Here is a 144,179-nt window from a genome sequence, read left to right as displayed (position 1 = left end):
GTGTAGTGGCGGTCCCTGCTTCATCTCTCTCTCAGCTAAGGGGTCCCTGGCCTGAAATCATTGAAGACCCCTGAACTAGAGTGGAATCATTATTTGTTTCTCCTATAGGTGGAGACATTGGGCTGCTCTTCATGTCCAGGGCAGAGGGTTTTTTAGCTCCAAAGGAGAGAGTGAAGTATACAGTATGTGTGCATGACATCATGACGTGTGCCCATTACATGAGTGTGCTTCAGAAATGAGGAAGTATCTTCCTGCCAGCCCCTGTTATCTTGCGTTTTCCGATCACAGGGTTTTTGATTTCGGAAGGGCTAATGGTTAATGATCAAGTAAAAGAATTGCAAGCAAGCCTAGATATTGCAAGACAAAATGAGCCAGTTCTGTTTTTTGTTTTTTCTTATACCATTTTCTTCGCGGAAAGGCATAATGTCTTTGAATGTAAAAAAAAAAGTATATCTCTCTCTCATTTAGTTGTTTTCATTACCATTTAATTGTTTTCTGTCCTGTTTGATCTATAATTTCATCTGGCATTCAGAGTGTAAATAGTATGGCTGCTGACAGTCATGGCAACCCCAGTAGAAATGACTACAGAAAATATGCAAATAAATACTTTGAGCGGCAGGACAATTTGTAAAGATTTTGTGTAATACATAAAACTCAATTTCACTCTTTAACGCTACATGCAATTCAGTTGGGATGTGTACATTAAATTGTTTATACTCAAACAGGCTATTATTTATCTATTTTAATTTATGGGGTAAATGGTAGCCTATGCAACTTTGGCTTGTGAGGTTACTGTAGCTGTTTGCTGGAATGTGTGACTGGACAAAATAAACGAGTTGCACACTAACTGTTGTCCTGACCTGGCCTCCAGTAATGTCACAACACTATTTCTGTCATTACACACTGGCACAGAGGTTGTTTACATGTGGTCATCATCATTACCTCAGACCTGCAACTTGCAGATCTTTTTACATCCTCAAATTCCCAGGAAGGCCTCACACAAAGCATAGGAGTCTCTCCAGGCTACTTTCATTGCTCTTGACATAAATTGCACATTTGAAAATAATCAATATGCTAGATGCAAGCAATATTGTAGACCAGTGGTTTTCAAACAGTGTTCCTTGAAGGGGTGGTTCCCAGCTAAAAGATGCTGAGATTGGTAATCAAAATGGAGATTTAATTATTGTTACACATTTGCATTACTTAATTTACAAGAAGTCTACACAATTAGAGAATGTAGAAAAAATGTTATTTTGATCAATGTGTGCCTGTCACCTCTCCTATAGCACCAACATCAACACAGCATGGTCACATCCTAACCAAACAACAACATATTATATTCTATATTCTATGTTTTCAGAGTCAGTGTCAGAGAGGCTAAATGTCATCAAATCGTGGTCCGCGGCTCAAATGCCCAATGAATATTAAATGGGAAAAAAACACTGACTAATTGCAGATTTGGACTTTAAACGTAGACCTATAGTTTGTATTATATCAGCCAAACGGACACTCCCTCGCTCCCCCTTCTTTCTTTTGACAAATTGTTCTATACAAACTAATAATAACTGGTCTTGTCGTGGGACTGGCCTGGACTCTCCGTTGATTCCCACGACCCTTTCATGCATGCATGCATGCATTGCAGTGTGTACGCACACACACACACACACGCACGCACGCACGCACGCACGCGCGCGCACACACACACACACACACACACACACACACACACACACACACACACACAACTCAGACGACAGAGGGAGTAGGTTGCAGATCAGATCAGCAGCGTGCTGTTGTAGCCTACACTGGCTGCATGAACCACTGGATGAAGACGTCTGAACATTCTTTCTGAAGCAAGCTGGGGATATGATGGGGAAACTCCTCTGACTTACAAATCTAAATGGGAGACAAGATAGATATTTATAGCCTAGTGTTTTACAGATGATTAGCCCACGGAAATAGTTTTTATTGAATTGATTCTTATTTATTCTATCAATGCCGACGATCTACGACGGATGGACGTGCGAATGAAGGCGTGAGTAGCTTGTTCATCAACTTTATGCTTGTAGGCTACTACTATGCATAGCGCATTTCTGATTAGAATGGATGAACACAAGACGGTAAAGCTGCAGCAGGATGCCTACTACAGTAGTCTACGTGTCAAGATAAGATAATGAAGGTGATGTTCCTCCCAGCGTTGTGGAGGAAAGCGTGATCAAGATGTTGGCTTGTATGGTCACTCAGTTTAGCAACTCAATTGCCTCGTCAAACATACACTTTCATCGAGATAGGCTATAAACTCAAACAGACGTTTGTAAATTAATCACTTAAATCTATTATGCAGAATACAAAAATATTAGAAAAAACAATGTTAACGTTAAAACAACAGAGTAGCCTATGCCCTGTAGCAAAGCCATACAATGCACTCATTAAAATAGGCTTCTATTGTAGTACATAAATTAACTTAAATGTATAGGCTATATATTTTTTAATCCATTAGTACCCAATACATAGTAGGATAGTGTCAGGTAGTTTATTCCACCTTAATAACAAGCCTGATAAGAAAATACTCTTCTCTTCTATCAAGCTCTAATTTTGGCTTTGTCAGGACATAATCTGTGCTGTGCCTGTATTCCTTTTCTCATTGACATAATGTATCTTTCCACAAAGGGTGTCAGTCATAAATAGCTCTTGGTTTCTTTGTAGCCTATTAATCATTCTTTGGGGAATACAATTTTAATTAGCTCGATCTATTTTCATAATTGTAGTCTGATCAGAAGTGGTATGGTCTGTCTGGGCTTACTTCTGTTACTTATTTCTGTTAAATACAACTGATACAAAAACATTATATTTAACCAAAATCCATGGCCACAGTCAGTAGGGAGTTTTGTGAGTGGAGAGACACTTGAATTCCCCTAGAGGGACTGGCTAAAGTAGTTATTTCCTGTTGTGTACAATGCAAAGGAAAATAACTCTTATTAAGCAAATTACAGCTGTCATCCTGCGGGAACCACATTCTTATACTCTGTTGTAACTTCTCGTAAGATGTTTCATGCACTGAAAATAGCAGATCTACAAGCTCACCACGTGCATCGTGCAACGTTGTTGTACACAGGGGTCTTGTGGTGCATGTGATTTTTTTGACATACAAAATGAATAGACAAACAAAAGGGCTAGCCTCTATACACTTGGGAGTCCTTGAAAATAAAATGCTAAAGAACCACTGTCCTAGTGGACTCCTACTGTACCCTGGAGACTGACATTCAGTAATTGGGTCTTATTATCAAAATAAGAACATTATAATGTTGTGTAAAAACGTATAGAACGGACGATGCCAAGTCTTGCCACGGACACATATGTCCGTGTACGGATAAATTGATGACCCCTGGTCGTACAGCAAAGTATCAATCTGGCTTTAACCCTTTCATCTTTTGCTCTCTAATCCCCTCCCCTATCGTTTCCAGTGTGAAGCTGAAGGATGACGGCAGCGGGGTCCAGTGGAGCGGCCAGTCCCGTCTGTAGCCCCGCCCACTCCCACTCATCCCAGTCACAAGCACCGTCGGCCTGTGGCCCTGGGACATGCTGGCGCCACAAGAGGAAGGAGAGGCTCCTCCAGACCAGGCTGCACCTCCGCTCTGCCCCAGGGGTGTGGCTCCTGCTTGGCGTCGGCGTGGTGCTGGTGGGGATGTCCGTGGCGGTGGCCGGCTACGTGATCTCTGCACCGCGTCCCACCGCCACCGGCCGCGGCAGCTCTCACGCCGACCGCATGAAGCTGGCCGGGCCTGTGGTCATGGGCGTCGGCCTGTTCGTCTTCATCTGCGCCGCCACGCTCCTCTACGAGAACCGGGACCGCGAGCTCCTCAGGCTGGTGGCGTCCGACGACCTGGAGGACCTGAAGCCGGAGGAGGACAACGGCTGGATGGAGGATTCTGAAGAACAGCACGGCGGTAGCTGTCGGGAGGAGGCCCGGCGTGAGTCAGTGGATGATATGGAGCAGGGATCCTGCAGCATTTCCTCCTACGCACCACGCTCTCTCTCCAGCCAGAACCTGGTGGTTGGTCCTCCTCTGTCGCCCCGGAATAGACGCAACATCAATAGCAGCTCCCCAGAGGGCCAGCGCGGCCCCTGGGAAACGCCGCCACCACCTGAGAATGGGGAGGCTCAGGGAGGGAGGGAAGGACCGGGGTCAGAGGGGAATGTGGAGGAGGGGAAGGGGGAGGGTGGGTCGACACGACTGACTCGAGTCCTGCACCACCAGGAGCCCACCTCTTGCTATCCCTCCTCCCACTGTCCGTCCCCCTCTCTGTCCTCCTCGCTATGCTCTGACTCCTGCAACTCCAGCGAGATAAATTTCAACATAAGGACAGGCTTGCCTGCCAATGATGGACAATAGCACATCAACCACAGGCCTCTAAATACACACACACATGGAGATACATGGATGCTCAAGATGTTCCTACTATTATTATTATATTGGTGACCTTTCATTAAAACCCCAGCATCCATATTGTGGGGGAAATCCTTAGCCGAAAATAGCAGATCTACAAGCAGAAAAGGCACTAGTAAAGAGCCCAGAGGGACTCTGTCAACCAAGTACAGGGTTTAAGTGGTTAAAACAGGCTGAATGCCTTGTATGCTAAATGCTTCAGAGTGGTGCAGTGGTGAGTGAGTGGTGCTTCCTTTTCGCCCACCCAGGTTTGGTGGAGTTGAAACTATGCTGTTTGATGTCAGCTTGCCAGCTTGTTGTCTTTACTCTCCCCAAATCCCCAAAGAGTCAGAGTTTGACCGTATTTGGTCCTTGAGGAGGATTGCAAAATTTTGGGTTGGTGCCATATTGGGAGATGGACACACACACACACACACACACACACACACACACACACACACACACACACACACACACACACACACACACACACTCACACACACACACACTCACACACACACACACACACACCCATGCATGCACGCGTGTATACTGTACACGCACACGCGCGCACACACACACACACACACACACACACACACACACACACACACACACACACAAGATTTTGTGTCCCAGGGGGTTTCTTTTTGTAGGGAACAGAGCTTGATTAGAGGACAACCCAGATTAAAGTCTCCAGTGAGCGTTTATATAATCTCACATTTATTAATCTGAGAAAATGGCTTTTCTATAAGACGAGCACATAAGGACACAATCCCACTCACGCAGACAACACCCCCCATGCACCATTCAGCAGGAATATCGTTTGGTATTCCGTGCACATGCGAATGCAGACCCAAGCTGTTTTTAATTGTAATTCAACCTTTCTTTCTGTTGAACACAGTGTCAGCCCGCACAGCTTTGTCATTCTCAGGAGTCTGTTTAGGCTAGATGTTGAAAAATTGCAAACTTTGTGGCGTAGAGGAGGCCTGGTATAGACAACAACAAGCACAACGGTGGTTGTTAGGAGTTATTCCTGACACGGCTGAGCGAGCACACACGGTCCTCCGAGTCCTGTTACTGGAGGCTCACTCACCCACTGTTCTGACCTTTCATCTCTTCATCATCTGATTCCTACGCTTTATTCAAATGCGAAACGCTTTCAGAGCAGCTTCATTTTCCATCCTCTCGGGGCTCTTGCTGCAGAGCGCACTAGCTGCACAAAACAACAACAGAAAAGCAACAGGGAATGGTTCACTGGCGATAATGATCCACTTTTTCTCGTTTAGATTCAGGAATATAACGTTTTGAGTAAAAACATAGTTTCCACACAGGCCAGCATGCAGACAAATTAAAGAGAGGTATGGGTTTAGGCAGGGTGGGATTTTTAATTATCCTTGAGCATTCTCCTCCAGCCCGCTAATTACGCCGAGGATCAGACTGAGGGGTTTTTATAGGTATTTTAGAACTGCAGAGCATTTCCTCTGTTCGGGCCCATGCTGGGTTTCTGCCATCCAGATGAGGACTGAGACTGAAGATTGCAACAATCTGCAACAAGCCACAATCACACATATCACTCCGACAGCACTTCTCTCTCAGACACGCAACGAGCACTTTTATACGCAAAGATATGACATCAATGGACTGCTGATATGTCAGTAGTAGGATGAGGGGGAGATCTTTTTTGTGATGATTATTATGCCATTGGAAATCTGCATACAGTTTTCTTTGTTTGGTTGTCAAATTGTAATCCGATGTTAACATCAGATTAAATTCAGATGTGTAAAATGTCCTTGATTCTGACCCTAAACTCTTTGAACCTCTGAGTCTTTATACACACACAAATGCAAGAATTCATGAAGAGTATTTTTGGTCAATACGTTTACTCTAGAAGCATTTTATAGTGGACTAAGTATAATGCAGAATTGTATATCCTCTGTCCCCCTTTGTGAGCGTTGTGAGGCTGTTTAGATTCATATCAATTTGAGTACAGGGAGGGAAATAAGCTGCTTAACTCATTGCTGACTCAGGACACATGTGGTCCAACAGTTCCTCATAAGGAGAGAGGAGCTTGAAAGATATAGAAGTCACTTGTGGTTCAAAAGACACAATTAACTGAGAATCACCCAAGTTGATCCCAGCTGTAATGTTATTTGATCTGTCTATCACAACAGAGTCATCTTGTCAGTCGGTTTGTCTGATGATGCCTCCATGAATATGAAGAAGGTAAATAACAGTAGATGGACAAATGTTTCAACTCTTTCTGAGGATGGCATATAAAGTGTTCTTACCTAGAACACACACCTTAAAAATAAAAAAGGTGAATATACTGAATAAACTTATTAGACCAAAAGTAACAATCTGCTATTGTTGCGTGAGTATTATTGACTCACTGCCTCAGCCTGATGGCCTCAAAAGTCTAGTATCTCCCCTAGACCATGGGGATATATATCCCTTTGGTCTGGTGGTTAAGATGTCCACACGGGAGACCTGGGTACGAATTCCGGGCATTACACAGTAATTAACAATCTCCCATCTTTTTCACAACAGTTGTGATTGGTCTAGATAGAACTAAACTTTTTAATACCGTGATCGGCCTGTGGAGGTACATTTGTCTCAGGATCCACTGAATATTGTGCAGTAATTAAGCACTACATTTTCATTACCATGTCACAAATGTGAGATAATTGTGGCATTTCTATTTGTATATTGTTCATAAGTACAGTATTCCCCTTTAGTCTTAAATCATAGGCCACTAATGATCAAATGAAACACAAGGCGTGAATAATTTTACATTTGCGTAAATAGTGCACAAATGGAGGATCTTTAAAACAAATTAAACATAGCCTGGCATAAAATTGTTTCCCCACCTGGACCTACGGTATATGCTGTGATCCACTCATGGGTCATGACCCACAGTTTGAAAACCACTGGTCTAGAAAATGAATGACTGACTAATCCAATTGTAGTCAGAGACCTAGACCTCCTAAGCCCCTTTCTCTTTCTATGCCTTGCATGTTGCAAGGAGCATTGTTCTGAAATGAACTGCTTCATCTTGTGTCTGTTTGCCATCTTGATGCTCACACCAACTAAAGGTAAGACAATCTGTTCCCTTCAAATTCCATTGGTCAAATCTGTTCATTTGAGCTATAAACCTAACATTTCTGTTTTATGTCTGTATCCCCTATTCTAAAGGCAAATACCTTAATAACTTGCATATTCTATTCTTTAAATGTCAACATTGAGATATAAAAAACGAATACTTCCCTTACAAACACCATTATGCTATAACTTGTTAACTGTATCCGTTGCTTAATACAAAAAAATGATTTACCGGTATATAGACTGAGGGCACGTGATTGGATTTATTAATAATAACTTAAACCACCTGTTGGTGGTCAACATGAACCAGACATTAAACTATAGAGCCTATTCAATGTCATGGTCTATATCTTTGATACTAAAGTTATACCACCTTCTCTCATTCATAAAAGCACAAGAAAGGGTTTGATTTGTCTGGGGTCTAGTTTAGGTTTTGTAGTATGCAGATTACATACATTTAAATGTTTCATGTAATAAAACTTAATACAATTAGAAGAGGTCAGTGACCAACATCAACACACTGCAAAACATTTCCTTATTCCAACATACAGTAGTTGTGCTGTGGCAGTGTAGCCTTACCCCAGTGTCCTACTCTGGTCCTATTACAGTAGTTTACCTGAGCTAGCATCGGCTAACAGGATGAGAGGGGATAAGCACTCTGAGCTTCTCTCAAACTAGTCTCCAGGAACCAGGAAACAAGATTACTTGTTTTTTCCACCGGTGGCCCGGTTCTGTTGTTAAACAGCTAACTGTTTAACAACAGATTACAGAATGTGCTCAGACAGACAGTAAACTCCAAACCTGAATTCTCAAACAATGGGTTTCAAAAGCACAGTTCTACAGACAATTTTGCTCTTGACCACTCATTTCAACATGCCCAAAATATTTCAACAGAACACAATTATACGGTATATTACATTTTAAAATAAAATTGTTGTCATATGCAGTCTAAAATGAGTGCTGTGCAATGCCTTCTAGATGTCTGGAGCACACTGAAATCGGCTTTTCAGACATTTCCATGCATTAATTCTTTTCTCATTTTGCATTTCATTGTGTCCATAGGGAATTAACTGAGACTCCACTTGGCTCTAAGCACTTAAGTGAGTGGCTGGGGACTGGGGTTGATAAATGAGTAACCAAGCTTCCAAGCTATCATTATGTCCCTAGGACAAAGCTTTAAAGATGTGACTGGAATGTTCAACTGTAGCAGATTTTTTCCCCCCTAATAGTTTTCTGTCCAAATATTTGGCCATCATTTTATAACACACTCATCCAAAGCCACAGCTTGTACACAGTTGAATGAATTATAAACACAATACATGTAGTGCTATTCCTCATATGTTTATCTCTATTTTCATCAACATGCCTCCACTTTCTTTTGTCACACTCAAATCACAATAGAGTAAATGGTCATTGTGTTTTCTCTGGGGGTGTCAGGTGAGGAAGAGGAGCGGCTGGAACAGCAAGAACAGCTGGAGAATGAGGAAGAGGCAGCGTTACTAGAGTGTTTCCGCTGTGACCTGGGCTTCTGGGACGCTTGCTATACCACCACCACCAACTGCAGTGCTGGGGAGAAGTGTTACACTGGCCGAGGAAAAGCAGGTGTGTTGTAAACATTTGGCTGTCTGTGCTTTACATTGTTGAGTGCATGTCAAGGCATTTGTATACTTGAGTATGTGTGGTTTTTGTGTCTTGTTTATAAATGTCCCCTCAGTACATTAATTCATGGAATTAATCCCATAGCCTCTTATCACACCATAAAGAGACATTAAATACTGTATACAGGTGTGTATGTGGTAACACTAAAACAGTACTAGAGCAAGGAGGGCTCAACGTGTGCGATGCTGATTAGTATGAATTCATCATGCTAAAGTGTATTATACTTAAGTCTGACTGTCATCATTGCTGTCCAGTGGTGGGAAAAGTACTCACATTGTTTAAGTAAAAGTATCAAAATACTGCAATGTAGAAAATAGCAGATCTACAAGCTTGTAGATCTGCTATTTTCAAATGGCTGATTAAATATAGGTGGATGTTTGTATTTTTGTAGTAATAATCAAAATCTACAAAGTATTTGTGTATACATCTACTTAGTTAGCCTACTTTAACACCAGTGTTGCTGACTGTCTCCTTGTAGCGGAAGGCCTGGATGTCAAGACCCTGGGCTGTGTGAGGGAAGAGGAATGTGGGAATGAGACCACAGTGGAGATCTTCTCCAACACCGTTGTCTTCTACGTCATGACCAAGCACTGCTGTGACACGCCCTTCTGCAACGCAGCACACAGCCCTCACATCAACACACCCCTGTACCTGACTGTAGCCACACTAACAATCTGGCACCTCACTGCAGGGGATTTAATAGGAACATGATAACCAACGATAACCAACGAGATTCTCACTCCTTCTCTTGAGATATAAAAAAGACTCCATTAGCTCCATCAGGAAAACAGTGAAAAACCTTTTGATGGTTGTGTCAAACCAGTGGGATTTCTTCACCAGGACACACAACAGCAGTAGAAAACGGTCGATGTGATGATTGTGTCAAATGTAAATAAACTAGACCAGGTCAACCTGGTTGTGCCAGACCCCGGTTCTGCCAACCCCGGTTCTGCCGACCCCCTGTCTGTCATCATCATTTATGACATCATGCCTTTTGTAGGCATGTCATCATCATGTCATCATCATATATACCCTTTATATAGAAAAGGGACAGACCGACATTTGCTTATGTAGGCCTACCCATTTCATGGGTCTGGCAAAAACAACAACATGTAATTAAATGCTAAGTCTTTCTCCAGGAACACAGGAAGGTAGTACATTTGTGTTTACAGTAATTTATTGAACATTTGTACAAGTGTACAGTATTTTAATGAAAATGAAGAAAATACATAAGCTGGGAAGTTGATTCATGTTTTCTGCAGCAACAAAAGCAATTGGTATTACCACGTACCAGTACCCCAGAATTATTTAATCCAAAAAGACAACAAGTAATTGGATTATTAATGTGGTTATATTAAAGTAAACTGTTTGACAGGGAAACCCCACATCACAAGTAGAACGTAAGAGCAAAATAGAATGGTGAATGTGGTTGGGGACCTAAAACTCCATAGTCAAACCTGTGAGTTGCTCCCAGTATGAAACCAACTGGGAAGCTCTGTCTGTGATAACCAACTTGTACTGAGAGCAAGGGCCAGGACAGTATTACAGTATGTCTCCACCAGAGGGCAGTATCACTTCTTTCATGAAGCGCTGCAGATCAATGTCCTTGTCCTCCAGGTCCATGTGTAGGAACTTATCCACCACGGATGCACACCTGCTGGCACAAGTACATATCATTGTTGTCAGGTGGAAACCTTGTATGAGGTAAAATAGTGAAAATAGCTGATCTACAAGCACACAACGCCTCGCACCGCGAGGCATTGTGTGCTTGTAGATTGGCTACTTTCACTAGTTTTGTGCGATGGTCTTAAGCAGGGTTTTACTTTACGAAAAAACGTACACATTTGAAACTTGGAGATACAAGGTGTCTGCCCGACAGTGATGATATATACATTACACACAACATGGCACTACACAGCCCACGGTCATGCTTTTGTCTTTGTATTGTAATTGCGCGTTGTGGTTTGAGTGGATATAGAAACTCACCGGGTGGCCTGATCGTCCGATTTTCTGTCGACGCGTTTGATGGTCTTCCCTGTTCTGTACAATTCGGATACCTTTGCCAAACACACACCCACACAAACAGTAAGGCCCACTCCGCCTACACATACAGCGTATTCACATATTCATTTTCTTCTGTGTAAGTGTGTTTGTACCTCCACTCCTCTCTGTACCAGGCTGGCTGGCAGGCCCGCCAGTGTAGCGATGTTGGCAGCATAACTGGAGCGGCAAATCCCTTCTTTCAGCTGGTACAGAAACACCAACTCATCATTGTCCACGGCAGTCTCAAGAGTCTAAAACACACACACACACACACACACACACACACACACACACACACACACACACACACACACACACACACACACACACACACACACACACACACACACATACAAATATAGAAAAACGACTTAATTAACATACAAAACAGAAACTTTAAAACAGCATAAAATGGAGAGAACACTAGGAACTGTTTGACTGGTCATTCGGTATCAGCAAATGTCTACTCTACATGACATTGTTTTTGCACCAAGTATAAATGATCCATGTTATGCTCTCCCACAGATGTTTGATGGGTTCAGGTCTGTTCTATGTCACTGTAACTGTCAACATTATACCAATGTGTGTCAGTACCAGTACCTACCAGCAGGGAGAGCTGCTCCGAGGAGGGGAGGAGGCCCATCTGGAGCAGACTGTGGAAGTTGGTGGCCAATAGGACGTGAGGAACTTCCCCGGGAACTCTTTTGAGCCAATGAGAGATCGACGCCGCCAGCAGGGACAGGCCATCCACCTATAGAGCATTAGAATATTAATATAGTTAACTGTGTGACGCAAATAAAGAATAAATAAAGATTTAACCCCATACAGTTTTCTGAAAAAACTATGTTTCTATATCAAAAACAAAAATCAAGGACCCCCAGAATTATGTGTATTTGGCTGCCGATCCCCATCTCAATATATTTTGTTCCAGGCACCCTGACAAAGAAAGATTTGAAAATATATATATTCAAAGATTTGCACAAATTATCATGATTTTTCTAAAATAGCAGATCTACAAGCTCATGGCACGGCACCAAGTGCAGCGCAATGAGCTTGTAGATCTGCTATTTTTGAATAGCTGAAGTATCCGTACTGTATGTGAGGGAACAAAGTGTGCTTACAGTGTTGGTTCCTTTGCCGAACTCATCAATGAGAACCAGTGAATTGCCGCTACTGTTGTTCAGAGCGTGGGCCATCTGGAGAACAGACATATTCAGATTTACCATTTGTTTTTACAGATACTTATGTATATTATGCACATTTATTATGTCTTTCTCTATCTATCTATCTTTCTTTGTGTGTGTGTGTGTGTGTGTGTGTGTGTGTGTGTGTGTGTGTGTGTGTGTGTGTGTGTGTGTGTGTGTGTGTGTGTGTGTGTTTGCGCGTGCGTGCGTGCATGTGAGAGTGTGCAAGACTGTGGGTAGGCGGCACGCTCGCAGTTGCAATGCCTGAACAGGAGGGTAGTGGGAGTGAACCAGGATACAGTAGTGTTGGAATATCAGTAAAATGTACACGTAGGCTCACCCACAAACACACCAGTTAGTGCACTGCATAATGTGTTGTGCGTAGGCGTGCACCAACTAGGTACTGTACCTGGTTGAGGTCTATCATGAAGGTGCTGAGGCCCAGAGACACTGACTCTCTGCTCTGCATGCGCGTGAAGATTCCATCCACCAGACCAATCTCCGCCTCCTTCGCCGGGACGTCTGAGCCAATCAGAGCCATGAACACCACCAGACCCACCTAGCAATAAAGTAAGTCAGTCAGTCAGGGGAGGGGGTTGAAGGAGTTTGACGTTGTGATCGGCTAATGAGATTCAGGCGCTACACTGTTGTTAACTAATCAGTGGTTCCCAAACTTTTCAGAGATTAGACGTTTGCCCGGGGCCCGAACTAGTGAAAACAGCAGGTCTACAAGCTCAAACGGTGTCGCTTTGTGCGTCGTTGTGTGCTTGTAGATCGCCTATTTTAACTATATAGGCTACTTCTTAAACATTACGTTTTCTAATTTATGTCTTACTGAAAAAAAACATTGAATTTGTTTTTAATTCATGAAAGATTTCGCTTCTTTGGGAATGTTTTTTGAAATGTTTTGAAATAATAATAATTAAAAACAAAACGTAGGGGTAAAGGGACCCATAAAGATGTGTCCGCAACCCACAAATGGGTCCCGACCCAGTGTTTGGGAAACAGTGGACTAAAATGGTCAGTGACAGATGTGTATGACTGACTGTCATACCTGTTTAAGGTAGATGCTCTTGCCAGATGAGTTGGGTCCGGTGATGATCTTAAGCCGGCCCTGTGACTCAGAACTCTGGAAGGAGTTGGCCACAAACACAGGCGAGCAAAGCTCGAACAGTGGGTGTCTGCAAGACAGAGGGAATTAAAATCGTATCTGGCTCTCAATTTAATTCCTACAAAGCCTGTGTGTATGTGCACATGTGTCTGTGGATGATTATTGTATGTGTGTACTGTATATCGTCGTTGTCAGGTGGAAACATTGTATGTCCAAAACCTTCCTTTTGTTGTTATTTTTAAAAACGATTTAAACTAGTGAAAATAGTAGATCTACAAGCATTCTACAAGCACAAAACGCCTTGTGTGCTTGTAGAAGATCTGCTATTTTCACTAGTTTTGTGTGACAGTCTTGTATGATGAAGCAGGGCTTTGCTTTACAAAAGAACGTACACATTTGAAACTTGGAGATACGAGGTTTCTCCCCTGACGATATGCATGAGTGGGTACCTGGCCTGTATGAGTGTTATGCGGCTGTGGCTGGCTAACTTGGGGGAGGTGTAACCGTACTCCTGGGAGGCGCTGCTCAAAGCCATCAGGCAGTCCAGCTCAGCACTCAGCTCCAGAACCTATAGAATACACACAGTAGGATATACTGTACAACATACAGATAGTTCAAACTTAACGTGCCATACTTCTGTGTTCACTGACACTTGTGTTGCTGGGGGAACCTGACAGCATTATGCTACGGATACCGTTTAAATCAATGGCATTGAACAAACGTGTCCTATAGACCAATTATTTGTTTACATTAAGACTGAATGCACAGTTGACTGTTTCATGTAATCATTTCCCAACAGATCTCCAGAACTGGTTCTTATCAGTGTGACGTTGTCTGATAAGGGGTCTATATGCCACTGTGGATTGATGACTTCTGTGGATTGATGACTTCCTCTTCCATCTTTGACATGAAAGTTGCTAAACTTGCTATGAATGATGAATTGCATTATCATTAATAGCACTTTTCTATGTACTGAAAGCACTTTAGAATGGTTGATTCAGTCATACATTCTGAGGTGAAACGGCGAACAATCGACGCCAGCATCCTCACTTCCGACATTCAATTCTCACACCAATGGTGGCAAGCTAACACCGACCGACTCATTGGAGGCAAAGTGGGGTTCACTGCCTTGCCTTCGACATGTGGACCGGAGGACACTCCTGGGAATTTCTGTGTCGTCTTCACCTACCTTGTACAGAGCAGAGCTCCTCTCCAGTGTTATGGTTTGAAGCTGTGTCATAACAGCTGTCTCCATGTCTGAGAGGAAGGAAGACAAACTTCAGCAGGAAAGAGAGCTAAGAATCTAACATAGCCAGGTATCTAAATCCCACAGGTATCCAGGTGATAAAAGACAATGCATTTAAGTAAATGTTGGATAAGACAAGGGGAACACAAAAAGCACCTCTGATGTCACAGTGCAGGTCACCCAGCAGATCATCCAGTTCTCTGGTTCTTTGGCTACGGTAGTGCAGACGTTCATCTGACAAAAACTAAAAAAAAGAAAAAAACAGACAAGATTGGAGCAATTTTGTCTGGTGTGTGAGAGGACATGCATGCATGTATTTGGGTGAAAAGTCAATCACATAGAAATTAGGGCATTCACGAATAGTGATTTTTAGTATTCGAATTATTCAATCTCAAAGTATTCGAATAGTCGAATATTCGACAGGACTGGCCAAACTGTCAAATATTAAGTAAGCAAGAGGCGAACATTATAAACGTAATACCTACAATTCCAAGTGCTTGTCAGGGTGGGGGGTCGAATAGTGACTTTGCTATTCGAATATTCGGTGAATGCCCTAATAGAAATACACACCATGAAGTCAAGGCCCGGTATCTCAAAATCCTCTTTGTCCACCATGCTGGGCAGCCGGGGGACAGACAGCAGGAAGCCTATCTGTAGAACAAACGTTGTGCTTGCACTTAATGTTGACGCATGATTTTGCATAATCACTCATCTGCTTCTCTCGTGTGGGTGTGGACACAAGTGTGGGGCATCCTAGAGAAACTATGTTATCTTCACATAACTTTTGGAAATCATGAATCAGTTATTATGTATTGCATAAATCAAATACTGTACAGCAGTGGTTCTCAAACTGTGACCCCAGGGGGGGTCCCCAAATTAATTTGGGGGGTCCCTGGATGATTAACTTACTTTGCAACATTGTTTTCTCACTCAACAGTAAACAAACCAACATAAAGTTTAAGTGAGAGGGTAGCCTATATGTACATTTCTAAAGTGACAATTTAAGTACTTTTTAATGCCTCTAAAATGTTAAACATTGGCCAAATTGTCAAATATTGGAGGCAAACATTTTGAAAATAGCAGATCTACATGCTCACAGCGCCTCGCGGTGCGAGGCGTTGTGAGCATGTAGAACTGCTATTTTCACAATAGAACCGTGTTATGCAAAATGTAATTCCTCAACTCTTAGAGCTCGTCAGGGTGGGGGGGTCCCCAGTTAAATAAAATATGATTATTTTGGGGGTCACAGCCTGAAAAGTTTGAGAACCACTGCTGTACAGTACAGTGTTGTAGGTAGACATGACTGTATCAGACCAGAGGGATGTAGATCGCACAGCAAGACGGGATGCGAGCGTCCAGGTGTTCCAGCTCTCTCATCGCCACATCTGTCAGGAAGTCCGACAACCCCATCATCTTCCTCTTCTCTATGGAGGATGTGCAGAGAAAACCTTTTATTCTATGTCTAACAAGTGTGCTGTCATAAAACAGCATTTTTTAACAGAAAACATGATTAATGTTTGCAGAAAGCTCGGAAATTAAACAGTACACTCACTCTCGTCGATTGCAGGGTCCACGTTTGGTTTAATTGTGAAGCGGTTCTCTGTCGCACTGCCCTCAAAGTCCACCTACACAAAAACACGTTCAAACAAACTGTAGCCTCGGGATCCAGGCTACAAACTGACACTCGAAAAATGCAGGAAAAAAAACGAATGAATTTGAAGATGAGAGAGAATTCAATTTCACAGGAGTGCATGCGTGTAATCAAATCACATACTGTACGTACTGTACAGCGATGGCTCTCAAAGTGGGGTCTGGGACCCCCATGTGTCCTTGAGGGGGTTCTAGGAGGTCCCCAGCTAAATGATAGTTTGGAACCAAATGGACCAAATGGTCTGCGGGCTAATAAGTGTCAATTTGGGGGTCCTTGACATGAAAAGGTTTGAGAACCACTTCTGAACACAGTATATGTGTAGTCATGCCACAACAAAGACAACAGAGATATAGAGGCAGAGAACAACTCACCACCCTGTTGATGACGGAGGTGATGTATTGCAGGTCATCAGAGAACCCCTCACTGATTTCACGGAAGAGCTGGATGGACTGGGGCAAGAGGCGCACCGTGTCTCTGATGCACACCGCACTATACACCGTCTGACACACAAATACTTTGCAATATTATTATATGTCGTTGCGAGGCGTTGTGAGCATGTAGATCTGCTATTTTTCACAATTTCTGCCTCTAATATTTTACAATTTGGCCAATGTTCCATTTGTCATTTTAGAGGTATTAAAAAGTTCTTAAATTGTCACTTTAGAAATGTGCAGATACCCTCTATACACTTAAACTTTATGTTGGTTTGTTTACTGTTGAGTGAGAAATAAATGTTGCACATTAAGTTAATCATCTGGGGACCCCCAAAAATAATTTGGGGACCCCCCTGGGGATCACAACCCACAGGTTGAGAGACACTGAAATAGACGTTACCTTGTAGAGACTCTGCCAGTCGGTGACTTTGGTGTGAGAGAGAGACATCCTGTGCAGCAAGGTCTACCACACAAAGAGTACAGATGTGGAATCACAATACAAACACAAACACAAACACAAACAAGCAGCAGGACACAAACTTTAGGTCAGTGGTTTTCAACCCCTATATTTGGCATTTGAGTCGCGCACCACCATTTGATGAGATGTAGCCTCTCAAGACCCCACATTTTGAATATTTTGTTATCGTTGGATACGATTTTTACACGATTCCATGCTGTATTGATGTGTTAGGAGAGATGACCAGCAAAGGTTGATCAAAATAACAATTCCTCTACATTATCTAATTGTGTAGATTTCTTGTAAATTAAGTAATGCAGATGTTTAACAATAATCAAACTCTTGAGAGCGTAAAAATCAACCAAATTAACCTGTACAGGTCCATCTGGTTTCATTTTAAGCTCTCAAGAGTTACCAACTCTCTTGGTTACCAACTCTCCAGGTGACCACCTGGAATCCCTTCAAGGACCACCGGTGGTCCCCAGACCACTGGTTGAAAACCACTGATTTAGGTGATGCAGAGTACAGAGACGTGCAGGAATCAGAGGTCACGGGGTCAGAGTTTACTGGGATGTTCCTGATGTTGCGTAGTGTGGACTGCAGAGTGCTGAGCGCGTCAGAGTTGTGTGGCGTCGTGAAGAAACGGATCACTTCCTGCCTCCTGTTCAAAACCGCCAGGTCACGTGTCGGCCTCAGGAACCACTGGCTGTGAGAGAAAAGGCCCATCACTCACACTCACAACGGGCCACAAGTGCGTCAGTGTATCATCTGTTTCTAATTTGATAGCCAATAGTGCATTTCATTTACAGTACTTCCAAGTTGTGGTTATTTCTGTGTCTCGGGCAATTCTCACCGTAGCATTCTGGAGCCAAACTTGGACCTGCAGCGGTTTAGTATCCCTGCAATACACAAAATGGTAAATGGTAAATGTATATATTGTTTTTTATCCAAAGCACTCGTAGATAGATTGTGCATTGCATTCACCCAGACACACACACACACACACACACACACACACACACACACACACACACACACACACACACACACACACACACACACACACACAGGAAACCATGCAAGGCACCACACTGCACATGAGCAATTAGGAGTTCAGAGTATTGCTCAAGGACACTTCGACATTCACTCTGGGTAAGCCCGGGATCAAACTGGGAAACTCACGGTTCCCATCCGGCCGCTCTACCGCCGGGCTAGGGAGGACTGAAACACTGATGTCACTTACCAAAGAGACTGAGTCCCTCCTTCTCGCCAGACTGCAGCTTGTACACTGATGGGTGAAGTTCCGCCTTAAAGATCTGCAGTACACTGGAACACATATACAGTAACATGGTGATCTCGATCTCTCCCCTCCTTTCTCTATGTGTGTGTGTGTACAGTATGTGTGTGTGTTGTTGTGTACATAAGTGGTTCTCAAAGTGGATTCCAGGGACTCTCTATGTTCCTTTATGGGGGTCTAAATTGACCCATACAAGTCTGTAACTCTGACAAACTCTGTACAAATGGAACCAAATGGACCCATTGTATACTGTCAAGAGTTAAGAGAGGACCTTGAAATGTAAAAGTTTGAGAACCACTGGTGTACATCTTAGAACACTCTTTTTGATTGATTGATTGATTGATTGATTGATTGATTGATTGGCTGATTGATTGAGTATTTTATTAGACAAAAGTGGAGAACAGAACAAGTATAGTCAATACATTAAAAGAATGTAGTACAGTACAAGTACAGTTAAACACCCTGCCTAAAAGGAGCATCCCAAATAAATCATTTTACGGTCTTTTTTACGTCCTTGGTCCTAGGTCCTTGGTATTCAACTCATGGACTTAACAAATAGCAAAAAAAAAAAACATTCAAATATCATCACAGTTATAAAAATAGTATATGTACATGGTAGGGGAGACAAGGGGGGTGGGGCTCTCACCTGTATGTGTCCCGGTCCACATACACCACATCTTTTCTATGAGGAAGATTGAACACAACACAACATCACCATTTCAGAGAATAAACACAGGTCATAGTACAGGTCTCTCTGGTACTGTTTGCCCGCCGTGAGTTTCTTACAGTGTGAAGGTGTGGACCTGTAAAATAGGAACTCCTACACTGCTGTCCTCCAGCTCCACTCCCACTCTCCTTCTGTCCAGACATTTCAACAGGGCACCCACTGACCGTAACTAACACGCACACGTATACGCACACACAAGCGCACACACACGCACACGCGCGCACACACACACACACACACACACACACACACACACACACACACACACACGCACACGCACACGCACGCACGCACGCACACACACACACACACACACACACACACACACACAGTTGATCAGCTGCAGAAGTGATGTGTGTCGCAAAAGCAAGAAATCCAACCAGTGAGCAGTCACAGAGGTTGGTTGAAATAGCCAGTTAGATGACTTTACCCTTTTACCTTTGAGCGTACAGCTGGTTACCTGCCATAGTGGCTAGCAGTATGAACTAACTTCCCAGCCACTGGCAGTATAACGTGTAATTCCCACCGGGCAAAATAAAGATAATATATAACGTTAATTAACACATCGGGTGCCCGGATGTATGACGTGTGTGTGTTTGCTGGTGCCCATGGCAACGCGTCATTTTACCTACCGGCGAGAGTACTGGCGAGAAAAGTAATCCGAGTAAATGTAATCGGAGTATGTCCTGTTTATTTCGCGAAAATCTTCTCTTTCAGTCAGGACCGTTTTTTATCAATTCTGAGCCACATTGTTTGTGTTACGGCATGTAGAAGAGGCTGCCGTTTTGAGAAAAAAATGAAAAAAGGAAGAGAATCCGGAGAAAACACCACTTTTGTGCAGCCGCTAGACAGGAAGTCAACGCGGCCGACGGCGCGTCCGGGTGACGTAATTGCGCGCTGCATGTTGGGAAATGGAGTTTGTTTCATCACCGCGGTAGCCAAGTGCAGTAGATACAGTACAGTATAGTTTACTGTAAAACGCGTCAAACGCGTCGTTGGGCACTCGTAACGATCAAAGAGATTGACTTGTAGACACCACGTGGGCACCCAATGTGTTAACAACAACTGCCGGCCATGTTGTTCTGCTGCCGACAACAGGACACTAACCATCCACTTCAGTTGAGAACAAGTTTAAAAACGATATTCTTAGGGGCGCCCGCTCACCTAGCGGTCCAGGCGCATACCACATAGGCTCTGATGCCTGACAGCGTGTTGCGGGTTCGAGTCCCGATCCCGACAACCTTTGCTGCCACTCCCCATCTCTCTCCCCATTTCCTGTCGGTCTACTGTCCTATCAATAAAGGCATAAAAGCCCCCCCCCCCCCCCCAAAAAAAAAAGATTTTATCTTTATGTTTTATCTTTATGTTTTATCTTTATATTTATCGTTATCGTGCCCGGTGGGAATGACCCTTTAGGGTTCATTTTATTGTGCTTACCATAAGGGGAGAGTTGAATGAGATGCAGGAGGAAAGGTAGGACAGCTTCTCTCTTTCGGTGATGGAGGGCGGAAGGAAAGGCAGGTGGGCAGACAGTAGCCTCTGCTTACTGACCTCCAGGCCTACACCGTGAGAAACATCATGCGAGGAGATGCAATCAAGCAATTATTTTGTCATGAAAAACTAAAACCAACAGTATGCAGGTTGCATCATTCTTTTTCTTTTACCAAAGTCAACGTATGGATAAGTCACCACCTCTGGTTTGTATTCCGGATTGGCAGCTGTGATAACGAGAGCACAGAGAAAATGGTTGCTTGGATGGAAATCAATTAAGTGACAGAATGGTTACCGTAATATCATGAATGAATAACTTTGAAGTTCATGTGATTTAGACTATAGAAACGTTGTTCACTGTTAATGCTAGTTTGCTAGTTCACACTCTATCAGAGCATCAGAGATATCTGTCAAAAAAATAATGCCAGTATATTTTGTGCATATTTATTGCCCCACCGAGTCTCTGCATGAAGCGAACCATCCTGCGTTCCTGCTTTGCGCTGGTAATGATCACGTTAGGACTAATTTCTTGGAGAACTAAGATGACAGGACGAGGCCATAGAGAAATATGACAGAAGATTAAAAAAAGGTAAACAGTCAATTAAATAGTACATGTTCTGAACATTTAAACTGATCAGTGTCGTTGTAGTACACCTCTAGCCAGCAGTTGGAGCTCATGGTTGTCAGGAGTATCTGCCATGTAATGCAAGGAAGAGTCTCTGCTGTCATAAAAGCACAGGCCCACCTGGTCATGCTGTGCCAGAACACTCAGCAACACCTATGGAGAAGAGACACACACACACCATAAGTTCATGAATGAAATCTAATGATACAATATACCGGTACCATAGAAGTGTTTGTCAACCTTTTTCAAATCAAGGTACATTATTTATTCGACATTTGAGCCAAGGACCACCATTTGATGAGATTAAGCCTCTCAGAACCAAAACGTAGATTATTTTGTTGTACGATTTTGTCCACAATTCCATAATGTATTGTAGAGATACTATAGAGGTAACTAAACAGGCAAACGTTGACCAAAATAACACATTTTCTACATCCTCTAATTGTGTATACTTCTCAATGCAGTAAATTAAGCAATCCAGATGTTTAACAATAATGGGAACGGACCTGGAACCCCCCCAAGGACCACTGGTGGTCCCCGGACCACTGGTTTAAAACCACTGTTGTAGACTGTCAGTTATCCATATAGGCTATATTGCCTATTCATAAACAACAGTCCATATCCACAACTTTCCAACATCCCATTGTGCATTGCGCAGAAGTTGCACAGAGCTTCCGGCGCCGCAGCCGAGTGTGATCTACAAGCTCACAACGGCTGCATCTGCGACACAACGTGAGCTTGTATGTCTGCTGTTAACCGGAAGTGTGGTGCAAAAAATTCTCCAGTAAATTCCCGCGGAAAGAGGTGGATAAACAGAAGATCTACAAGCATGTATATCAGCTGTTTTCAGCAGGGCATCCGACATACAGTACAACGAATATCAGACTGTTTAAGCCCACAGGGGCGGGGGGCTCACTCACATCTGGTGGTGACTCTTCGTCCTCTTCATCTGGTCCGTGCAGGCCGGTAGGTGCGTGCTGGCCGGTAGGTCCGTGCAGGCCGGTAGGTCCGTGCAGGCTGGTAGGTCCGTGCAGGCCGGTGGGGCCAAAGCTGGTCCCTGGTCTCTGATGATTCTGCTCCTGAACATCCATGGTTCCTTGTTCTGCTTCTCTGAATCTGGCTGCAGCTTCCTGGTGAGATGAGAAGATAGCTATAAGAAGCAGTGGTGGGAAAGGTATACTAAAAAGTGCAAAATTATTGGTCAAAATGTACATAAAGTAGCTATAGCTATACCAAAAGTAGAAAGTAGCCTATAGCCTACTCATTAAGAAAAATGTCCCACTTCACAAGTTTTCAAATAGGCCTATAAAATGTCTAAACATGTCTACAAGCTCACAATGCCTATATGGTTGAAGTGGTTAATGTATGTGTTGTAATAATAATCTAAAAAATAACTATAGTGACTGAAGTTGTGAAATAATCCTAATAAAAGTACAATATTTGCCTCCGAAATAGAGGTAAAAGTACTGGAAATTGGAAATACTCCAAAATACCTCAAAACAAGTACAGTAGGCCTGGCCTACTTGGGTAAATGTAGCCTACCTGATAGTGATAGATAGCCTACCTAAACGTTGTGTTTAGAACGCCACCCCTGAAACAAACCTCAGTTCATTAGTTTGCTTCATTATTCCTTCATATAGGCATAGGTCTACTCACTGTAGGCCTACTAATATGTTGTGTGTAGCACAGTAGCAAGCAACTTACCTCGAAGGGTGTTGTTGTAATTATTGTAATTACAGTTCAAATTGTTGTAATATAGGCTAGTCTGTCATATTTCATATAGATAGATAGGTTTATATCAAGCAGCTAACAGCGACCCGCTTCATTCCCGCCGAAAATGTGTTGATGCGCTCGCGCTGTGCAAGGTGGTGTCCCATAGCCTGCACGGACGGTGGCCATAGGCCGGAGGGACTCGCGGTGTGAAAGGCTAATATATTAAATTATGAGTTATGACTGAGAGTGACAGACATTGAGCTGTAAATAAATATATTCACACTATTATAACACTCTGTAGACTAAAAGGTTATGCGTCACATTTCTAATGTGATTTTTTCCCCTCCTACTTTGATGTATTGACTGTATTCCTCATAATTAGGCTAGTTGACACTTTGACAGTCAGTATAGTGGATGGAAGCCTATAAATAAGTAGGCTATTTTGATTTGATTTGATTAAGGATCCCCATTATTAGTATGCATTTAGGTTAAATGAGGAGCCAGCTAGCCTATCTAATATGTGTTCTATAACATTTAAGGCCCAAACAAGTCTGTAATTGCTACAAATTGCTGCAAAACCTGTGATGGCCGGTCATTTCGGGGATGAACAAGATATTGAAGGGTACATTTATGTCTGATAATGATGTGTTTGTTCAGATTAATTCCCATATAGGCTACAACAATGAGGTGCCCAGAAATTCTTTGTGCGCTGCGCACCTGTAGCATAGGCTATATGGTTGATTTGAGGTGCATGCTTTTATTTTAAAAAGAAATGCTTTAATCATTACGTGCTGTTATCACTGTCATGGCGGTGATAAAGAGGAACAAACACAGTCCATCATCGTCGTGATAAAACAGCACACATTGCATGAGTAGCCCAGCTCTTCTGTCCATATAGCGTTAGAAGGAGTTTCTCCTTAAACTCCATCTAAAGCTATGGAGTAATGGACTACAGCTAATTGTAGCCTAGGCTACCGTTGTGATCCCGTCCGTCCGTCCGTCCATGAATTGTTCTATCAAATCCTCCTCATCCTTTCCGCATTGCCTCAGCGCGTTCTGTAATGGATATACACGTAAACAGCGAAACAGACGAAGAGGATCAAACTCGGACTTTTAACAGCTAAGAAAAGAAAAAGAAAATAGAACCAAAAGCGGCTCATTGTTCCGGAGGACGCGAGGAGGATGCTGAAAGCACGTCGACATCGTGCTGCACCTGCACCATGATAGGCAAACAACGCCCCCGCCTGGCAGCCTAACATTACTGCAACGTTGGCATGTGAAACCACAAGGTATTCTCTGCTACTGCCTACTGCATGCCAAAATTGATAAACTTTTAAGCTTATTGATACAGTATAGACTATAGAGTTATGCCACCACCTTAACTTAATGTTGTAAAACTACACTAACATGTTCAGAGAACTAGCCACACTTGTCTAGCCTCCAGTCCCACACTTTTGATCTGAGATATAGCCCACTGATCCTAACACTATAGAGCCAGCACAAAATACAAATTATACACCATAATAATTTAGTTACATTGATTAAATTAAAAAAGTAGGCTATGTAAGAGCATTTTTATATAGACTCCATCAGATTGAACAGAAAGACATTCTTCCTGTTCTCCTTATCAATCTCCAAATCAAGCATTTTATTCATTCTGCAGAGGCACAATATAATTCAAGTCATTACAACATCAGCCAGTAGGCTATACATAAAGGCATATGAGCGTCCAGGTTAAGAGAGGGATCAGCGTCAATATGCTGTCAAAAGTCTTATGAACAAACAATACATACATGTCAGTAAATGAAGTCTTAAATAGTAGATTAAAGTTTGTTTGTTAATATTGGGTTATTGTGGAATGTTCAGAGAGGAATAGATGACACCTGAAAAGACAAAAGAGTGAAAGTCATTAATAATACCAAATATGAAATATTCTAAATAGATATTCTACTGTGCATAAAAAAGATTGTTGCAGTGCTATTACACTGAACTTTAATATGCCATGGATATAGATGGATCAAACCATATTGACTCACATGACTCATCACCGCCTTGTGTTGAGAATAGAAACCCTGTCTGGGGAGCTAAAAACATATAATAAAATACAGTGAGATGGTTTTATGATCGTACAATAAATCTATGTATGTTTTGGAAATTGGAATTAGAAGGCATTTGGGAGCTTGCACTGTTTGCATTGTAAAATCTACAGATCTGCTCTCATTTGTCTCAAAAGTGCTTTCGAGTGTTTTCATATTTACATATCACAATAGGAGCAGGGACGTGCAGAGGCAGGGGCTGACATTTCTAAAAGGGCCTTTTGGTGAAAATATCGAAAATAGCAGACCTCCAAGCTCACAACGCGCCGTGCTGTGACGCCGACGCATTGTGAGCTTGGAGGATGGCTATTTTCAGAGCTTGATACCACACTGAACTAAGCATAATTAAGTTAATACTGGAGATGTGGCGTACGGCATGGATTTCTACACAGAGCGGGCAATTCGTTCAACATAAGATGCTACATTCAAGTTCAGGAGAGTTTGGACAGGGCAATTCTCTTGAATGCTTCCTTCGGGTATGGCATGGAAAGGAAAGGGGGGGAGGGGTGGCATTTACATTTCTTTCATCATAGTAAATGCTGCATGCATGGTCCGGAGAGGGCACTTTTTGATGTCTATGTGTGCACATGCCTGAATAGGAGTAATAATAACACTAGTTTTTCCTATCCTATAGAGTAAAATGACTCACATAGAGAAGAGGAGGGCAGGTTGATGGTTGAATAAACCAGCTCTGTAGCGTCATCTCTTTGAATGCCAGAGCTTCTCAACTGGTGGCTGTTCGCTGGCAGGATTTTGTGTTATAGTAGGAAAGTAATTACAGATAACAAAAAAGTTATTTCTAAATAGCATGAAAGATGTAAACAAAACAATTTGTCATATATTCAGTACTCTATAGCTTACACAATAATAACGTTGAATCATATAACATTATCATAAATAGGAGACTTATTCGACCGGGCTGTTAAATATGAAATATAAAATGTAATGAAAGTAGGCTATACATGGTCATTAAAACATGTATGCACAATTAAGTTAAGTGCAAATTAACAGCCTTCATTTTGGGGCATTTACAACCACACTCAGTGACCATTTGGAGAAGTAAACTATTTCACTTTATCAAATGTCAAATGTATTTATTATGTTCAGTCAAATGTACAGTATGTTCCTCTTTAATCACTTTTTAGCACTTTGTATAACACTAAATGAATATGCCCTTTCTTTGTAAGACAACATAAACATCAACAAACCTGTGTCATGTTCAGTGTTGGACTCAGTTCGCCTTTGACAGCTGAGGAAAGAACATAACTATGAAGTGTTTGAAAAGTGTTTGAAACTGACAACTGACATAATATTCAGAAATCTCACCTGCAATTGGAAGGTTTTAAACCTTTTAGGAGACAAAAAGTAGAGACAATGGTTTTTCAATTAGCATGACATCAGACCATACATTTGTGTCTGATATTGAGATAGATGACAACTTTCCCCTGTTAATTCTCTCCTCCAGTGTTTTTATTGTAGACTTTCTTGTGACTTGTGACCTTTCTGTCACTGACATTCGTCATCTTTAAGTTAACCTTTAGGTTAATACGGTAGTTCCCTGAAAGTTACCCAGTAAAATCCTCAGTTTTAAACAATGAGAATGTATGATTTCATTAACGTCAGTACTCCCATGTTTACATTATCATGCCAAGCAAAACAGTATTTGCAGCCGCCTACGTACCTATTTTTCTCAGGTAGAAAATCGCCAAGCCGAAAAGCAGCAGCAGCATGAGAAAACTCCCACACACAGCGAGGCTTACTCTCAGCGCGCTGCTGCCAGCAGGGAACTGTCTCTCCACACTCCCTCCACACTCCCCAGCTGGTTCTGTGCCCTGCAGGTGTACACGTCGCCCACCAGGTAGGGGACGGAGCTACTCAGCTTATAGGGTCCATGTTGTTTAGGCTGGACATTGTGATGTACTGCAGCTGCCCCCTTGGAAGAAGAGAACCACGTGATGTTTGGTGGAGGATTTCCCTCAGCATAGCACTCAAGGTGGTGCTCTGTGGCACCATCTGGGCCGGGGGTTGTTGTTTCTTTCTGGGAGAGACTCAGGATTTGAACGTTTGCTGAAAAAAAAAAAAAAAAAAAAAACATTATTATCCACTTCTAATATTACAGAATCATCTTTCAACAACATCATTTTTATCTTCCCTTTTATGGCTTAGAATTCAATGAATAATGGTGTGGGGTGGATATTTGTGCACACAGTGACAGGGTAGGTAGCTGGTAGAAATGAATGCCCCAACAATACAAATCTCACCTGTGACATAGATCTGTGTTTTCTTTTGATAACTGTCTCCCCTCTGTTCCAGCTCTACACGGCAGATGTATGTCCCATTGTCCATCAGCTCCAGCTGGTTGATCAGTAAGGGGATCTGTCCTCGTCTGGGGTCTCCGTCCAGTGAATAATGCAGGTCAGTGGTCCCAGACACACAGTCTGTAACTCCTCCCTGCGTGTTGTTTTGCACTTTACATTGAAAGAACGGAATCAGATCGCTGTTTTTGAACCACTTAGCTGTGATCATCCCTGAGTAGCGATCTTGTTTGGGGTGGGCGAAGGAACAGGGCAGGACCGCTTTACTCCCCCTGCTGCCGTGAACCACAGGCGTGACTGCCATGGTCCACTCTGTGGCCTGTGATCCTGAAAGGATAGAGGTAGGATACAGGGGTCATCAATATGTCCGTACACGGGGGCAGTTCTCCATTCCTAAACATGCCATTCATACCCACTGCCATTCCTACGGAGTTAGATTAGCAGGGGATAGGCAAATGGGGAGTTGGGGGTAGCCGGGGGCGATCTACTTAACCTAGGAGGCAAGGATCGAGTCACACGCAGTACATAGAAGGGCTCATTAACTCTATGCATGGGACACTGGAAACCTGTGGATAATGTTCTTATTTTGATCATAAAGCCAGAATTGCAGAACGTCAGGAGTCTCCCAGTACAGGACCCCCATAACTCTGAGTGTATACGAATGGAATCAAATGGGTCCTTAGGGCCCATTTGATTCCATTTGTACACGCTCAGAGTTACAGACCTATAATGGTCCATTTGCACCACCTTCAAGCAACCCTGAAGGTCCTTCAAGTCAACCCACTTTGAGGACCACAGCACTAGTAGTATACATTTAGGGCTAGCTCTGTTTCTGGTAATATTTGTATGTCCATGGCAAAAATATAATTTTGACAGAAATGTCCACCACAAGCCGGCATGGCCATGAACCCTGGTAGGACACCGTCTTCCATATTTTAATCCGTTTTATGACCTTGTCACTTGACAAAAGACCAGATTTTCAAGTACAGTATGTAATTGAAAATGATGTGATTGTTATATATTTTGAGTTATACACAAAAAACACCAGCTTGTATCTGTTTCTGGAAAAATATATATTTGAAGTTAATTATTCTGTGAAAATATTGAAGCAAATTCCATATGCAAAAGTGTTCATTTATCTATTTTTTTAGAACACAATTTGTTTTGTGCTATATTAATCATATGCGAGTTTCACTGTTTTAATTAACATTTTGGAGCTATGTTAGATAAGATATTCATAACAAACCTGGTAAAATATTCCAATAATAATAATAATAATAATTATAAACTTACCTCTAATATTTATAATTGAGATAATAAGAAAATAGGACTTGGTGTGCATTTTCTTCTTCAATTTAACAGCGTATGAGTAGAAACCAAGGGACCAAGGTCTAATTCTGTACCGTGTCCTATAAGAAACGATAAGAAACTGTTGTGTGCTCGGAAACAGTTGTGAAACACATGAAACCACGAAGGTGGCTATTTCAAGTATTTCCTCTTAAAACAAAACAGAAAGGAAGGATATCGGAAATGTAGCAATAATCGTTTGCGGGCGAGTCATTGATCATCCTGATTTGGAATAGACCAATGGTTTATTAGAATGTAAGTCTGAACATTTAGAACTCCAACTAAAAAACAGCACACCTCCATTGTAGGCCATATGGGGCAACCCAATGCGCAGAAGTAACAGAGCTTTTGGAGTTGCACTCTGTAGAGACCCCTCAAATTTGGGGGTTTATTGGATGGTGATCATATGGTGTTTTAGTTTTTCAGTTTTTGTAAAAAATAGGCCAGCCCACTATAGCTTAAGACAATTACAGGCAAACATCATGGAATATCAAAAGCTTGTTTGATGCTCATTTTGACATGTCTCAAAAGATCATTTGTACCCAATTTGGTGAAAACAAATATTTTTTTTCTGCCACAAAGAGAGACATGTGTAGCATTTGTGGCATCCCCTATGGGTCTAAGTCTAAGAGAAATCACTTTTGGCTCAGCATTGTTCAGAGAGGCCCCTCATTATGCATCCCCAAATGGTGATACTGTCAATTTGATGCTTTGTTCATGAATTTTGATGTTCATGACCTCGCATTGGGCGCACCTCACGGGACATCAAGCCGGCTTCTTTCGACACGCCTGGCTTGGTTTCAAGTAATCAGAATCAAAACGTTATCAGGAACACTTTCGTCATACTTTAAAGGAGCTTGATAGGGAACTGACCTTGTTTGTTATTGGTCTTCCGTTTTTAACATTGCACTAAGCCAGGGGTGTCCAAACTCTTTTCAAAGGGGGCCACATTAGAAAATATTAAAACACCCAAGGGCCGACTATCTCCCCAAATAATGTTCTTTCGGTTGGACGGAAGTCACATAAATGTATCGATTTTAAAGGATTTTATTTAACTATCATCATCAATATTCAATATAAATCGTCTTTTGTCAGGTGTCTGCTCTGAACAAAACACTCAGTCTCAAATAACTCAGTCTTACCAAATTACCAAATGTAACCAGACGTGCAAGGTAAAACAATACAATAAAATAGCCTTTCTTCGTCCTCTTCACAATGAGACAACAGGAAACAATCCTGACAAATTATACTCTGGGAAAATATTCTTATTCTACGGTGCTGGTGGGCTGTTTATAATACAATTTAGGAATGAAGCCAAGGGCCACACAAAATGTGTCCTCGGGCCGCATTTGGCCCCCGGGCCGGACTTTGGACACCCCTGCACTAAGCTCTGCCCCTCTGGAGCGTAATGATTATTTTGGTCTGGGTTGTGAAACTCCCTGATGGTCATGACACTGCCCGGGCTGTATGCCTGTGCTCCAGCTCTACAGCCTCCCTTATAGAACTAGGCTGCCTATAGCACTGGTTCCCAAATACGGGGCCGGGACCCATTTGTGGGTTGCAGACCCATTTTCAATCACGACTCGAGTACAAATCTCAATTTCTTTTTCTACACAAAATAAAATATATATTTAAAAAGATGGAAAGTCTTTTGAGATGCCTAATTTCTCTTTTGGGTCACAGGCTAAACGTTTTGGGAACCACTAGCATATACTATAGACATGTTGATTTGTCTGGCCATGAACATACATGCTGGTATTGTGGATCATAATTAACAAATTGGGCCAATTGTTTAGCCAAAGGATCTATAGAGTGATTGAAATGCATATCAATCATTCTTCTCATAATAAATGTAACTCTCATAATTCTGCGGCATGACGGTACAACAGGATGCAATTATGCAACACCCCTACCAAATATGTCATATAGCTACATATAGTGTCGAATACATAACTGGTAATGGTCCTAAAGATATGTCATACAATACCTGCATAATATTAATGTGTTATTGATAAATGTCCTACTGGATACAGTAAATTAATACAAAAGAGAGTAGATTGTTGTTACACTCTTGTTTTTTTTAGATAAATAAATGACAGAAAGACAGCAAGATACACTGCATGTAGTTTAATCTAACACCCACAACAACAATAGTGTAACGTAAAATACCCACAATAATAGTGTCTTTCATTCAGTGTTGGGTAGAAATATAAAATTTTCTTTTTAAGTGACATACGGTATTTGTATGTTCTAAATAGATTGGAAAGAATGAACCATATGACACTGTCTGGGATGATGGTGAGTCACACTAATGACAAACACACACATACACACACACACTCATACATCTAATTTCTTCAACCTTGTTCTGTAAAGGTACCACTCTCACAATGGATGTTCAACTGATCTGCTGCGTTCTGAGCCTGCTATTATCTTCAATAGAAGGTGAGCTTAAGCTGTATTGGCTATATTGTGTCTTTATACACTGACTTTATGGATACGTTTAACATTATACATACAGTTCATAGGGTTATGTCAAATGAATCTCTCGCTCTTGATAAGTGCTGGATGAATAGCTACTGGTTAATAACATGCTCACAACTCTGGTTTTTTGGGGGTCATAACAGTCAAAAGTGCACTTTACATGTATTAGTGATTCTTTGTACTGTTCATTTGATTTGATTTGACATTCAGACCAAAAAGCATGCCAGGCTTAACCATTTTACACCGGTGTGTATACTTATATTGTCGTGCTTAAGTGATTAAACGATAGACACATCCTCTTAAAGGAGTTTTTTTTTGCAAGCTACGGTACAGCTAATGAAGCATTTCAAATGATTACACTTTTAGTTTGAAGGGCCTACTCTATGCATTAACAGGCCTATCATTATCCCAAAGTAATGCTCCATCATTACGGTGTTGCACACCTATTTTCGTCCATGTTAAACCCTAAACCCCTAAACTTCTTTGCCTTTTTTTTTTTTTTTTTTTTACTATTTTTACTATCTTGTAGATCAGCTATTTGAACTATTTAAAAATGTTTTTCAAAATAGTAAAAAAAAAAATCACACCCGTGTGAACTGAGCGGTGGTTTACCCACCAACCCCCCCCCCCCCCTCCCCCCTCCCCCTGTGTGTGTGTGTGTGTGTGTGCGCGTGTGTGTGTGCCTGGCCTGGCCTGGCCTGAGAACAGCGCCCCTCCCTTAACATGTGTGGTCATAAAAGGTACTACACAGGCTTGAGGCTACATACAGACCCACCCACATACATACATACAAACAAACAAACAAACAAACAAACATACATACCTACACACACGGCCACGCTATGGAGACGGTGTGACCACCGCTCAAAAAGGCAAAGAAGTTTAGAGGTTTGGGGTTTAGCATGGACGAAAATAGGGCCCCAGATCTACATCGTCTCCACTCTTCTGGCTATAATAGTTTTACAACAAAGTATAAATCAGGCTTCTTCCACCCCCAGGGCAGGGCCACATTGATGACGGCTGGTCCATGAAGGTGCAGGCTGAGGTGAGCAAGGGTGTCGCACCAAATTCTGGGCCCTGGGTACAAGGATTCACTGTGGGCCCCCCATGAATGGGAATGCATTATTACGCATTATTTTGTGCTTAAACTATTGAAAAATAGCAGATATACAAGCTCACAGCGCGCTGCACAGAGTGCCGCGCTGCGAGCTTGTAGATCTGCTATTTTTGAATATTCTTATTTTGACCCGGTCTTCTAAATCCTTCTAAGGTTTTTTGAAAAACCTATGTTTCTATGTCAGTGGTGCTAGAACTTTTTCATGTGAAGGACGGTCAAGGACCCCCGAAAAGATATGGATTTGGCCACGGACCCCCATCTCAAAATATCTAGTTCCAGGGACCCCCCCCGGAAGCAAAACATGAGTTACAAATGTTTGCCTAAAAAATACACATATTCAATGATTTGCACACATTTTCACAACATTAAAAAAATAGCAGATATACAAGCTCGCAGCGCTGTGAGCTTGTTTATATGCTATTTTTCAATAGCTAAAGTATAAAATATTTAAGGCCCCTCCACCTTGGGCCCTAGTAACTCAGTCCCACTTTCCCCCCCTTGTGACGCCCCTGGAGGTGAGAGCCATCGAGGGCTACCCGGTGGTGCTGCCCTGCTCCTTCAGCCACCCGCAGCACACCCACCACTCCTCGCTGCAGGTGCTCTGGCGTCTGGGCCACGGCCAGGGCTCCACCATCCTCTTCCACTGCACCAGCCACTTGGTGTCTCAGACCTGTGAATCTGGACCCCAGCAGGACCAGCGCTACCGCCTGGAGGGGAACCCGCGTCAGCATGACCTCTCGCTGCGCATCAACAGCGCCTCCCTGCAGGACAGCGGCCGCTACTACTGCCGTGTGGAGGTGCCCGGCTACGACCACGGCTGCTATGAGGATAAGATGGGCACAAGACTCAGAGTGGAGTGTAGAGTTGTTTTTAATATATATATAATTATTTTCAGTCAATAGCTCCTGTTGCCTTTTTAACATCTAATTTCTGCTTTTTTGTTTTATTATGTCAGCACGTATTCTTCTGTTTATGATTCTGCTTCTTCTGATGTACTTGCATTACAAATCCTGTATGAACACTTCTCAACTTTTACCATATCAGTCATTTTTCGTTGCCAATCAAAAAGAAAATCTAATAAGGACATTATGTACTTAAACTAAATCTTTTGGATGGCATAATTGAATATTGTCAAACATGGCCAGTGTGTGTGTGTACTATAGGCACTGGTCTTGCTATTTACTTCATCACTTGGATTTCTTTAAAATTTACATGCAGTGTTTGCATTTTTTCAGCTCCCCCAAAGATCCTTGGCCTGTCAGTAGAGGGCAGTGAGCAGTCAGGCTACAGAGCCCTGTGCCGGGTGGAAGGCTCCCCGCTACCAGATGTCCAGTGGCTCGGTCCGGAGGAGTTGCTGGAGGGACTTGCCATCGTAGCCCCCCTGGGGGCACAGGGGGCTGCTGCGCAGCACCGCACCGTCAGCCAGTTACCAGACGTTGTCCCTGGACAGCAGTACACCTGCAGCGCCTCCAACCCTCTGGGCAAGGAGCAGGCCACCCTGTACGTGCTTCCCCCCACCCCCCTGGAGCTGACCTCCGGGGAGACGTCTGCTCCTCTCCTGTTCCTGATGTCTGTCTCTCTGGGAGCCAAGCTACTGCTTCTGCTGGGCGTGGGGTTGTGGGTGGTGCGAGGGAGATCTCAGCTGGGATTCAAATGTTGGTGGAAATGACGTGGGCTTTACAACTAAACTATTCATCCCTAATGATTTATGTCAAATTGATATCCAAATATGACCTTGTATAAATAAGCCTGCTTTTGAGATTTTGTATTGCAAGAATTTATACCTTGCAGGAAGGATTTTCAGACATGATTAATAAGCAGGGGAATTAAATCTTTGAATTCTATATTACTGGATTTGAGGTACTGACTTGTCGTCAGTGCCACAGTTTCCAAGCTGTACAGCATGCACGTCATACATCTTCCCTCTCACTCTTGGTGGTACGCTTCTGTCAAAAATCACTCTTCACACTTTCCTCCATCCATATACAGTACATTTCACCCTGCATGCACTCTCTTCACCTCTCTTCCACACCCTACATTAATTACTTTGGATAGTTAGACCCCAAACTCCTGCATCGCCACATGCTTATTGAATCCTTGCAATTCCACTGTCCTCTGCTTTGATTCCTTGTCTCTCTATTACAGTATTTGAATATGTGTAGAATACTGAGAATTTATATTTTGATTTACATTTTATGCAAATAGATCCCCGGACACTAGTAGTTTTGGCCATATGCAAATTACAGATGTGCCTCATACAACTCATTTGTTTGTTTGTTTTTATGAAAGGATACTGATTGGCCAAAGTAACATTATCACAAAACACAAGGCTAATGTTTGTTTCAACACTTTATTTAGTTTAAATGAGGATTAAAACAAAACATCAGAAACCCATATGATCAATGAGAGTAAAGATCCATTCAGGTGATAGGCCTACAGTATTATGGTTTACATTACAGGAAGGTGCAAACTTTCTGCTAAATTGTTTTGATTTCTTATATAGAAGTAGTGATTTTGTTTTATTCATGTCATAACTTTTAAACAATTAAATATTGTAAGAGGACAAATAACTTGGAGGGTTTTTCAATTATTAAGATTATGTTCTTCATTATCATGTTAAGTCATGTTACAAATAAAGTTCAAACAGTAATGTAAACATATCATTGATTACTTATATTACTCAAATACGGTAGATTTACAATTTACAATTAGGCATTTCGAATTTAAAGATGAGAGTGAAATGTTAAAGCTGGGAGGAGAATATTAGAAAGTTTAAAACAAAACCTGCATTTCAGAACCAACACCAAGTTTTAGGATATCCTTTCATATAGGGACGGTGATATGAGCAGTAGGTCTTTGTCTACATTGAATTGAGATGTTACCATCGGTAAGCAGAGATATCTGCTCGTCTGGCAACGCAAGACTACTGTAATCATCATCAAGTTAAAGGAAAAAATTCTGGGCTTCTGTAGCAGATAGGATGGGCAGCCTTACAGCAGTCCTCGTCACTCCAGCCAAAGCCCTTGGTGGAATCGAGACTCATAATGGCACATTGGCCATCTTGAGGCGTGCCTGGCTCCCCCTTGGCCCAGCTAGTGCTCCCCACTGTTTCACGATTTACCCAGTACCAATTGCCTGTCAAGGAGCTTCGACGGAGACCGATCCATGCCTCCTTTTGCTCATCTCTCTTGGCCTCCATCAGCTTTGGTCCGATCTGTTGCTGTAGCTCAGAGGTGACGATGCTCATCAGCTCAAGGCCCTTGCGTTTGCAGTATTGGACTGATTCAGGCCAGCCCATTTTCTCAGCTCCGATTTCCAAGGTTTCTTGAGTCACGACACAGCCCCTAAAGTCTGTTCAGGAGTCGAGACAGAAAAACGGAGTTGGGAAAAAAAATGTAACAGGTTATTAACAGCACTACGTTCATTTAACAGTAATTAATAATCTGTCAATTCAAATAACATTTGATCAATTCACTATGATGCTTGAGTATTGGGTAACATTATTATTGTGATTATTAAGATTATGTTTATTAGTATACCTGGATATTTGCTGATGCTAGAGGCTGGATTCCCAAAAGTAAGATTTTTTCTCTTTCCAATAAAATAGACAGCTATTTTAGAGGAAGTGTGCCAGATGACATATTGTTTTTGTGTCGCAGTCAGACCAATCAGTGCCCAGGAGTACTCTGTACTGTCCATCACCTTCCACTCATCATCTGACACATGAAGAGTGCCCAAGCGAACCCCTGCTGTTTGGTCCTTGGGGACGACGAGAAGGGCAAAGTTGTCGAAGTTTTCGACTGTGTGAAGTATAAAGCAAGAGGAAAAGTCTTGTGTGGAGATGAGGCTGAGGAGCATGCCAGGTCGGTAGAAGACAACAGGACTCGTGGTCTGCAGGGACAAGGCTTGAGGACTGTAGGGTTCTGGACCGGGCTTCAGGAGTAGTAATGACCCACTTTCAGCATCTTCTGCCAGCATTGGTGGCACCAAGAACTGTAGATTGTGCCCGGCCCTGGTTGGTGCCAGAGGGGTGGAAAGCATACCACAAGTGCAATTGTCATATATGACGCATGGGTGACTGAACAGGACTGCCACAGGTAGCTTTGCCGACAAGCTCTTCGTGGACTCACTTGCCGCAAACTGAGCCACCTGATGTGGGGAAAGCTGCGTTTTCTGTGTCTCTGCTCCAACCAGAGTGACCGTGTTATCATTGTCACCATTGATGATGATAATTCTGAACGGGCCTCTCTCTGGATCGCTTGTGGTCCAAGAGCCTGGTTGAGAGGCTATTTTAGGAAATGATGGGATGTGGTACTCTGTGCCCAGGTTATCAGTGGGCACAACAAGGGCACTCTGAACACTGCCGTTTTTTTTGCTGACCGCATGGACGACAATTGTTTCAGTGCTCTTAATAACGACTGTACGACTGGTCAATTCCTCCCTAGTGAGCTCCATACTTGCTTTGATTTTCAACTCAGTTGTCTCCCCAGCCTTCAAGACCTTTGTTTGTGTATTTGTATTTGTATTCTCCTTAAGGTTGACATGAGTGTCGTCATACAGAGCCGTGATCATGATCCGGTTAACTGGGTTTGTGGGATGATATCGAGCGATGTTCTCAGGAAAAGCAATGATGAAGTTTTTGCCAGTGGTGTTTAGAGAGGAGGTGGCTGCAGTGGATTCTAGAAGAGAGACAGCAGTAAGACAGTTTCATCTTAACCATCTAACTACAGTATTGTTAACATGTATGATGTATCCCATGTCCTTATCTCATACAGTAGGGACTGTTTGGATGCATTTTAAGAAATGCCAAGCTAATTAACATTTAAAAGCATTTGTCATTAATATCATCATCATAAAAAAGCTTATGCAATAAAGTGAGGTTATATGATAGTGCTGATTCTGAATTAACTTTGGAGGTGACTTACCCTCATTAAGGGCTAATAGGATAAGGAAAAGAACCAGCTCCATTGTTGCAGAGAGGTGCATGGCAGCCAACCTCTTTCACGTTGTTGCCACTGCCAGTACCTAGAATTCGTTTAATGTAAAAGTATGAAATATAATATTTGTTCATCACATTTACAATCACAATTATTAGCAAAAATGTTTTAATTATCTTTGACTCATATAATTAAAAATTGATTTTGCATGGCAATATGAAACAATGGATTATGACTTAGTTTGTGCATAATCATTTTGTTGGGGATGTTTACCAGGACATCAGCTACTGCATCATACGAGGAGTAGCCTTGTTGTATTCTACAGCATTGCCATTTTTTGTGAAGTGAAATTGAAGGAGATAATATATAAAATGTGTAGACTAAACAGCCAGAGTAGTAAAAAAAGAAACAAACAAAAAGCATCAGGACTTCAATTCAGTAAATGAATATTCCAAAAAGCATTTTCACCAAGAAAAGAACGGAAGACGCCTATTGCAACAAACGATTGATCTAAGGAAGGTAAAACGACTTGATATTATTTAAATGATCGACTGTCCACAGTTCTGTTCTAGAATCCATTATATTGAATATGATATTATCAAAACTTCTTATTTTTTGTAAAAGAAAAAAAAGAGCCATCATTGAAATGTTTTAATCTACACTGCTTTATAAATGTGTATGTACATAAACAAAAGAATGTCTCACCTGTCAGCCAGAAAGCTTCAGTACTACCAGCAAATATTGAGCTGGAGCTGCTATTAGACTCTCTTCAAAACAGGTGAACACACATTTGGGAGTCAAATGCTGCACAATTTGGTAGTCAAGAGTTTACCAATTTGCATGCTATGGGCAGGGCGCTGGCAGGAAGAGAAAACGATTGCTTAAAAAGTTTAGCATTTACTGTATCTAAATGCCTAAATTGTGGGTAGGTCTATATGGCTATTCACCCTTTCTCAGTAAGCCATTTATCATTGCTTACAAACATATCCGTGGATGTTAAAGGATTGTTATGCATGGTGGAGACAGTATTTACAATGTTAAAGTACTTGGTCCAGTTATGCAGTTGTGTATAAGTAAGTACTAACTACATTTTGGGGTATTTTTACTTTACTGGAGTAGGCCTAGCCTACTTCCAATTTTCTGTACTTTGACTTCTACTCCATCAGAGGAAAATATTGTAGGCCTACTTTTACTCTACAACAATTATTTGAAAATATTATTTACTGCAGCAGTTTTACAAAACATACATTAACCACTTCAGCCCTAAATACATTTCTGACATTTGAAAATAGCCGATCTACAAGATCATAATGCTTTGTGATTCAAAGCATTGTGAGCTTGTATCTGCAGAGATGGACAGAGTACTCGACCCGGTATTTGAGTAAAGACTGTAAGAGTATAACCTCTTGGTCAAAATACTCTAGCCTACTACGAGTAAAAGTAGCAGTCAAAATGTTACTCAAGTAAGAGTAAAAAAATCACACCCGTGTGAACTGAGCGGTGGTTTACCCACCAACCCCCCCCCCCCCTCCCCCCTTCCCCTCGGGCCGCAAAAGTCTAGAGTTCAGGCCGCTTTTTTTGAAAAAAAAGTTTTTTTTGAAAAAAAAAAAGTTTTGGAAAAAAAAAAAAAGGTTTTGAAAAAAAAAAAGATTTGGAAAAAAAAAGTTTTGAAAAAACTCGGGCGTGCTCCAACAACAGTAATAACTGCGTATTACCTTACTGTACTTTAGTATTACCTTACTGTACTTTACTGTACTGTATACTGTACCTAACTGTACTGTATACTGTACTCTACTGTACCTAACTGTACTGTACTGTACATATTCTGTGCTATATCTATGAATTCTATGTGTTCTAGATCTATGAATTCTGTCACCACCCCCCCCCCCCCCCCCCGCCCCCCCCCCCCCCCAGGCTAGTCTCAACAGCACCCTCTTACCCACCAACCCCCTCCCCCCTTCCCCCCTGTGTGTGTGTGTGTGTGTGTGTGTGTGCGTGTGTGTGTGTGTGTGTGCCTGGCCTGGCCTGGCCTGAAAACAGCGCCCCTCCCTTAACATGTGTGGTCATAAAAGGTACTGTAGGCTACATACAGACCCACCCACATACACGGATACATACACGGATACACGGATACACACACGGCCACTCTATGGAGACGGTGTGACCACCGCTCAAAAATAAATGTAGAGCCTACTTAAGTAAGAGTACATGCTTTTAAAAATACTTACAAGGAAAAGGAAGAGTCTACATTTCTCATTGTTCAATTAGTTTACTATAATTACTGTATGTAATTTCACAATTAATTAGGAACTTGTAACATTGTTACAACGTCGTTGATTTAGTTTTAACGAAAAATTAAGGGCCCCATAGAAATGTGTCTGCGACACACAAATGGGAAACATGCGGCACTCACGCACGCAGGCACGCACGCACGCACTCCGTGCTCTCTATTTCACTCGATCGTGACAGACATTAAGCGCCTTGAAGAAGAGCAGGCTGCATTCTTCTCCAGTCCGTCCCCTTCGCCACTGACAGTCAGACAGTCCATTTGATTTCGTGTCATTGTGTCCAAACCTAGGCTACAGTAGGCTACTCAGGACTTGACAGCACGGCATGGCAACTTTTATTACCGTAAGTAGCCCTTTATTAAGTAGCCTATAGTCCTAGTTTCTTGGCAAGGTTTATCCTTTTTATTTTTATTTTTATTATACAGCTGTCCTTTAGGAAAGCTAAAGAGCCATTCAATTGTTTGATAAATAAGAACTTGGGATATATTTGAATCTCAAAAGCAGAATTAGGCTACTGTCTGCATAGAGTCTTTATTGTTTAAGGCTTTTGTGTAAAATGCAGCTTAAAAACGAATCAATCTCATTAAAATAATTAATGTAATACAGTGCTCATCACTATTACTGAATAGGTCTATTGATGGAATTATAGCCTGTTTGTAGTTCACTGATACTGATTGATACCATACCATACCGGTAGGTCCTCAGTACAGACATTTTGAGCCAACATAAAGAGATATAACCTAATTATTTGGCATCTTTCTTCTACATGCACAGCCTCTATATTTATGATAGGCCATGCACAACACTCCAACAGACAATGGTAAGATATTTCATGTTGTGGTGGTCACTGGTCCACCTATACCACCACCACCACCACAATAGAACAAGAACATGTATACAAAGGAAAAGTCACATGAATTTAAAACAGTGTGAAGATGAATACAAGAGATAACATACAAGCGATACATACAAGAGATACATAGAATACATGGAAATATAGAATAATGCGGCAAACTTCAGCCTGTTGCCTGTTTACAGGCAGGCTAATGAAGAAAGTGGGTCTTTGACAAGTGCATGGGCCCTCTGGGAGCTGTCCTGATATTCTGCTATACTAGCATGACTTGTGTATTATGCCTGGAATTAGAGCAGCTATAAAAACACTGCATGGGCTCTAGGGTTATGTGTTGCATTAAGGCTGTGTATAACATGCCATTTTAACTCTTAACTCATTAAGACTTGAGGTTGACAAATAAATGTCTTCTAAGGTTTTTGAAAAACATATGTTTCTATGATCAGTGGTTCTTTTTCATGTCAAAGGCTGTGAATCCCCATCTCAAAATATGTTGTTCCAGGGACCCCCAGAAGATTTGAGTTACAATAGCTTCAGAAGGAAGTTTGCAGACATCTTCATGATTTTTCAAAAAGAGCAGATCTACAAGCTCATAGCAAGGCACTCAGTGCCACACGAGCTTGCATTATCTGCTATTTTTGAATACCTAAAGTATAAAATAATGGCGGAAGTGGTTAAAATCTAAAGGTGCACATGCAGATGCTTTCCAGGTCTACATTGGCTAATGGTAAATTGTCAGGTTGTTGGACGAAAGTTTATGAATTAATTTGTGAAACCTCATAATCATTTACAACATAATATAATTAATATTTAAAGGGTTGCTACTCAATCACGGCCGAAGATTATGCATATTGGCATGTGTTATAAGTCTGAAAAGTAATGGGTGGTGCACACGTTTGTTGTGATCCCAAAGGTCCCTTTATATTATGATATACTGGAAATGACATATTCCTCTTTGTTTTTTAGCTGGCAACGTGTCATCACTGTAACTTGTCCACCAGACATGGTCTGGTCTACAGAGACTCCCTCTCAGCTCTGTCCAGGAACCTCATGGGTCCTGGTTGCTGTTACAGACCTCCTTCATTGGTCCCACGCCTGCATCTGGTGTCCCATCGGTCTTACATTTACAATAAACATTGTTCCAAATTGCAACGGTAAGGAAAAACCATAAAACAGAAACTTGTTTTGGTTTTAGTGGTGATCATGTCCAGCTTTCCTCAGCTGCCATAAGATAGCCTGGGAATCCAACAAAGGTTTGCCGCTCTGACATCACACTCTGACATCACTGTGATGTCAGGGGAACCACACTAACAGAATCCTATGGAGATCCCTGATGTCATCAATATTAAGCCCATATCTAACAGGACGTTTATATGGGAATGCCCATATATGGAGGCCACATCGGCCACATACCACACTAACAGAATCCAAATATGGCCAAGACAGATGGCCAAGACACCCCGTATCTGTGTGGCTGGTTCTACAGACAGGGATCTCCATATGGGCATAAAAGGGAATGTATGTATGATGTCAGATGTATAGACATCATATGACTTTCACATAACGAATAACTGAGTAAGCATGTTTGGGGTCTCACAGCATATCTCCATATAGGCCTATAGTACATGGTTCTCCATATATGGTTACCAGGGGTCTCCATATGGGTAAATGGTTCAATATACATCACTGGCCAGATGGCCAGGACATGGCGCAACCTTGCTCTTTAGGGCGAGGTCGCTTGTCGCCCCTTAGGTGTCTTACTGGTATGATGAGCATATCAACCTCTTCACATTAGCCTAATGAAAACTAAATGTTGTTACTGCTGTTTCTCCTTTCCTCCTCAGCAATCTCCGAGCACATCCCCCAGAAGCCATTACTTTGGCTCACTCTAAACCAGCCAACGTGAAGAATTTTGTCTTTTCCCAGCTGCGCAAGCTGCTGACACTACGTCACAACAAGAGGTGCAGAGAACAAGGCCTTAACATTCTAGTCTGAACCATAGGTCTGAACTTCTCCATGGCATATAATACCAAAATGTTGATGTTTTGGATTCTGCTAGTGCTACCCAGTAGGCTACTCACCCATAGGAGGTCTCATCCACCAGAGGGCACTGCAGTGCTTCTGTTGGACAAGTTGAGGAGGTTTGTGAGACAACAATGCAATAAGCCTTCAACAGTTTTAACATAGATTGGCATGCCACTCTATGGTGGCAAAAAACAATACATTACTCTCCCAAGTCACTAGGCTGAGCATGTTGAATTTAACACTGGCCTTGTCTGAGGTGTTACTGACAAAAGAGCATTTTATAGGGCTTTGGATAATTTCATTGCTTTCACAGTGGCTATAATTCAAGTAACATTACGCATTGAATCAGACCTGAAGCCTGGGTTTCCGAGGCTAAATCAGACAAACACTAGCGCTGATTAAGCTTAATTTATTTAGTTGTTCATATAAAACTTTTATGTTGTTTTGACATCAGATTATAGCTGAAATGATTTGATTTAGTGATTTATTTGATTGTGTATATAAAATCCTAAGAATAATTTGGCTTGACTCTGAACTGTTGAATGGATACAGATTAACTGTACCAACTAGTTAGTCCCTGTCATTGCTCATGAGCTACTTTGAATATGATTTGACTATTGTGAATGTGATCTAGTATACTGTTAGGGTGTAAAAGGAAATGGCTTTGTACAGTCATGTTTGCAAAAGCCTAATCCATGTAATGCAGAGGAGAAGCAGAATACTTGATTTGTCTCAATATATAAAGTCTGTACAGTGTGTTAAAACAGAATACCTGAAAAGAATATAAAAATATCTGCATTCATTTTATGGTGTTTATTAAGTATTTGTGATAACTGACAATATATTAATAATAATGTAATTGTTTTTATTTTTCTGCTTAAAGTAGGCTTACTAGGGTACTATATGTAACTGTACTGACAATAAAAGCATTAGTCAATATGCTCATCTCTGAGATTTTCAAATGCTTTAAATCCTCGGCAATGCCGAAGCAGAAATAGTACCAAATATCTTTCTACATGGTAAGCAATAGTTAAAGGACAACTTTAGTTTTTTACAACAAGGATTCATATTTTAGATTGTAATTAGAGAAAAGAAAAAATGATTGTTAAAATATTTTCATTTTCTGCTTTCTATCGTTTTAGCCATTTTAGTACTGGTTGGGGGCATACAAATGGCTAAATATGTATTTTTAGACACAATAAACTGACAATTTCTTTGCTACTATTTACACCAACCCCCATAAGTCACATCTGCACATGAAAGATTATGGTGCATCTTGGGAATGGGCTTATTGCGTCTAAACCCACTTGCCACTTGCCACTTGCACGCATGCATGCAAATCAAAATCGTTAAAATCACCAAAATGATAGAAAGAAGTATATGAAAACATTTTAACACTCAGCTTTTCTTTTCTCTAATGACTATCTAAAATATGAACCCTTGTTGTAAAAAACAAAACAAAGTTGTCCTTTAATTCTAGATAGCTTGTTTCTACCTCTCAGGAGGGTGATTAAAAAGCTGACCAGTCTTAGAATGAAGGTTTTCATCTGACTATATATTAATTTTAATCCCAGAAGGGGCCCTTTGATGCTTGCTGAGAGCCTATTTTAAATCCCTTAAAGTTAATAAGACCCACCTGCAAAACTGGACCACTGCTTATGCTCCTTATCTTCTAATGCCATCTAATTATACAGCATAATTTCCAGCAATGTAATCTAAAACAAACAAGAAATGTGTGGACACACACACGCACACGCACACGCACACGCACACACACACACACACACACACACACACACACACACACACACACACACACACACACACACACACACACACATATATACAAAGACAGGATTGGTTCAGTTATAAACTGAAGAATTTTGTGACTACATGAGATTTACACCATTCGAAAGAAGTCTTCTCTTTCATAATATGCCTGATAACATAAAGTAAGGACATGTGTCACTTTTCTAGGGTCATGCAGGATACGGTAATGGAAATCCAAAACAGAATCCTCTGTTGACAAAATGATCCCTTTTAGAAACAGGAAACAGGCTTTTATGAACACCCTGAACAGTTTTTAATTTGCTTGATTCAATATTTAGATATTTGATGTAAATGTTGTAACTTCAAACTTCATTTTAACCATGATAGATTCATTAAAAACACCCATTATTTTTCTGGTGACTCATAATACCCTCCTAATACGTGAGCAGGCCGTGTTTTTTCAATAACTTTTTCATTTATTTTTAATAATTATTTTTTGTATTTAATTCTTTCCGTTTTCCTAAATAATTATTAAAAATAAATGAAAAAAGTTATGGGAAAAACACGGCCTGCTCACATATTAGGAGGGTATTATGAGTCACCAGAAAAATAATGGGTGTTTTTAATGAATCTATCATGGTTAAAATGAAGTTTGAAGTTACAATGGGTGTGTGTATGTGGGGAGAAGCCCATAAACTGTTTCCCTGTTGAAAGTGGAATATCCCTTTAACTCCTCCAAACAAATAAACCTCAAGAACCTTAGGCTACTTGTAAATATTGAAACAAATAACTAGTTGTGATGGATAAGATCTTGTCACATGTTGATTTGTACAAGTCACCAGGCTGCCTAATGAATCTATAGGGACTGAGAATGACAGAGCTTTCTCAGATTCAGGTGAGGTGTTATTTGATTTACTGTGGTCTTTTAAAGAGGCTTATTGGTGATTAGCCAGTTCATATTTGTGTAGTGTTCCCCCTTGCTGGCTTAATCCTGTAGGCAGCTGATGGATTACTTCATCTGTGGGCTGGAGGCTACACTTTTGAGATTTTCAAGTAGGCCCTGATAAAGAAAACGCTTGAGAACCACTTCTCTATTACATATGTGTGCAATGAAAAATAAGAATTGGTGAAGCACTGAAGTATTGCTATGTTTAAATGTATTTACTCACACACAAAAAGAGCTTAAAGGAATAGTTCACCCCCCATTTCTACTATTGATTACTCCCCTCATGGGCATTTGGGTCCCCATCCGGAATCAATGGCGTACATTTATTGTAATCAAATTATTGTCTTAGCTGGAATGCGACAAAAATTATAAATATCAATTCTCCATAATCAATAGGGGGAGAAAAAAAAACATTTGGGGGGTGAACTACTCCTTTATGTTTTAGGTCATTGTTGTAGCTTCATGGAATAAAATGTTTCATGTGGCTGCCTACAGCTTGTGACATAAGAAGGTCTGTTTTACAGTATGTGGTTTAATTACTTCTCCAATCAAATCAAAATTGACAAGTAAGTAGGCTATTAGGCCTAGAGGCCTACTTGCTACAATTCACATGAAGGGTGAACCAGGTGCCATACCACCACCCCATTCATTCATTCATTCATTCATAATGTACAGAGTAAACCCATGGGAAAAAGACCCAGCGACGGACTGAGATGAATGATGAAGGATCAGTGATGCTTTGTTATCACCAGGCTGTGGCCTCGGCGACCACAGCAGGGCCCGCCCCCTTTCACTCCCCTCGACCAACCGTTGGCAACCGTCAAACAAACTGCTTCAATGGAGTCGACACTACAGCTGTCGCTCACACAAAAAAACAGGGCGGGTTCTAATTCGTACTCGTATTTGCCAAGCAGTTGTAAAAACTAGTGGAGGCGGAGGTGGGTGACACGTCAAAGAAGAGGGGGCATTTGCCAGTTTCTTCCAGCTTCTCTAATTCTCCCAGAGGATAGAAACAAAGGGAGAAAGACAGACATAATGGAGGAAGACACCAGCGAGCAGATGCGACCTCTCCTGACAACAGTAGGTTTACTACTTTTTCCTCCAGTTTTACCTGTTAGCTGACGTGCTAGTAGCCTTGCTCATCTATCAACGAATAGGAAGAAAGAAGGGATGAGTAGAGAGTAGATTCATTGGGTTGTTTTCTGTGGACTTGTCTGGACTTCACTTCCTTGGGAGTCCCAGTTGAAATTTAAGTGTTGGTGATGCTATAGTGTATAACTTATTGAGCGGATGGGGACGTTGTAAATGAGAGTAATGTAGCTTTGCCTTTGTTGCCTGGGGACCATGCTTATGCCAGGAAGTGGGTATCGCCGGTTTCTGTGAAAGGGTGATTCATACAGGCAAATGATGTTGGGAGAGAGAGAGAGAGAGAGAGAGAGACAATGAGAGAACATGTGCTCTGAGCCTCTGTCTGACTGACTGGTGCCTGACTAATAGATAATCACACAGAGAAGTATTGTGCTTTAATAGTATTTAGAGTAGACTACAGTTTGTAGATTACACGAGAATCTATCTGCTTGGGGGCATGTTTGTTTATCACTGTCTTTGTTTCTTCCACTATGATGAGATTCTGAGAGCTAACATGGATCTATATAAAGAACAGACTACTTTGCTGTATATAAATGTACACAGCAATTTGTTGTACGTTTTTACATGATCTTTAGAATTGCGTTTTTTGTAAAGTATTGATTTCTTTTTTGGATTTTTTTTTTAGAAAGTGTTTGAAATTCTAATCCCTGAATGCTGCTATTGTAGGCCCTGTCCATTTTCATTGGTCCGGGTTGTGCAGAGAGATGTCACAATAAGTGTGACCATTTACCCATGGTGGTCGGAATGAAATGATAGAGATTGTACAATTATTTTTTAGATTAGCAACATAGATACAACTGTCATAGGCCTACTCATATTACACTGTCTGGCACTCATTCTCTCTCCTGTGTGATACCGGCTCAGGTTGACCGCTGCTTCAAAGGAATGGCCACGAGTTGGTGTTTATCATCTTTCTCTCTGTCTCCTCAGTCAGTCTTGTACATTCACTTGGGCTAATGCTCCTCTACTTTCTGTTATTTTAAAACTGAGGTTTATTCCAAATTGATGCAAATGTAAGGTTAAGTGTTGCATCTTGCATTTGAACATTTGGTATGTCACCCCCCCCCCCCCCTGTCTGAAGATGTGCATGGCACAAGATTCTATCCAGTCTATTCTCTATTAATATCTTTTCTTGGCTAATCTAATCTGTGTCTTCTGCAAACATTTAGTGTGTGGACACGCTTTTTCCTTCTAGTCAGGCCCTCTACCCCATCCATTCTACTGTGTTTATGGTCCGCCTGTATCATTAACAGATGTTGCTGTTATAATGCCAAGCAAACTGGACTGAATTCCTGGATAATGGCGTTGCCAAACTTGCATTGTTCTTAAAGTGGGGAATGACTTTGTCAAAGAATTCATGTTATTCCTGTGGTCTGAGACTGTTCCATGATGAAATGTTTGTGAAGATCAACAACTGTCTCTCAAAGCTTGGGAAATGTATACAAGCCAAGACTCAAACCTACAGTATGTTGTTGTTTATGTAAATTCTGGAGTTGCTCCATAAACGGTTACAAAATCGATTGGAGCCTGTTTTGACTCAAAAATCAAGTGTGCTTGTTGTGCTATGCGCAAGTAAAATGTTATTACTTCTTAATTACATCACAGGTTTGAATCCTTGTTCTCTGGATTTGGATGAAAGTTCTTCTCGACAAAATTGATTGAGTTCTGTCACAGCCCCTGTAGTCTGGTATACAAAGGTAAATGAACTGCTACGACCTGGCTCGTGGGCCAGGTCACACACGTGTACACGCACACGTGCATAAACCAGTGTAGTAGAGAAGTGGTACCCAACTTTTTAGTTCAAGAAAGACCCAAAAGAGAAATTACACATTTGCCCGGGACCCAAACTAGTGAAAATGGCACATCTACAAGCTCACAACAACGCGCCCTTTTCACTACTATTAGGCTTTTTTAACTTTTTACATTTTTTATTCATGAAATACTCTTGAAAATGTTGGAATTGATGGAAAGTTTTTTTGTTTAAACTTTTTAAAATCGTTTGAAATAATAAGTGTAGGAAGCACAAAGGAATAAATTGCATATTTACTTGCGACCCTCAAAAATCGGTCTGCGACCCACAAATGGGTCCTGACCCACTGTTTGAAAACTGTTCTAGAGAGGCCTCCCAATTGACGCTCCCTGACGTCAGCAGAACTACACTTGTGGCCAGATGATCTCTGGTGGAATATAAGGCTCTCTACTACTTTATGCTAGAATGTAAACTGGCTCAGAAAGGTGCTGCCCAAACATTTCACTGCTTTGTTCAACAGTGTGTTCTTTCCACATTTTGCCCTGCTAGTGTGGGTCAGAAGCAGAACTTTATATGGCTGTACCCACCAATGTGTCGGCTAGTCCAACCAACACTTTTCATCCCAAATAAGATATCTTGTAAACTATAGGCTGCTACTACAATGTCATGGAATTTGTTTTGCACCTTCATGACCCCTTGGCCTCTCCTTTAGCACTCCATTAGGACAAAATAAAAAATCGCACACGATGATGATGTCTCTAAATCAAATGGGCATTGACATGACGCCTATTGATTGTATTCATTCTCCTGGAGAATGACGCCTACATGATGACACCATGGCCTTTCCACTAGCGCCACGCTTAGAGCAGACACTTATCAATGGCCAGATGGCCCAACGTCGGCTTGGTGTAGAGGCCTTTTGTTCCTCACACTGAGAGTGGAGGAAACAATGTGAGGAGAGAGGTAATAAATAAATGTTTTTTTAGAGTTGGAACATCAATTCCTCTAAAAGCATCATGTTAAGCAACATACAATTCTGATTACAATGACACAGCTGAGTTGCAGCCCCCACCTTCATGACTCTGTTGTTAGTGTTACACATACATATCCCTGCTCATTGATGGCATTGAATGAACACTTTTAAGTTCATGCCACAGTTTAATTGTCTCCACCAGCCGAAGGCATGGGGGAGAGTATGTTTTCGCCCCTGTCCATCCGTCCGTCCGTCCATCCTCCGTTAACAGCTAATCTCCGGCGCCGTTGGCCCAGTCGTCGCCAAACTGTGCACACACACTCCCTGGATACCAATTCTGAACCTCTGCCCCAAATTTCACACATCGGCCTGTTCTAGCGCAACCAGGAGGCCGATTTTTACAAAACAAACTTTTGGCCAGTACTCCTACATATTGTGTCCAAAAATCACGCAAATCGGTAGACAGTATCTCTACAGTCATGTGATCGGCGCGGATCTGTCCGATTTTCCATATTCCATCCCGATTGGCTAAAAATGGCTTGCAAAGTTTGCAGGATTGGTCCGCTTGGAATAAAATGCCTGAAATCATGAACGCAGTGTGTGATTTTGGTGAAATTGTGCACGCACATTCCCAATAGGCCGAGGAATAAATGCACTTTAAAAAATTCAAATCAGCCTCATGGTGGTGCTATAACAGGCCGATTCGTGTTTTTACCTATAATTCCACTGATAGAGGCGATATTATTACTTGAGATTTTATCCAAAAATCATGCAAATCAGTACACAGTATCTCTATAGTCATGTGATCAAGACTGATCTGTCCGATATTTCATATTCCATCCTAATTGGCTAATATTGGCTTCCAAAGTTTGCAGGATTGGTCCATTTTGAACAAAATTACTTAAATCATGAAAGCAGCTTGTGATTACAGAGAAATTCTGCAGTACACGCACATTCCCACTAGGTCAAGGAACAAATGCCACTCTTTTCACATTGGCCTGTTATAGTGCCACCAGCAGGTGGACTTTTACCAAACGAATTGTTTGGAAAAATGCCTCAAATCATGCATGCAGCATCACATTGCCGTTTAAGGCTAAAGAAGACATGGAACCCTTTTCACATTTAGCTCCACCAGGACCTACCTGGCCTCGTGGAGACCTGTGCTCGGAAGAGCACTGCTTCTAGTTTGCTCTGCTATTATTTCACATCGACATCCCCCATGACACCGACGCACTTGAACGCGTACACCACACTCATGACATTTCCATCTGTAAGGCCAGAGAAGCTTGGAAAGTCTTCCTGGTAGGAGGATACACTCATGTTTCCTTGTTCATACTTAGCATCTCAGAGATGCCTCCTAATCCTCACCCCTCGTCCCTGGAGCAGGAATAAGAGACATTCTGGCATGACTGTCATTATGAGGGACTGAGTTGAACTTCCGGTTAAAGCGAGGATAGAGAAGGGAGGAAACATGAGACAAGAGACTTGTGATCCAGCCCATGGGCAAGATGAACCCTCCTGATTATGGTGACCCCCATTATGTTGATTTCCTCTAGCACCGCCCTCTGGTCAAAACTTCTATTTGGGTGTAAGGAGCAGATCGGACTCCAGGGTTTCCTGCAGGAAAAAGTCTTGACCAGGGGGGGATCTCATGGCGCACGCGCAAAGCGCGTGCGGCGAAATTTTTTGATAATTAATTAATTAATTCGAGTAATTAATTCACTTAATTTTTTATATTAATTCTTATTTTTGCCCTATAAAAAACACATGAATGTGCCCATGATGACGGAAAACACAACTACATGCTATCATTCACATTTATTCAACATTGAATAGGCATTCAGGAGATACCAGCCCTTATGTTTTCTTCAAATGTAAACAAACATGGCTGCCATGTTTGAAAGATAGGGTTGGTATGGGGGTTAAACATGCAATTTCGCGATCATGCCTAGTACATTGTTGGAGGTCCAAAAACTTTTTTTGAGAATTTTTTTTTGATTTTTTTTTTTTTTTTTAGTCCCTTGGGGGGGCGGGGGGGTTTTCAGGCCGGGCGGGGCGCCTGGCCTGTAAAGTGCTGCAGGAAACCCTGGACTCTAGGGGCTGTTAACAGGACTGTTGACTTTTATGATGATGACTGCACACTGGCACTGTACAATATCAGCTGTCTCAGTATCTTCGTATACTAACTATGACTTGACATTGATTGATTGATTGAAGTATGTATTAGTTTGCATAGGAAAAGGTGCATTTTAATGACAGAACAGTTCACTGGTACAAGGTCAACTAAACTAAAAGGAAACTCTGGTAATTTCTTATAAAGAAAAACGATGCAAAATAAAAGGTATTTACAATAGAAGGGGAGGGTAAGGTTAGGCTAGGTTTATTTTTACCAGTTTCGAATGGCAGCTGCCTGTAAGTGGTTTTTCAGAGTGGTTTTAAAGGAAGTTAGGGAGCCTTGTTTTCAGGGCCTTTGGGCTGTTCTGACAGTGTTGCAAAGTTTGGGTCATGTTCTTGCAGTGGGGCTGGTGCTAACAGTCTCATGTAAATGCAGATTTGTGACAAATGGTGGAGATATTATCAGCTCTCTGAGAAGAATTGCCAATTCAAGACCCGGCCAGTAAAGGTCATGCTTTTCATATTGTGTCAGGTAGACTCACTCAGTAACTGATGACTGACCACCACACGTTTTCCTATTTGTCACTCACATTAGAAAGTTAAATGTTGACTCTGTATGATCAGAGACTACTCCTTGGCATGCAATAAATCATCAGACTTGCCTTTTTGTTAGAATTCCTTTTCTTTTTCAGATTATTGCTACTCAAATTTGTCAAGTGGCCGACAGCTCCCGGTGGCTGCTTTGTGCTGAGCATTTCATGTAAAGTGTGTACTTGCACACTGTAGCTACGCAGTGGAAAATGTTGCCTAAATCTAGAAGTGTAACAGTGTGGTTAGAGGGTCCAGTTTCTATTCTATTCTATTTTTGCGCAATTGTATATTTTCTGGGTCTTTGTTTCCTTTTTGAAAGGATTTGTCTATCATTTTGGAATGAATCTGTTCGTTTTCAGTTGGGGTAGTGTTAATAGCGGGTGGAGGAAGGTGACTGGTTTCTGCATTCTGCTCTAACCCTTTACTTTAGAAAGGAGCTTTAGAATCCAGGAAGTATGTCATTGCGTCGGTTGAAACTCAGCAACTCCTGCCTGCTGTCTGGCCTGTGCGTGACAAAGCAGGGCTCAAAGCAGCGGAAGGTGCTCAATAATACAGACAATTAAACACACTCGCATGGCACACAGACACTGGTACAGCTAGTTCATTTCTGCACGTAACACATGCCCTCTCCTATATGCACACCAGCTGGATGGGTTTTCATGAGGTGAAGAAGTTATCGTACAAGCCAGGAACCACTTGAGCAGAACATTGCCTGCACACTGTGCACAGTCTACTGACGTGCACATGCTTTAAGAAACAATCTTTTTTTCATCTCTTCAGCTAGCTGGTGGAGTGGGGTTTTAAGAGGACTGAGTCACAGGAGAAGTGGTGTATCATGTGTGGTGGGAGTGCTCTCTGTCACCCCCACCCACAGCCCCCCCCCCAGTCTCCAAGAATGGTTTGTGTCATCTATCTCAGAATGCAGAGGGCCGAAGGCAGTAGGAGTTCTACAATTAGCAATTCAACTGTTAAGCATAATTTATACTTTGGTGCACTGCTGCGATGTCACGCGACAAAAAATACAGTACATCGCTTGAAACTCAGTTATTTCCGGCGAGCGTCGCCATCACGTCACAAAGTATAAATTAGACTTATGGCATGAGACTGTGGTTCATGATACTGATTATCAGGAAGGGCAGCATGTGGCTGCTGCATCCAGTGATTATTTTTGCATCTTCCTGCTGCAGTTAAAAAGGTGTTTACAGAATTGAGTGTCTTTACAAAACTAATCACGTGATTTTGTAAATGAGCTAATAGAGATCTCCATATGGGCATAAAAGGTACATGGATGTGCATTAGTCAGGAAGGTGGCGCAACGTAGCGTGTTTTAAAAATCACGTTACTAGTATTACTACTATTGTTACTAATGGAGGATTAGTAACAATTTAAGACAGAGGTCTTCAATGTTTTCAGGCCAAGGACCCCTTAGTTGAGAGAGAGATGAAGCAGCACCACAACCTTTTCATAGATTCCATATAGTTTCATGGTTTGACAGCACAATCATCAGTGTATTTTGGATTCATGTCAATTTGTGTTTTCAGATATTTAACCACCGTCATTACCTAATAAACTTGACCTTTTACTCTTTTTCCCCTCTACACCAAACCTCTTTGCCGAAAATAGACGATCTACAAGCTCACAACGCCTCGCAGCGTGAGACGTTGAGCATGTAGATCTGCTATTTTTGGCTACAGTTCTCCCCGAATATGGACACTAGGGTTCAAGTTGTTAATATTAAAAGGACTGGAAGATTTGGAGGACCCCCTGTAGTGAGGACCCCCTAGGGGTCACGGACCCCCTGTTGAAGACCCCTGATTTAAGACATGCATTAACCTGACTTGTTATTTTCATATTTCCCTGTTTACCTGAATCGGTCTACGCTGACAGTAGTACAGTATTATTAGGTGTTCGAAATAAATAAAAAACCTTATTTTACTAACATCAGAGTGCTCAAGAGAAAGCTTTACTTGGCTATTCTAAAAGGAAAAGTTCAGTCCAGTTTGTAGTCATGCTTGTAATTCTATTCTGTTGCTCTCACTGCTGTCTTCAGTTTCCATCTGCAGAGTTTTTTCCTCTTATAGAAGTCATAATAGAAGGAAGGGCTGAGGGAGAACTAAAGAGGCCTATTATAGGTCTAATTCCTGTCGAAAGGCAACATTTAAAAACATTTACATGCAGTTCAGTAATCAGTACTTACATACACTCTTACTAGTTTTCTTTAGCTTTTTCTTATCAAAATCATGGTTGTGCTTTAAAGAGGTGGTGCCATAGTTTTGTACTTTTTCTGTTTTGTATGTGTCTATGGAGTTAACATTACTCTAATAGACCCCCAGGTGGGGTTATAATGTGCAGATTTGTCTTCCCTGTGTATTTGTGTTTACTTCCTGAAAGCTGAAAGCCTCTGAGTCAAAAGGCCCAGTCAAAAAACACCTATTTAATGACATCATAAACTCATCCCCTCCCCTTTTACCATTCACCCAACACTGTGGGTGTGGCTAACTTCAGCTGGGTCAACATCCACCTGACAACCAGGCATACTTAATTAACTGGTGGGTGTGGCCACATAAAACAATTTTGACACTTTCTGTACACTTTCTTTTATAAAAAATCTTCCTCATACTATCTCCTTACTAATTCAAGCCCAGCCTCATGGTGCCGTTTAAGCATGTCATTGATAGACTCTCACACGACTACTTCTACACATTCCTCCTTTCACACATACATCGCTGCATTTCCCCCCTACATTCCTAGCTGCTTTCCCTGAACGTATTGTAATTGCACGATGTACAATTAAACAAAACAATAATTTAATGCTATGACGCGAATTACATCATAGTACATCCATTATAAACCTTCCGGCCGAAACACATACTTACAAATAGTTCCACGCACGGTGCAGTGTACTTTGAGTGTAGTAGGCCTACTGTGTCCCCTGGTGGCAGGGAGAGTGTAGTGCAGACATTATGATCTTTCCCAGTACGGGACAGAGAGAGGGGGCCACCAGAGAGAGAAGCCCCTGATACACGTAGCAATTTAACCAGCAACGACCAGAGGCGTCAATTGGGTATGGCAACTTCCATACCTTGGCTAAAGGGGGGAAAAAATAAAATGTTCTTCTTAAAATAAATTCATGCCTGTTGATAAGGTATGGCAACATGACTGGTGCCAGTTGACGCCTCTGGTCATTGCTGGTTGATATTGATGAAAATATTGCCACATGTATCAGGGGCTAGAGAGAGCGAGAGAGAGAGCAAAGTAACAACACACTATATATTAAATTTCCTCTGTCTGTCTGTTCGTTTGTCTTTTTGCTGATATTGCCAGAAACACTACTACTTTAAAACAGTTCTGTGTCTTCAATGACTATGATCAAATATGAGCGCCCGTTAGGGCGCGATTTCTAGATATGAGCGGCCGCGCCAGCGGCCGCGAATCTCTAGTAATCATAATACCTGATCATCATGTTTAAGGGGGGGGGGGGGGGGATTATCGCACCCCATCTTTAATTGTCAATTAATTATGAAGAAATGCTACATTTGGTTGCAAGCATAAGCCAATATTTCTAGATCATTTCTTTTTTCTTTGTCATGCAATTATACATTTCAGTATGTTTTACCAAAGAACCTGTATTATAGTATAAGGCGGCTGCCAGACATGTTCTGGTGGTAACCTTACAGGATTTGTTCATGTTCTGGACTGAGCTAATCTAACCTGGGTAACCACACCTTACTGTATTGTGTGCAATGTGCATAATGGTTTGGTTGCTTCATAATCCTGTTGGAGTTACAGTTTTTCTAATCTTTTCAGCTGCACATGGAACGGATCCCTTGAGGACTTGAATCACTGTACTGTTCATATTGGCCATATAATCGACCCTTATACTGTCTCTTTAAAATACTGTATTGTGAATTCATATTTTCTATGAACCAGGATGGGTCAGTCGGTACTGAAGTGAAAGTGGTGGAGAATAAATATAAAGAGACATGAGAGTTGGTGCACAAAGTAACTACACTGCTCTGTGTTTAAACTTTAACGTATATCAGTAATTCTCTATTGGTCCACAACAAGGGGGAAATTGGGATTGAGCCCTTATCTGCCCCCCTTCACATGGTGTGGACAGGATCAGGTCAGAGTAGCATACTAAACCATCCGCAAGGTTAGTTAATGGAGGATAGGTGTGTTAAGGGACTGCAAAGAAGGAGGCTATCCTGGAGAGAAAGCAAGAATACTGGAATCCAGCAGCTGGATGGTTTCAATCGCTGGTCTGTGGAAGAGATGATCTTCTGTGTGCACTGTGTGTTTGTGTGTGCAGGACAGGTCTGACACTGTCCACCCTACAGCTAGTCTGGGATCACTTCACTTTTTGAGGTTTGATCCGGTCGCGGGAGGAAACCACTTTACGTCATGTTGTAGTACTCAAAGGACTACAATTTGCCGGAACTATCAAACCGGATTCAGTTTTAACCCAAAATAATTCCCCTGCGCTCAAGGACATACTTTTAGGGCCTACCTAATAAACTCCTTGATGGGGCGTAGTTTTGCTTTTGAAAAATGTGTTTGGGATATGCATCTTTTATTCCAACTCGTAGCGACTGGCAAGACTACACTAGGCTACTGGAGCATTTTAATAGGGATTGGGGAAACAAACGGAGGGAACCAAATCAAAGCGACGCGCCGCTTCTTCTAGTGGTTTCCGCGCTTTAGGCGGAAACCAAACGGCCTGTTGTGAACTGGCGAGGTTACCCTACAGCTCACAGTAGCTCTAGAAGGGAATGTTATGTGACCAGGTGAAGCGAGACAGGGTATTACCTGTGAGAAGGTCTGTTTGAAAATGAGAGGAAACCTGAGAGGGGATGTGTACTGTGTGAGAGTGTGGGAGAGGTTGTCTGTCTTGTCTGCATGTTGTAATGCTAATAAAAGCGTTGTATAGTCACTTGTTATTTAGAAAATGTCAAATGTCTTGAAAACCGATCCATGTTAAAAGAACCCTACAACAACCGTTGCAGTTTCTGTCTGGAACAGAACGCTGTTATACGATTTACTGTAGCAGGTGGTACTAGTATTGTTATTATGATAGTCTCACAGACTCACACCCACACACCTACATCCTCTCCTATTATTTTGAGTTTTGGCCTGTGGCTGTATGCTGTAATAATATCATTGCCATATACAAATCTGCCTGTGTGCACAACAACTGAAAGAAAAACTTGTGTAACATTTTGTGGTTCAATTGTCTTCCGCTGACACTATTCTCTTCTTGGTACGAACTGCATACACACTAGGGCTTTACTGTATAATGTCAAACTGACTGCACAGCAAGATCCCGAGCGTTAATTACGAATTAATGCCCTGCTTTTTAAAGGCTTATTTTGAAAGAAAGTAATTTTGTATCATACACTTGAAGTATTTGGACCACATTGTACCTTTTTTAGCAAAGGGTTGATTTATAACTGCAATGATTGAGGCAAACCTTTTTCTTTATTTTCTTTACTTTCTTTCTTTACAATAGCATTGTATTCAACATACAGGGAGACAACCAGTAGAGCGCATGCCACATGCTCAACATGGTCCTTCCCCCCTTTTGCCTGATTTGTTCCTTATTTGTGTGGGGCTTTGCTCACACACACGGTATTGCACATGCAGCTATAAATATCTAAATCATAGTTGATCCTCTCTGGCAACGGATGTAACACCTGAGAACTTACATATTTACTCCAGCAGGCACCCACGGGTCCCACGCGAGTGCAACTACGCAGCTGCTTTGACTTGGGGCGGAACAGATCTGCCCAGAGCCGTTTGCCTGCTGAAATAAACTTGTTGAGGTTTGAAGCAGTTTGCCACATGTGCTGAGGACTAGGAGGATTTCAACTTTTGTTGTCGTTGTATCATTAAGTTGTTTCTACTTCTGAAGTATTAGCAACGTTTAAATAGCTGGGAAAGCAGTGTTTAGAAGACTGCTGTCACTGTGTCCCTGCTTCTGGGTAGGATCAACCAGACATGGGGGACTTTTGGGGAGATATCATTACTCAGAGGAGGGTCAGAGCAGCTTCTATGGTATGTACCACTGTTTTATATTTTACATACACGTGTGAGGCTGCTGCCATTGTATTATTGTTCTTCCTCAGAGCAACGTCTAATGAATACAATGGTAGACTGACTACTGCTACTAGACTGCTACTCCGACAATATTCTCAGTAGTAAGGAGTGGGACTGCAAGAGATTGGAGCCAAAATACCCTGGCAAAAGATGTGACGAATATTGCCGTATCCCTAGAATGTCAGAGTTGAGTGGTGGGAGAGCCAAAGGCAATATGACATCTTGTGGGAAAGAGACATCGCTGTTACTGGTGGTCCAAATTGGAATCCAAATTCAGAAACAACAGTTATAGCTACTTCCATTTTGTGAGGCAGGGCAGTTTGACTAGTCAATATGTTTGGTTTACGGTATGTTTATGTAATTTACACCTGTAAACTTTGATGTGACAACAAAGTTGAAGTGTAATATGCTGGAAAAGCTGAACAGACTGACAGCTCCACAGCATGAATTTAAGAATGCATTCTATTTCACCTACAGACTTAACAGTTTATCAAATCTCAGCCACATGATTGTTGTCATTCCACAGAATAAAAGGTTAAACTTACTTGCACTTCAACAAACATGAATGACTATAAATGTGAAAGGTGATGCTCAGCTAAACTAATCACGTCATTCTAAACAAACTACAATTCATGTTATCTTGGCTTGATTTCAACCAAATGCACCTGAATTCTTCTTTTGGCTTCTCTTATCCTTGTCCAAAACTATAGCCTAACTTAGCCTAATCGACTTGCCTCTTTTCTGTGTGTTTCATAAATTTTGCGATTGCAAATATTCTTCAACAGACTAACAATCAGCCAAAGTGGCTGGCATTCCTAACGGCACTTTAAAGGACAACTTTGTTTTTTTACAATAAGGGTTCATATTTTAGATTAGAGAAAAGAAAAGATGAATGTTAAAATGTTTCCATTCACTTCTTTCTATCGTTTTAGTGATTTTAACGATTTTGATTTGTATGCAAGTGGCCAAATATGTATTTTTAGACATAATAAGCCAATTCCCAAGATGCACCGCAATCTTTCATGGGCAGATGTGATTTATGGGGACTGGTGTAAATAGTAACAACGAAATTGCCAGCTTATTGTGTCTAAAAATGCATATTTAGCCACTTACATATGGCCCCAACCACTGAAATCAAAATATTAAAATCGCTAAAACAATAGAAAGCAGTAAATGAAAACATTTTAACACATCTTTTCTTTTCTCTAATTACAATCTAAAATATGAACCCTTGTTGTAAAAAAAACAAAGTTGTCCTTTAACCAACATATTTGCAGCCCAACCAACCAAATGTTTAGTTGGTCAATAACCATATTAGACATCCAAACAAACCTAACGGTATCACAAATCTGTTTCGTTTTTTGCTTCATGTCTTACCTCAACTTGCTTCTAAGCTAGGATGACCCTCCCTTTTCCATTATTGACAAACCCTTAGTGTTGTTGAGTGTTGACAATACTTGACATCCATTCATCATCATTCTTTGATCCCAGTTTCTGGTTTTGTTTGAAATTAGTTGTAAGAAAAGCCTGGAGGTGGAGTTGAAGTTGGCATTTTTTCAGTTGTGCATTCCCAACATATCCTGGTGGTACCCGCATGATATTTTGTCAGTCCCTGCTACGATCTACTCCATGCACGCTGTTTTTGTTCTGACTTTATTGTATTCTCTTATCTTTTCAAAAAAGCTGACATGACTAATGAGGTTTCCTTTGAGTCAATTATTAGTGCAACGGCTACTATGATTTAGTACCAGGGATGTTATCAGGAACATAAGACGCAGTAATCTGTCATTAATACATCTAGGAGAAAAAGAAGAAAAAAACTGTAAACAATAAAGGGAAAGAAAAAGATGAAAATAAACTGTATGTGAGAGTTTAACATGCACAAAAGGTTGCATTGGGGCACACATTGGCAGAGCTGCTGTTCGCGAGAGGCTGTATTTAGCCCCTGCTATATTTCAGGTATAGAGCTGTCCTGGAAACCACTCTGAAACAGTCAAAACAACCAAAATAGCCATGGCACGGTGTCAGTGATCTAGCCTTTCATGACATGATCAGACTGCACCAGTCGCTGCTTCCTCTCAGGGTTATTGAGACATTGTATGGATTACAGAATCTGGGACTGCTCCTTGCCTGGTTCTTCTGGTATGTGAAATTAAGCTCCAACATTTTATGGACATTATTAATGCCTTTTCTGGAGGAAGCTTGTGATCTGTATAACTGGTCTATAGCAGCTGCAACCATTCATCTCAAAGTGATTAATTGAACAACAGAAAATAATCGATTACACTTTTTGTAACTGAATAATGTCTAATTGTTCTATCATCATGACACATTGATTCTAATATATGGTATTACATTTGTGGTATTACTACATAAAGTATAACACATATTGACTTACTTTGTTCCATAATAAGACTACAGGCACAGGGTAAAGAATACAATGGTTTGCACAAAGAGCAAAGAATTGCTCATTGTTGGAAGACAAAACCTGATTTTATACTAATTTTAGCCGATAGTCAGTGTCCTGTGCAAAAAACTGCCAATCTATACATGGTATTGCAACCGGACGACGGTGTATAAATTAAGGATTAGGAGGACGTGTTTTAGTCCCCTGGGATGGTTCAACTTTAAAACCTTTAAAAATCAATTTAGATGATTTGAAGACTTGGTTGAACAAGATGTTGACTCATTTCAACTTTGACTGCTGGATAAACAAATTAAGCAATTTCAAGATTAATTGTTTGGGTTCAGAATACCATAACACGTGATGAGCATGACAGCATCTACAGTCATTTTGTGTTTTATTGCCTCATTTTACTGTCATGTTGTGGTCTGAATTAATTACATAGATTAATCAAATAGTTGACATTAATCGTTTTTATGATTGTAATTATTAGTTGCACCCTGGGCCTAGGGTGAGGATATGGTTGATTGAAACCAGAATGAGTCTAGAAGTCTCCCTAGCAGATCTAGCTTTAGGCTCTGCTGCTCCTTACATCCAATCGGTTCAATTGCCTGACATTGCCACCCCTCGAGCCATGCCACAAGCTGGGCCAAAATGCTCACTTTTCAATATACTGTAGATGTGAGCTAAATGCTCCTTCGCGGCTGCTCTTGTCCAGCATTTCAGAAATGCAGAATCACCACACACCACTACTATTATAACTACGGTAATTCCTGGAAATTGAGTAAGGTTCATTTGAGGTCAGGGACTTTGGCTCTCTCCTCTTGTTCCCAGAGTCAACTCCTCTGTCTGTTGCAATGAAATAGAATGGCTCTTGTCAGTGTCACTTCTGTTATGATCTTAAGTTACTGTATTACAGTTTAGATGGCATGTTATGGCATGTTATGTAGACTGATGTTCTGGCTTCCTGTTAGTGTTTAGTTTCAATGTACAGATTATATATTTGCATGCATTTTGATGTAATACATTGTGTTCTCCTTGCTTATTGTAAATCGCTCTGGAAGAGTGTCTGCTAAACTGCCTAAATTGCAATTGTAAATTGTAATCCCTTGATCCCAGGGCATTCACATCATAAAGTACAGTAACCCCAGGCTTAACAAACAAGTGATGTTGCGTGCATTTACTCTGCATTCAAGTCATGTTGTGTGTTAATTCAGCCAAAAGGTTCTGTGTAGCAGCTGTGGTGTAATAGTTAGCTTTTGGCATTCTGCCCTGCCTGAATGATGGGATCATAAGCAGTATCTGAGGGTTTTGGTCATTGCAGTAGGTGTGACTGAAGGAATGTAAATGTGATGTTAGTAGGATCTCAATGTCAGTCAGTTATCAGTGTTTGGCTTTAGTGTGGAAGGTGATAATACTGTCATAAAGCACTCGGTCAATAGCAATGCTGGAGCAGTCATTTCCTGTGATGGTCTGCGCTGGTCAGGGAGATCGCAGTACTATTTTCTCTACTGTAATACAGTACTAGTAGTACAGTATGTGTATACATGGTGTACAGTATGCTATCTGCTCTATATATTTATACACTATACAGTATGTGTGTGCATGTGGGTTGTGTGTTTGTGTTAGTCACGTGGATTTGTAAAGATGAGGTGTTGTTGGCTTGTGCCCAACACAAATATTGACCTCATTCATGGCTGCAGGTGTTGGAGAAATGCCTGGCCTTGGCGAGATCCGTTTCTCGCTGGTCTGTCCTGCCTACAACCTCTCCCAGGCTCTGCCACCTGGAGTTGAGTCAAATGTGTTTATTAAGCTACGTTTAATGAATATGCTAATCACAGTGCTCTGCGCATTACAGAGCATCAAATGACGAGAAAAACAAAGGACACATCACACATTGTAGCAGTACAATACATCAGTGTTTATGTTGTAGAATGTAGAGTGTGTGTACTGTCTGTGCGCACACATATGTACAGATATGTTAACTGATGCATGTATGTTTTCTCCCAGTTCTATTCCTATTCCCAGTTTCACTTCACTTCATGGCTCTAGCATGAAGCACATTTTTGCTTGTGGTTTTGTAAATATGCTGAGCATGGAGCTTAAACTATGTGTCTTCAGTGTAGCTCTTCCCTTCATTGTACTGTAACTCAGTGGTTCTGAGTTTTCAGGCCGCGAAGAGTTGAGGCATTACATTCTGTTTAGGGATGGGCCGAAAGCAAAATTCTTGGCCGAAACCGAATACCGAATACTGGAAACATTCCACCGAATACCGAATACCGAATAGCCGAATAATACATGTATATAATTTATTTTGTATAATAAATGTTTGTACCATTGCTGTACCTTTGTTGTAAAGCTACCTGATTATGGCAAACCCTAACTTAAATAATAATCACCATATGGTTCCATAAAACATTTATTTCTCACTTTTGAATGCACACATAACAAAATAAAATATTTTCTCTTTGCAATGTTAGCATAAAACAAAGTCAAAATAGTGCAACTATTTCTGTAGTATCCTACAGAGATAAAAGTGCATCAGAACAAGGTGCTTAAAACTGCAGAATGATCTAGGCCTACAACAAAATATTATTGTAAACACAAGGGCTGTAACAGCCAGGCCTTCAACAACAAATGCACATACTGTATGTTGCAAAATGATCTAGGGCCCAGGGGTCCTCAAATACAAATCTTGAAGGTCCAGAAATATTTTTTTGAAACAGGTCCAGGTCCGAAAAAAAGGCGAAGGCGAAATAAGGCGGATACATTTATATAGTATGTACTGTATGTATGTATGTTTATTATAATCATTAGAATTGTTTATTTTAATTATTATTATTATTATTTGGAACTTTGGAAATCTCAGTTGGAACTGTTACCCCTGCTACCTGATGCTGGATAAGCGGTTGAAGATGGATGGATGGATGAATGGATAATTATTTATGCATGTAGAGTAGGCTACATTATTTACATTTATTGTGTAGCAATAAAACACTGGCTTATAGTTTAATTATTGGAAACTAAAGAGCATAAATGCAATATTAGGCTTGTCGTTCAGAATGGAAAATAAAGTGGAACTTAGCGTGAGGGGGAGAGGATTACTTGACATTCAGTTAGTTGACACGTACTGCACAAGCCAGACTGACTGTGCTGATTGACTATGTCAAATGACCAGTCAAATCAGGGTCAACGAGTCATAGTTATTAACCTAACACAGCCTAGGATAGCTGGCAATAATATGCGAGTAATGCAACGACACATCACATTGTTAAAGACGCATGATCACGCATCGCGAGTTTCGCGACCATTTCTCGTCTAATGCAAGCAGTTGGAGCCTTACATCGTGGATATTAATGTGTTGCTGTTGTCCTCTCCAATTGAACAGCCAAAGGTAGAAGATCTCTAAGTTATTAATCCAGTGGGAGCAATGGTTTCCAAGAGGTTTTAGCAACTTTTTTAAGGCAGCGAGCGGCATGAGTGTGTGGAGAGGAGAGGAGAGGGGAGGGGGGGAGCAGCATGGAGAGCAGACTGCGTCGGAGACTCGGAGGGAAGGAAAACCTTTGATCTACAAGCCCACAGCACGTTGCACCCGCGACGCTTTGTGGGCTTGCAAATTGGCGTAGGGGTGTGTCTTGTGAGCCTGTGTATGTGTTTGAGCGAATGAGCACAATCAGCACATACACACCCACGCACACACACACAAACACACATCACACACAGTCAGTCCGATCGTCAGATACAACTGTGCGGAGATTTCTCAGAAATGTGCCGCGGTCCGGACATGGACTGCGGTCCGCCTATTGAGGACCCCTGACCCTGTCCTTCACACTATTCGGTGCTCAACTATTCGGTTTTAAAAGCTATCCAGCCGAAAACCGAAAATGCATTTTTAGCCATTTTCGGCCGAAAATTTTCGGTGCCGAATATTCGGCCTCATCCCTAATTCTGTTGTGAAATTGTACGGCACTTATTGTACGGCACTTCATTTTAATAAACTAGCATTAGTTACTATGTTACCGTGTTTTTGTACTGAATCAGCGTGTTTCCTCTCAGGGGAACGACGAGGAAGCTGTGGTGGACCTGGGGAAGACCAGCTCCAACCTCAACACCAACTTTGAGAAAGAGGAGCTGGAGAGTAAGTGCTGCACGTGTTTACACATAAAACACCATGTAGCGAAAGCTACCCCCCACACACACACACACACACACACACACACACACACACACACACACACACACACACACACACACACACACACAGTAGCTGTTACTGTATGTCTTTGACACAGTTTTATGTACCCCACAGACAGTTATCGTCCTCCCTATACCCCGGTACATAGTATACAAGCTTGTGCTTGAGTTGACACATCAAACGTTTGTCCTGCTTGGCTCGCTGGGGATTCCTAGATAACTTCCAAGTGGCACAGGATGTATATACAATACATCATACAATGTTGCCGGCCTTCTTTCAAAGGTGTAAAAGAATCAGTAATGAAGTGTCATCATAGCTGAGGTCTGGAGAATTATGTGATTTTAAAGGGAAAATGTGTAGGGAATCATCCATTCTGTGTGGAGAATGTCTGTGCTTATTCTCAGTGTTTGATATAAATCTGTGTTTAGAGTTTGGCCAGTGTCATAGTGTCAGATTGCACAACAGTGGTCTGTGTGTTGTAGTTACTGTAGTCACTTTCCACTTAACAACATGCACTGCATTACACCCAAGCTCTGGTCTGGCTCATTAAAAGGAACCAACGCACACATGCACATGCACCGTATTCAGGCCTTTGCATGATGTTGGCAGCGTAGAATCATAAAACAAAGATAAAGTGTAGGCAGAACTCTAAAATGTTCAATCAATCATTGGGCAGGACAGGGAACACCACTCTCCTTTATAAATTCAATGTTTATTGTTGCTGTTGTATCCTTTCTTTGCCAGGTCTCTGTCTGTCAGTTAGTCTATAGTCATTCAATAGCTGAAAATGGCACAGTGAGGTCAAATTAGAACATGCTTAAATTGATCACACTAGAAACTCAAGAGTTGAATCTGAGTAGAATTGTACTGTACTTGCCAGAGTTGAATTTACAATGGGGGATTTTATTGTGTGGTGAGTCTACTTAAGTGTGTTTTAGAACAAGTAAATCATAAATGCATCTTCAATCCACAAAGGTGACCACCCAAAAAATAGAGTGGTTATTTGATGCAATGGTGTAAACATGCCTTAATTTTTGAAAGTATGGGGAAGTTCAATGGTATGTATGTGAATTCAATAAATCAGAATTTGAGATTTTCTGAGACGTTATTGGGGCCTAAATGTGTTTGAGCCTGCATGTTCAACCTGCATGTTTGGGTCGGGGGAGAGCAGGTGTTGACATGTTGCATGTCTCAGTGGAACTGCTGGTGGGAGAATGGAAACGGGAGTGTTTTTATGCTACTCTGGGAGCTAGGGGGAGGAAACTGGAAGATCTTGACTTAATAAATAAATGTAATAAATTGTCAAGCAGTCAACAAAGAACAACATAGTGACAATACATGTTGGGCTGCTAGTAATTGTTGAAGGTAAATAATTGGCTGCATTATTGGTCAAACCTGAACCTATTAAGGCTCATAAAATAAAGGTTGCAAGACTGCAAGTGTCAGTCGCCATATTAACAGATGCAAATATTTTAAGGAATACAAGTATTTTGAAGTTGAGGTATCAGATACAATGAACGAACTGTTATTTACTAATGCCCTGTCTGTCGTCCATCTGTACCATCTCCATTGACGTCAGTAGGAACACCACGTAGTAAGGGATAACATCGCCAGCAATATAGTGTTTACATAGAGGAGCCTGCATGTCCCCTTGTCTCCTTTTTAAGGCTTCCGTTGTCTCCGTCCTCTGTATGAAAGATGGCCACTGTCTTTGTTCTCTAAACTCTTTGTTCTAATGTCAAGGGAACAAGGAACCACAGACACAGATGCACATGCACACTCACTCACTCTGTGGGTAGCTGCATAAAATTTAACAGTTGTTATATCTGTTGCTCTCTTCCTCCTCTTGTCCCAGGCCACAGAGCGGTGTATGTCGGTGTCCACGTCCCCCTGGGCAGAGAAAGCAAGCGAAGACATCGCCACCGCGGACACAAGCACCACAGGAAGAGAAGGGAGCGTGAATCGGACAAGGACGACGGACGAGAGTCCCCGACCTACGGTACGTCCAGCCCCACCTGTCCTGCTCCCTCATTACTTTTCACCTACAGCAGTGGTTCTCAACCTTTTCAGGCCGCGACCCCAAAATAATCATATTTGAACTGTTGCACATTAAGTTAATCATCTGGGGACCCCCCAAAATAATTTGGGGACCCCCCTGGGGGTCCTGACCCACAGCTTGAGAACCACTGACCTACAGTACAGTCACGTTTGGCTCAAACGTAGAGCCACCCAACTTCATCCTTCGTAGAGTACATGTACACACACGCACAATAAAAAGTAGTTTTAGCTGAATGTTTGACTATTATGACATGACCAGAATAGAGATACTAGGATTCATGTGCATTTGCAAGTGGTGATTGTTTCCACTCACCTTCTCTCTTCTAACAAGTCCTGCTTGTAATGGGGGGGAAATAATATTATTGCCACCAGGTTCTGGTTTCCTGTTCTTTTTATTAAAACTGGGAAAACATCTGTGTAATTTTAGATTTGAGCTAAAGTATATACAAGCTAAATAATATACAAGTTCACAGCTCATCACTAGATCTACTAGATTTTTTTTTTTTTTAATCGTGAGAATTTGTGCAAATCTTTTAACTCTTTGAGTGCCACCCCGTTCACCACTAGAGGGCGCCCAGTGGCCATAGAAAATCCCATAGAGATATGCTGGTATATGCAGAAGCCCTGCAGCCATGACTTGCCTGAACACTTTCCTTTGTGCATGTACAGGAAGAGGATGAAGTTAGCTTGAAGTTAGCTATTGGTTACCAAGCATTTTAGAAGCCTTATTTTCGTCAACTTAGCCATGATTAAACCTTGCACACCTCATGCATGGGAAAAAAACAGAGAAGAATGAGCTCTAAAAAATCCAATGCAATCCTGGATTGCATTGAAGTGGATTTGTGCAGTTTGTTCACAGCTTTCAAACAAAAAAATCCGATTGGAAATCCGTTCAGGCATTCTTGAGATAATCGCCATTATGTTTTACATGTTATGTAAACAAACATGGCTGCCCTGTATGTTAGATGGGGTTGTATGGGGGTGGAACATGCAAAATCTCGATTGAAATCATGTTCACTAGATTTGATGGGGTCCAAAAAAAAAAAAAAAAAAACAATTTTTTTTCAAATTTTTTTTTTTTTTCTTTTTTTTTATATCCCGAACATGTTCGGGATAGGCACTCTGGTATGCGATAATATATCCCGAACATATTCGGGATAGGCACTCAATGAGTTAATATATACAGTATATTCTTAAAGGGCAATTTTAAAGGAGTAGTTCACCCAAAACATTACGTATTTTCTATCAATTACACACCCCACGAAGCCTGGAATTCTTTGCCTTGCTACAGTATTCCTATCCTTCTGTCTTCAGACACACCTTCGCAGAGAGTGCAGTTCATCCTCGGGACAGAGGATGATGATGAGGAGCACATCCCCCATGACCTGTTCACAGAGCTGGATGAGCTGTCCTTCAGGGACGGACGCATGCAGGAGTGGAAGGAGACGGCCCGGTAGGGAAAAAAACACACGCAGCTTTATTCAGGCCTTTTCCTGAACAGGTTCTTAGCTTTAAGTAGGGGAACTATTTCAATCTGGCTAAAATAAAACATAATTTTATGTATGGCAGAAGAATGCCTAGTTGCGACCTGGCAAGTTACTATGAAAAGCTCCACCGGCTGTCTGTCTATCAGTCAGTCTGTCCGTCACGTCACACTTTTGCCCCTACTCTTATCTCTGCCACTGTTGGCCCTATCAATGCCAAACTTTGCACGCACACACACTCCTTGGATGACAAATCACAACCTCCACCCCTGATTTCTTACATGGCCCTCTTCTAGCGCCACCATTAGGCCGATTTTTGCAAAACACATTTTTGGACCCTGCTCCTACAGATTTTGGCCTAAAATACACAGTATCTCTAAAGTCATGACATCAACATGGATCTGTCCCATTTCCCATATTCCCTCCTGATTGGCTACGACTGCCTTTTAAAGTTTGTGTATGCAATGTGACGGTCACTTATCTCCCAATTAGTCTTACTGGTAATTTTGTGGCATTTTAGTCTGATACCAGGTCATAATCTGTTTGTATCTAGATATTGATTAGAGCCTGACCGATATACAGTATCTGCCATTATTTGAATTTTCGGGTTAGTTCTGTAATGTTGGCGATATGTCACACATTTTAACCACTTTCAACCTGTGTGACATGTGTGTATTCTAGGTGATTTCATTTGAACAAAATTCTAAAATGAAAAGCTTGTGGTGAGCCTGTAGATTGGCTATGTTCTAAATCTTAATTGGATTTAATTGACGACTTGAATGTCCCTCGTGGTATCAGTTATGTTCTCAAATATTTTATATACTTTAATCAAATAGTTTAATAAAAAATGATTACAAAATGTCACACTTTCTGACACAATATCGGTTAAAACATCTGCTGGACTGAGACGCTATCGAGATTGGCATGGCATCAGACCCAAAGATCTGGCATTGATCAAATTCTAATATTGATGCACGTGTAGCTTGTTTGTAAACGGCCTATAATGTGTGTGCATGCATTTCAGGTGGCTAAAGTTTGAGGAGGACGTGGAAGACTGTGGTGAGCGCTGGAGTAAACCATATGTGGCCACGCTGTCCTTACACAGTCTGTTTGAACTCCGCAGCTGCATTCTCAATGGTACTGTCATGCTGGACATGAGAGCCAACACCATTGAAGAGATAGCAGGTTAGTACTGCAACCAGGCACTGGAGTCAGTGCATGAGAACTAACACCATTGGATAGATGGCACGTCTGTACTGCAGACACTGGGGTCAGTGCAACAGATGACAAAAAGGCAAGAGTATCAGAACCTAGGTCTATCTGTACTGTACACACTACAGGTTTGTCTAAATAAATTCTAGATACATTGCGCATGCAGTTAAATATTCAAAACCTTTTTTTTTTATTAAGATTTTTTATGGCATACAGCTCATGAAAATCAAAGATCCACATCTCAAAATATTACAATATTAGCCTACACGAGACCACTCAAAACAAGGATTTATTGTAGAGAAATGTGTGAAATCATTGTGAAGTCATTGAGGATTTGGGATGCTATGGCATCTGCTGCTTCCAAAAATATTTTTTCCCCTCTACACCAAACAGCTCACAATCACAATGTGCTGCAGTGTGTTATCTATTGTTTTATCTAAGTGTTATCTATTGTTTTTACCCAATGTTTGCCCTGTGAATCACGTGATGAAATATAATTCTTAAAGTCTTAACAGAATTGTCAGCATGAAAAAAAGGAAAACAAAAAGAATAAATCTGTTCTTTTCAGTGAGTGATGTATACAGTAAACATGGCTATACACTCAGGTGTCTCTCACCCCTGTGCCTTCAGACATGCTGATTGACAACATGCTTGCGTCTGGCCAGCTAGAGGAGGGGATGAGGGAGAAGGTGAAGGAGGTCATGCTGAAGCGCCACCACCACCAGAATGAGAAGAAGCTGAGTAACCGTATCCCACTGGTGCGCTCCTTCGCCGACATAGGCAAGAAACACTCTGACCCCCATTTACTGGAACGCAACGGTGAGGCCACACAACTCTTCTCATTGTCTTTACTGTAATGTAATGTCACTATGAAGAGTCCTTACTAGGGGTGTAACCAGTGCTTAATTTGAGGGGGAACATGGGGGAACATGTTCCCTCACCTCTTTGATTGGATCCGGCACCTATTTGATTGGATCCGGGACCTTCCCTGTCAATCAAAATAGTGCTGTTTGGTCATTTATGTTTTCATCCTTCCAAATAGAGACCTTTTTTTATATTCATGTTTTTGTTAAATTTCTTGTAGTTTTCTGATGTGGTGCTTCATAGGTGACAGTGACACACACAATAGACAATCTATATCCACACATACATGGTGTCATAGAATTTTGTTAACAATACCTTTTTTAACATGCCAGTTATTCAGATTGACCTGTAACTTGACACGCGCGCGACACTTTACGTGCGCAGCCCGGGATCCGGCACCTATTCATTGACAAAATTAAGCAATGGGTGTAACGATAATAGTAACTGAATCGAAAAATAGTTTTTAATTTGCAATGATCTACTACAGTATATCGATATGCAAAAGCAAAATATAGTTCCGTTTTGTATCGTAACGTTTTACAATGCAGATAATCGATTGTATGGAAACTAAGTATTTGAGCAATTTTAAGAGGGAAAATAAAAAAGAGGGGTTCTAATTACTTTTTTACTAATTCCATTCCATATATAGTAGCTACTCTTGGTCTATCGATAACTGTGTAATTTCTTTGTTCATGTCAAGGTGCGGGTTTGTCCATATGTGTTGAAATATAATGTCCATGTAGTTGCTAGAGAATCATAGTGTTTACTTATTTATATCTGTAATAATAAATGTTCCCTAGTCGTTACTGATATAAATACATTCTCATCAGTACTTGGTAAAAGGATATTGGTGTGAAATACTGCACTGCAGAAATAGTAATTGATACATTCACACATTGATATTTGATGTTTGGTGTACTATTATTTGAATGATGCCATGGGGTTTCCTTCCAACTGCAGTCATTCCTCCACCATATTATCCAACCAAAGTTAGACGCTGGCTACACGAATATGGATCTTTTTCTAATCGCACATTTTGTTGTGTAACATGCCTATTGTTTGAGGTAACCGTGATAAGACAACAGGACAGGACAAACAGGACTCTGATCGATGCATGGCATTCAGTTGGCATGTGTCACTTGGTACCAACAACATCCTGTTGTTTTGGCTGTTTTTAAGTGTGATTTTGGATTGAAGACGATGTTTCTCGAATGTTCTTGGCTTGATTATTAACTTTGAATCCCTAATGCCTAACCCTTTTTACTGAACTCAGTAAGAGGTGCAAGGTGGTGTGTGGGTAGATAGGGGATTATGGGATGATGTTGATGAACATCATATGGCTCGGTGGCTTCAGCCCCCCCCCCAAGGAATCCTGAGGGTCACTGAACCCCACTTTGAGAACCACTGATATTCTTTTAATGATTAAGTGCTTTTGGTCAGCACCTACTCTAACAGGCTAAACTAATCCATGGCTGTTCTCTACTAATATGTTGAGTCAGCTTGGTAAATAACTGTCTAATGTCTTGTGACTGTAATAGTAGTGTCATAAAAACAGTCTATCAACAACTAATTCATATTTTCTTTCTTTATACGGTAATGCAACCTAAGGCATACTGTAGGTCTGTCTGTGCTGCTAACGTGGTTGTGCAACCTTGTAACAAGATTTTGTAACCGGTTTGTTAATTTGCTGCCTAACTCGTTGAGGTTGCAGCTTGGAACCTGTCATTTAGCTGTGGAATTATGGCATTCAGCTACTGTTATGGCTCTGTTCAAGCACAAAGGAAAACCGATAACATTCCATAACCTGAACATTTCCAGAATCAGTGTTAACACAGCGGGTGCCGACGATGAATGCAAGGGTTAATTTGCTGGTGCCCATGGCAACCCGCCATTTTGCCTACCTTCGAGGTCCTGGCGAAAAAAGTAATCCGAGTAAATGTAATCCAAGCATGTCCTGTTTATCTCGCGAAAATCCTTTCTTTCAGTCAGGACCGTTTTTTAACAATCCTGCGCCACAGCGTTTGTGTGACGGCCGGTAGAGAAGGCCGCGTTTTGAACGTAAAAAGAAAAGATCCAGAGAAAACTGCATGTTTGTGCAGCAGCTTTACAGGGCAGTGAACGAGGCAGACAGCACTTCCTGGTCACTTGATTTCGCGCTGCATTTTGGGAAATGGAGTTTGTTTCATCACCACGGTAGCCAAGTACAGTAGCTACAGTACAGTATAGTTTACTGTACAATGCGTCAAACGCGTCGATGGGCACACGTAGACATCAAAGAGATTGACGCGTTGACACCACGTGGGCATCAAATGAGTTAATAAGTTCTGTGATTTAGTTTTAGCTGTTTTGTTTCCACTATAACCAGGACCACCGCGTAGTGTATGGAAATCCAGAATTTGTGAAACATGCATTACATGAATTACATGATTTGCTTAGTTCTTGTAGTCAGTCTTCAGAATTGTCTGTGCACAGTGCACACGCATGTGTGTCCCAGGACAGTATGTGAAAAGAAATAATCTTTTTACCTAATGTGTTAATAGAATGCTCTATATTCTAAATCCCTAGTGGCTATGTTGCCTATGTTCTTACTGACCTGGTTGCATTGTGTGTGCAGTGGTGTAAAGTAACTAAGTACTGTACTTAAGTACAATTTTGAGTTATTTGTACTTTACTTGAGTATTTCCAATTTCAAATACTTTTACTTCTACTCCACTACATCTCAGATCCAAATATTGTACTACTACACTACAGTTATTTGAAAACTTTAGTTACTAGTTACTTTGCAGTTATACATTATAATAATATAAAACATACATAAACCACTTTAGCCCTATTTTATACCTAGGCTATTTGAAAATAGCCGATCTACTACTTGTAGATCGGCTATTTTCAAACATTTTGTACTTTTACTTTTGGTACTTTTAAGTACACACTTTCATACTTTTTACCTAAGTACATTTTGAATTATGGACTTTTACTTAGTAACTAAGTAAGTATTTCTATATTGCAGTATTGACACTTTTACTTATATATTATATATACTAGAAGTTCGCGGCCGCTGTGCGGCCGCTCACATCTAGAAATCGCGCCCTAACGGGCGCTCATATTAAAAAAAAAAAAAAAAAAAAAAAAAGTTAATGGTCAGCAAGGAACATGCGTTGTTGATTTTTGTATTATGTTTTTGAGACAATTGAACAACTGCTGAACGTGGAGTTGCAGATGCAAGACATTGGGACATACAGACATACAGACATACATACACACGACCCCATTCTGATTAGGTTGTGAGATATATATATATATATATATATATATATATATATATACACTTTTATATATAATATATTATATAATATATTATATATATATTATATATATTCCTTCTAACTAACCCACCATCTGCACTCCTTATTTATACTTTTCATGTGACCGTGTCACTCGCTGAAAATAACAGCATGTACTGTACCAACTATCCCTTTCCTCTTACATCTGACACCTCCGCTAACATTTAGTCTTTATTGTCCTGTCAGGGAAATGTGTTTTGGAAACAAAAGGCATGATCATCATTCCACCAATCAATAGTTTTCTTTGTGATCAGACCACATTTCTTTTTTCTCCTGATGCACTTTTCTGTCCTCCATGCTATACTGTCTTCCCTCCTTTTCTCTCTCTCTCTCTCTCTCTCCTCAGTCTCCCCTTCAGTGGAAGCTCTCTTGTCCTCCCATCCCCTTGTCTCCCGACGACAGTCCTTTCCTGTCACTTCCTACCGCAGTCCTGAACTGTCGCTTCACACCGCAAACCCCACTCTGTTTCCACCAGCCACCTTCCCTTGGCTTCCACGAACCACCACGGTGTACGGGGGTGCTGGCCTCCTTGCTCACTTCCTCCCCAGCCCTTCCTCCTCTCCCGGTGCCACCCCGTCGGCCTCCCCGCTCAGCACGCCCCAGAGTACCCCCCCATTAGCTCGTCGCCTCCACAATCCCCCTCCACCCCGCACTGTTGACATGCGCCGTTCAAGCGCCTGTCATTCCTCCGCCCTTGAGGATCTGTCTGAGGAGGAGGGCGAGGAAGAGTGGCAGGAGCAAGGTGACGGTGCTAGGATCCCCCGTGTGGTGCTCTCCCCCCCTGAGAGCGAGGGGGAGGAGGAAAAGCTATCGCTCGACTCGCCTGAGGACCGGCAGGCTGGATCTCGACTAGAACTCCCCTCTTCTCAGCAAGGCAAATATCCTGCCTACATCGCATAGCGCAGCATGGTATCCTTGCTTTTATTGCAGCACTCTAAATAAGAGTTTATCAACTAATTTTGTGTGTGTGTGTAAAGAAATAAACAAGATATTCCCTCTGTGGTCAATAATGTTAAGGTATTTTGCCCTCCACAACTTTAGCTCTCCAGTTGCATCTAACAGTGGCTGTGTCGCTGTCATCAACGCCAGATAAAGTGTGTGTGGAGTTTGGTAAAGGTTAACCGCTGGCAAAGGGACATGATCTGATCAAGTCACCGTCGCCAGCTCCCGTTGCAACCTTTGACAGTTCCCATCTACTAACATCTAGTCGCAGTTTACGTAGAGTTTAGAAAGGCTTTATAAGCACCCTGTGAAGTGTCCACTGCTATAATAACACAGATCCAGTTTTAAGTATGTGCAGACACGTTTCTCACTCATGCACTCAGACACTTTGACACGTGGGAGCTTTCTGGCACAGTCACATTACAACCACTGATAGCTACTGACTGAGCAGCTCCACCCAATCAATTGGAGTTGTGTGCCTTGCCCAAGGGCAACCACGAACATTAAATCATCACCCGGCCTCTACTCCATGTGCCGATTGTTCCACACGGTCCCTCAACTCCCTCTCCTGTGGAGTGTGGTCACAAGCCCCTTTCTCTAATCTAATCTTTTGCTGACGCTTCTATTCTATTCTGAGTTGGGCCCATGTTTTCGTAGCATCAGCAGACGTTTCATTTGACCCACACTGATCTCTGCACAGTAAAGTCCGACTTGCCTGCATGGTCATTCCCTTCTATTTATTATTGATTTTAGAGGTGCCACACTATCACTTGACTCGTCTCATGACTCGCACATACTGAGTTACTTTGGTTTACATATCGAGGTTTTACCAGAGATAGCCATATCTTCTGAGGAAATATTAACTAGCCAGTTATGGTCATTATTAAACTAGAGCCATGATAGTGTGCTGATGAGAACACTCTTCAGACATTGGTTAGCATGCAGAGTGACTTAAGAGTCCTCCCCTTTTGCTCTCGATGTGCCTGGCTCTTATAGACGGTAACATGAGAGAGTTAGTGATGTAGGTGGTGTAGGGTTCTGTCTCTGTCTGTGTGGTCACGTGAACACCGGGGGAACATGTGAGTGAGAGTGCTCCTTTGGGTCTGGACTGGCTCTGTGGTTTCTCAAGTTTAACCACTGGGACCATTCGGCCTGAATAGCAGTACCAGTCAGGTGGTTTAAATTAACACCCTTCAGCTCCTCCAGACCACCAATCGTATTACAGCCTCACACCTCATAATCTCAGCCAATGCTCCAGTCAGCCCAAGCCAGAAAGCCATTTCGTATAGAGGGTATAGGATGCATGGCTCACATCTTGGAAAAGCTCTGGCTTTGATACTCGATGGCAATTTAATGAACAATACCAATCATATATTTTATTTTAGACATGACACGACATTGGCAGTGCCTATAATATAACAGTAAATTGTGTTAAATGCTAACTAGCTTGCAATTGCTATGATGAAATAACACAGGCTTATTTGTTGTAGTGCAAGGAACGTTGCACTAATATCATTTGTTTCTGTGTATGTGTTAAAGTCATACTGTTTAACCTTTTCAATCAAATCATATTTTTCATAATAACATGCCAAAATAATGCAGACTACCCAGGGGGCAAAGGAAGGTGTGCTGCATTTGCCCCGACATACAAAGTTGTCCACCAGAAATATTATCTATGACCCAGTAGGATCACAACCTATATGGACAACCCGGTCAATTTGTACAACAAAGTCCAATATGGCCGCCTTTAGTTTTAGTTTTTGGGGCGTGAATAGGGCAAAATTTTAAACTGAGGGATATTTCCACGAAACTTCACAGTTTGATCAATGGTATCCATATGAACATTTTTTGTATTGCAAGTTTCCATGAAATCCAATATGGCCGCCACAATATGGCCGCCATAATGTAAGGACCCAGAAAATAGGTTTTGCCTCTAACTTCTGAACCAGATGAGCTAGAAACGCAAACTTGGTGTCTATTTCATGGTGTCTGACCATGGGAGACCCAATGGAATAGCTTATTTTATTATTGGGTGTGTCTGGACCTTTATTGTGCATATTTGCAAGATGGTGGACTGCCAAAATAGAGCTTTAACATAATTTCTACCATGATTGTTGACTGCTTTTGCAAATACAAGCAATATGAATCCATTTGCTAAGATTTATGGCACAGAAGGGACTTATACCTGTATTATTCTTGAGTTTGCATGTTGTAAAAATGGCTGTAAATGAGACATTATATTTCTTGTCCGATTCTACTGTATGTAGTTGTAGCAATGACTTCAGATAAAATCAGAGACCAAAACAATGTATCTTAGAGTAAGAAAAAAGAGAGAGATTATCTCAATGAAATGAATGCAACTGCCTTTTTGGGTCTTTCACACATAGACATGCACATGCTTTCCAACAACTTCAGCTTCAGGGAAATTATAATGAACACATGATTAAAACAGGCTGCATTATAATGCAAATACTTGCTAGTCACTATCACTGTCATGTGTACCTATCCTGCTGCATCTTGTCTCCAGTCCTTGGCAACGACACCCCAAGTAGCATGCAATTCCCTTCTTCGCACATGAACAGTTTTTCTGGCAGCCTTTGATACAGCTACATGATATTGCCTTGTCCATTGATATAGGCCAGGCTGACTCTGTAGATGGACAGGGGACTGCCTTCCCATCACTGAGAGACCATCCATATTCAGTGAAGCAAGGGATGTCTGGCTTCGCGATGTGTGCAGTTTTATGTATTATGGCTGCTAGAGCAGCTCTTTTCAGGTGCAGGCCAAAGGCATTTTCTGTAGGTGGCAGCAGCTTCAACAGGGTTGATCGGTTATTTAGGAACTTGTACACTCTCAGCTTTGCCAGGTCAAAGTCCTCCGAATGGTCAGCTTTTGATGCATATACAGCTATTGTGAGGTCTCTAGCCTGATTCTTGAACATCCTCTGAGAGGGAATAAGAGGAATTTTCACCAAACTCCTGAAGTGCAGGGAGATCTAGACCCATGCTGGTCTTGAACCATGCCTTCTTTCCAGTGAAAAAGGGATAGCTGGTGGTATCTCTGCCACTCAGGCTGTGAATAAAGGGCGGGGCAGTGGAACCAGTCTTAAGACAGCTGAGCAGGAACACAGGTATGTCCATTCAAAACCTGCAAAAGAATATGAAGTCTCTGCACAATATACAGCTCCTGATCCTCAAGAGTTTTTTGCTGTCTCTGAAAACAAAGCAAACCTTCTAAGATTCCTCTGTGAAGAATGGTGTCAAAATGAGACACTTAAGTCTGCTCTTGGTACAACCCATCTTTACCTGAGTGGAGGATTTAAAGAAGAGACAAGGGGTGTTGTGATCAAGGAGGGGTGTGTTGTTGATGTCCCTGCACTAGAGTCAACACAACAGGAGGCCGACACAAGGGTAATTCTACACACCATCTACAGTGTCCAGGCTCACAAAGTTGACAGAGTTGTCATCCATGCTAATGACACAGTCATCATCATCATGTGCCTATATCATGCTGCCACCCACCTCCTAGACCTTCCAGAGCTGTGGGTGAGAACAGAGCAGGATGCATATCTTCCTATCCATCACATGGTCTCAGCCCTTGGACTCGCACAGTGTCGTGCCCTGCCCTTTATTCACAGCCTGAGTGGCAGAGATACCACCAGCTATCCCTTTTTCACTGGAAAGAAGGCATGGTTCAAGACCAGCATGGGTCTAGATCTCCCTGCACTTCAGGAGTTTGGTGAAAATTCCTCTTATTCCCTCTCAGAGGATGTCAAGAATCAGGCTAGAGACCTCACAATAGCTGTATATGCATCAAAAGCTGACCATTCGGAGGACTTTGACCTGGCAAAGCTGAGAGTGTACAAGTTCCTAAATAACCGATCAACCCTGTTGAAGCTGCTGCCACCTACAGAAAATGCCTTTGGCCTGCACCTGAAAAGAGCTGCTCTAGCAGCCATAATACATAAAACTGCACACATCGCGAAGCCAGACATCCCTTGCTTCACTGAATATGGATGGTCTCTCAGTGATGGGAAGGCAGTCCCCTGTCCATCTACAGAGTCAGCCTGGCCTATATCAATGGACAAGGCAATATCATGTAGCTGTATCAAAGGCTGCCAGAAAAACTGTTCATGTGCGAAGAAGGGAATTGCAAGCTACTTGGGGTGTCGTTGCCAAGGACTCGAGACAAGATGCAGCAGGATAGGTACACATGACAGTGATAGTGACTAGCAATTATTTGCATTATAATGCAGCCTGTTTTAATCATGTGTTCATTATAATTTCCCTGAAGCTGAAGTTGTTGGAAAGCATGTGCATGTCTATGTGTGAAAGACCCAAAAAGGCAGTTGCATTCATTTCATTGAGATAATCTCTCTCTTTTTTTCTTTTTTCTAATTAAAAAATAATTTCTAAGATACATTGTTTTGGTCTCTGATTTTATCTGAAGTCATTGCTACAACTACATACAGTAGAATCGGACAGGAAATATAATATCTCGTTTACAGCCATTTTGACAACATGCAAACTCAAGAACAATACAGGTATAAGTCCCTTCTGTGCCATAAATCTTAGCAAATGGATTCATATTGCTTGTATTTGCAAAAGCAGTCAACAATCATGGTAGAAATTATGTTAAAGCTCTATTTTGGGAGTCCACCATCTTGCAAATATGCACAATAAAGGTCCAGACACACCCAATAATAAAATTAGCTATTCCATTGGGTCTCCCATGGTCAGACAACATGAAATAGACACCAAGTTTGCGTTTCTAGCTCATCTGGTTCAGAAGTTAGAGGCAAAACCTATTTTCTGGGTCCTTACATTATGGCGGCCATATTGTGGCGGCCATATTGAATTTCATGGAAACTTGCAATACAAAAAATGTTCATATGTATACCATTGATCAACCTGTGAAGTTTCGTGGAAATATCCCTCAGTTTAAAATTTTGCCCTATTCACCCCCCCATTAAAACTAAAGGCGGCCATATTGGACTTTGTTGTACAAATTGACCGGGTTGTCCATATAGGTTGTGATCCTACTGGGTCATAGATAATATTTCTGGTGGACAACTTTGTATGTCGGGGCAAATGCAGGTTTCCTAAAAAAAGGCTGGTTTGCCCCCTGGGTAGACACCGTTGGCTTTATACTGTATGTATACATTTTAATTACAATATTATTTAATAATTAAGGTAATACATACCATTTCTGACTATGTTGTTGCTTTCCAAAATATCCTCAGTGCTGGGACTCTGCAGCATTCATTTTGGAGTGGTACTACAGTGGTTTTTATTTCAAACTGAATTCTGAGAATTGCAGTTCTAACAGACCATAGACACACCAGAGGTGTGGCCAAAAAGCCTACTAAAATAAATGTTACGAAGAATTACTTATTACTTAAGAATCTTTTTTTTTTTTAATTTTTACTCTTTTAAAACTGTGCATTCTGTACATGAAAGTATGAAGTATCAAAGCCTTCAACTAACGACGCTCAACACGATAGAATACTCTGTGTTAATACAAATGGACCCGTATGGGTCAATCTTTTTCCATTTGAGTTAAATTAATTCTCAGGATTTTACAGAGAACCAGCCCTGTTGGCATTGATGACTTTGCCTCTTGTTTGTTCTGTGATTTGAACCTGTAAAACCGTTGTTATCAGTTGTCAATACGTCATACTTGATGATCACGACACACATGTGTTTGATGCTACCATTAACACAATGAGCCGTGTTCCCAGGTCTGTTGGCATCTCCTCAGTCAGCCCCCGGGAATCTGGAGAACAGCAAACCCAGCGAAAGCCGCATTAACGGAGGCAACGGTGGGAGCAGGGAAGACAGCACCGTAGACTTCAGCAAGGTACAAGCACTTTCAGCTTCTTCGTAGCCCTCCATTGTACTTCTTTGCATGTGTTGTTGGATTGCCAGTTATTTTGGCGAGCAACACTGTTGTGTGACAAAGTATATTGTAATATTTTGAATTTGGATAGAAAATAAATTCTAATACTTTTAGGATGCTTACTATTGTTTACTGTACATAAGACCCTAAATGACATAATTGGAAAGCTTTTGAGGATTGTGTTTCTTGACGAAAGTATTCACTTTCATATTCAGCAAGCCGCACGGTTGTTCGACAAAGTATCAGCCATTTTTCTGAAAATGACAAGGCCAGCACACCTGCTGGCTAATGAAGATGTGATGGCAATAGGTAGGATGTAACCGTGCTAAATTATACACAATCCAATGTAAAGGGCCTACTCAAGTGTCAGGAATATTACAGGAAGACAATATTTGTGTGTATCATGTGTCACCGACTAGAGCAATGAACTAAATTTACTGACACGCCGATTCACCCCAGGAGTCACTGATCTCGTCCTGCCTTAGGCGGTGAAACAGACAGACACTTGACGCCAAAAGAGTTTACCGTGGAATTTCACATAAACACAAGTTGAACGCATCCTGTGTACAGCCTGTTTATGGTGGAAGAAGGGTTACACAATCTCGTTCTCATGTGTTCACACCTGTGGGGACTTCCCAGTGTAACCAAAGACCTCCGCTGAACAGACCCAGCGGAAGGGGCTGGCTGGGCGTTCGCCGCTCAAGAGCAGTATTACTTGTAATCGTAGAAGTTGTCGGGAGAGAAAATACCATGTCTCATTCACTTTCTTTGCTGCCCATATTTACCTGAACAGTTTTAAAATGAGCCCTTTGGCTGTGCTGGGTGAGAGGAGATGAAGTCTAGTTCTGTTTCTCGGCAGGACTGCCACTGTAGTTGTGGTCCCTTGGGAGTGGCCACCAAAAGGCCTGCTGTAAGTCTGTTCCACTGTCAAGTGTCAATCACTGACTGGATCAATCAATGTGTTGTGATTTGTTGTGGTGAAGTGTGTGAATTGAAGGTGTCTGTTAATGTCTTGATGGGGTTTGTGGTCTGTGATGTTAATATTGTGAGTGTCTTTGCTTTCGAGTGATCATGTGACCTTGATGTGGAATGTGGATATTATTTAGTGATGACAGTGATTTTGTTTTGATGCCTAATTGTGTCATACTTGAGGATGGTTGGTAGTGTGAGTGGGGGGGGGAAGGATGGTGCACTGCTGCTTTTTAAAGGGTCGGGCAGGTCAGGTAATTAAAGTCCCCCTAGTTCTCAAACATCACAGGTTCACGGCCCAGATAAATGTGATGAAATTAGCGAGAGGAATGTGCACCTTCCTCTCGGCATACATAGAGTATCAACTTTGACTCAAGGAAATTACATTCCTTGAAAGTAGGCTCCATGACAGCTTGGCAGGTGGTGCAAGTGATGATACTGCATTAAGCTACTGCTGATCCCATCTTGTCCCATAATAGGCAGCTGTATTGTGCCGTGTTGTAATTGCTATTTTGCTACTGTACAAAGCTGTGGTTTTATGCAATGTGGAATCGTGATCCCATGGTTGTTTTCAAGGAATTATTGTTCTTACGTTTTATGCTATTGCTTCTCGGTTAATCTCAGTTCAAAAAGTAAAAATTGTACTTCCAGATACAGCAGCATGCGTGTGGTTTAAAATACGGTCTGTAGTTACAGCAGCCTGGCCGTAAGACCTGATTTATACTGAATCAAGCTACTTAAAGAGATTAGTGTCCTTGATATATGGACTGTGGGCTTTGTAGTTGAACACTAATGACTGCTCACAAAGGCTGCTGTCATCAAGCCAGCGTCAATCGGCTTTGAAACATCTTTAACTGGCCACACCGGCTTTTCCCATGGACCTCTCAATGGGCAGTGATCAGAGGTCGCAACACATTAGACACCAGCACATTATGACATCCTTTACTTATTTAGAATAGGCTAACATGCTCAAACAATTGCTTACCTGTCAAGTGCCAAAATGGCTGACCTGGTATACAATTTTACCAGCCTCCTGAAATTGTCATCCTGTACATACTTGTCATTGTTTTAGTCATGTTTTAGTCATTTTTAATAGCTTGTTTTCCTTATAAGCAGCTCTTGTTGTCAGGTTGCTGTTTTAGAAATGCTGTGTTATTTGATCTTGATGGTGTGTCTTAACTAGACACTGTGCCAGTCTTTGGGTTCCCTGAACCTGAGTATTGTGTAACATCGTGACATAATATAGGTTATTAAGCATTAATTCCCACATCCTTGTCCCTTTAATCATGAGAACTTGACATTTCTACAAGGATTATATCTTTAGTTGGTCCCCTGTGAAATGATTTGGTCACTAGATGCCGTGGGAAACCAGATATTCCACTAGACATTCTGTACTTCTCCTCAACTTATATAATCTTTTTCTTGGCATGTTAATGTTACGACTGCACAGCTAAAAGGACCAGTTTTATATTGCATTATAGGTACAGTATGTTGACATTCCACTATCTCCATATGCGGTTCATAGGATACAGCAGTTTCCCCCCTGTAGTTTGTGCATTGCTCTTTGTGTAGAAATAATTTACTTTAGGTTCTGGCCAGTGGCCAATGAAGAGTAATTATCTGATCCATTATTAAACCTGACTAAAAATGACATTTGTGTTTTGAGGAACATTTGCACTACAATTCAATACCCTAATATTGTTCATTATATATTTGATTTGACTGTGGCTTCCTGTTATTGACATGCTCTTTGTTCCTTCTCTATTCTAACTCTTCCTTTTAACTGCAAATGTTGAGATTTTGCAGAAAGAAAGCATCCCACCCACTCTTTTACACCTGTAATCCTGTGATGTGACGATTAAGTTGATTCTGATTATGATAAGCCCAGTGTTATATATATATATATATTTGAAAAATTGTCTTAAATAAAAGTAAAAGAAAGTATACATGATGTGAACATGCATGGTACATCATTATCAGACTTAATTATATCCTTCAACTTCTTGTTTATGCACCAAAATGATGGATATACAGGTTTTGTAACTATTTGTAGCAATTGTAGAAATATTAGAGCTTAATTGTCAAATGTTGAAGCATGTAATGATCATGCATACTTTCTTTTACTTAGACCTTACATTTTGGACAAAAAAGCCAATTTTACTTTGAGGCGCCCAGACTGCCCACTGCCCAGAAGGCCCTAGTGCCCAGCACCTGACCTGTTACCATGACTTTTGGAAAAAACATATGTTTTTTTTTTTCCTCTTCTTGGTAAAGAGTGAGTTGGTACCATGTGTGACGGTGTTGTGTGCTGCTGCAGGTGGACATGAACTTCATGAAGAAGATCCCTCCAGGAGCTGAGGCCTCCAACGTCCTGGTAGGAGAGGTGGACTTCCTGGACCGACCAATCATAGCCTTCGTTAGGTTGGCTCCCGCCGTGCTCCTCACGGGCCTCACAGAGGTCCCTGTTCCCACCAGGTATAACACACCTCACTGTGTGTGTGTGTGTGTGTGTGTGTGTGTGTGTGTGTGTGTGTGTGTGTGTGTGTGTGTGTGTGTGTGTGTGTGTGTGTGTGTGTGTGTGTGTGTGTGTGTGTGTGTGTGTGTGTGTGTGTGTGTGTGTGTGTGTGTGTGTGTGTGTGTGTGTGTGTGTGTGTGTGTGTGTGTGTGTGCGATTTGTCACAATGATTGTGACAAAAGGATGGATGAAGGATGAAGGAGGATGATATCATGATAAATTAAATCTCCATGATAATGATAATATCGCTTATCGTAGCGTGTGTGTTGAACTTGTGTGGCGGCAGTTGCTCAGGGGTAGAGTGGCCGGGTGGAGAACCGTGAGGTTCCCCATTCGATCCCGGGCTCCCCCAGATTTAGTGTCGAAGCAAGACGCTGAACCCCTTATTGCTCCCGATGTGCAGGTTGTTGGTGCCTTGCATGGTTTCCTTGAATGTGTGTGAATGGGTTAAAGTAATGCACAATCTATGTAAAGCGCTTTGGAGTGAAGTGCTGTATAAATTCAACTTGGCATCCTATCACACATCAAAGCTATACAGATTATTGATGTTTTGATTATTTTTGACATTTATTGAATAGGTTCTTGGTCTACTTAAGTTTTTTTAATTGCTATTTCTATGCATTCGATGTATTAATGTTAACTTATAGATGTAATACCATATGCTGTACTTGCTTATTGTACGTCGCTCTGGATTTATAGCATCTGCTAAATGCCTAAATTGTACATTTCTGTGTGACCCCAGGTTTCTGTTCCTGTTGCTGGGACCTTTTGGGAAGGGGCCCCAGTACCACGAGATCGGACGCTCCATCTCTACTCTCATGACGGACGAGGTTAGACCACAGAGGATGTCACAGCTGCCTCAAGGGACAGGCTGTGCTATTGTGCTGTGTCTGCAATGTAAAACCCTGAGCGTACAAATATAACCACAAGGATTCATTTGGTTGTACACTCTCAGTGGTTGTACACGATTCGTTTACAAATGGATAAACTGACAGTTTTATTGTATATTTGAAGGAAAATAAATATGATTTAATTGTACAGTAATTAATCTCGATCATTTGGAAACTCACCTCTGAACAGCTACACCTTTTCTAATAAATCATACCTAGTATTTTAGAGGACACATTCAACTATTTTTTAGAATTACAGTTACAGTCTAATTACAATCGGAGATTGGAACATTTTCCAAAATGGATATACCTAAACTGTATTATGTTTTCGCTTGTTTTCACTTGTTGTTCCAGTATGAATGAATGTGTGCCCCTGGTGATAGTATATTCTTTGTGCATGGTAGATCTTCCATGACGTGGCCTACAAGGCCAAGGACCGGATTGACCTTCTGTCTGGCATCGATGAGTTCCTGGACCAGGTGACCGTGCTGCCCCCGGGGGAGTGGGACCCCACCATCCGCATTGAGCCCCCTAAGAGCGTCCCCTCGCAGGTGGGAAGTCTGTAGGCATGTTCAAAAGATAACACAAAAAGGAAACGGGTATGTCTGCGATCTCCTCTATTTTGATTGCGTTCTGCTTCCTGCAGGAGAAAAGGAAGATACCGGCCCTCCCCAACGGCTCCGCCTGCACATCTGACAGCCTCAAGGAGTTTGAGGACCATGCAGGACCAGAGCTGCAGAGGACGGGCAGGTGTGACATTACACACACGCACACAAACGCTTAAAAAAATATATAATAATACTAATATAAATATATATATATATATATAAATATATATACAGTATGTGTGTGTGTTTATATGTGTGTGTGTGTGTGTGTGTGTGTGTGTGTATATGTGGGGGCGTGTTCTCTCCTCCGTGTCATCAGCGCCCATACCCTTGGTGGGGTTTGCGTGTTCTCCCCGTGTCCCCTAGGGACCAGGATTACATGCAGTAATCCTGGTCTCTATACTGCCTCCCCCCTGGTCAGCCGGGGCGCCTGATGAAGGGGAAAGGAACTAGTTAGAATAATGTGTTCTCTCCGCGCGCTACGTCCTACTGGGGAATCTCCCCGGTCAGGTGATAAGAAGCGAGCTGCTCACTTCTACAGTACAACAAAATATGTACTGTATATTGTTGCTGTCGGGCAGAAACCTTGTATTTCCGAAACCGTTCTTAACACATGGGAAGCCAAGGTTTCTAACATTTCTAGCTGTTGCTGCTGCCGCCGTTCACTCACGCTTTATTTTGAAGAGCCTCGGAAGCTTTGTGCGTGTGCACGTGTGTGTCCACTGACGATTGAGGAAGAAAATCCATTTGTTTACAAACGCTCGCGAAACTAAAATCCAAACCGCGGCCGACCATCGCGGTAAAGTGTCGCCGTGAAAACAATCAGATCTCTGCTTCCCTGGCGTTCTTTTCACCTCATTCATAGATGAAGCCCTTTTTATGTTTCAGCCTAGAATGGAAATCAATGCATCCAGGTCATGCCATTTTCTCTCTCTCTCTGAGCTACGGGGTGACGTATGGACTAGGGTCATTCACAGGGCACGCAGCATGCACGTAGAGCTGTGCAGTTAACCCCTTGTTGTCTCGAGACAACTCCTTTTGGCAGAGTGACCCCTAGTGGCCTTATCACGTTACTGAACGAGTTTGGCCCCTTGGGTGTTAATAAAAGAATGAGCATCTGAATGTGTCTTGCACCACTTTTACCACTTTGGTGGTGTCTTTTGAACTAGTTGTTTCTATAGCCGAACTCTCACAAAAGGCCACCCAGAGGAAGTGCACCTGCTTGTTTCTCACTTGTATTTCCATATTTCAACGTTGTATGTTTTTCTCGTAAATGAATGCCATACTTCATCGTACAAGAGTGTCATGCAAAAGTAGTACAAATACAATCTCACAACGTGGCGCATGGCAAGCTTGTACTTATGAAACATTTTGAAAGTGAAAGTGGTGTCTGTGAGTTTCATGATTATTCAACCGATGAAATGTATCAACAAGCACTAAATAATAACCAAAGCTATTGGATGTTGCAAACGTCTATCTCTCTGTTTACCTCAATCTCTCTCAGGATATTTGGTGGTTTGGTGAATGACGTAAAGAGGAAAGTCCCTTTCCTGCTGAGTGACATAAAAGATGCACTCAGTCTTCAGTGTCTGGCGTCTGTCCTCTTCCTTTACTGCGCCTGCATGTCTCCTGTCATCACCTTTGGAGGGCTGTTGGGGGAGGCCACCAAAGGAAATATAGTAAGACCTCATCTGCATGTCTACACTCATGGAGTTCTATGGACATAGAGTTAACAGGACTTATCTCCATTATGTACTATGAGACTTTGAAAGAATGTCTACAAAACAGATTCCTACTACATGTTTATCTGGTATTTTAAATTGGCTCTGATCTTGAAAGAAAACTAAAAATCTAAATTCCATACGCTTTAAGGCAGTGATTCTCACACCTTTTCATGTCAAGGAACCACAAATGAATATGTATTTGGCAGTGCATTGCAACGCGTTGTGAGCGCTATTTTCAAACAGCCGATGTAAATGGGGTTAAACTGGTTCACATGATTTTGATGCTACAGTATATAAAAAGGAATCTGTGGACCGCCTGGAACCCCCGCAAGGACCCCACTTTGAGAACCACTGCTCTAAGGTTTTAATGTGTTTTGACACTTTGACCCAGCGTTTTCAGCTTTTCAACATAAAAATCCCTCCCCTCCTCTCACTCAGAGTGCTATAGAGTCGCTGTTCGGGGCGTCTATGACGGGTGTAGCGTACTCCATGTTTGCTGGCCAGCCACTCACCATCCTCGGAAGCACCGGTCCAGTGTTGGTGTTTGAGAAGATCCTCTTCAAGTTCTGCAGGTGAGGCCAGTCCACTATCTACTGTAGGCTTCCTCCTCCTATCACAGTGCTGTTTTGCTGTTGTATCTCTAGTGGAGCTCTTTAATGGCTAATGGTACAGTAGTAGACTGGCGGTTGCTGTACCTTTACATGGTTGCCATTAATGTGGATTATTGTATACTAGCCCTTACCCGTTCAAAGATATGAGCTCCAAAATGATGTGCAGTGTGTGGGTTATGGGATGTGCACTGTGCATACAGTATATGAGGGATGGAAAGTAACTTTAACTGGTGCTTGCATGATGTAGGAGCATCAAGGTAAGAAACCCGTTTCGTTTAATGGCTACAGAGATACTGTCCCCCCCCCCCCCCCCCCCCCCAGCCCGCCCGCCCACCCGCCACCGCCTGCCTGCACACACACACGCACACACACACACAGAGCTGGTTAAACATTTTGCCTCAAGCTAGATGCAGAATAAATGTGCCTCATGCTAGATGCAGAATAGATAATAGATACACCATAAAAATGCTATTATACAGCATACGATTTGTGAAAGTGACAAACGGGCTTCACAGTTATGTCAGGTGTGTTCATATGCTAATGGTGATGCGATTTCAGATCAATTGCTCCAGCCACTGAGGAGAAACGCTGTTTCAGACACTCACTCAGACACTCACTCAGACATTTGGTGAATTATATGTTAGATGATCAATATGAAAAAGGGCTGCTAGTGGGAAAATCACAACCATCTCTTTGTCCAACGATGTTGTAATGCAGAAGGATGTCAAATTTATTCAGGTAAAAAGGGAAAAGTGTTCAGCCCATAGAAGTTTATTTCAAAAAGGTTTTGAAGAACTGCATCCTCTTGCTGTTGCAGTGTTATACTACCCCCTGCTGGTTAGAATTGGCATATCTTATCTCCAACTCAACTTGACACCCAGCACCTTGTTTGCATGTGTGTGTACAATATACAGTGTATGTATATGTATTGGCTTAAACCAATTACCAGCACTTTTAAAAAACATTTTATTCGTTTTATGTATACCGGTACAATACACAGATTACACAATCAATGCCAATGTGGAGTATATTCCTTTTTTCAAAAAAAATCCAGGTTCAGTGCCATTGAAGAGTATACTCGCCAATCGGTCTTTTCATTGTTTTATTTTAAATCTCGGTCTCCTGTAGCCCGGATTATGCAGGAACTCAGTTTCCCATGATGCTTTGGGCGGCTATAAACATCTGCATATCAGCTCGCGCATTCACTCCAATGGTAAGGCAATGCAGAGAAATGCATTCTTCTAGGATTCTTCACTCAGATCGTGTTGATAGTCAGGAAGCGTTTTTATTTTATTTTATTTTTTTCTCTCTCAACGTGCCGTATCTAAGCGGTGGACCATCGTGGTAACAATCTTTCTTTTCTGGGTGAAAGAAGACATGTTCGGTGGACGTTACGCCAGGGCTCCACCAGAAAGACTCGGCGTCCAAAAATTTACCGGGGCGAATCGGGCGTCACAGACCCAGCGCAACGTTGTCAATGGAGCACCCTTCATTGATTAAAAAGGGAACATTCCCTGCGTTGACGCTGAGGTGACGCCCGATGACTGCAGTGGAGCCCTGGCGTTAGAAACAGCATGAACTTACACAATGTGAACACGTTCCGTGGGTCTTCAAAATAAGGTAATGTCAATGAAAAACGCTGGCAAGGTTTACCGACCTGAAGTAATAATTACCACATTTGGTTTCATCATCTCATGATGTCAAAAACGTGTCTGTCTGTGAGCTTATAGGTCTGTATAGTCTACAGTGTAGGCCCTACACGAACTATGCAATTTGAGACAGATAGGCTACAAGTCTACAAGTTATCAAGTTATCATATCAATATTTATTGGAATGTGTAAATCGGTGACAAGGATTTTCCTTGACTTGCTCTCATAACTTTGTCATTGGTAAGATGCGCTGTTGAGGGATTAAGAGTCCAGACCAGGAAGGACACCTTTGTGTGTTGTCCTTGCTGTTGTATCCTACTGACTCACCTGCCAGTGAGGAGCCCCCACCGCCAAACACTCAATGCTGACAGGTGCTGACCCAGCCTGGGCCAATTGTGTTCGTACAGATAGTCGCTCGACAAAGCCAGATGCACCACAGTGGATTCAAACCCACAACCTCTGTGGCGCTTTACCACTGTGTGTATGTACAGTATATGAGCCCAAAAGGGCAGCACAGAGACTTGGAACACTGTGTTTATGTATTTGTTTTAATGGCGCATACTTACAGGACACACAGTAACAGCTGGTTGGTGGTGGAAATGGTGTCACTGAGCCTACACAGTAAAACCCTCAGTGTTAATGTATCCATTGCAACTCTTGAGTCTGTACCCTTATGGGCACTCAGCGTTAAAATGAACACTCATGCCGCATTCCAGGGCAAGCTTGGGCAAGCTTCATGTGTGAGGTATCCTTTCGACACACTTGCCTATGTTTTACACGTCGCTTCAAGTAGATCGACTCTTCTCCCCCGCCTCCCTGTCCCGTTGGAGAGCAATAACTTCCAATCGTATGCTTTTGGAATGCTTGACATCAGCTAAGAAACGTGGTGTCTGAGATTCTCGTTACGAGGAAGCTTTATCATTGTTTTCACAGAGAAAAGAAGCGCCTCTGTGAGCGTGCTGTAATTTTCTATCCATTTCATTCACTTTCTTCTCTCTAGTTTGGAGGATTTACGAACGGGAGGCGGGGGAGTGGGTTCGAACCATTCGATCTACTTTGAAGCGACGTGTGAAAGATAGGCAGGCTTTTGACACAGTACATCTGGGTGTGTAGCTTTGGACGTCCCCTCTTAGCGTTCCGCCATGTCTCCCCTGGTGTCCATGGGGAAGACCAGGAAGGCGGTGAAGGTGCTGTGGTGGTTGCTGTTGTCCCAGATGTGGGTGTTGTGCCAGAGCTTCATGCTCAGCGTGTCTCCCTCCTCCAGCAGCAGGGCGGCGCCGTTGGACGCCGTGTCGCTGCCCTCGCCGGACGGCTGCTCGTGGGCGATCAGCTGGACCACGCCGTTCTTGTAGAGCACGCCGCTGATGGTGAAGTCGGTGGGGCCGTTCACCGTGAAACGCACGTAGTAGACCCCGCGGACCGGAGCCGTGAACACACCTGAGTAGAGAGGAGAGGAAACGACAGAAGGCGTGTGGTTTTTAACAGACAAGAGTCAGACTGATCTGTGCTCGTAAATGGCAATTGTAAAAGTTCAATTCCATCTTTATTTCAGACCCAGGGATATCCATATCACATTGTTCATTTCAGTTTCTGACATACAATGAAGAACATGACAGAACTGAGTGTACAGTAGGGGCCGTTATGACAGCGATGATGTCATTTACTGACTCGCATGCCCTACACATAGGCCGGTTACGTAGCACAGCAGAGCAGGTGGGCACCCCGACACTGACAAACATCTGGCTTTCACTGGGGCTTCTTGGAGCTCTCAGCAGCAGCCTCATAAGCTACTGTGAGTCGTCTGATGCTGCCTTGTCTGTTGCGACACCAAATGTGGTGGGAAGTATACAGTTGTGACTGTAGAGTATTACTATTAAACTACAGACAGATACTCTGTATCTGTCTGTCGGGCGGCCGAGTGTCTAGTCGGGGACCGGCCTATTCAGGAACGATGTAAATAGGGAATGAATGCCCCACCCTCTAATGCAAACCCCATTATACCTGTTGTCATAGGACCCGTTTTGACCATCTGTTTTCCTGTGTCCATTTATGCCCATATATGGAGATATCTGTATCTGTCTGTTTGCGTCCATTTTATGTCCATATATGGAGATCTCTGCAGATACAGTTCTGGGTCCATTTTATGCCCATATGTGCCCATTATGTTGTTACCTGTCTCAGCGTTGTATGCATCACCAACATTGGTCATGACGTCCCGGTAGACGAGTTGTTTGTTGCCAGATGTGGTCTTTTGGAGTCCGTCACCTCCAAGTGATGCTGAGAATGCCACCTTATTTCCTGTGTGAGCAGAACAGGGCCTTATTGAATCTGGAGTACTAAATAATGTCACTATAATGCACATGTGAAATGTGTCCTCTGCATTTAGCCATCCTATAACTACTAGGAGAATTTACCCATCCTATAAATACTAGCTCTGAGTTTAAAGCTTAACCTGGGATATCAAATGAATACGTAAAGTAAATTACTTTGCAAAAACAAAACATGCACGCACGCACGCACGCACGCACGCACGCACACACACCCACACACACACCCACACACACACACACACACACACACACACACACACACACACACACACACACACACACACACACACAATGTTATCCCTCATAAAATCCTACATATTGAGCAATAATTCGTTTTCTAATTGAAATTAATATTGTGTAGAGGGAATGTGTATATATTTGTGTCTGTTGTGTAGTGAAGGTAACTGACCTTTGTGAGCCTTCAGCGTGTTCTCTGTGGCCATCAGTCTCTCTTTCATATCTGCACACAAGTGATAAAACCGTATGATGTTTCACTGAGGGCCCTGGAAAATGAATGATTACTGAACATGTACAGTAAGTGTGCTCATCTTACCCAGGTTGTCGGTCTTTAGCTGGGCCATGGTGGTCTGAAGCTTCTTCAGCTCTGTCATGGCGTCGCTCACCTCCTCACCTGGGTTAGGCTCATTCAGTGGCCTTCATCACAACGAGGAGAAATGCAAGGGATTTGAGAAGAATACACAGGATTAGATTAGATCACGTAGGTGTACTTGTTTGGTTGTATATAAGCTACTGATTTAGGATCGATTTAGTGGATGGGTAATAGCGCCTTTATCCAAAGCGCTTTACATAGATTGTGCATTACATTTACCCATTTACACGCATTCATACACTGATGGCAGAGGAAAAGCATCGGGAGCAATTAGGGGTATTAACTCTGGGGGAACCCGGGATCGAACGGAGAACCTCACGATTCTCATCCATCCGCATTAGTGGCCACTACCTCTGCGTACCCCTAGGGGTACACATACCCCCATTTGAGAAACACAGGGGTAGGGTATAGCTACTAACCTAGCCACAATGAAACGATAGCTTTGCAACTGATTTATTTGACTTAAGCCCTTTGTTCTAAGCTAAGGAGGTCGAGGTTCTTACATGGGGAAGAGTAGGAATCCGCTGAAGGTGCTGTGGTGGTTGCTGTTGTCCCAGATCTGGGTGTTGTGCCAGAGGACCATCTTCAGCCTGTCTCCCTCCTCCAGCAGCAGGGCGGCGCCGTTGGACGCCGTGTCGCTGCCCTCGCCGGACGGCTGCTCGTGGGCGATCAGCTGGATCTCGTTGTCGTTCTTGTAGAGCACGCCGCTGATGCTGAAGTCAGTAGGGCCGTTGATGGTGAAACGGATGTAGTAGACCCCACGAACCGGAGCCGTGAACTCACCTGAGAGGAGAGGGATGTGACGATATGAACATTTCTCATCTACAATCTCTCATTTACGAGCTTGTAGATCGGCTATTTTTTGGCAAAGAGATGTGGTAGAGAGAGAAAAAAAGACTGTATCAAGTATGGATGTTTTACTAATAGAGGGTTTAAATGGTACCGGATATGCAGCTCGGCAAATAAAAGGTGAATTGATCCCAGTGCATGACGGAGGACTATTTCACTATAAATGAAATCTCCACGATACGATTATCATGAGCGTTTTTTTTTATCACGATAAACGATAACATCGCTTTGTCGTCGGGATGGTAGTGTTTTTAAGGAAGTGGAAGGAATAATTACTTGTCTGTTTGTGTGTGTGAGAGAGAGAATTTCAGGCTTGATTGGACTAAGTTGATGAATATTGCTTTTTAATAGCTAATGAGTTAGTTTTTGGTATGTTCTCAGCCACAATGCGCATTGGTCTTCTGTGTTAAACATAGGATCAGAACTGTTGACTAAATAGACTTTCAATCTGTCACCAACGATGGGCTGACAGTGGACTTTGAAGCTGCACGCCCGCACATGCACCATTTGCAGTTTTTGCACTTTGCTAAAGAGGAACACTCACTGGACGCGGAGGCGGCGCGGAAGCGGCGCGCCAAAAAATACGGCCCCGTTATTTTCAATGAACTACCCACACCGGCGGCGTCAGACGCACGCAGTCGCGGGTCTGCCGCCTCGTCTGCCGCGCCGATACGCTGCTGTTCTATTTTTCCAGCGTTGCCGCGCGGTGAACATGTTCTCCCATGATTCTCCCCACCGGGGGAAATGTGGATGTGCTGTGTGGCAGCGCGCCGCATCCAGTTGGGGTTACTGCGCGGCACTTCACGTGCGTCGATAACGCGACGCTGCGCAGCCGCCCGCGTCCAGTGTGTGCTCCCCTTAACAGAACCTGCTGACCGATGTTGAGTGTTATAGCTGGAATTAAAAGCAATGACCGACCTGGTTGATGCATATCAATGGTCCATACATTGTGTGACCTGCTACATTAAGTGGCCTGTAGGTGTCGGATGTTCCAAGGTAAATGCATAATGATGAAAACACAAAGGTTTCCCCATTATGCAAGTAACTATAGAATAAAATGTATATTATACTGGCCGTAGGTCGCATTTACTATCAAAAGCTCCACCGGCTGTCCGTGCGTCAGTGAGTACACTTTTGCCCTGCTCATATCTCCACAACCGTTGCCCCGATCCATGCCAGATTTTGCACACACACTCCTTGACTGCCAAACTACAACCTCCAAGGACCCCCGGAGCCCCAGGGACCCCCAGGTCCCTGGGGGACCCCCAGATGTAAAAAATGACCAAATGTGCTCACACGTCACACGTCACACTTTTTCCCTGCTTATATCTCCGCACCCGTTGACCCGATCCATGCCAGATTTTACACACACACTCCTTGCCTGCCAAACTACAACCCCGGAGCCCCAGGGACCCCCAGGTCCCTGGGGGACCCCCAGATGTAAAAAATGACCAAATGTGCAAAAATGACCAAATGACCACCCCAACGGGGCTGCTCACGGGGAATTCCCGGGGACCACCGACTCCTGGTGCTCCAGAATGGATGCAAAAGTGGTGGCGCCCCCAGTGGAGGACCCCCTGCCACTGCAGCGCACATACAATGCCGTAACTTGGGCTAGGAGCGACCGGGAGAGCCGGGGCCGGTACCTATTCGTCCGCCTCGGCTGCGCGGATACCCCACCCCTCATTTCTCACATGGCCCTCTTCTAGCGCCACCATGAGGCCGATTCTTGCAAAACACATTTTTGGACACTGCTCCTACAATTTTGCCCCTAAAATCACTCAAATCGGTACACAGTATGTCTACACTCATGTCATCAACATGGATCTGTCCCATATAGCGCCACCTTCAGGCCGATTTTTGAAAGCACATTTTTGGACACTGCTCCTCCAATTTTTCCCCTATTATCACGAAACTCGCTACACAGTATGTCTACACTCATGTCATCAACATGGATCCCTCCACATTTTTTGGGGACACTGCTCCCTACTCTTTGTGTATACATGTGACCTACGGTCGCTTATCTCCCGATTAGGGAGTCTTACTGGTACTGTTCATATACAGTATATTGTGGGTTAATAAATAGGCCTACATATTAAATAGGTTATTTCAATCTGCGATAGCTCACGTCCGCATGCTCGTGCGCACGGCCGCTCCACCAGCAAAAGAAATCCAAACCACATCCTTGTCTGTCACCAATATGTAGAAAGTTAGTGTATTCAACCCACCTGTCTCCGGATTGTATGCATTGCCCACATTGTTGAGGACTTCTCTGTAGATGAGATCTTTGTTTCCGGTTGTGGTCTTCACTAGTCCATTTCCTCCCAGTGAGACTGCAAACGCCACCTTGTTTTCTGTGTGAGCAGAACAATGCCTATTGAATCTGGAGTACTAAATGATGATTTGTTCCTTAAATGGATGCCATTTGAGTCGAAAATCTCCTACAGTAACAAAAAAACATTACAAAACTTAAATTAGTGGCCTTAGATAGGTACTTTCATTTTTGATTAGTACACCGCTCTTTGTCCCTAGGAGTCAGGTGGTTAATTATAGCTCTCACCTTTGATAGCAGTCAATTCCTTCTCAGCAAACTCCAAGCGCTCTTTCATGGCTGTAAACATGGAAAGAGAAGGTATGTTTTTCTGAGGGAAATTGCAGAAACATCATTATGTCTTTACCACTAGTATTACAGTTCCCACCAGAGTAGAATGACTATGGTACTCTTATCCAGTTAAACCAATGGGACTTTAGTTTAGTATAACAATAAGACCCAGGACACAGTAACGTGTCTGGGGTCTAATTTGGACCTTTTTGGTATTTTCAGTTGACAGTATTTTCTACAGTGAGTAGAGCAACAGCAGCAGTAGAATGACGAAAGCAATAGAATATTGAATTCCTAGAACACAAGCTTTTAAGGTATCCAATAGCAATGAGTGCAAGGTTGCAAGCCCAGTACATGACAGGGCTGTAGTTTCTTTGACACTGATAATCTGTAAGCCTGAGAGAAAATATATCGTTCTGTAAGGAAACATTGACTTTGATGACTAGAGAGACTTCTGCTGAGTGGGTGCGTTGCGTAATATTACTCCGACCTTGAGTTCGTCCGACTCTCCCCATTACTAACCCTGTCTCTAACCTTAACCCTAACTGCACAAGTAGCCACGTAGTCTGAGTAATGAGACTTTTGGACTGACGTATTCCTCCCGTTTAGTTACAGCATGATCAGAGCAACACATTATTGTGTATACATGCGACATGATGGTCGCTTATCTCCCGATTAGGGAGTCTTACTGGTTAATAAACCCTATTCTTAAGTCTACTTTACCTGCTAATTAATGGGAAATAGTATTAGTACAGTCCACATTGACTGAAAACGGATGCTTTCCCATAGACAAGGAACCTACTTGGGGACGCCCACAACTGAATGGGTAAAGGCTGCTTGGGAGACGGAAGGTCCCACAATGTGTTGAGGTGTCCTGAGCAAGACACTTAACCCCACTGTGCTCACGTCTGACCACTTGGGCAGTAATCTGCTGGGTGAAGCTGAAAACTGAATTCCACTGCAGGATCAAATATGCCTAATTTGAACTCACCCAGCCTCTCCATTTTCAGTTCCTTCATGGCGGTCTGAATCTTCATTAACGCCTCTTCCATTTCTCCTTGGGCGGGCTTGGCTGAGGTGTAGAGCACAAGGCTGGCCAGGGCCAACAATGACAGGAGGGGGAAACGCACTGCCATGGTCTCTGTCAGTACTATGGGACCCTAAACTGGTGGTGTGGACGGGGAGAGAAGCAGCAAGCTAATGTGGGCCATGGACCTCTTTTTATAGTGGTCTATCTATGCAACGATAGTGGCTCGATATTCGTCTGGTTGTTGACCCCTGTTCGTCCAAAATCCACATTACAATTCATGTCCACTCTGGACCTTTACACTTTTACTGTTTGCTGAAGTCTGTGTTTTTTTTTATCCATAAACCTAGTTATCTGATAGTGCTATGTGTACATAATTACTTAATTTCAATGCAGAATGTGCGGTCTCTTTGCCTTTGTGAGAAGGGTTTCACAACAAGTTCACAACACAGTAGACATATCTATTGTCTCATCTGGTATTGTTAGATCTGTTGCTTTGGCTTTGTTTCTTTCACTCTTTAATGTTTTGTAATCTTATATTGTATATTGAAGCAATAAGCCACAAGAGGCGAGTGGTTACCGGGTATTTTACACTGGCTGAGAGGCGTAGGGAGACACAAGGCACAGCCGAGTGTCTCAAACCCTCTCAGCCGGTGTAAAATACAGGTAACCACAAGCGTCGTGTGGCTTATTGCTTTTCTAAAGCGGTTACAATATGGCAACATGAAAAATCATAGACATGTACCAGTTAAAACTGTTCTATGTCACTAATAATTCAATATAAGGTCTGCAGCTACAAGTAAGTAGTTCCCTGCCAGGCTGCAGAAACAACACACCTGTTACTTGCAATCAAGTTCTCTAGTCTAGCTTTACAACACAAGGAAAGAACTAACGCACCTGGGTTTGATATAAACTGATTAAAGGTGTCGGTTATAGTCTCAATACCACAGCAATTAAAGGGAAACCAGCCAATCAGAATCAAGGAATGGAACTAGCCGTTTTAGAAAATTATGTAATGGCCTCTAATTATTTGAGAGTATTGTGACTGAATCTTTTTATTCTGGGACTTTTTCTAAAGCACATTCTACATTTTACACTATTAAACTTCATGATTGGACAGAGATGCCATGCCATTATTAGACACTGCTATTTAGGCCAAGTAGTCTTTCTTTCTGAAATGAATTCTTCATGCATGTAGTTTTACCGCTGTGTCTCTAACCGGATCCATCCTTCTGTGCTCTTCGACAGTGACTACGGCTTGTCCTACCTGTCTCTGAGGACCAGCATTGGCCTGTGGACGGCCTTCCTCTGCCTCATACTGGTTGCTACGGATGCCAGCTCCCTGGTCTGCTACATCACCCGTTTCACTGAAGAGGCGTTTGCTTGCCTCATCTGCATCATCTTCATCTACGAAGCTCTGGAGAAGCTTGTCCACTTGGGACATGACTTCCCCTTTAACATGAACAACCATCTGGACAACCTCACTTCCTACACGTAAGGAGAGCCCAGCAGGGCTGTGTGTTTGTTTTTATTATTTTCTTGGCAGGTGTTGAATGGTATTTGAAATGGCATTTAAAGCATGTGTCACTAGAGCAATCCAAACAGATATAGATGAATTTGTCAATGACGTGCCAATAAAACTCTCTTGGTCTTGGCACATACACAGAGCTTACTTTGGCATACGATACAATGGTGACCCAATATAAAACGAGTGGCACTTAACTCAGGGAAAATAAATGGACAGTATTTTACATTACTACTGTACAACACTGCATAACCCATACTAGACTAAACCAGATAGCAGATGTTAAACCCACAATCCAACTGTATATTCATCCAACTGTATATACGTTTCCATTTTCAACTGTTGTTGATTATATTTTGACACTTGCTTTTCAAGCTCCTTTGAATTGATTTGAATTGAATTGATACTCGTCCCACACTGTAATTTGACTTGTCTGTACTTGGTCCCAGGTGCGTGTGTTCTCCGCCAGCCAATGCTACGGCTGAGACCCACCAGCTATGGAACAACACTGATGACATAGCCTGGAATCAGTTAGGTGTTGAGGTACAGTATAACATGAACTTGCTGCTGAGTACATACAAGGATATTATTGAATCGAATGTGACTACATATGTTTTGGTCCTGTTTTTGGTCTTATACATAGGAACCCTCATTTGGATAGAGGCCATGGGAAAATATATATGTAGCCATAAATTATATTTTTGTGTGTCCTTGTACTGCTTGTAAAACACTTTCTATTTATGAAAGGTGCTATGTAAATTATTTATTGATACTATTACTATTATTATTTGCTTTCCTTTCCTATCATATCAAACAATTGAATGATTGCTCTCTCTCAGTCTCAAACTTCCCTACCATTCTCCCTGTGTATTCTAGGAGTGTAAAAAGCTAAATGGAGAGTTTTGGGGGCCAGCTTGTGGCCCTGAAGGTCCTTACATCCCTGATGTTCTCTTTTGGTCCGTTATCCTCTTCTTCACCACCTTCTTCCTCTCCGGTTTCTTAAAGCAGTTTAAGACCAAACGCTACTTCCCCACCAAGGTCTGTATTCTACCGTTATGTATAAAGATTCATTGAGTTTTTGTCCAATGCTTGACAATTTCAGCTGTATTAGAAGAGGATGTGACTTTAGATTTAAGTGTGATTATGGAGGTCAAAGCCATGCCCTAGCTTATTTTAAATTATCTTAATTATTTAATTATCTTTGTTTTACATTTACTAGCAGATGCTCCTGTCCAGATTGACTTAAAAAGTATGAGATCGTAGTAAGCAGTGTAAGCGTGAGCACTAGTCAACAAATAACAGGATTAATAGACACACTTGCATGAGACGTGAACCGGCCCTGCCAACACTCTTCCTTTGGTTGTGGAGCAGCAATCGGAAGCCAGTGAATGGCAGCCAAGAGAAAGGGGTGGAGACACTCAGACCTCTTTCTGTATGAATAAACACTAGTGTCGCGTGGCCAGACTGTTGACTCCCACAATTTGCAAAAGCTCCTGTCATACAGTGTGGAGAAATGGAGGTCTCCATGAGTAGGATGTGACGCACCCGCTCCGTTGTTGCAGTAGCGGTAACAAGTCCTACTGGAAGCGTTATATCTTCTTTAAATATTTTTTGGGGCGTTATTTCGTCTTTCTCTGGTGTTGTTGGTGTTACTTCCATGATGTTTTCAAATGTTTTCTTAAACTATACTGTACTCACATAACAATAATATGCCACTCGAATGACTCTGTCTGTGCTAGTGTGCTTCTGTTATGTTTCCAATGGGATTACAGTTCAGTACAGCAGTGACTACTTGTAGCCTTTCGGGAGCTGTAGTTCCAGACTCTATATAGCATTCGGAGATTGACTAAATAAACACTAAATGGTCAATTTGCTTAAAAATCTGAGATGTTGCTATAGCTAGGAGAGTGTTTCATTCCCAGTGTTTGCTTTGTGTGCCTGCAGGTCCGCTCTGCCATCAGTGACTTTGCTGTGTTTCTGACCATCCTCATCATGGTTCTGGTGGACTATCTGGTGGGAGTTCCCTCTCCCAAACTGAAAGTACCCGACCGCTTTGAGGTAGTTAAGTGAAGAGTTTCACAAAATGTTTGAGAGAAAGACCTTGTGTGTGTGTGTGTGTGTGTGTGTGTGTGTGTGTGTGTGTGTGTGTGTGTGTGTGTGTGTGTGTGTGTGTGTGTGTGTGTGTGTGTGTGTGTGTGTGTGTGTGTGTGTGTGTGTGTGTGTGTGTGTGTGTGTGTGTGTGTGTGAGAAGATAAGCTTAACCCATTGTCGGGTTAAGGTCTCCCTCATAATATTGACGTAGCAGGTCACTGGCTCCCGGTTCATAAGATTTCCATTCCTGACCCCCCCCCCCCCCCCTTTGAGAAAACATTCATGTGTGTTATGAGGCGATGCCTCCAGTCTAATCTCTAGCATGAATTCCTTGCCAGCCCACGTCAAAGCACCGCGGCTGGCTGATCTCCCCGCTGGGACCCAACCCCTGGTGGACCCTGCTGGCCGCAGCCATCCCGGCCCTGCTCTGCACTATCCTCATCTTCATGGACCAGCAGATCACTGCTGTCATCGTGAACAGGAAGGAGAACAAACTCAAGGTCAGTGCAGCGCTCGCTCATAATGTGCATGAAGCTGCTAATGATTGAGAGATACAGCACTGCATTGTAAGTATAGAGTGTATATTTTGAAGTAAACACTGATCATTCAATTATAAATGAATCATCAGTCTTGAATTATAAAAACTACCTGGCAGAAAATGAATGCTATGCCATTAAGGCCTGAAAATCTGTGTCACTTAAAGCAGATATACCTGTTCACAGCGTGGCACTGACTGCCGCGCTGCGAGCTCGTAGATCTGCTATTTTTGAAAAATCATGAACGTTTGTGCAAGTCTTTGGATATTTTTGACCCGATTCTAAAAATGTCTTCTAAATCCTTCTTCTAAATCATTGTTTCTCAAACCTTTTCATGTCAAGGACCCCCAAGATTACATGCATTTGGCCACAGACCCTCAATCTCAAAATATGTTGTTCCAGGGACCCCCCCCCAGAAGCAAATATTTAGTTACAAATGTTTCGCTTTTAAAAAGATATATTCAAAGACTTGCAAAAAAGAAAATCACGATTTTTCCAAAATAGCTGATCTACAAGCTCGCAGCGCGCTGTGAGCTTGTATATGTGCTATTTTTCAATAGTGAAAGCATTAAATAATTCAAGGCCTAAATGGGTTGTTAATAATCGTCCCATTCACTCCCATAGAAAGGCTGCGGGTACCACCTGGACCTGCTGGTGGTGGCCCTGATGCTGGGCGTGTGCTCCATCATGGGTCTGCCGTGGTTCGTGGCGGCCACGGTCCTCTCCATCTCCCACGTCAACAGCCTGAAGCTGGAGTCGGAGTGTGCGGCGCCCGGGGAGCAGCCCAAGTTCTTGGGCATCAGAGAGCAGAGAGTCACCGGCCTCATGATCTTCATCCTGATGGGCTGCTCTGTCTTCATGACCTCTGTCTTGAAGGTGACTGACACTCCTGTCTCTTAACCCACTAAGACCTGGAGAAATACCTAAAAAAAGGTCTTCTAAATCCTAACAGTTTTCTGAAAAACGTATGTTTCTATATCAGTGGAGCTCAAAATTTTTAATGTCAAGGACCCCTTGAATTATATGTGTTTGACTGCAGACCCCCATCTCAAAACATTTTGTTCCAGGGACCCTGAGAAAGAAAGATTTGAGTTACAAATGTTTTCTTAAAACATATACATGTATGTCTGTCTGTCTGTCCGTCCATGATTTTAGCTCGCGGTGCTGTGAGCTTGTAGCTATTTTCTAATTGTTAAAACATAACACTATGGTTAAAGTGGGAAGGTTTAAACATAATTTTATGGTTAAAGTGGTTAAAATAATGGTAAGGAATATGATGTTGGTTAATTAATTCCATAGGATTTCTTTTTACATACTGGGGATTTCTATTCCCAATGTGTACCAACATTTCTTCCTACACACGCCGAGTGTCGCTACATGTCGTAATGAATGTGACCTGATGGAGGAGAAAGGAACTGGTTGGAATAACTTGTGCCTTCCACGCTCTACTTCCTACCGGGAAAGCTCCCCCCTGTCAGGTGATAAGTAGCCTCGGAAACCCAGGTGATAAGAAGCGGCCTGTTCACGCGTGAGCTCAGTTCGGAGCCCTCACCAGGGTGGCAGAGGGAGAGTAGCGCCCAGGATTACAGCTTAGGCAATTGGCACTGAGTGAAAAATGCATGGGTTATAAAAATGAAAGAGTTAAGCAATCATTGTATTTCTTTCTCTGTCTAGTTTATCCCTATGCCGGTACTCTACGGTGTGTTCCTGTACATGGGAGCCTCTTCACTCAAAGGAATCCAGGTATGTGTGTGTGTGTGTGTGTGTGTGTGTGTGTGTGTGTGTTTGCGTGTGTGTGTGTGTGTGTGTGTGTGTGTGTGTGTGTGTGTGTGCGTGTGCGTGTGTGTGTGCGCGCGTTTGTGTGTGTGCGCGCTTGCACTGATGTTACATGAGACAGAACTTTTGCATTCAAATCATTTTGCAAAAATCTTTTAGATTGACTGTGACACTACAGTATAGTGTGTGTGTGTGTGTGTGTGTTACAGATTCCTTTCTATTTCTGATGCTTATGTGACAATGCTCTGATACTCTCGATAGTGTTAATGTATTTACTAAAACAGAACACCGGTGAGAGAGTTTAATTAATGTGTAATCTGGCTCCCGGTGTCTGCCCCTTTATAGCTGTTTGACCGCATCAAGCTGTTTGCTATGCCAGCCAAACACCAGACAGACCTGATCTACCTGCGCTACGTCCCTCTGTGGAAGGTCCACGTGTTCACCGTGGTCCAGCTGACCTGTCTCATCCTGCTGTGGGTCATAAAGGCCTCGTCGGCAGCTGTCATCTTCCCCATGATGGTAATGACTACGCACACGCACACACACACACACACACACACACACACACACACACACACACACACACACACACACACACACACACACACACACACAGGCACGCACACCAACACACTTTTCATACCGTCCGTCCTTCAGGTTGTATAAAGTCAACGGGTGTGGACGGGAGTGGGTTTGTTTTATATCAGAAACAGCAGAAACGCTACCAGAAGCAAGACGCAACAGCAGAGCAGCCGCAGCGTGTTGACTAGCTGTGTAGAGAGAGGGGGAAAGTCAGAGTTGAACAGATCCATGGATGGACATGAAACGTGTCAAAGTGAACTCATATATTATCATCAAAATAGGACACAAATTCCATATTGAAGCGTGCGAGGCGATGGTGTTGAGTGGATAACATGAATGTGTTTGTGTGTGTGCGTGCATGTGTCAGTGTGTTGCAAGGCGAAGCTCTCAGAACAGCCCCCGTGACATTTTGTATTCATTATATTATGTATTATTGCTTTGCTCAGGCCCGACTCAATCTGGATAGAATCCTGTAGTATGCAGAGTCCCCGACTTTTCAAAACGGCTAGTGTGAGCCTGTTTAGATTATCCGGTCAGAGAATCTTAAACAATTATCCTGTAGTGTTTAATGCTACCCGATTTCATCGCGCCTGATGATCTGCTAATGTATGGCCAACTTAAGGCATTGATTCTCAAATGTTTTAATTTCAAGAACCACTGTTTTGGTTCGGTTGGGTCTGGCAGTACTGGCCAGACCCAACTCTGAACAAAGCGCCTCCCTTCTTGGCTGTAGGTACTGGCTCTGGTGTTTGTGCGGAAACTTTTGGATTTCTTCTTCACCAAGAGAGAGCTGAGCTGGCTGGACGACCTGATGCCCGAGAGCAAGAAGAAGAAGGAGCTGGACAAGAAGAAGAAAGAGAAGGAGGCATGTTCCATCCATATCACCACTAGGGATGGGACGATACATTTCACGATAATCGTATCATGGAGTTTTAATTTATCGTGAAATTATCCTCTGTCATGCACTGGGATCAATTCACCTTTTATTTGCCAAGCTGCATATCCGTTACCATTTAAACCCTCTAGAATTGGTAAAATGTACTTTTTTCACTCTATCAAATGTCTTTGCCAAAAAATGGCCAATCTATAAGCGTTGCGACGCATTGTGAGCTTGTAGTTCTATTTTTTGGCAAATGTTCCGTCCCAGGATAATGGATTATCGTAAATCGTGATTTCTTTTGTCACAATAATCGTGATATGAAATTTTCATATCGTCCCATCCCTAATCACCACCCACACACATTGGACGTGGATATAGTGAATGGTTTTAAGCCAATGAATCTCATCATGATATCAGGATATGCTATATTATTTCCATTCATAATTCTCTTACATAAATGCTCCACCATAATCCGTTAAGTGTTGCTGAAAACACATTGTGATTTGTGTGCACTCCAGGAAAGATTTCTAGAAAATACTTTTCTGGCACAAATGTTAAACGTATGAGCCTACACAAGTCTTACAAAAAACACGTGACTGATGTTGACAAATTCTGTAACCCTATATACTTCTTTGTGTGAAGTATTGTAGTGAATATAGTTAACTGATCTACAACCCCTGCGATTTTGATTTATTTCTGTACCTAACTGTTCATGACTAGCATAGCATTTACAAGCATAAACGTGTTCATAGTTGAGTTGCAGTACCCTCTAGTGGATGGAGTGACACACAGACACACATTACATTTCTTACATAGAGAAATGCAATGCAGTAACCCTTGTAAATAAGAAGTACGGACTACGGAGTGCACCTGAGTGACACATGTTTTATGTTCTTTTATTCAATGTCTTGTCTTTGTCTGTCTTTGATTGATTTATTAATTGAATGCTTTATAAGACAGAAATGTAAACAGACGTGTGTGTGTGTGTGTGTGTGTGTGTGTGTGTGTGTGTGTGTGTGTGTGTGTGTGTGTGTGTGTGTGTGTGTGTGTGTGTGTGTGTGTGTGTGTGTGTGTGTGTGTGTGTGTGTGTGTGTGTGTGTGTTCTCAGGAGGTGCAGCAAATGCTGGAGGAAGTGGATGCAGTTGACCACCCATACACCAAAACTAAGGCCAGGTCAGTGAGGTCAGTTGGTAATGAAGTGAAGCCCAGTTGGCATCTTTCTTAAAAGCTAGCTCTGGGGTACACCACTGATCACTGACTGAGTAAAAGCTAGCTCTGGGGTACACCGCTGATCACTGACTGAGTAACGTCTAATTCTTCACACCAGCAGCCTGTGTGGAGTTTTAGTGCAACGTATATGGAGACTGAGTGTCTCAGCATCTTTCCACATCATCGGGATGCCCAACAGTATAAAGCATTGCATCAAAATTGAGATTTTCATGCCTGTGCACGGAGGCATATAGCACCATCGCTGACACTGCTAGTGTGAATTCAGTGTAAGGGCACATACCACATCAATAAGACTGTATAGACCTTCCCACAGTGGACCGCATTGTTGAACACTTTGAATGGCATAGTTTTGCCATAACTAATATAGATTAGCTGCCAAGGCTTTTTTCCTATTTAATTGTATTTATCAGATTTTCGGCGGCTCCGTGCACGCAGCTCGTGCACATTGTACGCGTGAGGGTTCTGATTCACGGCCACGAAACGCAAAGAAGAAAAAATGACACCGATGATCTGTGAAGTTATGGTCCATAGAAAACAGGCCGTTTTGACCAAACGCGCGATATGGGAAAAGAAGGCGAGATATATGCATTTCTCTGCAGCCAGGATAAACACAACTCAATGGGCGGCGGAAGTCGCCGGATGTAGTATTCCGCAAGGCATCATGGGAAATTGAGTCCCCTCGCTCACTCCTGGCCGCTGCAGTGCGGGGGCTAACACGGCAGGTAGCGTGTTAATGGGGACGCAGCACTCCACAGGGGGAATCGTTAACATGTGTGGTAACATGTTATGCACTCCAGGTGTTAAATGCCCCCCCCCCCCCCCCCCAAAAAAAGATTGAAGCTTACTTGTTTGTAAATGATGGAGACCACATTAAACAAGGTTCAGTCTTTTTATGTAGGGTGTATGCGTGAGTGTGTGTACTGTGTAGACCTGTAGTTAGTAGTACATGTGTGTATGTGGTGTCACCGTGTCAGTGACCTGTGATTATTACATGTGTGTGTATGTGCTTGTGTGTGATTCTGGAAATAAGTTTGATGTGGTTTATTTCTCCCCTGCAGTGCTGACCCATCTGTAGTGAACATTTCAGATGAAATGGCTAAAATGGGCATGTGGAAAGCTAAATCCGTCGCTGTGAACTCTGAATGTGCCAAAGCTCTGAAACCTTGTCCAAGGTAGCTATGACAAACCCTGCCCCCACGATTCCCCCTTGGCTCTCCTCTCATGTCTCTCTCTTCTTCCTCCCCAAATTAAAATATCTTGTTTTATCTTAGTATGTATTTATGTATCCATAGTGTTGCTTACATTTAGCGAGATTCTACTGCTATTGGTGTTTCTATTGTCTCATGATATTTAGCATAGTGAGAGCAATCTTACCTTCTACAACACTGCACTGAGAAATGATTATCTGAAGCCATATCGTTGCTGTCGTGCAGAAAGAAACCTCTTATCTCCATATTTTAACTTTTCATGTTTTTAGGTAAATTCATTCCCTACTTGATTATACTACAGTGTCGCTCAAAAATAGCAGATCTACAAGCTAAAAACGAAAGCGTGAAGCAATGCATTTCGAGCTTGTCGATCTGTCATTTTTGCTCTTTTTTTACTGGAACAGTTTTTGGACATATGAGCTTTCCACCCGACAGAGATATATATATTGGGGGTTTTATGCATTGCGACGATGACAACAATTCCACCATTTCGTTTCCCCAGCCAGGAGAAGGTGTCGAGTGTCCAGATTATTGTGGAAGACGAAGAGGCCCAGAAAGTTGTGGATGCAGAGACCTCCTTATGAGCCACCGCCTCTCCCCTGCACCGAGAGGCACTGTCACTGGCACTTTGAAAACTGAGGTGACAGGTGTGGGTGGGAGGGTGGGTGGGTGGTGGAGGACCCCCACGGCTTCGGCCTCGCCACGGTACCTGTCCTATTGTTGGTCTTTGAGAAAGGTGATACTTTTTATTTTCTCATCGTTTTATGGTGAAACATGCTGACAACTCTGTGAGAGCATCTTGGGAGTGAAGATGGGGGTCGCTTTTTAGAGAAGAGATCCCCCAGGTCTAACCATACCATATATGGAGGTGTCATTTAGCATCCAGGTCCTGGCAATGACTCTTATTTCACAGACTGACTCTCATTACCTACCCATAGAAGTCAACAGCTTCATTCACTTCATCAGAAGTGCTGTATTAATGTGCTGATTTTCCATGAAGTGCTGAACCATAGCTGTGCCTGCCCTCTAGTCAAAGGTACCTAAACAGTCTCAAAGAGGACTCCCACAATCCCCATATCTATCAGGCCTAATCATATACTGTATCTACAGACTTTTGATGTTTTGTAATGCACCTGAAGTTATTTTAATTGAATTTGTTTTATATTTTATATGTTTTCAAGAAGCAAATAAGGCCTCTCCAAATGTTCCAAACACATGTTAGGCTGTGTTTTTATTTAATCCGTTATGCTGATTTAATGTTAATGTTCTGTGATGAATTCTCTCTCTCTCTCTCTCTCTGTGTGTGTGTGTGTGTGTGTGTGTGTGTGTGTGTGTGTGTGTGTGTGTGTGTGTGTGTGTGTGTGTGTGTGTGTGTGTGTGTGTGTGTGTGTGTGTGTGTGTGTGTGTGTGTGTGTGTGTGTGTGTGTGTGTGTGTGTGTGTGTGTGTGTGTGTGTGCGCATTCTTGTGCTGCTGTACCTCACTTTATTGCCTATAGTGGCCAACTGAAATGTCAAAGCCACTGTCACCATAGTTACTTCCTACAGCATCAATAAACGCTGTCTGACAGTTCTCACAATGTGTGGATCATATTTGAAGTAAGGGACACACTGTTGCTACTTAACATTTCACACAGTCGAATTACAGTTCATTGTGCAGACGAAAATTGTGTCTCTTAATAAGTGCCTCCAAACTAAGGAATACTCACAAGTGGGACATTTGTTATATTGTGCTGGATAAAGAAAAACGCTTTGCAATCTAAAATAAAAGATGTAAGGTTGAATTTGGAAAACTTGCACAGAACTCTTGAGTGTCTGCCTTAGTTTTGATTGTCACCAGTTGGCCTTGCCTTGATTTCCATGTTCGAACCAAAATTACTGTAGGATCTGTTGATGGTGCCTGTATCACGTTATTACATTTTCCCAGCATCTAAAATGATACACAATCAATAATGTTAACTTACAATGCTAGTGATTAAAAGCCAGTTGATGAAAGAAATAATTACTGATGGCCTGATGACTGATTATATTATAGAGGTCAAACCCATGTTCTATAACTGAAGACCATCTTCCAAATGGATAGATAGGAAAGATGAGGGTTTTTTTTACCTGCAAAAAATAAGGAATTAAACGGACACCAAATGTAATTCTGTATACTGGTAAAAAGAAATGTGATGGATTATATAATAGATTTTAAGCCATTGTCTAGACTCTAGACTAGAGTACTCACTGCTTGGATTTGGTGTAGAGTACTAACACCCATGTCTAGTTGGCTCTGTAAAGGAGCAACCTTCTATTGATGGTTGCAGTGAAATACTGTATTTCTTCTGCGTAATTGATTTTTATGTTACTTGATTCATTATGTTTACAATATCTTGTGTCTGTCTAGTATGTAAGCATTTATATTTATTTTGTAAATGGAAGCAGCCTGTGAATGGTGAGAATGAACGTTAAATGTGTGTTTTTGCTGGCCTATATCAATTTCCAGGATTACTTCTATAGGAATACATCACACATTGTAGGCCTAAGTGTACGTATAATGTCTGCATTGGTTTTCATATTAAAGCCATTGTTTTTGTTTTTGCGGTTTGTTTTTACACTGTGCACATTGAGGTTATAAATGTACAGTAGTGATTAATCTACCCCTTACCACAGAGTCACAGACTACTTGCAGCCATCAGTATTCACTGGTTTCAATCAGAAATTATATTCTGCTTGTAAAGTAATTGAAGAAACTTAACATAGCTACTGCAAATATGTGATGGGTGCATGACAAAAACACATAGTTGAAAATGGTTGTATATTTTAATAGGAGAAAGGCAATATTGAAGTAAATGAAATGATATTCTTTCAACATCCAAAGTGTTTTATATAAATGTTTATAGAAAGGGTGGGTCATATGGAAACAATGGGCTAAAACAACTCATTTATTTAGATTTGTCCTGTATATACAGTATACAGTATACAGTCCTGTGTATACAGTAGTACTTTACTGACTTTAGTATGTCAATTGGTTTAGAAAACCAAACTATACATTCCAGTTTCATCTGTCTTTGCTTAGACCAGAGCTTTTCATAATGGTCTTCCAATGCTAGATAGACAGCTAATTAGTATCTCTTAGTAATTCCGTCTTCATACAGTGGTTTTGCATAACTATTCAACACTCCAACAACCTCCAAGATTGCACAAATGAAATACAATTCCATACATAAACAACAATACAATTGCCTTAAAAGTTGCATCTGCCCGTCTACCCCTTTTTATTTTTTTATGAAGCCACTATTTAATTATTGAATCATTGCTCAGACTGTGCATCTCAAGGAAGGTTGTTCTTCTATAGCTGTTAATACTTTGCAAATGTATAAAGAAATGGGTACAAAATAATGTGTAAAATAAAGCATTTGGATAAGCCAGTGTGTATTTTTGGATCAATTAGGAAGAGGAAGTTGCATCACATCACCCAGGCTGGGACTGACTAAAGGGCCGTCCTTCAAAGTCCAGACATGTCCATGCAAGAAGGAGACTTGAATGAATCCACAGATGGGCCAATAATCACTTGAGTTACAAAGCTCAGTGGCTGAGAGTAGAATAAACATACTGTAGATATGAAACACTAGATACCTCATCCACCTCTGCAGTTCATTGCAGTGATGTGTAACAACTGGAGGCAGGATGTGCAAAAAAGGTTTTTTCGGGGACTTACCAGTAAGACTCCCTAATCGGGAGATAAGCAACCGTTGGTCGCTTATCTCCACAAATATCACAACCTCCACCTCTCACGTCATACGGGTAGCCATAGTTACACCTGGAATGTTGAATCTCCATATATGGAGATAACCTACGCATCACACAAAGTCTGACCTCACCAGCCCATACTTGGGCATGGACGACTTATATCTCCATATACGGAGATGGCCATATATGGAGATACGATGACATCACAGAGTCCACAGCTGATGATGTGGCTTGATGTCATACAATACACAAACAAGCCCTATATAAAGGGGCAATTCTCACCAGGGAAGAGAGCATTGCCTGGAATGTTGAATCTCCATATATGGAGATAACCTACGCATCACACAAAGTCTGACCTCACCAGCCCATACTTGGGCATGGACGACTTATATCTCCATATACGGAGATGGCCATATATGGAGATACGATGACATCACAGAGTCCACAGCTGATGATGTGGCGTGATGTCATACAATAAACAAACAAGCCCTATATACTGATGCGATACGATGACATCACAGAGTCCACAGCTGATGATGTGGCGTGATGTCATACAATAAACAAACAAGCCCTATATACTGATGAGCAGGGCAAAGGTGTCGTGTGACCGACCGACGGACGGACGGCCGGTGGAGGTTTTCATAGTAAACTGCTCCCTGACGGTCGCAATCAATTCAACAGAGCTTTATTGGAAAAAGTGATTCACGCGAAAGCCATGCAGAATCCCTCGGTTCCTAGATGCAACTGTCTGCACCCCATGACGAACACAGTCCTGGGTGGGCAACCCGGCCATGCGGAGATCTTTCTAAACATTTTCTTTAAAGTATCTGCTGACAAATCTAATTTTGGCTTTGAAACTTTACTATTGGAGCATATGTATCAATAAAGAAAATAGTAAAAATGCCAAAGGTTCTTAAAAGAAATGTATTAGTCAACCAGACTTGTCCGACTTTCTTTTTTCCATCTTTCCGGATAAACTTTATTTTGCCTCGCTACTCCTCCCATAGTTTTGGGGTCACGTACTTGGGACATATGTCAAATCGACAGCCTCATCAGGACTCGTCTGCTTGCATTTTGCTAAGAGATACGTAATATATTCATTTATATTTATTTATTGGTGAATTAATTTTCTCCATTGACTTGAATGGGAAAATGCAAAAAATAAACTTTTCCCAAATATGGAGATGACTGACATCATAGATGTCTGAGGTCATAGACCACATGAGACTGACACAGTATGTCCATATATGGGCATTCCAATATATGGACTTAATATTGATGACATCAGGGATATCCATATATGGGCTTAAAAGGGACAAGGACGGAATTCATTTGCAAGTGTGACTCACGTCACGGCAGCCACACTTGCAATTTCCCAGAATTGCATCTTTCTAGTAAGCTGGTTGTTCCTATCTTTTACATGGCTGTATTATATGAGTGTTACAATGTATAAAACAGCTGCATGATGCCAGCAGTCCAAGGGATATCTGGCCTGTTCTGCCATTTCCACCTGGGGTGAGATAAGCAAACATTAATCATATAAAACATTTATCTGAAAACATTTCATAACTAACATCTCTCCAGCAATAGATAATACATTTTCATGTGAGTTGGAAGAATGCTGTGCTGTATTCGCTGTACATTTTGTAGTTGGTTTACCTGATATGTCGCTGTTGTAGATAGGATTGGAGATGCTGTGGTTGGTGTAGTTCCTGTGGCAAAAAATAATAAGCATAGAATATAAAATTGTGTCAAAACATTACACTACACCACCTATCCTATAGGGCAGAGTGCACTGAATGGTTCCATCTATTTTATTCTTTAGTACTAATGTGACTTAAGTGAATGTCAGGGATTTCATGACAGTGGAAACCCTGGTTTATGAACTGTCCAGCTCTAGTCTTTAATAAACAGAATATACATTTTCATGTGTGTTGTAAGAACGCTACACAGTACACTGTATATTTTGAAGTCCTTTACTTGATGTAGCTGCAGTTGTTGGAGGCATGGTTGGTGTAGTTCCTGTAGCAAAGAAAATAAGCATAGGATATTTAATTGTGTAGCTTTGTGTAACATTTTTGATAGTATCCTAGGGCAGCGCACTGGAGTAGGCCTACATGGTTCAAATTATTTGATTACTGTGTGAACTGTAGGCTACTATTATCAGTAACTTATTGTGTGATTGTGTTTTCATCACAAACTGCTAATAAAAATGTCAGTCAATCAATGAATCAGTCAAACGTGTCATCACTGTCTGTCTGTTAAGCCCTTTTTCCACTGGCCCAACACTTGCCTGGTTAATAAACCAGACCGAACACAACAACACCCCCTGGCGGTATTGGTGTTGTAGTACGGTCTGGCACCGATCCATTGAGATTGTATTTCCTCAAACAGCTTCAAGGGTTGGCCAATCAGGGTTGTATGCTTGGGGCACGTGGTTTCTGTAAGCTTGGGGCACGTGGTTTGGGGCAAACACAGATATAAAAAGCTAGATACCTCCTCCGGCGTGGGGGGTTGGTCAAAGAGAGCTGGCAAGCCTCCCACAGGGGCGCTGGAAGTGGGGTGCTGAGGGAGCTGCAGCTCCCCTGGTGGTGGGGAGGGGAAAAAAAAAAAAAAAGTTTTTTTGTTTTGTTTTTGTTTTAAATAAGCCTATATATATGTTACAGGGTAACTGGGTAACTCAGGGAGACTTGGGTAAGAGCGCTCGTTTTGTAGTTCACCACACACTAATCACCACCAGATGGCGACGCAGCCATTCAATAGTGAAGGCGCTGACGTCACTCGTTTGCGACTCTCTTTCTTTATTTACTAGCCTAGCCTAGCCTAGCCTAGCCTAGCCTAGCTTAGCCATTAGCTCCATTGTAGTCACTTGGACAGGGCGTTTATCGTGGGCATAAATATAACGATTGCATTCACCACGGCTTCGTAACTCGCGCGGCGCTCCGCCGGCCGCGCAGCCCTGGCCCGCTCTTCGCGGCCACTCGCGCCTGCGGCGCTCGGGGGCGAAGAGCAGGACCAAGGTCCGCTGGCCTTCACGCCGCTTGCAATGTCGTGGACAATCGAGAGGCTCCGCCTGGAGAACGTTGTTGTGGGCGACCGCTTGTTCCGCCCCGTGCTGCACGGCGAGTGCTCCGTTTCTCTAATTCTCTGAGACGCAAAAAAAACGTGACATATACACACACACAGAGCTATATTAAAACAATAATGTATTTGACTTTGGGGAATAAAATATGTTGAAAAAAGGTATTTGATTATCACATGGTGCCTAATCACATGGTCACCTTGCCACTTCCGGTCAGAAGGGAAGTCAAATTTAAATCCCGCTTTGATGGCACACCAAAGTCTATTTATTTGAGAACTAGAAACTGTCTATAGGCTCATTGTTGCAAACGAACACCGTTATATATGGGGAATAAAAAACAGTAGAAAACTGTTACAAAAATAATACCCGATTTTGTAGTGTGTGTGTGCGTGAGTGACTGTGTGTGTGCATGCGTGCTGTGTGTTGCACTGTGTGCTAAAATAACTAGTAACTATATAGCTCCTTGTTACACCGTTGTGCTGGGAATAAGCTCCCGAAACCGTAATAAAAATAACCTAAAACCGGATAAAAAAACATGAATTTTTCAGCGTGCGGCACGCATGAACTCCTCCAGGCTCAGCTCCCCTTGGGATTTGGGAGTTCCAGCGCCCCTGGCCTCCCAATAACTCTATGCAAGCCTCCAGAATTCTGAGGCGGGGCTCTTGGGAATTCTGTAGGACGCTTCCTTGTGCGTCACAGAATGGGAAGCTTGGTAGGCCAATCAGATGCAGGACTGGCAGGACTCCCTCTTTCCCATTGGAGGGGGCAGAGTGCCTTCCGCAGTTCCACAGTTATGCACTTCCGCCAGCGGTGTTTGACCAGTCGCGCCAATGAACTGCAGCGGCGGGGGAGGTATCTAGCTTTTTATATCTGTGGGGGCAAACCCCAGAAATGAAAACTCTTCCTGAAATCCCAGACTCTCTTCCCAAAACGAAGTGTGTGATAGAGGCTGGCAACGCCAGGCAAGCCCAACACCACACCACTCCACACAACACCGCTCCACACAACACCCACTTGTGACAGGTTTTCCACTCCAAGGACCTGGGTAGAGTGGTGTGAAAGTGGTACTAAACGTGTTACTAAAAAGTATCCAATCTAGAGTAGGTCTGAGCTAGGCCAAACAGGGCCAAACACTTCATAATGACTGATCACTCACTGACTTTTCATTTAGACCACCAGGATATAGTTGTAGGCTAATACATGATAATAGATTCTATTGTGTTATTATAACCACTGTTATAATCTATTATAGTGTATTATAATTATCATAGTAATACATTAATACTTTATAGTGTATTATAATCACAGTTATAATCCATTATAGTGTATTATAATTTAGGATAGTTGTAATACACATTTATATTTTATTATAATCACAGTTAAAGGGGTCAATTTGTTTCTTACCAATATGGGTACTTCTGTGTAGTGGAAAATGTAGATATCTTAATGTGGTGCGGACGGTGTGGTGTGGTGTGGTGCTAAAGCTGCAGTCGAAAAGGGGCGAAAAGTGTGTCACACTGTCCTCCCGCAGATGACAGTAGGGGAACCCCCTCCTCCCCTCCTCCCTTCAGAACAGAAGCTGTGTAGGCGGCCGCCAAAGGGATTTTTTTGTGTGTCTTGGGCGCTGGCTCGTGATTCGTGATCATAAGCTAACTACCTAAACAGGAACTAGCCTACAAAGAGGCGTCAAACTATTCGCTATTATCTCGCCTAAAACGGTTACAACTTGTGACGGATGAGTTATTTTGATCAAACAAAAGTTGTTGCAGTGATTCGTGAAGTTGAGGAACGTCATAAACTTAAGAACAGAGTTGTTGAAAGCTAGAGAACAAGTTGCTACACCGAACAGGTATGTAGGCCTACTCATGTTCATTGTAAACATTTGGTGTAATATTGTCTTAAATTAATCATGACAGTCGGGCGGCAACAGTCCGCCATTCCGAAACACGGGCAGTGTTGCAGTTGTCTTGGGTCGCGCGCCCCCGACGACCCAAACCTTTTCTGAGCCGGGGTCTCGCACCCAACGAAGTTCACACCTCGACAACTGTTTAACAAAGAAACTAGCCTATTTGCATATCAATAGACCTGTATACCCTGCTAGAAAAACCAGCACAAGACCAGCAGTAAGACCAGCACAAACCAGCGCATGTTGTGTTTTACTGCTGGTCTGTGCTGGTCCCACCATCTAAACCAGCATGAACCAGCACCAGCACAAACCAGCGCATGTTGTGTTTTACTGCTGGTCTGTGCTGCTGGTGGTTTGTGCTGGTGTGGTCAGGGACCCTCGGGGGACCCCCCTGAGAAGTGGACCAGGTCTTTGCTGGTTTAATTTGCTCTTTGCACTGGTGCTTGAATCCTGTTCTGATGCTCTGCTCCATGGGTATTTGCATATTAGATTGTGACATTATTTTTGACATTGTGAGTGGGATTTGAACTTACTACCTCTGGCACTTCAGTCCTGCACTTAACCTTGGCGCCACTGGAACCTGTTTGTTAAAGTGGGTGTTTGTCCCTATTTGTATATGACCAGCACAGACCAGCACCAGCACAGACCAGCACCAGCACAGAACAGCAGTAAAACACAACATGTGCTGGTTTGTGCTGGTGCTGGTCTGTGCTGGTCTATGCTGGTTCATGCTGGTCTGTGCTGGTGCTGGTCTATGCTGGACCAGCACCAGCACCAGCACAGACCAGCAGTAAAACACAACATGTGCTGGTTTGTGCTGGTGCTGGTCTGGTCTGTGCTGGTCTATGCTGGTTTATGCTGGTTCATGCTGGTCTGTGCTGGTGCTGGTCTGTGCTGGTGGACCAGCATGGGACCAGCACAGACCAGCATAGACCAGCACCAGCACAGACCAGCATGAACCAGCATAAACCAGCACAGACCAGCACAGACCAGCATGACAATTGTGCTGGTCTGTGCTGGTTTTTCTAGCAGGGTAGTAGGTGTCGAGCGACGTCCGCGACCCCCCAAACATTGAATCACCACTGCACCACTGCAGTCGGGTATACTTCGACCGGGTGTGTGATGATGGATATCTCCATCATACAGTACCAAACATAGGGTCCCAATCTGGTCCCAGTTAAGGGTCGCGTTGTTGAAATCTGAGAAAATGGCCATCGATCGGATTAAAATAATATGCTTTTAGTCTTGGAGAGCAACACGTTGCGCGATAATGCCTTGGACCAGGGCTAAACGAAACTAAATGACCTACATTTCATCACCACCCCTTGGAGTCAGCTCTTGTAGGCTAATCTAGTCAGCATCATTCCCACTGGGCCAGATAACAGATATCTGGAGATATTTCTCCAGATATTTTTCCCTTCAAAGTGGATGGTAGATACAGATAAAAAAATATCTACCACAGATATTTGCCACAGATACTTTTATCTGTGGCAAATGTTTTTGCCAGACCCATGAAATGGGTAGGCCTACATAAGCAAATGTCGGTCTGTCTGTCTGTCCGGGTTTTCTATATAAAGGGTATATATGATGATGACATGATGATGACATGCCTACAAAAGGCATGATGTCATAAATGATGATGACAGACAGGGGGTCTGGCACAACCAGGTTGACCTGGTCTAGTTTTTATCTGTATCTACCATCCACTTTGCATGGAAAAATATCTGGAGAAATATCTCCAGATATCTGTTATCTGGCCCAGTGGGAATGGGCCTTTATTTATAACCGGTTGTGAGGCCTATAACACACTGGGAAATAAGCTTATAATAAGCGTCTTTTCATGGATCTCCTTTTAGTAGACCTTGTACCAGTGAACTGTACCGTCATGAAACTTTACCTTTTCCTATGCAAACTTCTAACAAAGTCTTCAATCAATCAATCAATTTTTTTTTTTAAATTTTTTACAGTCTAGTAGTCTAATGTCTGGTTAGAATAGACTGTTAAAAAAGTGGTTAAACAAGCACGCAACCCACTGTGACGACAACTTCCTCTAAATACCCACTGAACTCACAGCTAGCAGCCTCATTGCAGGAGTCACACGCTTCCTTTTAAGCACATATCTGCATATTGAAGATTCATAGGTCATACAGGTGATTTTGTGAACTATATTCTGATAGTAATCTTTATTAAATATGGAAAATAAATGTTCAGGCGGGTTGCACATTTCAGTCTATCGGGAGAGAATAGGCCTACACGGTTATCAGCTTAATGTCTTCCAGTTTTGTCTGCTCATTACGTTATGTTGTGTCACCTCTTCCAATTTGCTGTATCCTGTGAGTTCTCTCTCCTGACTGAATATAATTAGCCAGTAGCTATGCCCCTCCCCTAAAAGCTTTTGTCCAATGCTAGCTTAGCAACCGGCAGCTTGCCAAGGCTGTTGCCAAGGCAAACCTTGGCAAGCAGGAAGTTATTCGCTAGCTTTGGACAAAAGCTTTTTGGGAGGGGCACAGCTACTGGCTAATTGCCATCCTGACCTATTCTGTTTAATAAAGAGCTGAAGAGTCACTGGGAGATGAGATCCCTGTACTATGAGAATATAGAGCTACTTTATTTACGGTAACTCTTATTTTAACAAAGTATCACTTACCCTATCTTTAATTGTTTTGTTTTAACAGCCATCAGCCATCTCCAGAGAGCAGAGAACAGAGAGAGAGACCACAGACCTCACCTGACAACCATCAGACTCCAGTAGAGGATCTTCATAAATGGCGGAGCCTAATCCGTCTATGAGCGATATACCTATAGACTGTTTCTACGAAACACCATGCCTTCTCTGTCTCTGGAAAGAGGCCGTTCGCAAACGCGTGCATCAATGCAATCCGGGACCCCTGAAGATATATTATACGCCAGAATCGCCAGGGGATAATGCCTTCATACTATCAAGGTATTGAGGAATGAATGAATGAACTTTATTTATATAGCACCTCTTCACAGCACGAATGCATTACAGAAAAGTAAGCTCTACAGTTGCAGAGATACAAGTAGCTTATTGTGTCATTGTACATTGATATTTTTTTTCTTTTCCAGGACGGATGCACGTAGGTGTGGAGATGTTGAACATTTGATCCGGAATTTGGCTGAACATACAAATAGTCCAGAAGCCCTGTCATTGCTTGAGGAAAAAAGCACTTCCTGCATATATGCAGGAACAATTCTCGAAAAACTAATGGAACCAGGTTCAATCAAGAGAATTATACCACATAAAGTACTGGCTAAGGCCTTCGAAGACATCGATATAATGGTAGGGGGTGGTAAACTTGTCATAGTGGACATTGGGCTTCCAATTAGATTTACACAGCATGTGTTTACTATCCTGCCCCTGCAGACTACATGTAGTCAGGAGCCAACACATGCACGCATTACACATAGCTGGCAAAATCGCCACCATATTCGGGCTGAAATAGAGATGCCTATTAAAAAGTTATTAATGCATCTGAGAAAAATTATGGCTTGGGATTGGTTTACTAAAAGAAATGAGCTTCGAGAAATATTTGAAGAATTCTTTGGAGCAGATGATGCAAACATGATAATGTCAGAAATCAGTGATCAACCAGGTAGGAGAAGAAAGCCAATTTTTAAATCGCTGACCAGTGGCTTGCTCAAAAGACCACTAGATGAGAGTGAGAGACAGCGGCTAGATGGTCTCATCAGAGATGGAAATGCTATCGCATCTGCTGTCCAGTTTGTGCGTGAGCTTTGCTGCTGTCCGATATCTGGAGCATGTGAGCCCTCAACATCTGGAGCATGTGAGCCCACAACATTTGAAGTTTTAGATATGTCAACAGTAGTCTCTGGGGCTGAAGCTGCAGCAAGTGAAGATTCAGAACAGAACAGTTACGATTTTTTTAGATTGCAGCGAAATACACCAGCTAAAACTGATCGTGAACTGGTAGAAGCATATAACGAGAAGCTGGAATGCAAGCCATTCTATGTAAAGGAGGAGGACTGGCGTAAAAAATGCACAGAAAACGCCATGGTGATATTACGAGAAAAGTATCCTGTGCTCAAAGAGGTCATGGAAATCGCTAATGAAATGAGCATAATTAAAAGTGATGTGTCTGACAGCGCAGTAATGCTGTATCCCTCAGGATCTGAGGAGGAGGATTAGAGAAGGCATATTTGTCTTATTAGCCGTTGTACACCGGTGTCATGTGCCCAAAATTGCCAAACTGCATGCTCCTGTGCCACGGCTTGGCTACACAAAAAACGTTTTGCAACAATTTTTTGTTTGTGCGGTGTATTAACATATTTTATTTTACATTTCCTCCATTAGCTCACTGCTTTGTATAGGTTGATTCCTTATGCATATGTGCTTATAAAATCTTTGTTTTAAGGGAACCGGTCTGAGTGTGCTAACTACTGCATATTGTTAAGCTAGTCTACCTGCTTAAGAGGAGATATTTCCCACTGAGCACGCAGTCTAAAAGTGGTCTAATAGACGTATAGATTTGAAAGTTTTTTAGTTGTCTAAACTTAGACTAGACGACTAATAGACTTCTAATAGTCGTCTAAATGTAGACGGTCTATATTTAGACGACTATTAGAAGTCTATTAGTCGTCTAGTCTAAGTTTAGACAACTAAAAAACTTTCAAATCTATACGTCTATTAGACCACTTTTAGACGGCGTGCTCAGTGGGTTGTTTCTCACACACAATGCACACACACACACACACACACACACACACACACACACACACACACACCACAGAGTTCTTCAGGTCAGGACTGATACAGAGACATTTAAGTGGAGGTTAGTGGTTGTAAGTAAATGTACTGTACACGTATAGTCAATAATATGCATCAGAGACAAGAATGAAATAGTGCCCAGGAGCGGCCCAATAGTACCCACCAATATTCCCCCAAAATATCTTGTAAGTAGTGTAATTTTCTTTATAAAACAATCCACAACAAATTATCTCGACACCCAGTGTTTTGAAAAAAAGTGCCCACTTTTCACTTCATTGTATTTATACAAATATTGTGAAAGTTGGAAGTTACCAGCTAACAATTGTAAACAGCTTACTCTCTGTGTGCGCTCGCACGTGCATGTATTACTATATATACTGTGTGTACACACACACACACAAACATAAGCAGATAAACAAAATACTTGACAATGAATGAATGTAAGGCTTTATTGAGAAAATTGTAAAATACAATTCCTTTAACAAGTAAATGGAACTTCTGGACTGTTAGGGGACACCTGAGACACAGCACCTGCTGTCCTTTTCAGCTCTATAACCTCAATGTAATAATTCTAATTGAAATGATCTAGTTCAGGGGTCTTCAACGTTTTCAGGCCAAGGACCCCTTAGCTGAGAGAGATGAAGCAGGGACCCCCAGATTCCATTTAGTTTAATCGTTTGACAGCATAATCATCAGTGTATTGTGGATTCATGTCAATTTGTGTTATCAGATATGTAACCACTTGAACCGTCAATACTTAATAAACTTGAGCTTTCGCTCTGTACTTACTGTGCTCTTTTTTCCCCTCTACACCAAACCTCTTTGCCGAAAATAGCCAATCTACTGCGAGGCGTTGTGAGCTTGTAGATCTGCTATTTTTGGCTAAAGTTCTCAGAATATGGATGCTGGGGTTCCAAGTGGTAAATATAAAAAAGGAGAAAAAAGGTTTCTATCACACAAAGATTTGGGGTCCTGGACCCCCTGTTGAAGACCCCTGATCTAGTAGATTTTTAATGGGAAAGGTATTCACTGATTTGGAAAAAAGAAAATGGTTTTAAAATGTAGGGAAATTTGAGAGAAATCCTCATTTCACAAATACGACCCTGAAAAAAGGATCATCAATATATTTGAACTGTATTAGTCCAAAATGTTTTCAGCAGTGCTCATTTTCATAAATGCCCAGTGTTGGGCAATATTACTTCGGAGAGTAATCGTTACTTATTACTTATTACTCCTTGGAAAAAGTAACAATATTATATTACTTATTACATGGAATCAAGAATAATATATAATATATTACTTTATTAACTTGTCTTTCTTTTTTTTACCACGCAATAGAAAAGAGATGTACAACAAAACAATCTGTTAAGCCAGCTCCTTTTAGAACTGAATCCACAACAGGACTTTTGAAGTCTGGAGATCATGTTCACACACCTGCCCATCCAAGTGTCTTTTCTGTTATATCTGTGAACAGCTAATCTCCGGCACCGCTGGTGTGACAACTGTGTCTTGATGGCTGCACCCCATGACAAACACAGCCCTGGGTGGGCAACCCGGCCAGGCGGAAATCTAATCTGCTGACAAATCCAATATTGGCTTTGAAATTTCTTTATTACCAATTTGCCATATATGGCAATAAAGAAAATAGTGATTGTAAAAATGCCACAAGTTCTTAAAAAATAAACATATTAGTGTGGTTGCCCTAACAGGGCAACCAGACTTCCAACTTTCTTTCTTTCCATCTTGTCCGACTTTCTTTCTTTGCATCTTTCCGGATAAACTTTATTTTGCCTCGCTACTCCTTCCATAGTTTTGTCACGCACTTGCAACATACTGTATGTCAAATTGACAGCCTCATCGGGACTCGTCTGCTTGCATTTTGCTGAGAGATACGTTATATATTCATTTATTGGTGGATTAATTCTCTCCATTGACTTGAATGGGAAAATGCAAAAAATAAACTTTTCCCAAATATGGAGATGACTGACATCATAGATGTCTGTCTGACTGAATATTGATGACATCAGGGATCTCCATATATGGGCTTAAAATGACAAGGATGGAATTAATTTGCAAGTGTGACTCACGTCACAGCAACCACACTTGCAATTTCCCAGATCTTGGCTGTATTATATGAGTGTTAAAATGTATAAAACAGCTGATGCCAGCAGTCCAAGGGATATCTGGCCTGTTCTGCCATTTCCACCTGGGGTGAGATAAGCAAACATTAATCATATAAAACATTGATCTGATATTATTTCATAACTAACATCTCTCCAGCAACAGATAATACATTTTCATTGAGTTGGAAGAATGATGTGCTGTATTCGCTGTACATTGTGTAGTCGGTTTACCTGATGTCATTGTTGTAGACACTACAGTTGTTGGAGATGCTGTGGTTGGTGTAGTTCCTGTAGCAAAGAAAATAGGCTAAGCATAGAATATCTAATTTCATACCTTTGTGAGTGTCTAAACATATCCTAGGGCAGAGTGCATTGGAGTACTTTAGTACTAATGTGACTTAATGTGTCAGGGATTTCATGACCGTGGAAACCTTGGTTTATGAAATGTTGTTGTGCTCTAGTCTAAAATAAACAGAAAATACATTTTATTGTGAGTTGGAAGTACGCTATGCTCTATTTGCTGTACATTTTGTAGTCATTTTACCTGATGTAGCTGCAGTTGTTGGAGGCGTGGTTGGTGTAGTTCCTGTAGCAAAAAAGAAGCATAGGATATCTAATTGTGTACCTTTATAAACATTTTTGCTAGTATCCTAGAAAGAGTGCACTGGAGTATATGGTTAAAAAATATTGTATTCTTTAGTACTAATGTGACTTAAGTGAATATCAGGAATGTATTGACCGTGGAAACCCTGGTTTATGTACCGTTGGCTCCACTTCATGCATTTAGATGTACAGTAGGTGTAGGAGATTGTGTTGTGAGATGACATGTGTACGCCAAAATGTGAACATGGTGTCAAGTTATAGATACTGTATATACCTGTAGTTACATTAGGTCTTGTGAAAATAATGTTGTTTACCGTTAAAATCAGTAAGCATGTGCTCTGTGAAGAAAAGGGAACCATTGTTAGGAGCTGGGTTTATCTGCAGGAGCTTGCACATCAGAGGGTAGATGTGGATACTGTCAAATGGCTCCGTCAGATAGTTCTTCTTGAAATCAGGTCCAAAAGCTCTGAAGATGGTCTTCATGTCCATGTGATCGTTATGGTAGCCATGGTCTCCTTTATTTACATACACAATAAATCTCTGTTGAGATTTATTGTGAAAAACAAAATGATACATATCAGCTTGAGTGAATGAATGTCATGGTAAATGGTCAAATACTTTTTAAAGTAGTTAAAGTTATCAGTTAAATTACACTTCATAATGAAACTTGTCCAGTTGTCCATACAGAAATAATACCTACAGAATTTAAGTTGAACCCCAGATCAGCGATGATCATGATAGGCTGAATTCGAACATTTTTGGCAAGATGGAAACTCTCAGGAATTTCTTCTTTCTTGTAAACAGTCAGGTTGGGCGCTTTGGATAAAGCATCAAAGACCTCTTGCTCTTTTCCTTTTCTTGGTGTTAGAATTCCATAGCCACCGTAGTCAAGGAGCTCAAAACTATTGAGCCTGATTAAATTTACATATTTATTGAGAATGATCTCATCTACCTGTGGTCTCTTTTTAACAGTGGTCATGCCATGGTCAGAGGAAATTATCACATTCAGACTGCTGTTTAAATGATGGCGACCGATGGCCTCCCTCAGATAGCCAATGGTACGGTCGATTTGACTGATGATCTCTTTTCTTTTAGGGTGGTCTGGTCCTACTGCGTGGCCCACGTTGTCTGGTTCTCCAAAGTACAGAGTCACAAAATCAAATTCCTCTTGTGAGAACCAGTTCATGACGGTGTCTATGTTTTCTCTCCACTCCGTCTCGTTGTCGTCTGGGTGTCCCTGTTCTTCCACCAGTGCTCTGTCGACTGCCTGGCCGCCGTAGGTGACCCCTCCTCCTGGGAAGAAGAACGATGCAGTCTTCAGACCCTGAGAAGAAAAGTGAACCATATCTGAATGGGAATCATTTGTGTCAAGGATTTGGGCTATGACCAAAACTGTAATCGTGTTGCGTTATTTCAAGTTATCTGTCTGAGGTGGGTCACTTTAGCAGAGGCATCATTTCACAGAGAACTAGAGGGTGGCCAAAAGGTAATTTGAGCCCTATTTAAAAATATGGATAAAGATATGGATGTGCTGTAGATCTTGCAAAAAAGTAATAGGGCTCAAAAGGTTTGGCGTGGATTGAGATCGAATTACACAGATCTAAAAATCTGATTCATGTGCAAAGATATTGAGGTTAAATTCAAAAGCTAGCTCCCATCCCCTGGGACCACAAATGGCGACCCTGCTTTCTTCACTCTAGCAGTGGTTCTAAACCAGCGGTCCTTGAGGAGGTTCCAGGTGGTCCCCAGCAAAATGATGGAGAGTTGGTAACCAAATGGACCCTTATAGATCATTAACTCTTGAAAGTGTAGTGTACCGGTCCAGGCACATACAACATAGGCGACAGCGTGTCATGGGTTCGAGTCCCGTTCCCGATGACCTTCGCTCTCTCCCCATTTCCTGTCAGTCTATTGTCCTTTCAATAAAGGCAAAAACGCCCAAAAACTAATCTAAAAAAAAAGAGTAAAATAAAATGAAACGGACCTGTACGGGTCCATTTGGTTTCATTTTCACTCTCAAAAGTAAAATTATTGTTAAACATCGGCATTACTGAATTTATAAGAAGTCTATACAATTAAATGATGTACTGTATAGAACAATTGGTGTTTTGATCAATGTTTGCCTGTTATCTCTCCTATGGTACCAACATCAATACAGCATGGAATCTTATTCAAGGACAACTATACTTGTTGGGGTGGTTGGGGGGCGCTTACAGTACATTTTGTCCACTTCACCACCACCACTGATAAAAAATGTTTCTCTCTTGGAAGCACTCCTTATCATCTCGTTCAATTGATAACCAATAACTTTTATAATGACTGCAATGTTAACTCGTGACTCACTTGGTTCTGGGCTGTGATCCATAATGGCAGAGCTCCATTGTCCCACCACTCAGACCTTTTTAGAGTGGCCTTGTGGCCGACCTTGCCATTAGTTGTGGCATTGTACATCATATTGTGAACAACACCATGGTCCTCAACCCATCTTCCTGTGAATTTAGGGAGATAGAAGACAAAACAGATCGACTGAGTAAGGCCAGCCTGCCTGAGGCAGAGGTGGAACAACACTGAGTTTAGAGATAGACGATAGACGAGATGAGGAAATAAATACTTTGTTCATTACTGATTACAGGCCTAGGTTCACACGTGTAGAGGTTTGTCCTTAACCTTGCCATTTGCTCTCTTGGACTACATGTTGTAAAGTCATTAAGGATGAGCTGAAATGATATAACACCTTCTTCCAAAGCGCTATGCTATGTCTGCATGATATTCAGCATGGATTCCATTGTTGCTCATAGTATAGTCATTAACTAGACAGTCTTTGAGCAACAATGGCCCAATAACTATGTTATTTTTTATTATGATCAATATACAATTTAGGCATTTTGCAGACGCTCTTAATCCAGGGAGATTTACAGTAAGCAAGGGAGAACACGAGGTAATACATCAAATGCATAGAAATAGTAATCTAGGATCATAGGTAAACCAAGAACTCATCTGTCTAAACCAGTGGTTCACAATGTTTTTAGCCCGAAACCCAAAAGAGAAATTAGACATTTGCCCGGGAACCAAACTAGTAATGGCAGATCTACAAGCTTGTCTTAGATGTGCTTGTTTGTTTGTTTGAACATTTATAAAGAAATAAATACGAATCCCTAAAAATATAATGATATATTTCAAGATGTTCCATCTTTTGGTATATACAGTATATTTAATTTTTTGTTGGAAAAGAAAATGGGATTTTTACTCGAGTCGTGACCCAACAATTACTCCATGACCCACAAATGGGTCCTGTCCCGTGCACTGTTTGGGAAACAGTGGTCTAAACGGTATAGGCCTACTATCAAAAAAGGGTAAGCACAGCACAGTAAAGTGCAACAAGGGTCAGAGTTTTTATGGAATTTGGGAAACAGGGTTCAGGTTCAGAATTCATGATGTCCCAGTTGCATTTGAACCATCTGAACACAAACTTAATGCAGCAGTCCTTACCAGTTATGGTGGTGAAATGAGATGGAGAGGTCATGGTGAGCATCGGAGGGGTGATATATTTTGCCTTCACTCCATCCCTGACAAGTTGGTCAAAGTTTGGTGTCTCCACATCCTGGTCATAATCCCATCTGAAGCCATCGAAGGAGATCAAGAGTAACTTGTTATGAGTCCTGTTCGCAGGTAGGTCTACAGGTTTACTGGTTACACAGAGTGCTGCTGTGATCACCATACACAACTCAAACAGCATCTTGAAGTCTCTTAGTCAAATATGCCAATCAGTGCTTGACAATCCTTAACGATGTGTATGCCCATTTGAAGCTTATCTGCTTTACTTATAGTCTGCTAGTTCTCAGGAAGATAAGATTTTGCTTCGTTGTCAAGGATAAGACCTTGGACAAGAGTGGCTAATATACAGTTTTTTATCAATTCTTATCAGATGAAATGTCATCTCAATTACTTTCTTGTGATTAGTGATCTTTGAATATGTCAAATAAATCTAGCTGTTTGTCCATATCAAGGTCAAGGTCTCATGACTTGCATTTAAATAAATTTGAAATGTGTGGGTTTCTCTCTCTCTCTCTCTTGGGTATAATATTTGCACTACGCCAGTTTACATTAGTGTCATGCTGTTATCTTTCCCTGCTTTTTCCCTGTGTATCTGTATCTCACCATATATCAAATTGCACTATGTTGCAGTTACAGTTTCTGCTTCCATGATTTCTACAAATGACAGGAAAGGTTGCCAGGCTTTATACAATTTCGAAATGGATCCCTGAAGGAGTTAACCTGGCAACCTCTTGATTTAGTTACATCTCCCCTGTTCTAATGGTAGGTAGTGTGACATCAGAATTATATGGGGAGCTACATATAAATGGAACAAAAAGCATCAAAAGATAACAGCATGACATTAATGTTACCTGGCATAGTGCAAATATACCCCAAAAAAAGGAATAGAAAATATCGTATTTTGTCTTCCTGCTCTTCTATTATGACATTTAGATTGTGTCAAAGGTTATGCCTCACCTACAGTAGACACAGGATCTGACGAAAATGTTGACCTGATGGTCAAGATTGATTCAATTTAAGCAAGCAGGCCGGCCTATTAGCTCAATGGTAAAAATGTCAGCACTTGAGCAGGAACTTGAGTGTGGGAACAGCACAGAGCGTGGGAGCAGCACTTAAACCATAAGGTTCCCACACTAGCAGAGGTCACACACACGCACGCACGCACGCACGCACGCACGCACGCACGCACACACACACACACACACACACACACACACACACACACACACACACACACACACACACACACACACACACACACACACACACACACACACTGCTATAGGGCAAGGGCAAGGTTACATATATGCCTACTGTAGGCTACATGACTGCAGAAACCAAAGAACCTTCATGTTCAAGGCCAACAATGTAAAAACTCACCTTGTCTTGGTCATCTGATGATTAATGATTGCAGTAGGCTACATGGCGCCAGTAGGCTATAGCCTATATGACACACGCACGCGCACACACACACACACACACACACACACACACACACACACACACACACACACACACACACACACACACACACACACACACACACAGAGTTGGAGAGTTGGTAACCAATTGGACCCTTAGCCTATAGATCTTTAACTCTTGAGAGTTAAATTATTGTTAAACATCTGCATTAGTTAATTTACAAGAATTCGACAAAATTAGAGAATGTAGAAGAATTGTCTTTTTGATCAATGTTTGCCTATGGTACCACAATGTTTACAGTCAATAACTAATAACAACATATTCCAAGTCTTGGGTCTGAGTGAGAGGCTAAATCTCAATCAAAATGGTGGTCCGTGGCTCAAATAAAAAACAGTTTTTTTCCCCTGATGATATCTACTGCATACTGTAGGCTATCTATTCTACTGCATAGGCCTACTGTGTTTTATCTGTCAGACATTCAATGTTAAATGAGTTAAAGAAAAGGATCTCAATGTAAATAAGCCGCAAGGCTTACCTGAGTTTCCTTTTAGTTGACATTGTACCAGTGAACTGTACCTTTCCCTATGCAAATGAATACGTCAATCAATCATTCAAAACCTTGATATGAAAAAGGGTTGAAAACCACCACTGCTCTAGGGGGCAGCAGTGTATCTTAATGGGTCAATAAAATGTTGAGCTTCAATCCGGAAGCAGTTTCATTTTGACAAAGCTACTTCCTTAGCCCACTAGCAGGCATTCGAAGCATAGCAGCTCAATGTTGTTAAGAGAACTAAGAAGTCCTTCATTGTTATCTAACGATAAGCATACCGTTATTAGTGTACAGGCGCAGCATACTGTAGGTGGAGGATTATACCAGCAGGTATGTATGATAACTGACAAAACGCCATTATAACTACAGTCATGCATAACTAGTTTTAACTGTGGTGTCTGGCAAGGACAAGCATCACGCTAAAAGTAGACTGCTTAGGGGCAAGCAATCAGCATCGGCAATTTATTTGACTATGTACGTAAGACGTAAGTCTGAGCTTCATAATTTCTGTTTTGCAGGGACCATGTCGTTGTGGAGTCTTACCTTTAGACCAATGTTGACGTCACTTTTACAAGGCAAGTTTTCAGATTGTTGAAGTGCAAAGAAGAATGTGTATTTCCTCTCTCTGGTTCTGTTTGATTGGCACGACTCAAGGCTTGTGAAATTCAATCACAATTGCTTTTCAGTTTTCACATACATTTTGTCATAATGCTCAGCTCGTTTAAGTTGCATATTATTAGTTCAGCATCGCAAAACAATGTAGCAATAGGTATCATAAGTTATATATATTTATTATATGTATAGATCATGGAAAGATACAACTTCACTTCAACCATGAAATGTCTTATTATTTATTTATTTAAGTCTGTCTGGTGCACAGTGTGACTGTGAAGGGACAGGAAAAGGGGGTACTGAAGCCAAAACAGTTTGATAACTACTGCTTTAAATTATATTGGGGCTTCAAAAGCTCTTAACCACTTTTAACTTGGCATCCCTATTTTGAGTATGGCATTTATAGTTATAGGCTACATACTACTGGAACAATAGTTGTACGGACTCTGACCTCCACTACTTTCCCAGAGAGGGTGGCTTGTGGTGTCTTGCTGTAGCACCCTTTCTTGCTTTTTTTATTCTTGATTTATTTGCACTGACTATGGACACTTATTTTTGGCCCTGCACTATTGGGTTAGGGTTTGTTGGTTGAATTGAGTAGACTACTATTGCTGTGTTGATATGGCGGTGAGATACTTATGTTGCACTGACTAGCAACTAGCATTGAGCTGTTATGTACACATTTGTTTGGCACTGCTTTGTTAAGTTGTGCTTTGAGTATTGCTTTTTTTGTGTGTGATGTGACACTTAGGAGCGTTTAATGTTTCTTGGACAATTTATATATCTATATATATATATATATATATATATATATATATATATATATATATATATACACATTTTTTTTCTTCTTTGTGACGGCTTTTTCGACACTTTATGTTTATATTCTGTACCTTGCTTTTTTTGACTGTACACAACAGTACTCTTTTTCTTTTTCTTACTTCTTTGTAACTTGTAACCTCAAACTGTGCTGCCTCTGGGCAACTGATTTTCCCCCATGGGATAATAAAGGTATCTATCCATCCATCCATCCATCCTCAAAGCCACCTGAGCAGCCATCAGCTGTGTGAAGCTATAAAAGCTATATTTCTTTCAAATGTTATACTTATGTGTTGTACATCTCCACAGTGTCCCAGTCTTCCTCCACATGGACAGGACCATGCCTGACTAGGACAATGGCGACTCTGAACCAGATGCACCGTCAAGGGAAACCCAAAACGCCGCCTAATCCTGTCGGCGCTACATTCGGTCGTCCTCAACTGAAGGCAGTGGTTCTGAAGACCATGATCCGTAAACCCAAGAAACCAAACTCGGCTAATCGGAAATGCGCCCGAGTTCGTCTCTCTAACGGGAAGGAAGCGGTGGTCTTCATTCCTGGGGAGGGACACAACCTACAGGAGCACAACGTGGTGCTGGTGGAGGGTGGCAGGACACAGGACCTTCCAGGTGTCAAACTGACTGTGGTCAGAGGCAAATATGACTGTGGTCACGTAGTGAAGAAAAAACAATAGTCTCTGAATGTGGTGGGTGTATGATGGGACTATTATTTAACACAACGATGATGAACATTTTATGGCATTAGTGTTTGCCAAAAACAAAGTTGATTTCTTCTTTCTGTGTAAACAAAACTATTATGTCTGCGTAAAATATTGACTATTTTAAGGGCTGAGAGGTGAATAAATGTCTGTTCCCCCCCACCCCTCATTGCAGTCTCTTAAATCTGGAGTAATCCAGAACTTAGTTGAACTAATAAACATAAGCATGGTAACAGCATGGCTCCATTGTGGATCTCGAAATCCATGTGGCCAACCTGTGATGTCAGTCGTGTGATACTGTATGACTTTTTGGCTAAGGTTTCAGCCCGATCAGAGCCCTGTTGACTTACGTTATATTTTCTGTTATTATTTTCTGTTATGTGCCGAACCCGTTGCACTTAACCTACTTATGACATCCATGTGTGGATTTGTTCCCATGTTTTTGTCTGGGCTTAGGCTTGTCTTTCTTCTTGACCACAATGTTAAAAGGTTGTTTTTGGTTTGGTGTCTACCTGGTATCCTATAGTTTCAATGTACAGATTATTAGTTTGATAGTATATCGTTTTTAGAGTAGACTGATTCTAGATTGGTTTAACCGTGGTCCTAGAGTTTACTGAGCCGCTACACTGTCTCTCTGCGTTCGATGTACCCTAATGCGTTATTGTAATTCGCTCTGGTTAAGAGTGTCTGCTAAATGCCTGTATAATTTCCAGTAGGTGACATACCAGTTTTTCCATACCATCGTTTGATTTGTCTCAGCAGCAGATTTGAACAGGAAACAAATTACACCTTTATGTGTGTTTACATAAACACAATTTTAGCCCCTATTGGTAATAAATGTATGTTTGCTTCACCCCAATATGAACATTATTTTTGTCTCAACACACAACTAATTATTAATTATTTCTCTTCTCTTCAGTCTGTAGAGACTGTAGTGTTGGTGTCTTATGTCATACCCCACATTAACTTGTATTTAACTGCCGACCCCATATGACAATATTTTGTGCCAGGGAGGAACCCCCATACGAGGTTTATGTTAATATTTTTAAGAAATATTCCAAATGTTTATATATTTTATTTTATTTGATACAGTGACCCAACAACAAGTACACTGTCATACAGAGACCTTGAAATGTAAACGTTTGAGAAACACTGCACTAGTTTATGTATGGGCAGTAGCTTAACCCCAACAGTGGGAGGCAGTATATCAACGGTTTGCTAGATACACAAGCTGCCGGAGACAGAAGAAGAATGCACTAGTCGGTGCAGTTGAGACAGAAGAAGAGTGCAGTTCTGTTGGAGGTGAGTTTCGAACAGACGAAATAAAATGCAAATATATGCAGATTTGTTCAAACATTATACTTTTACCGTATCATTTTCATGCTAAACTGTTGCGTTTGAGGCTGGTCGGTGTGGACACGCACGCCAGTTCTATTTGCTAGCTCGGGCGACGAGTCACGACGAGGCCTCAGTCATAAACGGTAGACTGTTGAGTTGTGTCAATCTGAACGAGCTCATTTCTCATAGCAAATTAGCATAGCTAATTGTGCACCTACTAGTGCACCAGTACTAGTACATGCACGATTAGTTCTACTACATATTCAAGCGGTAACAGGTCAAGTGGGCACCAAAACCAACTGGGCACTATGTGGGCACCAGAACAACTGGGCACTATAGTAACGTGAGTGAACCTGGACAACTGGGCACTAAAGGGACGTGTGGGCACTTGGACATGTGGGACACAACTGAATGTCAAGGTAACAACTATATTACAGTGTAATATAATGGATGTATGGATCATGTAGTGCACAATGTCACTAGCACAAAACTATAGTGACATTGTGCATTACATCCATGAATGCAAGTCAGGTGCCAGGTGGGCACTTGGGACATCATATTACACTGTAATAGGCCTAGATGTGACCTCCAAATATTGTCAAGATGGTAAATGGAAGAGTGGGTGCCACAATATTAAATTGGCTATTTCTATTTATTTTTTAAACAAAGAATCAACATGCACGTTTAGTAACATAATGTAAAATAGGCCTATACATCATTTGAACATGCTTGAACATTTGAAATTTAAGACCTATTTGCTACATATTGTTACAAAACCTGTGGGCACCTGTGGGCTATGATTGACATTAACAACAAGTTGAAGATTACAATTTGGGTCTACACTACACTGTGATGTACTGTGATTTTCAAATCATATACTTAAAAATATTCCAAATTCACATTTTTGGAATAAATAGACAATTTAACAACGACATACCTACAATGTTTAGGTGCTCACTCTCGAAGAAATCTTCAATAGTTGCTCTGCTGCACACATTTGAAAAAAAAGGATCCACAAGCTCCCAACGCATCGCACCGTGTCTGTGTGTGAGAGAGACTCACATGCCTGCGTTATGCCTGCTTATGCATTTTTTCTCTCTGATAGAATTGATAAGAAAAAAAACATACCCTGTCTGCCCCATATTCTATAATTAAGTGATGATCAAGTAAGAAGAGAGTTCTGTTGGCTGGTTTAACAGCAACAAAGAAAATCCTAGTAATGAGATGGAAACCACCTCATAATCTCAATATCTATCGTTGGAAGTTGTATCGAGATTAGAGGCGCAATTCAGACACAAAACCGGAACAATTTTCCTAGTGTGAGCCCAGCTTAAAGATACATTTGAATTCAAGATTATTGTCATGTATTTAGAAGTGTAAAATGATGTCTGGTATTCCATTCTCCTGTTTTTCATGAAGCCTAGTACTGATAAATCAACTGCAGATCCGTCCGTGCCGGAGGTCCTTGTTCTGTCATCAAAGAAACCCAGTTGAGAAAATGGAGGAAGGAGAAACAGATCATGAAGACACATTCAGAGAGGAGGAAGATACAGATGAGAGTATGGAAGACGGTCAACAACTTATTGATAAAGGTGAAGTCTAAAAAAACATTCATTACTGTTAAGATTTTGTGCTCTCTGCCGGAAACCCCTCTTTCGCATCGATTGTTCATTGCTCATTGTAAAATAAATCAATTTTATGAGTTAATTTCATTAAGTGTCCAGCGAAGCTTGGCCGATGTGCCAAGTACATACATACAGACAAAGACCGATGTAGGAGCGTCTTATTAACGATGCGAGTTTGTTTCTTTACAGGTGAGGATATTTCTGACACTGAGAATCCTTGTCCGTCAGCAGAAGGTGATTTGAAGCAAGACAACTGCAAGATGAAAGGTCCTCACCATTGCTCAGTTTGTGGGAAATCATTCACTACAGCTTCCCACGTGGAGCGCCACATTCGGGCAACACACGCAGGGGAAAGACCGCACAGCTGTTCGTTATGCGGCAAGCGATTCAAGCAGAAAGAAGCTTTGGTCGTCCACCAAAGAGTGCACACCGGGGAGAGACCGTACTCCTGCTCTGAGTGTGGAGTGAGTTATACACAGCTTGCCTGTCTGAAGACACACCAGCTACTGAGACATAGCTCAGAGAGACCGTTCCATTGCTCTGTGTGCCAGAGAGGCTTCGTACGGAGGCGGTATTTGTTAGAACATGAAAGGACACACACAGGAGAAAGACCCTACCAATGCCCTTCGTGTCCCAAGCGCTTTGCTACAAGTGCAGGGCTGAGCCATCACCAAAAATCTCACACAAAGGAAAACGTCCACTCCTGCTCACTGTGTGACAAGGTTTTCAACTCACCGAGAACTTTGAAAGATCATTTGAGAAAGCACACTGGACAGCCAGGACCCCACCCCTGCCCTCTATGCGGGAGGAGCTTCAATCGCCCGGGCTTGCTGAAGAAACACATGTGTATAGCACACGCAGGAGATGGAGATATGTTGAATGCTGAAGACGACCCTAGCAAGGTGAGACAATGGTACATGGATCATTCATCAGTCAGTTCTTGTGCTCTTTTTCATGGGTTTAAACACTGACTGAAACGATGGGAAGATTGTTTCTTAGTTGCCATAACGGTAGAGTTTACAGATATTTGTCTACTTATCAAGTAAGGCTTCAGAAAGCACAACATAATCCACAAAAGGGAAGGATTTACAATCACCACAGTCACTCTCTCAATGAACGCTGATAAAGTGTGTGTGTGCAGATACAGTATATATATATATATATATATATATATATATATATATATATATATATATATATATATATATATATATATATATATATATATATATATATATATATAATTTATAATTTATAATTTATAATTATATATATATCAAATGGTGCATTGTCTTTTTTTCCCAGGATGCAGCAGATGACCAATTCAACACCTCTGATACCTCAGCACCCAAATCTTCTGTCAGCGGTTTGATGAATTCTTATGGTGAGGAAGTGAACTAGAAGCCTGTTATAATCACTGAATGGCAGCAAATTAGGATTGATCGAATACATCCGCAAGGTTTTGGGCTGAGTCTGCTGGAAACCTATCTTTCGCATTGTTCATTCTTTCCTCATTTTACAAAAGACCAACGTGTCTTATTAATATTAACAATGTCAGTGTATTTCCTACAGGTGAGGGTGTTGTATCTGACACTGACAATCCTTGTCCATCCGCAGGTGATTTGAAGCAAGACAACTACCAGATGAAACGTCACCATTGCTCAATTTGTGGGAAGTCATTCACTTCGACTTCCCATGTGGAGCGCCACATTCGGGCAACACATGCGGGGGAGAGACCGCACAGCTGTCCATTCTGTGGCAAGAGATTCAAGCAGAAAGAAGCTTTGGTCGTCCACAAAAGAGTGCATACAGGAGAGCGACCTTACTCGTGCTCTGAGTGTGGAGTGAGTTATACACAGACTGCCTGTCTGAAGAGGCACCAGCTACTGAGACATAGCTCAGAGAGACCGTTCCACTGCTCTGTGTGCGGGAGAGGCTTCATACGGAGACGGCATTTTTTAGAACACGAAAGGACACACACAGGAGAAAGACCCTACCAATGCCCTTCGTGTCCCAAACGCTTTGCTACAAGTTCAGGGCTGCATGATCACCAGAAAACTCACACAAAGGAAGACACCCGCTCCTGCTCAGTGTGTGGCAAGGTTTTCACCTCATCGAAAACTTTGAAAGATCATTTGAGAAAGCACACAGACCAGCCAAGAGCCCACCCTTGCCCTCTGTGCTGGAGGAGCTTCAATCGTCCGGGCTTGCTGAAGAAACACATGTGTATAGCACACACAGGACATGGAGATGAGATGACGTTGAATCCTGAAGACGACACTAGCAAGGTGAGATATGGATCGTTCATCAGTCAGACCTTGTGCTCTTCACCATTGGTTACACTGGAACGATGGGTAGATTGTTTCTTTCTTTCCATAACTGTAGAGTCTACTGATATTTGTCTAGACATCAACGGTTTCAGAAAGCAGAAAACAAGCACCACAGAGACGCGCTCTCAATGAACAGTTATACATTGTGTGTGTAGATATATTCTGTATACTGAGTGTGTGATACAGTATTAATATCATTTACAGTATATATATCAAATGGTGCATTGTCCTTTTTTCCCAGGATGCAGCAGATGACCAATTCAACACCTCTGATACCTCAGCACCCAAATCTGGTAACCATGGTGACTCAAACAGGGCAAAAGGTTCCGTTTTGGATGAGGATATCAAAACGGAGAATGAGGAGTGTTCTGTCAGCGGTTTGATTCATTCATATGGTGAGGAAGATAACTGGAAGCCTGTTATAATTGTTAGGTGGCAGAAAATTAGGATTGATCAAAAGTGTTCATAAGATTTTGGGCTGAGTATGCTGGGCTGAGTCTGCTGGAATCTTTTGCATTGGTAACTTTTTCCTCATTTAACAAAAGACCGATATGTGTCTTACTAACAATGTCAGTTTGTTTCTTGCAGGAGTGGGGATTATTTATGACACTGAGAATCCTTGTCCATCTGTGGAAGACGATTTGAAGCAGGAGAACTGCAACATAAAAGGTCCTCACCATTGTCCAGTTTGTGGGAAATCATTCACTAAACGTTCGAATGTGGCACGCCACATGGTACAACATTCGGGTTACAAACCGTACAGCTGCCCGTACTGTAGCAAGCGATTCAACCAGAAATCAAGCCTGGTCGTCCATCAAAGAGTGCACACCGGGGAGAAACCTTACTCGTGCTCCGAGTGTGGCGTGAGTTATGCACAGCTAGGCTGTCTGAAGAGGCACCAGTTGCTGAAACATTCCTCAGAGAGACCGTACCAGTGCTCTGTATGCAGGAGAGGCTTCATCCGAAGACAGCAGCTAATACAACACGAAAGGACACACACAGGAGAAAGACCCTACCACTGCCCTGCATGTCCCAAACGCTTTGCTTCAGCGAAAGGACTGAAGGAGCACCAGAAATCTCACTCAGGAGAAAACCTCCACTCCTGCGCACTGTGTGACAAGGTTTTCACCTCATTAGCATCTTTGGAAGATCATTTGAGAAAGCACACAGGACAGCCAGAACCCCACCCTTGCCCTCTATGCTGGAGGAGCTTCAATCGTCCGGGCTTGCTGAAGAAACACATGTGGACACACAAAGGAGATGGACAGACGTTGAACCCTGAAGACAACTCTAGTAAGGTGAGGCATGGATCCTTCATTCTGTCAGTCCTTGTGCTCTTCATCATGGATTTTAACACAACAAATGGAAGATTCTGTCTTTGTTGCCATAACTGTTAGAGTTTACCGATATTTGTCTACACATCAGTGATAAAGAATCAGACTTTTCATTGTCTATTGTATTTAGTATGTGTGCTGTACTATAAACAGTAGTTGCCTTTACAGAAAAATGTTTTCTATATTAGTTGTCCAAATGAAAGACAATATGGTATCTTCATCTTTAAAGGAAACACCTGAGGAACTGGAGCCGCACAATCTCCTCCTGGGCGGGCTGCAGCATGTGTGTGAGATCTGTGAGCGTGGTTTCACCACTAAATCCAGCCTGCAGGAACACGTGATGATGACCCATACGGGACGGTACCAGTGTGATGTGTGCAATGGAAGATTCTCCACCAAGAAAGCTTTCAAAAAGCACCAAACAATCCACAAAAAAGAAGGATTCACCATCGAGTCACTCTCTATGAATGGACAGGACCAGGTGAATTTACACATTTTTGCCATGAATATAAAATATTAGTTTGACTAAATTTCCCTTTTCCTCATATTTGTATGATGGTAGGGTAATTTTGGCTTTAGTTTTGGCTTTAAGGATTACGCTCAGAGCGTGATGTATAAACAATTCAAAAATGCGTTGGGTGAATATGTGACATCAGACTATATTTGAAGATGTCCCATTCATACAGGTTGATGCTTCTCGGTGTGAAGCGAGAAGCATCCATTTTGTAATTCTGTCAATTCCCAAGTCCTCTCATACTGTAGTCCTTAGTCGGTGCTGACCTCTACTTGTTGGTTTGTTAGTGAGGTTTTAGGCAACCACCTGTCACATACAGTACGAAACATGTGATGCCCCTTTCCCTTCAGTCAGCTTCTATCCTATATTGAAATTGGCTAATGGAAGGTCTAGTGGGCAAGGAATTTCATGAAGAAATTGTGCATTGTCTTATTTTTATTCAGGATGCAGATGGCCAATTCAACACCTCTGAGTCCTTCACCTCAGCGCCCAAATTTGGTTCCATTTTGGATGAGGATATCAAAACGGAGAACGAGGAGTGTGATGTCAGCGGTTTGATTAATTCAGATGGGGAGGAAGAGAGCTGGAAGCCTGCTATAATTGGTAAGTGGCAGAAAATTAGGACTAGGAGTGATTATCAGTCACATATTCAAACTATCAGTAGTGGTATTTGTCATCCATCATAACATTAAGTAATTTTAAGTATTTGGGAATAATAATAGATAATAAACTCACCTTCCAGACCAATGCAGATAGCATTTACAAGAAGGCTTTATTTTCTCAGGCTGAGAAGTTTTAATGCCTGTAAACACACCATGACCATGTTCTTTAGGTCACTTACTGAGAGCGTTCTCACTTTTAATATCGTCTCCTGGTATGGGAACCTCTCAGTTAGAGATAGGAACAAGCTCACCCAGGTAGTTAATCAGGCAAGTAAGATCATTGGAAACAAACAATTGCAACTTCAGGATATATACAGTACAACCGTACCATAACCAAAAAGATAACGACTCTACACACCCTTTTCGCCCCTCATTTGAGCTGTTACCATCGGGCAGGAGGCTTAGAGTACCACTAGCAAAGAAGAAGGTCTATAAGTCATCATATACTGACTGACTGCCTATGTGCCAAAGACAAATTTCCATTTTATGCAAAATTTGATGGACAATACATTTTTCTTATCTTATCTGCTTTACCGTCTTGCCACTTTCCTCAGACCAAAGTTTCTGCCCGGAGATCCAGGAAGGCAACAATGGCAAACCAAAGACCTGCTGTCCAGTGTGCGGCAAAGACTGTCATAAGGCCTCGGCGCTGGTGAAACACCTGAGGATCCACTCAGGAGAGCGTCCCTACCAGTGTCCTACCTGTGGGAAAAGCTTCACCCAGCAGGTCCACATGACTGAGCACCAGAGGATCCACACAGGGGAGAAGCCTTACACCTGCACGCTCTGTGAGAAGAGCTTCAGCTTCTCCAGCGCCCTGCGGCGACACCAGCGCCTTGTAAGGGCTTTAATTATTGCTTTGTTTCTAAGTTTTATCAGTGTTTCATTGATGTGACGACACACACACTTGCTGTCAAATATAGGTCAAATTACCTACTGTAACATGCATTGTATTGTTTTGCTATTACACAGTGAGAGCTCCTCTATGGCCTACACTCTGCAAAGTACCTTTCCACTAGGGGGCAGCAGTGTATTTTAATAGGTTAAAACTTGGGCTTCATCTTGTTGATTTAACATTTTTACAAACATGATACCAACCATTGTCTTGAATTAGTAATAAATAATAATAGATGGAGTTAACTGTATGGGTTGTTTGTATACAGCAACAATGCCATACCCAGATGTCATTACATGTTAGAAATGGATTTGGATCTAGCCACGATAAGCACGATTAGTTGAGATTATACCTACAAGAGCTTCAAACAAGTTAAGCTATTGTTTCGACATGCAACCAGGATCGATAATAAATGAACACTGTACAATGATGTACGGTATGTCAAATTGTAACGAGCAGTTTGAGCTTCATAATTATTTTTTGTTTTGTTTGTTTTGCAGGGACGATGTCATAGGATTTCAGACAAATAATGACGTCACTTTTGCAAGGCAAGTTTTCAGTTTGTTAAAGTACATTGCATTGACTCCTAAGTATGATGAGATTGAAATTATTTTTCTATTTGAAATGAAGCAATGTGTCCACATCTCAAAGTACGCGTCTTTGGTTCTGTTTAAATGGCAAATCTCACAGAACCAACTCTACTTAAAATTCAATTATACTTGCTGTGATTCATTTTCACAAGTGTTACATTTTTCATTGGCTGATTGTCATTTTAGTGTACAATTACTGTATGTATTGCAGAACACTTAGAGATAATCCATATGATCAACCATTTCGTTGTCGTTGGGCGATAAAAACGCACATACGTCTGTGTGTGTGGTTTACAAATCTTGAATAAATGAAAAGTATTAAAAAAGTGCCTCTGACTCCAACTCCATTGGATGCTCTGTCGGTCTAACCACCTAACTCCAACCTTGAAGATTGTCCATCATTGATTATAACATGGACAAATAATATTTTATTTTGATATTTCCTGTCTCTAAGTAATCAGTACAGGAATACAAATATTTTGTGAAAAAATGCTTGGAATAATATTGAACAGAAAAGATAAGAACCATGCGTTTCCTTTGAGTCATTACATATTCTTATTAATGTATGCTAATGAACCATAATACACATGCCAAATGGATACACAGCAAATGTCCTTACACCTGAGTGAGATAAAATATTCACTCACTTACTGTACCACAAAAACACCAATGTTGTATGACCTCTACTCGTTATTTATACAGATTTATTCAAATATACAAATGATCTGATTTAATATGCTCGATAAAAATTGTACATCGCTCAAATGGATCAACAGAGAAAAATTTGGTACAACCTCGAATTGTTATAGGATTTGCACTGTCTAGACAGATCCTTATGTGATTTTTCCTGTAGAATCCATTTCTGCAATGCAAACTTTTGTATATTTGGCGCTCATCAAAGCCACCTGAGCAGCCATCAGCTGGGTGAAGCTATAAAAGCAATATCCTCTTCCTCTCCCCGGGCAGTGGGTACCCAGAAAATACTCCTTTTGTAGTTGACAAAGGTTATTCTTCTTTCTAATTTTATACGTATGTGTTGTACATCTCTGCAGTGTCCCAGTCTTTCTCCACATGGACTCTGAACCAGATGCACCGTCAGGTGAAACCCAAAACACCACCTAAACCTGTCGGTTCTACTGTACGGTCATCCTCAACTCAAGGCAGTGGTTCTGAAGACCGTGATCTGGAAACCCAAGAAACCAAACTTAGCTAATTAAGAAATGCGTCCGAGTTCGTCTTAACGGGAAGGAAGCGGTGGTCTTCATTCCTGGGGAGGGACACAACGTGGTGCTGGTGGAGGGTGGCAGGACACAGGATCTTCCAGGTGTCAAACTGACTGTAAATGACTGGTCATGTAGTGAAGAAAAAACAATAGTCTCCTAATACTGAATGTGGCTATTATTTAATACAATGATGATGCACATTTATGGCATTGGTGTTTGCCCAAAAAGTTGTTAATTTCTTTCTGTATAAACAAAACTTTTGTCTGCATAATGATGACTATTTCTTTTAACCCATTTAGGACTTATATTAAGCCGATTAAAAAACGCCTTCTAAATCCGTTTTCTTTTTAAACTGATACTGTATGACTCCCAATCTTGGGCAAGGTTTCTGTCTGATCAGAGCCCTGTTGACTTCCATTATAAAAAGTGTAATAAAAAATACATTTTGTAATACATACAATTGTTAAATATGTGGTTTGTTGTCTGTCTATTGAACAGATTATTTTGATAGTATATCGTTTTTAGCTTAGATTGATTCTAGGTTCTTGGTTTACCTGTGGTCCTAGTTTACTGAGGCACTACACTGTCTCTGCATTTAATGTTTACTTTGATTATTATTATATGTCGCTCTGGTTAAGAGTGCTAAATGCCTGAATTATACATATAATTGTAACTGTAGTCACAGGTTTCCAGAAGTTAGGATACCAGTTTCCTATTCTAGTTCAGTGTCAAATACCTTCCTTTGATTGGCTCAGCAGCAGTGTTAATTCCCGTCATTCAGTCGTTACTCAATCATTGGGTATGAGGTGGTAACATGAGACTCAGGTTCTGTTCTGAGAATACCAAACCGGTTTGATATATTCTCGCAAGTCACAAGTCAAATCTTTAGAGGCATCTCACATCTAAGACTAAAACTAAATGTGTGTTATTCAAAAGACTAAGACAAATCAGAATTTGCTGTAAAAATTAACACTGCTCGGCATCAGATTTGAACAAGAAAAACAAATTACACCTTCATGTGTTTAATGTTCAATCATCATAAAAACGGGGGGATAAAATGTATGTTCTTCACCAATATGAACCAATCAATTTTTTGTGTCAACACATAACTATTGTTTATTTATTTTCTCCCCCAAGGGCCCCCAAATTCATAACTTTGGTCGTGGACCGGCCATAGCCGAGTGGTTAGTGAGCTCCCCTGGGGAACCAGAGATGAGGGGTTGTCGCAGGTACGATTCCAGGCCAGCAATGTGTCGAAGTGTCCCTGAGCAAGACACCTAACCCCTAATTGCTCCCCCCTTTGTGGGCAGCACTCAGCTGGGTTAAGCTGAAACTGAAGTTCCTACCTGGGATAAACTAGGTATGTAAAAAAAAATATATATATATTTGGTGCTACGCAGGGTCTTGTGACGGGAATTAAGTCAGGCACTTCCTCAAAGGCAGTCGTTCCCATAGATATCTATGTTGTTCCTGCATTCGAACGACTGGATCAACTTGTTTGTGTGCCAATGTACTTTTTGAACCAATCACAAGTTAACACAGGTTTCATTCACGGTGAATGCAAACAGATCTGTAAACAGATCTTCAACGTAATTTCCTTGTGTTGTACTGCTGCCAAGTTTCAGTCTCACCCAGAGTGTCTGAAGTGTGTGTGAACCATTTGCAGTGACAACATACTGGGGACAGTGGGGAGTATTGACTAGTGTGCAGAGAGACAGAGACAGAGAGAAGGTGAGATATGTGTTTGACTTGAAAGAGAACACAGTGAAACCATTATTATTATATTTCAAAATTTTAAACAAAATTCAAACCGTACAGGAAGGGAAACATTTTATTTTATTTGTGGGTTTAAATGTGCCTTTTCAATTGGGTCTAAACTCTTACAATTACAACTGCTGCATTTACAATGTTTTCATTCATCAGACCAGAGTGAATGACCATAAGGACAAGATCACAGCAGCAACATGGATCCTAGTCAACCAACTACAGGGTAAGTGATCAAATGAATAAAGTACTGTTTCTCAAACACCTTTGTTAAACCAGAGACGAGATGCCCACACGATGATCTCTGTATCTGTCATTCCTTGTCCCTTTTATGGAGATCCTTGATTGATGTCTTCATCAGTATAGAGATGCTGTATGGCATACATGGGCAACTGGCGGCCCGGGGGCCACATGCGGCCCCAACCTTCACTTAATGCGGCCCTCGGGTTGATATTAGAGTACTGATATATTATTGATTTCAGCTGTTCCAATTCAAAACATGGAAAACTTAACCGCTTCAATTACTTCCGTTTATATCAGTAGCTAAATGACTAGTATTAAAATGTTATATTTGTTATGTCCAATGTATTTGTAACAAGAATATATAAATGCATTTGAAATTAAAACAAAAATAAGTTACTTTCCAGGATTCCAATTCAAAAATAGCAAAAATAGCACATCTACAAGCTCAAAATGCGTTGCGCTTCGACGCGTTTTGAGCTTGTAGATCGGCTATTTTTGCTATGTATATGCATTGTGGCCCTCTGGAGTGAGTGTCAAAATGTAGAGGTCTTCTCCGTCATCAAAGTTGCCCACCCCTGCTGTATGGGCATGTGACGGGGTTATGTCTTAGTCATAGAGACGGGCAGCGGTGGTCCTCGCCCATTAGCCAACTTTAATATAGGATGTATCAACAATATCTTGTAATAGAATAGATACTGTTTCTTTACTTTTGAACTACACTGGTACAGGGGCTGCACCGTGACTCAGCGTGTCATGTAGGCCTATGCCTTGATGTGTTGCAAATGTATGTATACCTTGATGTGTTACAAATGTTTGGATATATGTTTTGAATACATGGCTGCTGTGTCGTAAGACAAATTTCAGTGTGAACTGACAATAAAGTACTATATCATATCATATCATATTTTTGGTGCTTGACACTGGCACACTGTATAAATCTGTCTTAAAAATGTACTTATTTTCTATCAGTTACACACCCCATGAATTCTTGCATTCATGAACACTTTTTGAAGCGGTGAAAGCCGCTTCCAAGGAGTGGCTTTGTCTGTCCCGTACATGTTTTTTTGAGGATTCCCATAGATTCTCAAGGAGTGGCTTTGTCAGTCCCGTACATGTTTTTTTTGAGGATTCCCATAGATTCTCAAGGAGTGGCTTTGTCTGTCCCG

General features: G+C 41.8%; 8 protein-coding genes and 1 long non-coding RNA gene across 16 annotated transcripts in view; 6 read left to right on the top strand and 3 right to left on the bottom strand.

The window, feature by feature from the left end:
• The window catches only part of l3mbtl1b (L3MBTL histone methyl-lysine binding protein 1b), a 13,251-nt gene extending 13,194 nt beyond the window's left edge, over nt 1-57 (top strand). For all 6 annotated transcript variants that reach the window (XM_080751216.1, XM_080751214.1, XM_080751213.1 and 3 more), the window contains exon 21: nt 1-57. This exon is cut by the window's left edge and continues 1,045 nt beyond it. The gene's annotated coding sequence lies outside the window, so the exon portion shown is untranslated.
• LOC308298554 (sialic acid-binding Ig-like lectin 15) overlaps nt 1-36,252 on the top strand; it is a gene marked incomplete at both ends in the record, with an annotated part of 432,712 nt that extends 396,460 nt beyond the window's left edge. Inside the window, 4 exons of the mRNA XM_080742190.1 lie at nt 32,412-32,453; nt 33,041-33,383; nt 33,761-34,180; nt 36,185-36,252. Of these exons, the coding sequence (XP_080598316.1) occupies nt 32,412-32,453; nt 33,041-33,383; nt 33,761-34,180; nt 36,185-36,252 (873 nt within the window). The remainder of the gene's footprint in view (nt 1-32,411; nt 32,454-33,040; nt 33,384-33,760; nt 34,181-36,184) is intronic.
• msh5 (mutS homolog 5) lies at nt 10,730-22,544 on the bottom strand (the record flags this gene model as incomplete). Its single annotated transcript, XM_080753410.1, has 25 exons — nt 10,730-10,844; nt 11,174-11,244; nt 11,344-11,481; nt 11,835-11,981; nt 12,352-12,426; nt 12,824-12,973; nt 13,469-13,595; nt 13,975-14,093; nt 14,715-14,782; nt 14,928-15,015; nt 15,342-15,422; nt 16,086-16,195; nt 16,324-16,396; nt 16,794-16,922; nt 17,257-17,319; nt 17,881-18,019; nt 18,167-18,212; nt 18,557-18,639; nt 19,257-19,292; nt 19,397-19,506; nt 20,775-20,896; nt 21,002-21,055; nt 21,285-21,365; nt 21,483-21,606; nt 22,374-22,544. 25 exons carry the CDS (start codon nt 22,542-22,544, stop codon nt 10,730-10,732), a joined length of 2,520 nt encoding a protein of 839 aa, XP_080609536.1.
• A 10,035-nt stretch (nt 36,253-46,287) lies between the features above and the next one.
• LOC308306165 (sodium bicarbonate cotransporter 3-like) lies at nt 46,288-110,034 on the top strand (the record flags this gene model as incomplete). 3 transcript variants are annotated; one of them, XM_080751066.1, is made up of 25 exons in its annotated part: nt 46,288-46,421; nt 64,476-64,557; nt 66,470-66,613; nt 67,987-68,125; nt 69,181-69,341; nt 69,999-70,187; nt 80,259-80,377; nt 83,703-83,860; nt 84,643-84,730; nt 85,195-85,341; nt 85,437-85,540; nt 86,903-87,077; nt 87,561-87,694; nt 98,049-98,294; nt 98,775-98,868; nt 99,202-99,363; nt 100,270-100,383; nt 100,755-100,916; nt 101,577-101,828; nt 102,627-102,695; nt 103,074-103,247; nt 104,044-104,175; nt 105,299-105,372; nt 106,479-106,592; nt 107,131-110,034. In XM_080751066.1, the coding sequence occupies 25 exons, from the start codon at nt 46,377-46,379 to the stop codon at nt 107,210-107,212; spliced, it is 3,360 nt and encodes a 1,119-aa protein (XP_080607192.1). In that variant the 3' UTR covers nt 107,213-110,034. The 3 variants fall into 3 exon arrangements, with proteins under 3 accessions (XP_080607192.1, XP_080607191.1, XP_080607190.1); XM_080751065.1 differs by lacking the exon at nt 46,288-46,421 and adding an exon at nt 57,917-57,973 and having other exon boundaries at nt 105,299-105,363; XM_080751064.1 differs by lacking the exon at nt 46,288-46,421 and adding an exon at nt 57,917-57,973.
• On the bottom strand, nt 89,917-96,986 carry LOC308306414 (complement C1q tumor necrosis factor-related protein 4-like). Its single transcript, XM_080751393.1, has 8 exons — nt 96,765-96,986; nt 95,732-95,782; nt 95,400-95,525; nt 92,826-93,105; nt 92,266-92,366; nt 92,122-92,172; nt 91,555-91,680; nt 89,917-90,819 (listed from the first exon to the last, which is right to left on the bottom strand). The coding sequence occupies exons 1-8, from the start codon at nt 96,907-96,909 to the stop codon at nt 90,512-90,514; spliced, it is 1,188 nt and encodes a 395-aa protein (XP_080607519.1). The 5' UTR covers nt 96,910-96,986; the 3' UTR covers nt 89,917-90,511.
• A 5,150-nt stretch (nt 110,035-115,184) lies between the features above and the next one.
• LOC308306524 lies at nt 115,185-118,748 on the top strand. The gene is made up of 3 exons (XR_013963162.1): nt 115,185-115,291; nt 118,024-118,292; nt 118,436-118,748. It is a non-coding gene; the product is annotated as an uncharacterized lncRNA (long non-coding RNA).
• A 4,358-nt stretch (nt 118,749-123,106) lies between these two features.
• On the bottom strand, nt 123,107-126,557 carry LOC308298549 (ectonucleotide pyrophosphatase/phosphodiesterase family member 7; the record flags this gene model as incomplete). The annotated part of the gene is made up of 4 exons (XM_080742180.1): nt 123,107-123,361; nt 123,522-124,145; nt 125,165-125,310; nt 126,311-126,557. The coding sequence occupies 4 exons, from the start codon at nt 126,555-126,557 to the stop codon at nt 123,107-123,109; spliced, it is 1,272 nt and encodes a 423-aa protein (XP_080598306.1).
• Nucleotides 126,558-128,542: 1,985 nt separating this feature from the next.
• LOC308306485 (small ribosomal subunit protein uS12m-like) lies at nt 128,543-131,348 on the top strand. The gene is made up of 3 exons (XM_080751501.1): nt 128,543-128,678; nt 128,867-128,923; nt 130,089-131,348. Exons 2-3 carry the CDS (start codon nt 128,872-128,874, stop codon nt 130,469-130,471), a joined length of 435 nt encoding a protein of 144 aa, XP_080607627.1. The 5' UTR covers nt 128,543-128,678; nt 128,867-128,871; the 3' UTR covers nt 130,472-131,348.
• Nucleotides 131,349-137,330: 5,982 nt separating this feature from the next.
• Nucleotides 137,331-140,865, top strand: LOC308298540 (uncharacterized protein; the record flags this gene model as incomplete). The annotated part of the gene is made up of 4 exons (XM_080742167.1): nt 137,331-137,603; nt 138,080-138,239; nt 138,853-139,136; nt 140,836-140,865. The coding sequence occupies 4 exons, from the start codon at nt 137,331-137,333 to the stop codon at nt 140,863-140,865; spliced, it is 747 nt and encodes a 248-aa protein (XP_080598293.1).
• Between the last annotated feature and the right edge of the window lie 3,314 nt (nt 140,866-144,179).

Source organism: Nannobrachium achirus (assembly GCF_963921795.1).
Source record: "Nannobrachium achirus genome assembly, chromosome: 2".
NCBI classification, from domain to species: Eukaryota; Metazoa; Chordata; class Actinopteri; order Myctophiformes; family Myctophidae; genus Nannobrachium; species Nannobrachium achirus.
This window is presented reverse-complemented; position numbering and strand designations above follow the sequence as displayed.

What these genes read in the sequence shown, in the direction of transcription:
- LOC308306414 (XM_080751393.1), bottom strand. Translation starts at nt 96,909, where the DNA reads ATGGCAGTGCGTTTCCCCCTCCTGTCATTGTTGGCCCTGGCCAGCCTT. An exon ending in GGAATTGACTGCTATCAAAG is followed by an intron (nt 95,526 to 95,731) that starts GTGAGAGCTATA and finishes CTGCTCACACAG; the next exon opens with AAAACAAGGTGGCGTTTGCA. An exon ending in CACGCTGAAGGCTCACAAAG is followed by an intron (nt 91,681 to 92,121) that starts GTCAGTTACCTT and finishes CTGCTCACACAG; the next exon opens with GAAATAAGGTGGCATTCTCA.
- LOC308306485 (XM_080751501.1), top strand. Translation starts at nt 128,872, where the DNA reads ATGTCGTTGTGGAGTCTTACCTTTAGACCAATGTTGACGTCACTTTTA. An exon ending in GTTGACGTCACTTTTACAAG is followed by an intron (nt 128,924 to 130,088) that starts GCAAGTTTTCAG and finishes ACATCTCCACAG; the next exon opens with TGTCCCAGTCTTCCTCCACA.